Raw genomic sequence first — 144,179 nt, forward strand, 5'->3', positions numbered from 1 at the left:
GGGAAGGAATTCCCTTGTTTTTAAAAAAATTATTATTCTTGAAATAATGAAAATGCTTTATTTATTTATTTATTTTTTAAGATTTATTTATTTATTTATTTTTATTTATTTAATTCCCCTCCCCTCCCCTGGTTGTCTGTTTTCTGTGTCTTTTTGCTGCGTCTTGTTTCTTTGTCCGCTTCTGTTGTCGTCAGCGGCATGGGAAGTGTGGGCGGCGCCATTCCTCGCCAGGCTGCTCCCTCCTTCGCGCTGGGAGGCTCTCCTTACGGGTGCACTCCTTGCACGTGGGGCTCCCCTACGCGGGGGACACCCCTGTGTAGCAGGGCACTCCTTGCGCGCATCAGCACTGCGCATGGGCCAGCTCCACACGGGTCAAGGAGGCCCGGGGCTTGAACCGCGGGCCTCCCATGTGGTAGACGGACGCCCTAACCACTGGGCCAAAGTCCGTTTCCCTGAAAATGCTTTAATAATGACTGAAGTGTTAAATGCACAACTACGTGATTATATCAAATACGAGTGATTGGACACTTTGGATAAATTGTATGCTTTATAGTATTGTATCAATTTTATTTTTTATTTTGTTTAAAAAAATAGGGTGGATTGGAGGAAAAATACACCAAAGATATGAACTATAGTTAGTGGTAATATTTTGTCAATACTCTTGTATGGTTTGTAACAAATGTATCACAACAATGCAAGGTGTTGGTGGAGAGGTGATGTATATGATACCTGTATGATTCACAACTTTTACTGTACATTTATTGTTTATGTATTAATATATGCTCCAATAAAAATACTTAAAAATATATTTTATAGAGAGGCTACTAAAACTTATAATACTGATGTTGATGATCAAAGGTAATGGAGACCAAATTAAACCTCCCTCAGGATATTATCCTATGGAAGAGAATTGGCCTGATGAAAATTTTGACTTGAGCAATGATAGATCAATTATAGATCTTAATCACTCAACACATATATACCATAAGATGCAGATGGATATAGACTGGGGAGGCAAATGAATTGTAAAGTTAGTTTTAAAATATGAGAAAGTTTACACCGGAATTATCAGATGGTTCAGCTGTTTAAATTCATACCAACCCCTCATTGATTATTACAAATGTGCGGAATCAGTATGTAACTTTTGATTGTTTATTTGATTATAGGATAATCAAATATAGGATAAGAGTGATGGTTTTGTTGTAAAAAGGCCTTGGTTATGGATCAAGGGATAGGTTGTGCTGTGAAGGTTATTTCCAGCAAGTCTGAAATTGGCCTGCACTGCCTTAAGAAATGTGCCCACATGGCACTAACCTCCCTGTGAATGCATAAAGCCTACTGATTTATAGTGCTGCTTTGCAACCATGGTTGGAGGAGTTTCAAGGCAAGCTTGTTGGCAGTATTTATGGATTACAGTGAGATTGATGGCTTGCACCTGGTCTCAGTTGAGATCCCCAGAGGGTTCTGCCACTAGAGCTGGTCACATAGCATGCCGACATGACCAAGTGGTAGAAGAAACCCTGGTTAAGACTCTGTTTTCGGCTTCTTGGTTCTGAGGTGGTCCATGCATGCACCTGTGCTCCCTGATTTGAGAAAGTGTGCCTAAATGGTCTTTACAAAGAGATAACAAATGGAGCTGATTCCTAGCTGCTCTGGATTCCTTGCTGTGAGGTGATCTTTGGCTGTAAAGCATATTCTTACTTTAACCTGTCACTATATTTTCTTTACTTGCAATAAATTTTTTTTTAAAGATTTATTTATTTCTCTCCCCTTCCACCCCAGTTGTTTGCTCTCTGTGTCCATTTGCCGTGCTCTTCTGTGACCGCTTCTATTGTCAGTGGTACAGGAATCTGTGTTTCTCTTTCTGTTGCGTCATCTTGTTGTGTCAGCTCTCCGTGTGTGCGGCACCATTCTTGGGCAGGCTGCACTTTCTTTCGCTGCTCCCCTACGCGGGAGACACCCCTGCATTGGCAGGACACTCCTTGCGTGCATCAGCACTGCGCACGGGCCAGCTCCACACGGGTCAAGGAGGCCCGGGGTTTGAACCGTGGACCTCCCATGTGGTAGGTGGACGCCCTTTCCATTGGGCCAAGTCCACTTCCCTTTTATTTGCAATAAATTTTAGATTTATAAGCATTGTTATTTTAGTCCTTTGAGTCTTCTGTAGCAATCAAATTCTGCTTAACTGTCAGTTAGTGTACTAGATGATGGGAATCTGGGTGTTTTTTATATTATTCTAACTTCTCAAAAAAAAAAATCCCATGGGTCCAAAAAGTCAAAAAAATCTGAGGTAGTAAATTTGTGCATTCTCCTGAACTACTGGTATTCCAATGTGATTAAAAGTGGACATGCTATAGTGGTCATAGCCATGAAGTGTATTTTTAAGAGGCTATTATTCAAAGGAACACTTTGCTTTTTACCAGACTCACTCTATGTCAATATTAGATATTTTTACTTGAATTAAATTCATTACTGAAAATGGGTACACCTTAATATGCATATCTGCTTCCTCTAGAGCAGGGGTTCTTAACCTTTTTTGTTCCACAGACCCCTTCGCCAGTCAGGTGAAAACTGCAGACCCCTTACTAAGTCCACACTATACTGTGTTATTTAATAAATATATCATACCCAAACCAATGTGTTCCCACAAGGATGTATTTTTGAATTTCAGTTCAAGCTCATGGACCCCTTGTTAAGAGTGAGTCTAGAGTGACTTACAAAGGAGATTGTATTCCCTAGGAAGACAGATAATCCCAAATTGGCATGTGGCCTGGAAACCTGATATGGTGGTCCTTCTGCCTGCTACAGATCACAGAGACGTCATAGTGGACGACCAATAGACAAGAAAACTTGATAGTAATTGTGTTGTGGAAACTAGGCTGCTTTTGTTTTCTTCTACAACTCTGAGCAAGGTAGCATACCCAAATGCAGGGTCATGGCATTTAAAAAATAGTCTTTACTGAATATTCAATTGATTTATCTTTGTTGAAATAATTATCTTAACAACATAAAAGGCCAATAGCAGGGACAAGAGATGCAGAAGAGGTAAGAGTCCAGGATGGCTTGACCAACTGAATCAACTGTGATAAGTGTATTGAATCTGGTCAGAAGGTTCACCTCTTTTTCTGAGGCAGTAAGAGAAGTATCTCTTTATAGTGGGTTGAGAAGTAAATGAAAGGGATAAAATGAAGGTGCAACTTTTGCTCTCTTGAAACTTACCTAGTAAAGGGAAGGAGAGAGCATCTGATCCAGAGGGATGCAAATGCACATAAATCTCTAAGTGACTGCCACAGAAAAGTGGAGGGAATGGGCACCTGACAGCCTCTATTTTCTCTGTGAAAAATGAGACAATATGATCTGCTAAGAGACATGGTGAAGGTCTGGAATAGCTACTCAGGAGAACAGGAGATGGCTGAGAAACAATTGTATTTAGGGCTGAAAGTATACACCGTTAAGTGTGCACCAATCCACACAATTGTATCTATTTCTTAAATGGGATTCAGTCCAAGTGCAGGACTGACAGACGCTTCCAGGTGGATGACAAAGGACAGTAGGATGCAAGGAAGTTAAAGGTGTTGGCCAGGGAGTGCTTGAAACCTATGGTTCATTTCAAAGTGTATGTGTTACCCATAGTTTTCTTGAGTCAAAACATCCAGCCTCCTGAGAATAGAGACTCTTTTTCACCTTCTGGGGCCTAGGAAGAGTTCCTCATACTCAGAAGATATCCTGATGTTTTTTTGAATGAGTAAATTAATTAATAAGCAATCATATGACTCTGCTAAACTTCTCTGAATACAAATATTAGGTATCTAGGGATAAAAATTTAGGGAAGAACATGTTATTTCAGAGCATTTGAATTATCTCCCAAAAGCTACATTCCCAAAACTGACTTACATTTAAAATAATTAGACTGATGCCAAACTCTTAACAAAACCCAACTTGGAACGCAAAAGTGTTTATTAGAAAAAAAAAAATACAGTATCCAACATTTAAATTATTTTACATCATATGTAGGTTTACCTCCATTAGTTTCTTTAATGCTTTTACAGTCTTTGCGTTAAGTAATTTGCACACCTGTAACAAATCTTAGCTTACCAAAGAGGCAATGTATCAGATGTTGAACATCAAAATTTTGGGATGGGAACTGATAGTTATACCCTATTCTATTTCTGTAGAGTTTGGAAAGAGAGGAGAATTAGAAGATTTAAATAATTTACTTCAAATGAAGTAAGTTGTTATGAACTAATGTATGCACTAAAAGTTTTTAGTAGCAAATATTACCTATGTTGAAATTTTGAATATTAAAAACATTCATGGAAAATTCACTTACATGTGTGCATAGTCCAGGTTATTTTTTAATTACAAATTACCCAAATTTCTTATTAGAAAAAGAGACAATCTGGTTTCACTCAAAATTTGTGTGTATTCTAAGTCTTTCTCTAATTTAGAAAAAAGAAATGGTACAAACATCCACAGCTCTATCAAACAGGAAAAAAATTTAAGGTTAGGACAAACATTTTAAGCTGCCTTTTGGAAAGAAAATTAAAAACAGAGGTAGAAGGTTAAAATATTAGTAGCCAAGTTACTCAAGTGACATTTTTGTCTTGGTACACACTCACCAAATTTTTACTCTTGAAACAAAGTAGTAAAGAACTTCAGGAGTAGGGAGTAAGACCTAGCACAGGCTATTTTCTTTATGTCAAAGAATAGTGATAAAAATAAACCAGGCTTAAGACCCCTCTGTTAAAGATATGATTGTTTAAAGCACTACAGTTCATGCACTTTTTAAAGCAGGAGAATGAACCTTGCATTTATGCTTCCTAGGTTTACTTGCGATCAAGCCACAGGCCGCACCAGGCTTGGTCATTCAAAGTAGGACTGTAAGGTGCCTCGGCGTCGGACGTCGCAGGTCCAGCAGTGGAAGCCTCCTCCCAGGGAGTTGGCGTTACGAATATTAACCTTAATGGTACTGATACCTGCATTGAGAGATGGAGAAAGACATGGCGAGTCAGTGGACTGTCAGGAAGATTCTCCTACAGAAAGTAGGTCTAAATGACGTAGGAAGCCTGTGGTTCTAATCCTTAAGTCTACCCCTATTCAGGACAGACTTTGCTCTATCAATTTTATTTTCATGGATTATATTTTATCTAATCTATTTCACTGCTATGATAAAATCTTCCCCCCAAAACCAACAGAGACTCTGAAGTTTTATTCTATTCATAAGTCAATAGTTTGGATGAGCAGATATACTTAGCAAGTATTCAAAAATGATAAAGTACTAAAATTTCAAGGCCTTTTAGAAAAATTTAACTTCTGTCAGACTGTTTTTAACCTTACCTTGTTAATTCAGTAGGCTAAGTATAATATAGCCAACATGAAAAGTTGGACTTTACACTTATCACATATAAGCAAAGGTTATCTAACACAGATTAACTTTACCAGCCACCTTAAGAGAACACTGCAAAAATGACTGGGCTGAATGGCCATACAAGTATAACAACTAATTGGACAAGTAGTTTGATCTGGCACAATTTGTAACAACATGGTGGTGATATGTGTGGTCCAATCAATCAATGTTATTTAGGAAGAAGAAAATTTATTCCCCATCCCTCAAGCAACTCATTATTTTGAGAAGAATATATATAAGCAACAAAGTTACTAAAGGGTCCACTGGCATGGGAGGGGAAGAAGGGATGAGTCATTGGGGCAAGACTTTCCTAAGAAACGGAGACCGAGTAGGGATTTGAAGAGTGAGAACAGGGTTTGGCAGTGGTTGAGGAGTAGGCTTGGGACAGGAGTGGGCTTTTCAACAGGAGCATGAGTTTCCTGATAGACAGTGCTAGCTTCTCAGATGGCTAGCTTCTATTAATTCTGCATTGGAGGGAAATCAGTTGCTTGGTGAAGCTTGCTTTATCAATTTCTTTGTGTCTAAGAAGACTGCCTATTAAAATTAGGTACATTACAATAATTTGAGAAGCAAAATCTTAATAGACAAAGAAATTGTAGTCCAGGAATTGAGTTATTTAATGGAAACCAGAAAAAAAGCAGCATAGCATTGGAGGACAAATCATTAAATTGGGCTCAGTCTAAAACTGACAGGCCAAATCTTTTTATTTTTATTTTATTTTAAAAGATTTTTTAATGTATTTCTTTCCCCTTCCTCCCCCCCCCCCCCGCCCCCCGTTGTCTGCTCTCTGTGTCCATTCACTGTGTGCTCTTCTGTGACCGCTTCTATCCTTATCAGCAGCACCTGGAATCTATGTTTCTTTTTGTTGAGTTATTTTGCTGTGTCAGCTCTCCCTGTGTGCAGCGCCATTCTTGGCGAGGCTGCACTTTCCTTCGCGCTTGGGGGCTCTCCTTATGGGGTGCACTCCTTGCACGTGGGGCTCCCCTACGTGGGGGACACCCCCGCGTGGCATGGCATTCCTTGCACGCATCAGTACTGCGCGTGGGCCAGCTCCACACAGGTCAAGGAGGCCTGGGGTTTAAACCGTGGATCTCTCATGTGGTAGACGGACGCCCTATCCATTGGGCCAAGTCTGCTTGCCAGGCCAAATCTTTTTAAACTGGCACTTCATTAAGAAGGGATGTGTCAAAGGGGTAATTTCTTCTGGGTAGTATATTTGAAATATAAGACAAAGAAAAGATTCAGTTTCAACACACTGTGTGGCTTTGATACCTAAGAAATGTCAAAAATATTAAAGGGACAGACATAAATAAATCTATACTCTATATAATAGCTCTTGTGAGAATTTTTCCCTTCAACATTTTTCTTAATAGTGTTAGAATCATTGGTCCTCTAAAACTTTTGAGTATCAGGATAAGCAAACACCCACCCAAGTAAAATCCAATTTTATTCTTTAGTTCAAAGCCAAACTGACAAAATGGAATGACTTATTAACATCCTATATCATGTTTCATTACATTATTAACATCCTATATCATGTTCCCTGTGTTTAGCACACTCAGTCACTTCTGTATCTGTTCCCTTATAAGGCCTTTAAAAATATGTGATAACAATTAAATTACTTTTCAAGGACCCTCAACAAATTCTTGTTTAGGGGAGGATGAACCATGTATCTGCCATCTGCAAAGGGGTAGTTCTCCACACATGGGTACCAAGAGTTTAGATTAAGTCACAGTCAATTCAGCAAATGGTTGGTAAGGGGGTATCTCAGAAGCTTGGGATGCACTCCAACAAATGATTGTTGAAAACAAAACTGCTGTAATCTACAAATCAGCGCCTCCAAAATGAATAAAAAATTGCATTAGATAAACGACATGTCAGACCTAAGATGTGGTTTCTTCAGCTCTGCTATAGTTTAATATTTTTATATATGGCAAAGTGTTTCATTTATTTTACATACCCAGCTTTTCAAACATCTTTTGAATCGGGACTTCATTGGCATCCACCATGACACGCTTTTCATCCAGCATTAAGACATTCATGGAAAGCCATTTGGATGACATCCAGAGTGGGTGATCTAAAAATAATATATATCATATCTGTTATTTTGTTAAAAGCAAGTGAACAGCTCAAGTCTTCCAATAATTCACCTTCCCAGCTAACTCTTATTTTAATCTTAAAACAATTTATCTACATGTTATCCATCAGCCCATATTCATTACACATTTGGATTTCATTGTGTTTTCTTTAAGAAGCCATTTCTTGCTTTATATGATGTTATTTTATTTTTTTTAAAGTCTCATATACAATATATTTTTTATTTTTTAAAAAAGATTTTTATTTATTTATTTATTTCTCTCCCCTTCCCCCCACCCCCTGCCCCGGTTGTCTGTTCTCTGTGTCTATTTGCTGCGTCTTCTTTGTCCCCTTCTGTTGTTGTGAGCGGCATAGGAATCTGTGTTTCTTTAAGATGTGTCAGCTCTCCGTGTGTGCAGCACCATTCCTAGGCAGGCTGCGCTTTCTTTCGAGCTGAGCGGCTCTCCTTATGGGGCGCATTCCTTGCACATGGGGCTCCCCTACGTGGGGGACACCCTGCGTGGCAATGCACTCCTTGGGCACATCAGCACTGCGCATTGGCCAGCTCCACATGGGTCAAGGAGGCCGGGAGGTTTAAACCGCGGACCTCCCATGTGGTAGACGGATGCCCTAATCACTGGGACAAGTCCGTTGCCAATATGATGTCATTTTATACTGATTTTTCCCCTCACTTCTCATTTTAATTTTCTATGGGAAATTTCAAGTCCTGGCCTGGTCCTTGTACTGACAGTTCCAAATACCACTCTATTCCTTATGGGGGAAACATTTTTTCTAATTTAGCAAATATTAAATTATAGACAAAAGATCCTAACTTACCAAAGTAGTCATTTCATCTATAAATACATGAAAGTGAACATACCATCTGGGATCACTGGTATCGGAGGAGTAACTATGGTCCATCCTGCTTTCTTGAAAAGATCAATCTGTAAGATAAAAAACCCCAAAGGGGCTTAAATCTATACTATTCTCATCATTCATAGTCTCTGATAGTCCTTATCGTTAATAATTCTTTTTGAGAAGTTGTCTTCTCAACTGCCAAAAATAAAGAAATTAAATATTCAAAAACATTTGGATGATTTTGTCTAAATCTTAATTTAATCTCTAGGTTAAAGTTAAAAAGAAACCAAAATGCTGAAGCTTTTTAAGTAACCCTCACGGTTTCCACAGGTTTCAGAGATGTTAAAATACTAAAGATAACTTTCTTTGAGAAATTCTCATTTTAAAAAAATGAAAATATTTCCTAACTAATAAGGACTAGATCAAACCCATAGTCCGTCCAGGGCAGTCCACTTCATAGTCCATCACTTTGTGCCTATGATCACTGGATAAAGAGGTACTCCCAAAGAACCCTAATTGTCCTTAATGATCCATTACAACTCAGTCATCCATATGTTCACATACCCATTTTGTATATCAATAAATCATATTAAAATGAAATTAATAAGCTTGGTCACTGGGTCTAAAAACATGGAATTTAAATGAACAGTGATATGATATAATAGTGGTTTTCAAAAAGAGTACTGCAGCCTAGCAAATAACACAAAATCACTCACCGCCCAACTGGAAGTAGGGGCAGAGGGTGGAAGGAAGCTGCAGGTAATGGGAAAAGACCAACTGCAGTGCAGCAGCTCCAGTCCTCCCTGCAGGATGGGGCTGGCCGCAGAGGACCTGACCCACCAGAGAGGGAAGAAGACACCCACTGCCCAGTGGCATTGCCCCAGACATGCAGGGATCATCTTGTTTGTAATTCAGCTGCCGTGGAACTGCTGCTGCAAGTTATGAGATAATACCACTCTGTTCAATAAAAACACACATAGAGGCACAAACTTGAGGCTTTGACAATAGCAAGCAGCTTCATGACTGCTATGATAATTATTGTGTTTCTACAATACATATTTCTGAATGTTGGACGTCTTGGTAGTAAACATACCATAAACTATCAAATGTTTGAGCACAATAATGCTGAGCATTGCTGAATCTGTCACTTAGAAGCATACAGGAACCATGGAAGTGCTTAAAAGTGGCAATTATTTCAATTGCTAGACTGCTGTTTCCCCAAAGTCCTAACTGGTGATACAGATGGTCAGGGTTGGAGACCACGACTTTCTTACCTGGTGACATGGTCGGTCAGGATTGGAGAGCACAAGACCAGGTCCAATGATATTGAAGGTGGCATCAATATGCATGGGATTGGGATCTTTAAAGGAAACGATATGCACTCTGTACTCTGGAGCAAGATGCCTACGCATCCATTCAATGCCCAAGTAGTTTGTAACCTAAAAATAAAAGGAAGGCATATAATCTAAAAAGATTTAACTCTGCATCTGAATAAGTGAAAATATTTAGGAGGAAAGTATTTTAATTTGGAAATTAAAAATACAGTAATGCAGTAAGAAAATTTTAGAAGCAGTCTTTATCAACCTGGCTTCTCTGTGCAAAAATATCTCTTCCAGCTCGAATGAAGTCAGCAGCATCAAAGCATGGCTCAAATTCAGTTGTCACAAATTTTCCCTGAGCAGCCAATTTGTGTCTGTCTTCTACAGAACGGATGGGGTAATCCTAATTGGAACAATAATGAACATCACAGTGCATTGGTTCACAAGGCAAGTATTTATAAGGCATTCATTACTTTTAAATAAAATAGTTCAATCTCTCATCAAAAACCAAGGAGGCAGGACAGCAGCAGGATGACATATTTAAGGTGCTGAAAGCAAAAAAAAAAAAAAAAAAAAAGGCCAACCCAGAACACTATTTCCAGTGAAACTAATTTTAAAAACTGAGGGAAATATTAAGACATTCCCAGATAAACAGCTTTTATTCCCAGATAAAGCTGAGGGAGTTCATCACCTCTAGACTGGTCCTACAAGAGATGCTACGGAGAGTTCTGCATGTTGAAAGTAAGGACACTAAACAATAGACAGAAAAGATGAAGAAATAAGGAACTCTGGTAAGGGTAACAACATGGGTAAATACAAATGCCAGAACTATTGTATTTTTGATTTGTAACTCCACTTTTTACTTCTTACAGAATTTTAAAGGCAAATGCATAAAGTGTAATGAGAGATCACTGGTTTTAGACTCAATTTGTGACAAGAACAACATAAAGACTGGGGACAGGGAAGCAGACCTGGCCCAGTGGTTAGGGCGTCCGCCTACCACATGGGAGGTCCGCGGTTCAAACCCGGGCCTCTTTGACCCATGTGGAGCTGTCCCATGTGCAGTGCTGATGTACGCAAGGAGTGCCGTGCCACACAGGGGTGTCCCCATGTGGGGGAGCCCCACGCACAAGAAGTGCGCCCCGTAAGAAGAGCCGCCCAGCGCGAAAGAAAGTGCAGCCTGCCCAAGAATGGCGCCGCACACACGGAGAGCTGACACAACAAGATGACACAGCAAAAAGAAACACAGGTTCCCATGCTGCTGATAGCAACAGAAGCGGACAAAGAACAACATTCAGCAAATAGACACAGAGAACAGACAACTGGGGTGGGGGTGGGAGGGGAAGGGGAGAGAAATAAAATATCTTAAAAAAAAAAAAAAATAGATGGGGGACAAAGGGTATAGGAACACAGTATGTATATGCCATTGAAGTTAAGTTGGTATTTCTATTAGTCAGCCAAATGGGTGCTGGTGCAAAATACTAGACATTGGTTGCTTTTTATAAGGGTATTTATTTGGGGTAGGAGCTTACAGATACCAGGCCATAAAGCATAAGTTACTTCCCTCACCAAAGTCTATTTTCATGTGTTGGAGCAAGATGGCTGCCGACGGATGTCTGCGAGGGTTCAGACTTCTTGGATTCCTCTATTCCTGGGTCTTGCATCTCTCTGGCCTTAGGGTTCCTCTCTAACCAGGGTTTACTTCTTTCTGGGCTCAGGGTTCCTGTCTTCCTGGGGCTTGCTTCTCTTTCCTCTGTGTGCTTACTTCCCAGGGCTCCAGTTTAAGACTTCAGCATCAAACTCCAACATCAAAAACCTCCAACTCTGTTCTTTGCCATGCCTTTTATCTGTGAGTATGACTCAACACCCTACTAACGTGGTCCAATCAAAGCCATAATCATAGTTTAATCATGCCTAGGTACAGATCAGTTTACAAACATAATCCATTATCTATTTTTGGAATTCATAACTATATCAAACTGCTACAATATCTAAGCAAACAAGAGTGTTATAGTTTTAGGATGTTAAATTTAAGCCCCACGGAAACTACAAAGAAAACATAAGAGAATATGCAAGCTCACAGAGACAGAGAGTAGAGTACAGGTTGCCAGGGGTGGGGAAGGAGGGCAGAAGAAATAGGGAGTTAATGCTTAATAGGTGTAGGTTTCTTTTTGGGGAGATGGGAAAGTTTTAGTAATGAAAAGTAAGTAAGGGTACCACAACATTGCAACTAAAAGCAATCCCACTGAATGTTATGTTTGGGAATGGTTGAGATGGGAAAGTTTACGTTGCATATATGTTCCCACTATTTGAAAAAAAGGAAGAGAACTAAAGAGACAAAGACAAATTCAATGCAATATGTGATTCTGGATGAGCTCTAGCAAGGGAGGAGGGTCATTACTGAGATATATGAAAAATTAATATCAATGTTTTATTTCTTGACCTTGATAACCACATTTAAACTGGTTACATAAGTGAATATCCCTGTTCTTAGGAAATGTAGCTGGCAGTATTAAGTGTTCAAGGAGCATGATGTATACAACTTATACTGAAGTGTTCATAAAATAGGTTGATAGATTGACAGGTAGACAGACTGCAGATTGATGGAATGAAGGATAGAACGATATGGCAAATATGGAAAATGTTAAAATTGGTGGACCTGGTTACCTGGGGGCATAGGAGTATGTTAGAGTTCTCTGTAGGGAGTTTGTATAATTTTTGTAACTGCCCTGTAAATTTGGAATTATTTCAAAATAAAAGCTAAAAATTAGTCTAACATCATTATTTCCCAAACACTACTACTCAGTCCTAGAATAAAACATGCATGGAAAAGATGTAGGTCCATGCTAACCCAAACAAACAACGATAGAAAAAAGCCCAATAACAAAAAACCAAAAGCTAGGCATGCCAGCAACTCATTTCAGAAACAAGTGGTCCAGGGCAGTAATTGATTTTGAAAATAGACCATGATGCATACATTGATTTATGTAGCTATTTACATCATTGAAAGTCAAAAGGTGAAGTCATTTTGTTCTTTTAGAAAGGAATTTAGTCCTAAACTTAACTCATATGAAATTAAAATGCTATGCATCCCCTACTAAATTTAATTGGATGTGGTGGAATTAATTCATGACTTATTTCTATCTCTAAAAACCCTAGATGAAATTTTGATTTATTGAATCTTCCTAAAAATGATCAGCGGGTAAATGATGTAAGAAGGGACATTCTAAGAGACTTGCCTATAGGCTAAGTTCTTTTTCTAAAAGTACAGACTTCGGCTAGTGACGTTCCTATCTCCACCAATGAATAGGCAAGTTTCCTACGGGAAACTATGCCCACAAGCAAGCTTTCCTCCCAGTAACAGACTTAAACTAGTTCCTCCCAGAATTGTGGTGAAGAAATAAGCAGGACTGAGGATGTAGACAGTATAGTGCTAGCCCAGGAACTGGCACACAGTAAGCACCAAATAAGCATTAGCTATTCCTATCCTTATTATTACTACTATTAGTACAATTACAATATCATTATAAAACAACCATTTAAAAAGAGGTGATGTTCTCAGTTTCTGAAACGTATAATATATATAAGGTATCAGAGAATCTCTATCTTACTCTATGGATTATTTTTAAATCTTATTAATAAGTTAACCTAAAATTAGGGACTTACCTGATCATAAAGCTCATTAGTCATTGTGGGCTTAGGAGCTGTTGTCCACTTGGCCCCACGGTGGAAATAGTCTTTGATAATTGACCGGTATGCGCGGTACTCAAAGAATCGAGCACGCCATGCCATGGGAGCCTCGATAATCTCATTTCCCACAACTATCAAGATGTCTCGAGGCATTGCACCATATAAACCTGTCAGGCCAAAAGTTCCATTACCTTAGTAATGAAAATTTCCAAGACAGAAAAGTCGTTTTTTGGGGGTAAAAAATTTACTGAAAACTATGTACACATATATAATTATAATTAAGATGATAATGGAAATATATGGAAGGTTACATATTGTTAACATAAATTCTGTATGTGAGGGGGGTGTGGGGAGGGGGGTTGAGAAGTAAAAGGAAAACAAACAAACAATTGAAGCAAAAGGTCCTTGTTCAAAGAGATCTGAGCCACTAAGTCTTCACCATTTGTAAACTCCTTTCTTGATACATAAGAACGGAGTTCTTTAAGGAATCAATATCACAAGATAAAAATTGGGCCAAGGGTCACTTTTAGAACTATAAATTAGAACAATGAACTCAGACACAAGAACAGTCTTGCAACAAAGTCAGTTAAATATAAAATGAGAATGTTTCTGTTCCTTTTTAATTTCCATTCTTAAGGAAAATTAAACAGAATCCCTTGTTCTTATGTAATGTAAGGAAAATTTAGGAAAGATTGTTTCTCTCAAGGAGATTCCAGATTTACAATCGAGTTTGAAATGTGTACTGCTTAATCATATAAAAAAAAGAACGAAGCTCCTATGTTTCCCAGAGTTATAAATTGTCCCCAAATAAGGTTTGAAGGACAATTAAAATAAAGGAATCTCTGAGAAATTATCAATAGTTTTCTCCTAGCACATTAGGAAAAACGTTAAAAATTAAGATACTAGCAGTTTGTTTATCAGGCATCACTTACCCGTAGACTCAAAATCAGGAGTTTTATAGTTCACTGACCAGTCAATGGGGTCAGGTCTCCTCACTGTCACTCCTTCCATTTTTAAAATATTGCACATTTCTTCAATTTCAGCAACAGCCTTTTTCAAGTGTTCTTTGGGAAAATAACTGCCTCCATGCTTCTGGTAAAATGGCCAGTACTTTTCATATGTGTTGGCCTAAAAGCCGAACAAAAGTAAATGAAACACAGGAGAAAAACATGTTTCATGATAGGTAGACAACTATTTGTGTAACATTGCAGAATTGAGACAAAGATCATGTCTTGTTCAGTGTTGACCCCCAACATGAAGCATGCTGCCTCTTGTGGTAGACTTTCAATATCTGTTGAATGGAACAACTCTATTTTGAGGCTGTGCCTCCTCCTCCTGCCTGAGGTCTCCTGTCCTACCACTCATGGTGTGTCTGCTCTTAGGTCTGGAATCCTCTTGGCTAGTTTTTACATGCTTTACAGACAAAACAGGACAGAGGTGCTACCATTAGAGTCTTAATGAACTCAAACAAGAGAAAAAAACAAAATAGCATAACATACCAAGCACACCTAAAGTAAGCCCAAACCATGACTATCCATGCATCCCAGAATTCTGCCTGGAGAACAGCACTTTGTTTCTCTTAAAAATCCATGATTAAATATCCCATTCAACAGAATTAGCTCTTGGCAAAATTGTAGGGCAGTGCAAGTCTGCTTTTGATCTTCCTGCCCTTTCCCTTTTGATGTGGCTCTCCCCAGTCACATCTAGGTCAAATGGTTTAAAAAGACTCAAGTTTGCTAACAATTGTTGAATTAAGGTAACTGTAAAATGTTGGTTTTCAAAAATGAGAATGGTCTGCATTGTTTTGTATAAGTCTAAGTTCCCAGTCAATTTAAAGAAAAGAAATACCTCAGGAAATGTAGATGATGCCAGTGAATGTAATTTATCAAGAGATGAAGCAGACCTCCAATCACATGACCCAAACCCTAAGAAAAAGCCTTGGCCCTTCATCAAAAGGTTGGCAAAATGATGTTCATTTATATATTTTAAGTTTCAAAAAAATTTTAAGGCAGGAATTTTAAGAATGTTTCCTTATATCACTGATTAACTGACCAACAAGTAGGCCTCAGGTCAGATAAGAAAATTTCCACCGTAAACTGGATAATTTCAGATAATGGTTAAGTGTTATAGAGAAGAGGGGAAAGTGAGTATCGGGTGGAGTATGTCTACTTTAGCTAGATATTCACTCAGCAGTACTATCAAACAGGGCAAGTACTCACATTTTCATTTCATGTGTAAAGAGAGGCTTAAGAGAGGTCATGTGCATGCTTGCCGTGTGGACAAGAGGACTAGAACACAAGTGCTCTGACTTTTACACTGATAGTGTTTCTACTACACTAAGGGACTAGTCTATGTTATGCTTGTTGGAAAATTTTTAACTTGATGTGTACAAACTTTTAAAACTGGAATTGCATAACACAGTTTTTATTGTTCCCAATGATTCTGCTAATCTGGATTAGACTAAAAGGTCTAGATGTCTAGCTCTTTAATGGGTCTCTACTTTCCTTTTTCAACTCAGTCTGATAAATATCAAACACATAGAAGCACATCTGCCTCACGTTAGTTCAATATCTAGGCTCACATCACCTAGGCTATAGCTGAGCCTGATGGACAAGGAATAAGAAACCAAAAAGGGTCTTCAGTAAATACAAAGGATACTAGTGGAGCCTAAAAGAGGGGTTGACAAACTATGGTCCCCGGGCCAAAGGTGGTCTGCTGCCTGTTTCTGTAAGTCAAGTTTGTGGAAACACATGTATGCCCATTCATTTACATGCTGGCTATAGCTGCTTTTGCAATACAATGGTAGAGCTGAGTAGCTGCGATAGAGGGCTGATGGTCTGCAAAGCCTGAAATATTTACTATATTCCTTCATATAAATATGAAAAAATATAGTTCGCCAACCCCAGTTGTAAGTCATTATGTTAGTTGCTTAATTTTTGAAGATCTGTAGGCAAACAGCAAGATCAAGTTTCTGAAAAATGTTATCAGCATTAAACATCTGAGGGTGTGAAATCATCACATAGGTGTGGTATTTTTTAAGATCAAGCCGGTATTAAAAAAATTTTTTTTTAAAGGCACTCTACTGTTTTGTACTCCTTGGAAGTCCTATAGCAGCAACCAGGAAAAGAAGATAATAGTGGCTCTTTATATTCCTTTCGGACACATTCTGGTACTACCATTCCATTCACTACTTCCTTCTTCTCATGCCAGGCACATCTCTTACAATCCACTAAAGGACAAGAAGCCTTTGAAAGTGTGACACCAGAGTTCCAGCAGATGTGTGGCTATGTTGTATGCATTCCAAAGTATGCCACATGACTATTTGTGCAGAGTGAAGCCTGACATGATAAATATAAAGTACACTTTCCTGGGAGAAAAAAATTATTTAAACAAGTGTGTCTTTGTATAGCGTGTAGTGTGGCAATGGTTGGACAAAGTCCAAATGACCAGAGTACACTACATTTTCCAAGAAATAGCTGGAAATTGTTTATATGTCCCATTTATAAATGGGTTAGCAATCATTTACCAGGTGTCTGCAAGATAAAGAGCACTATATTAGATGTTTAGCATATGTTTTTAAAAATCTTTTGCAAGGATGTAGCCTGCATTCCTAGAAACTTCAGTCTTTCAGAGTCTAAAATTCTTCAGGGGAGTGTGCCAAATGAATTTTAAATACTATCTTTGGAAGACTAAGAAATTAATAGAAATGTACTGCTTATTCATCCAGCTGTAAACCTTTATTACATTAATACTGATTAACCTTATATTTCACAAGAGGTCCTTTACTAAGGGTTTTATAAGAAAAAGACCAAAACAAAACAAAAGTACATATTTGCTAGCAAGAGTTTAGTTTTACAGAATAAAAAGTTCATAGCTTTTAAAAATTGTGCTTCCTGACAACTATGTTCCCCACCCTTTCCTTCAAAGTTTCTCTAGCACTTATATCTTACAACACATCTTATACTCTAATCACCTAGAATTAGTTTACTATATTATTTTATTTTTATTGATCCCAAACTGAGTAATATCTCTATGTCATTTTTCTCCAACTGGAACACAAGGCCTTTAATTTCAGGGCCCAACCATGCCTTAGATATACTTTGTTTTCCTTCAATCCCTAGCCTAGTACATGGTACAAATCAGAAATTATCAGAAAAATAAATGAAATCAATACTACTGATGCTACTGATATCCATAACCACTTTACTCACAATGTACTTTTGAAATGTAATTGGTAAACTGGATCCAAACAATTAAAATAATACTTACCATGTTATCTTTTATTTTCATATTTAATCCTGATAGGTAGAGAGCAGACATCCTATTACCTTCATCTTTGGGGCCCAGAAATTTGTGGAATCTTGCACAAGGTCAGACAGCTAATTAATTGAGACTATCAAGTATTTATCAAACACCTAATTCTATCCTGGTCTCCTGACTTTGGCATGGAGAAAATAATGAAATTACAAAGTCTAAAGTCATAAATTAAGTGACAAAGATGTCAACATAATGCCTGGGAATTCTGATTCTATAAGATTACATGGTATAAAAGTCAATAACTTTAAAGACAAGTAAGGGATAAAGTTATGCCTGATTTTGGAATTTAGTTTAACCCAATTAAAACAGCTAAAACGATGTCATCAGATGATGATGGCAGTGATATTACAGAACTTATTACCTCAACCAAAATTACAACTAAAAATGCAAGTATTCAAGAAAAATGTAAATACAATGAAGATAGTTTTGTAGCCATTATTAATGGAAGCTCAGACTGTGTCTACAATGTGAATGGCATTCCCTTGGACAGGGGACCTTTCAGCAGTATAAAACCTAAACACCAGCACACAGAGGCCCTGGCTGCAAGAAGGTTATGGATAAAGAACACTAAGAGTTAAAAGAAGGGAGATTTTACTGGTTGGCAGGGAAATCCTGGAAGTCTTTGTGAAAAGTGGCACTGGAGCTAGGTGGTCCTAAGAGGGATATATTTAAACTTCATACAAGAGGGCTGCAGGGAAGATGGGTAGAAGAAACCTAGGTGGGAGCAAAGGCAAGGGATTAATTCGGGAAACAGTGAGTAGTCTAGTTTGGCTGGTCATAAGGTTATAAAGTCTGCTGAAAACCAGGGTGGAATATCAGAGAGAGGGGCCTAAATAGGAATGAATGTCTGCTATCCTGCCACATTAAGACATCTCTAAGATGAACCAGTGATTCAAAATGGGGATCCTGGAAAGGCAGGCAAGATCCAGATTATGAGCTGGCAAAGTAGCAGGAGTGATGCAGGCAGGATGAGTAATGGGTCAAATTTGGGCTTTAAAAAATCATTCAAAAGGCAGTTTGGAGAGGAGAATGAATGTGGGAGACTGATTAGGAGCTCACTGCAATAGTCCAGGCACAGCTGAGATCCTAACATAGCAGTAGAGGGATGGAGGTAAGGTGATGGATATTAGATCTTGGAGTCTGGATGTGGACAATGTGACTGAAGGAGAATCAAAGATGACTCCTTGGTGTTTTAGCCTGAGTAAACAGGAACATAAAAAAATGAAAGGAGATAGGAAAAAATGAAAAAGAAAAAAAATTGAAAGGAGAGATTGAAGAAGCATCAGGTTAACAGGGTGGCTAACAATTTACTCTAGATATTCTATGGCAACATCCTGTACAGATAATTAGGATCTGTGGCAATACCCTGTAAGGTGTTTAACACCCTGATCTAGAGAGTGAGAGACCAGTGTGGAGGTGGGCACTGAAGTGGTGAGAAAAGTTAAGAGGCGGGGGCAAATTATATTCTGTTCAACACTACATTATAGACAGCGAAGGAATAAGATCTGAGAAATAGTGAAAGAACTTCATATCCTCAGAAAAAGTCTCTCAGAACCCAAAGGAAGAATTTCAAGGAGGCAAGAATTATTTGTGTAAATAGTGTCAAATACCACAAAGAAATCAGGTAAAATAAGTTAAAATTAACTACTGCATTTGGGAAGTCAGTAGTAAGCTGAAGTGAAAGCAGTTAATAGAAGAGGATGGGAACAGACACCAGACTGCAGAGGGGAAGGAGTAAAGTTGCTTCCATTCATGTAAATTCCCTGGCTTTTACCTTCACCTCCACAGTGAATGGTGGAACACAGGCGTTTTCTGCTCTCCCCACTATCACTTCCTCTAAGGGGTCCCATTCGTTGTAAGAACAGACAGGGCAGTCCTTGGGGAGAAGTTCAGTGGCCTTATCATCAGCTGCACAGGAGTTCCGGGAGGAGGCCGTAGCTGCCTGGGTGCTCTGGAAAGTTTTCTGCACCCATCCTGTTAAAGTTCTTCCAAGCTTCCAAAAACAAAGAAAAGATTACTGTGTAGCCCTGTACAGTACTGGGGGAAGAAGGGAGTAGGGGTGTACTTTAAAATCCATAATAGCATAATCAACTTTTAAAATCCTTTAGGAGAAAGTAAACCTAAATGTTAACAGTATAAAAGTGGGCAGTGGGATTAACAGGTGATTTTTACTTTATTGTTTATCTATAATTGTCTTACCTATTTTGTGTGTATGTAAATCAGTATAACTCTTTAAAACCTCTCAGAAAGTTTTGCCCACCACCATCATACAACTTCTTAATTAAATATTAGAATGGGTTTCTGCAATCAAGCTTTAAACAACTTCAAGTGACTCTCTTAAAGAAATACGGTGAGTCACACTCTTTCCAGAAAACCAAGAAAACCACAGAAATCTGCAGGATGCTTCCTTGCCAAGTCCTGGGATCGGGAGGAGGGTGGAGAGGGGAGGAGAGGGGGCACGCTTCCCCTTCAGTAACAAAGGTCACCAAATGGAAGACAGGTTCAAAGGACCTTATCTCTCAGAATAATCAGCTTCAAACCAGAAATTTTTCATCGCTTACATACTTCATTTTTTGGCATCTCAATTCTACAGTGACCACTGCCATCTGCTCCACAGAACCCTAGCCAGGATAAGGATTAACCCAGATACAAATTTAAACAACCAAAAGGGAGAGAACTTCAAGAAGCTTTTAAAAAATGTGCAGCCTATAAAATCTAGAGCAGGGAGAGTACATCACCCATTGGGCAAACCTCAAAATCTCTATCCGACTCAGTCAAAAGTCTTAGGCAGCGGGCAGGACGAAAGCAGAGGTAGAGACCAAAACGAGAGAAAAGCGGACAGCAGTTCGGGGCGCCAAACTGCCCAAGCTATTTCCATCCTAAGAGCACAGGAAGGTCTGTACGCGCGTGTAGACATCCTAGGGAAACTGAGGGAGAGGACCACGAAGAAACTCTGGGTACCGACTCAATTCTAAGTCCACTCGCTACTCAGGACTCCATGTTGCGCTTGGAGTGAGCCTGCTCGCTCGCTTTCCGTTCCCTATCTCCGTGTTCTCTCCTTTTCCTCTCCCTCCACCGCACACCAATTTTCTCAGAGGTCCTTCCTCCACTCTATGCTCCCTTAGGACACAGAACCCCAACTGCGCCACCCTTTTCCTAAGAAGTGTCGCCTGTAGCCAGCTATTCGCCGCCTCCCCCGCCCATGGAGTGGGAAGCTCGTGGAGGTGGGCGCCCCTGCGCAAACAGCCTCCGCCACCGAGACCCGCAGTGAGATACCGCCCCACGGGGTGCGGCACCTAAGCAAGGTTTCCCTTCCCCGGGAACGCGGCCACGTTCCCCACGGCCAGGAAAGGCTCTTCTGAGCTTTCCAGGGGGGTCAGAAGAGATATTTTCATGCAGCTCTGGTAGAGAAAACGAGGAGAGGCCGCGACTGCGGCGCACAGAGCCCGCGCGGGCGAGAGTACGAGACTCACGGCGCACGCACCCGAGACCCGATGTAGTGCACAGCCTCGGCGCCGCGGCTCCCACCGCGCAGACACCGCACCCGCAGCATCGCCCTGCGCTGGCCGGTCCACGAGCGGAATGTTCCCGACGCTGGGGCGCGCCTGTCCGAGACTCCCGAGGACGCTCCGGGAGCGGGATCCCGAGCTGCGCGGCTCTTCGCATTTTATAGGCTCGCCCCGCCCCTGTCCCCTCCACGCCCCATTGGCTGCCGCGAGAGGTGGCGGGGCCAGCTGAGCCCAGGGCCCGCGGCGCGGCGCCCACCCCAACTGGGAAACGCGGCTGGGCCCCCGGGTCAAGTCTCCCGGGTCAAGTCTCCCGGCTCTCCCTTTTTTAGCTTGTCAATGCACTGGCTGCATTCTGAGAAGCCTGGCCGGGTCTGCAGAAGGCGGCTCACCAGTGTTTGACGGGGAGGGCGTTGGACGCAACTCAGACCAAATAAATTAGTATTATATGCGTATATTATTTTAAACATACCTACGAAATTAAAAATGCAAAGAGTGAATACAATCATACATCTAAACTCACCTATGTGCACTGACCCCATCCCGTCATTTCATAATTAATAAAAACAATCTAAAGTTCAGGGCTTTAAGGGGCAACATCGTTCTGAGACTGCATAAACTAACTCCGGAACCCAGATTATTCACTTCCCGGTGCAGCACTTTCCACCATACTAGCCTGTTCCATGTTCCATGGAATATTTGCCATTCCAAATGCTCTTTGGCCATGCCTCTGGCTTGGGAAACTCAATCATGAAACTTGAGACAAATATGGGCCAGAAATAAGGGCCATTTTATGTATTTAAACTTTTGTTTCAATTTGATTAGGCTATTATTTGTTAGACAAATAGTTGCCTAACAGTGCAAAGTCTTAGTTGCACTAAGATTTGCAACGGATTTGTGTAGAGAACTCGGTTTAATGTTTAAAGTTCCTGGCTGGAGAGAGGACAGGAAGAGGTGATCTGGGTATTTTTTTTGTACTTACAAAATACGCAATTACTCATTTTTAATGACTGTCTTTTGAATTCTGGCGACTCAAACTCTTTCCAGAGAGTTCGTTGACTAAAGCACACAAGCAGGGTGGTATGGTACAGAGAGCCTTCGAAAGGGAATTGGGAGGACTGGGATCCAGTCTTGACTCTGTTATGAACTACCATGTGCTGCAAAATGAGAACAACTGCATTCACCATCCCTAGCACACAGGGTTGTTGAGGGGTCAAAATGAGAGAGGACGGAAACACAGAGCTTGGTGCATGAAGAGCTGTATGAATCTGAGATTTATATGAATATGAATATGAATATTTTACCACCTCTAACAATAGAGAAAGACTATCCTCCTCCTTCAGCTTCTGGGCTCATCAAGCAACCTTCTCATTCCTAGGAACCTTGAAATGGGGAGGGAGTTACCCTGCACAATGAGCACAAGTGACCTAGTGCCTGGAAAGACAGAGTCCTCGTTGTGAAGAATTAAATCAGTATTCTAGGTTATTTCTGAGAGACTGGCAAGGTCGGTAGCTTACTTTGGAGGTTTCTTCCCCTTTTTTTTTTTATTTTTTAAAGATTTATTTTTTTTTATTTCTCCCCCCTACCCCCCGCCCCAGTTGTCTGTTCTCTGTGTCTATTTGCTGCGTGTTCTTCTGTTGTTGTCAGCGGCACAGGAATCTGTGTTTCACTTTGTTGCGTTATCTTGCTATGTCAGCTCTCCGTGTGTGCGGCACCATTCTTGGGCAGGCTGAACTTTCTTTTGCGCTGGGCGGCTCTCCTTACGGGGCGCACTGCTTGCACGTGGGGCCCCCCTATGCGGGGACACCCCTGCGTGGCAGGGCACTCCTTGGGCACATCAGCACTGCGCATGGGCCAGCTCCACACGGGTCAAGGAGGCCCGGGGTTTGAACCACGGACCTCCCATGTGGTAGACAGACGCCCTAACCACTGGGCCAAATCCGCTTCCCTCTTCCCCTTCTTAATGTTCCCCTTTTCCTGCCTGCCTAGTCAGTTCCGGGTAAAGTGATATAATCCAATTTCTGAACCTGAAATGCTGTGGGACTGGCCTGCTCTCACAATACTCTATGTTCTCCTAGTTCGAAGAACCTGTCATTCTGCCCTACAATTATCTGCTTATCTGTTTCTCACTGAGCTGTTAGCTCTGTGAGGGCAGAAAGTCTGTTTTATCCACCACTTTAGCCCTATATAGCACAAGGCTTGGCACCACCCAGGCCCTAAATCAATTGTTGTTCAATAAAGGAACTGCCACTGTAAAAGCCTGAGCTAGAATAACCAGACTTCTGCTCTGATATCTATCTTGCAGTGTTTGAGTTCACCACTTTGTATGTGACCTGACGTTCTCTCATGTAGCTTCAACTATCCCCAGTATTCAGATGAGTTCCAAGTAGTTCTAGCATCAGTTTCTCAGTTTCTCCGTTTCCAACTGCCTGCAGGTTAGAGCAGCCTAGGAGCTCTGCCACTGATTTTCTGCCCTACCATGGATAAATCACTCCCCCTCACTTAGCCTGATATTTCTCATCTGAAAATGAGAGCACTGGTTACTAGATAATCTCCAAGGCCCCTTCTAGCTCTAGAAATGCTATGCTTCAGTTATTCCACACTGATATTTTGTCAACTCCTCAAACTCAGCTTTTCTTCAGTAGAGCTCACAATAGCCCTTCCTAAGTCCTATCAAAGGGTCCATCATTTTTTACTCATTTAGGTTTGAAACACTCTAGATATCTTTGCTTCCTCCCCCTAAGCAAGTCCCTCATATCCAGTGAGATGCAAAATCTTCTGAAGACAGCCTTTGCACCGTCTCCCTATAAATCTTTGTACAATTTTAGTTAGTCAGGAACAGCTGTGCTATACTGCCCAGCATCCCCAAATGAGGTAGATTCTTTCATCAAAAGACAACTGTGAAACAGTAGGTCTAATCAAATTAAACCCCTGCTCTCTCCAAGTATTTTAAATAATCTCAGTTAAAGATAGCACTCAAATCTATCTGACTTTAAGAAAAATGGCGAGGGAAGTGGACTTGGCCCAGTGGTTAGGGCATCCGTCTGCCACATGGGAGGTCCGTGGTTCAAACCCCGGGCCTCCTTGACCTGTGTGGAGCTGGCCCACGTGCAGTGCTGATGTGCGCAAGGAGTGCTGTGCCACGCAGGGGTGTCTCCCGCGTAGGGGGGCCCCACGTGCAAGGAGTGCGCCCCGTAAGGAGAGCTGCCCAGCGCGAAAAAAAGTGCAGCCTGCCTAGGAACGGCACCACACACACGGAGAGCTGACACAACAAGATGATGCAACAAAAAGAAACACAGATTCCTGTGCCACTGACAACAACAGAAGCGGACAAAGAAGAAGACACAGCAAATAGACACAGAGAACAGACAACCGGGGTGGGGGGGAGGGTGAGGAAGGGGAGAGAAATAAATAAATAAATAAATCTTAGAAAAAAAAGAAAAATGACGAAGAAACGTCTGGAGACGATTTCAAGGGATCTTATCACTTTCACTTCAGACTTCAGATTCTCTTCTGGAATTTAATAGCAAGAAACACTATTTTCCTCTTTCAGGTCCTTAACTAAACTTAAAGGCAAAGGCCCATGCCCTTCCATCTGATTAATGTCTTGATATCAGAGCATATAGAAGGAATTTTTTTATTAATATAAAAACAACTGCATCTGTTGCCATCTCACTTCAGTATTTTTTTTAAGTAAATAGCTTTGTTGAGATGTAACTCACAGCACAAAGTTCACCCCTTTAAAGAATACAACTCAGCAGTTTTTAGTATATTCAGACTTGTGCATCCATCATCACTTTTTAAAAATTTCCCTCCCTTCCCCTGCCCCTGCTCCCCATTGTCTGCTCTCATGTTCTTCTGTGTCCACTTGCATTCTCGGCAGCACCGGGAATCAACTCTTTTTGTTGCATCATCTTGCTGGGTTTGCTCTCTGTGTGTGCGGCGCCACTCTTGGGCAGGCTGCACTTTTGTTGCGTGGGGCAGCTCTCCTTGCAGGGTGTACTCCTTGCACATGGGGTTCCCCTATGCAGGGGACATCCCTGCATGGCATGGAACTCCTCATAGGTGGCAGCACTGCACATGGGCCAGCTCACCACATGGGCCAGAAGGCCCTGGGTTTGAACCCTGAACCTCCTATATGGTAGGCGGGCACTCTATCAGTTGAGCTACATCCACTTCCCCATCATCACTTTTTAGTTCTACATTTTTATCACCCCAAACAGAAACCTTGCACTCATTAGCAGACACTCTCCATCCCTCCTTTCCATAGCCCCTGGCAACCATTAATCTTCTGGAAATTTCTTATAAATGAAACCATATAGTATATGGTTCTTTTGTGTCTGGCTTCTTTCATTTAGCATAATGTTCTCAGGGTTCATCCATAAAGTAGCATGGATCAGTAGTTTATTTCTTTATATGACTCAATAATATTCCATTGTATGGGTATACCACATTTTATTTATCCATTGATGGACATTTGGGTTATTTCTATTTTGGGGCCATTATGAACAATGCTGCTATGAACATTTGTGTATAAGTTTTTACATGGATGTACATTTTCATTTCTCTTGGGTAGTTACCTAGCAGTGGGACTGTTGGGTCATATGGTACTTGATGTTTAACTATTTAAGGAACTGCCAAACTGTGTTCCACAGGAGCTGTACCATTTTACATCCCCACCAACAATGTACGATGAAGGAATCCAATTTTTTCACATCTTCACTTGCTATTGTCTGTTGTTTTTCCTTTAATTGATAGCTACCCTAGTGGGTGTGAAGTGGTACCTCACTGTGGATTTGATTTGCATTTCCCTAATTACTAAGGATGTTGAACATCTTTTCATGGACTTACTTGTCATTTGTATATCTTCCATGGATTGCTTCAGTCTTAGGACAGGTAAACCCTGAAAGACCTTTAAGATTTTAGGGAGGAACTGATGAACATTTACAGGAACTAATGTCTTTCAAGCAAGGAAAAATACTAGCCAAAGTTAGTATTTATTTAAAATACAAAAGGGAGGATACTTTTTTTTTTCCAAAATGTTAAGATTTTATTTCCAGGCTAATCTTCTCTGTATCGTTCCAATTTTAGTATATGTGCTGCCGAAGCGAGCACAAAGGGGGATACTTTTTAAAATACCATGCATGGGACACTGGAGTTTTAAATGCCCTTTTATCTTTAAAAAATTATGAGAAGTAACTTCAGAGCTAAATGACAGGAGATTTCTCTTTTAGAGTAGATAAATAGGAAGCAATACAGTTCATACCTAAAGAACAAAACAATGGACTTGTTAGAAACTTATCACCAACATTCCCATCTTTTGGAGGTGCTTTTGAGATTTGCTTAGAAGTCAGTAGTTACAAATCCAATCTACTATTTAGAAAAAAGGTAAAATTATCATTTTAATGTATGTGAACCCATATAGAAGAACTCATATTTATAGAAAATATAAAATATAAGGGGAAGAGGTGTTTCATATTACCCTTCCCTATTATAGTGCTCAATTAATAATTGTTGACTTTATGTTAATAATTTTTAAACCACTTTATTTAATAATAGCTACCATTTACTGGGTGCTTACTATGTGCTACATAAGAGCATCACATATTATCTCATTTACTCCTCTATGAGGAGGTACTGTTATAATAATTTCACTGAGATGAAGAAACTGAGCCTTAGAAAGGTTAAATAAAATTTTCCGAAGTTGAATAGCTGCCAAGTGGCTGACACAGCCAAGATTCAAACCTAGGCTTCTAGACTCCAAAGTCGGTGCCCTTAACCTCTGTACTCTTTGATATTCTCACAAATTCTCACATTACATAAAACAAGGTTTATCTGTAGTCCAACTACTTTTGTTGTGAGATTTTCCCCTATAAGCTTCATTTTGTGTCACATGCCACCACTCACTTTTCATGATATCTCTGAGTGTATGTTTTGGAAGCTATTTCTCTAAAACATTATTACCTTTCTTAGGAAAATGTTCTACCCATAAAGCATGCATGGAAAAGAGTCTTTGGCAAATTGAACTTCTGTGGGTCAGCTATAGCTGAATGCTGAAGACGGGAAAGACCAGAACATGCTATGAAACCTCTGAACAAGCACAGGGATGGCTGAGACACTTGGTTGAGAATTCCAATGGCAAGAGAAGGTATTTTATCATAGGTGTAGTTGTTGCCACCTGCAATCAAGTCGAGGAAGGGAATATGTTGGAAAGGAAGGCTGCCCCAGAAGGGTCTGTCCCATTGGTACGGTTCTAGTAATACACTACATATTCACCCCCACTTGAGTCTAACTTTAGGATTTTTAGCAGGAGCTAAAAATAGGTCCACTCACCCTGCTGAAAAAGTTGTGCCTCATATTTCTCTCTGAGTTGGCACTTTCATTTCCAAACCGAACTAACCATTAACACTGGTAGTCCTGACCAGGGTGGGCCAGATCTGATCAGCACCAAGAGTGAGAAGGTCTGATGGCCAATTCCAGAAATGATGCAGACATTAGTGGATCACCATCATGTTACATGATGTCAGTAAAGATGCTTTTGCAGCCACAAAGATGTCTCTGCCCATAAACAATTCCAGGTTTCCCAGGAAATATCCTTTGGACACCTTAGTGATGGGAAAGCTAGATCCTCTCCCTTGTGTAATTCTTGCAGCCCAACTAGCTCTCTCAGTATTTTTTTTTCTCTATTTTTTTAAATGTTACATTAGAAAAAATAAGAGGTTCCCATATACTCCCCCACCCCCCTCACCCCACTCCTCCCACATCAACAACCTCTTTCATCATTGTGGGACATTCATTGCATTCGGTGAATACATTTTGGAGCATGGTGTACCGCATGGATAATGGTTTACATTGTAGTTTACACTCCCCCAGTCTACCCAGTGGGCCAGCAGGACATACAATGTCCAGCATCTGTCCCTGCAGTACCACCCAGGACTATTCTAAGTCCTGAAAATGCCCCCACATCATATCTCTTCTTCCCTCTCCCTACCCTCAGCAACTACCGTGGTCACTTTCTCCACATCAGTCCTACAATTTCTTCCATTACTAATCACAATAGTTCCATAGTAGAATATCAGTAAGTCCACTCTAATCCATACTCTATTCCTCCATCCTGTGGACACTGGGATGGTTATGTCCACTCCCCCTCTATATCAAGAGGGGGCTTAGATTCCACATGGATGATGGATGCAATTCTCCTGCTTGCAGTTGTAGGCACTCTTGGCTCCCTGGTGTGGTGGTTGACCTTCTTCACCTCCCTGTTAGCTGGCTGGGGTAAGTCCAACAAACCAGAGGGTAGGAGTTGCAAGTCTGCTGAGGCTCAGGGCCTGGCTGTCACATGGACAGTCCAAAGATTCAGGTCTCCTGAGTATACACCAACCCCAGCACGCAACCACAGGTCTAGTAAAAGTGACAGAAGAGGCATGTGTGGAAAGGTCACATCTGAGTTCAACTCCATCACACTCAGGAACACAATCTCCAAAGTAGGGCCAACTGACAAGACACTGAACTCCAGAGCCATCTTCCATGATCATAGAACCTGTGGGTCTCTGTGGCCCTCAGGAGAACCAGTACCCAGGGTTGTATCTACTTTGGCTGTCTCTGGGACCCTGCTGAGGTGTGCATAAGCATGACCCCTCTGATGACCTCCTGACTCTTTTTTGGAGACTCATAGCCATATAAACTCATTTGTCCTTTCCATTACCTCATTTTATTCAAGGTCAAAAAGCAGTTTTTAACACCTGATATTACACATAGGCTGAGATATTCTGCTGGTCTGAGTTGACCCATTTATTCAAGGTCTTTTTCTAGTTACATCATCGGCTGTGTTTGGTAGTAATCCCTTGGCACCAGAGAGGCTCATCCCTGGGAGTCATGTCCCATGCTGGGGGGAAGGTAATGCATTTACATGCTGAGTTTGGCTTAGAGAGTGGTCACATTTGAGCAACATGGGGGCTCTCAGGAGGTAACTCTTAGGCAACCTGCAGCTCTAGGCCTAGTTCATATTTCAGGCACGCAGGCTCATAAGCATAGTCATCAGTATCAAGGGCTCATTGTTGGGCCATCCTTCTTTAACCCTCTTCTTCAAGCTGACTACTTATTTTCATTTCTGGCTTAGACCCTCAAAAAATGCTATGAAATAGGAAATGGATTGAATTATTAACAACAGGAGAACAGTTGGGGAAATTATTATCACATGTTTATTATTCAGCAAAGTGGCAGGCTCTTAAATGGAAAAAATTTTTTTCTTATTGACTATTTCTTAAATGAATGAATACATTTAGGATTTTGAGTAAATAAATTTCATCATTGGATGAAATATTAGGCAGCCACTAAGAAGAATGTTTACAAAGAATTTTTAATAATCCAGAACAACTTTTATGTTATGATACTAAGAGTCAAAGAATAGAATATGAAATTGTACATTCAGTGTTCTCTTAACCATGTTGAATTTATATGTATAAAAAGTCCTGGAAGAAAATACACCAAAATTTCAACAGTGACTATCTTTGTATAAAACTATAATGGGTGATCTTTATATTCTTTTTTCTACTTTTCTGAAATTTATGCACTTTCCTCTGTGAGTCTGTATCGCATTTATAATCAGAAAAAAAATTGTAAATATATATATTTTTTCTTTTTTTGAGAAGCAAAGGGTTCTGTGTATGTTTAAAAAGAACTCTCTGGTCACAGATGATTCCCCTTGCAGCTCTGCTCCAAGAACTGTAGACTGCTCTGGGAGAAAACCTCCCATAGCCACCTGGCTCCTCTCAAGTTTACACATGAAGTGCCCTGGTAAGATGGAGGAGATTAGTGTGGGAAGGCACTTCTGTCTCTCTGTTGGGCATTTTTCCAGGCTCTCTCAGGTCTGTGCTTGCTATTTCACTCTTGTCTTTCTCACTCGTTGCTGGTGAGAAATTTTCCAGGATTATCTCTCTCAGCAAAAGGTACTTCTCTGTTAGACCATGGGAAGTTGAGAAGTTAACATTCCCCAGTTTTCTGCACCCCTCTTTAGTGTTCCCATTTGTCTTGGGCAACGGCCCAGGAGAAAGCATGCATACCTCTATGCAAAATCATTTAAATGACATAACATCCCCCACATTAATCTCCTCTTCACTAAAGAAAGGTCTGCACAAATTGAATTATTCAGTATCTGAAAACTTAGGGTCAAAGTGGGAACCAATTTTGAAATTTTGTTTAGGAACCTTAAATTTCTGTTTCTACAATGCTATTCAGAATTTAAAAACAGCTTACCAAGACTGAAGATTGCAGGCCTGAGCCAGAAATATCTGGCCTGAAGATGAAGGCATGAATTTTTTTATGAAGGCCTGATTTAGAAATGACAAAATATGACAGCCAACACCCTGCCTTTTCTAGAAAGTTATGTTGTTCATGTGATAGCAATTAAGTCACTTCAGGGACAGATTTCATGCATATCAACATGCCCAAAAGAGTGCATCTGCAACATGAGACACTTGGGACTTTTTTGGCCCAGCTCTGTAGCAACCAAATTCTTGACTCAGCAGCCGATTTTATTTCTGGGAAAACCCAACCACCCTCAAATTTTCAAACACAGCCAATTAAATTAATGCTTATTACTGTAGGACTGATTCCTCACTGACTCTGATTTGATCAAATGAAAATCCATTTCCTATTTTCTTATGCCCAAAGCCTTCTAGAAGCTGTACAAGCAGAGTGAAGCCACCTCTTCCCATGCCCTGGCACACCTTATTAATACTTCTTTTACAGCACTTATCACCTGGCTGTAACAGCTTGTTTACAGATCTTTTTTTACCAGATTAAGAAATTCGGGAGGGGAAGGGCTCTAACTCCTGTACCTAGCACAGTGATTGCTGACTGCCGCTTAATAAATGTGGAATTAAATGCCTAATCAAAATGGTAAGTTTTTCCTTAGAATCAATACCACACTTTAAAATAATATTTAAAATATTTAGAGGTATATTTATAGAATTTTAGAAGTGGAACTGATCTTATTTTTCATATGGGATAATCATGGCCCAGAAAGCCCAAATAACCTATCCAAACTTATCAAATAGTAGTATTGCTTTTTTCAAGAGTTTAATCATCTTTAGGAAAATGGACTTTGATTCTACTCTCTGGGAATTCAAATCTGTAAATCTTTAACTTCCATGTTTAGCAAAATGGAGGGTTTTTTTCCTTTTCATTAGAGAAGTTGGAGGTTTACAGAAAAATCATGCAGAAAGTACACAGTTCCCACATACCTGCCCCCTCAACACACAGTTATCCCTATTATTAACAATTTTCATTAGTGTGGTAGTTTTGTTATAATTGATGAAACAATGTTATTACAATTATACTATTAAATGTAGTCCATAGTTTACATTAGGGTTCACTGTTTGTGCTTTGCAGTTCTATGGTTTCTTAAAAATTTTTATTCTAATAACATACATACAATCTAAAATTTTCCCTTTTAACCACTTGCAAATATACAATTCAGTGGTATTAATTACCCTCACAATGTTGTACTACCACTACCACAATCCATTACCAAAACTTTTCCATCACGTCAAACAGAAACTCTGTACCAATTAAGAACTAATTCCCATTTCCTTCCCCTACCCTCGCCCCTGGTAATCTGTATTCTAGTTTCTAACTCTATGAATTTGCATATTCTTATTATTTCATATAAGTGAGATCGTACAATATTGGTCCTTTTGTGTCTGGTTTATTTCATTCAACATGATGTCTTCAAGATTCATCCATGTTATAGCATGTATCAGAATTTCATTTCTTTTTATAGCTGAATACTATTCTGTTGTATGAATATACCACATTTTGTTTATCCATTCATCTGTTGATGGTCATTTGAGTTACTTCCATCTTTTGGCAACTGTGAGTAATGCTGCTATAAACACTGGTGTACAAATCAAGGAGATTTTTAGGTGTGAACATTATAGGTAGGTGATCAGCCTTTTAAATTTGTGGGAGCCTAACATCAAGAGAAATCTTACTTTAATATGTTAAGACTATTTTCATGAGTTCTGGGAAGTTTCACCCAGTTTCAGTTTCCCCTAATGTTATCAGCTTACATTACTGTGGTACATTTATCAAAACTTAGGAAACACCACTAGTACATTAGTATTAACTAAATTTCAAACTTAATTCAGATTTCTTCAGTTTTTTCACTAGTGTCCTTTTTCTGTTCTAGGATCCAATTCCAGATACAACATTTTTCTCTGGTCCATAACAGTTTCTTAATCTTTGTTTTTCAAGTCCTTGAAAGGTTTAAATACTGGTCTGGTATTTTGTAAAGTGTCCCTCAAATTGGGTTTCTTCCGCCTGTCTCATGATTAGATTGCGCTTATGGGCTTTTTGAAAGAATACCACAGAAGTGAAGTGCTCTTCTCATCACATCATATCAGAGGTAGATGATCCCCATATAATATAACTGGTGACTTGAATACAGACCATCTGGTTAAGGCAGGGTTTAACAGGTATCCTCACTGTGAAGTTTCATTCCTTTCCATACTCTCTTCTTTGGAAGTGAGCCACTAAGATCTGCCTGGAAGGGGAAGACATGTTTACCCACTTTTTTTTTTTTAAGATTTATTTTATTTATTTATTCTCCCCCTAAGCCCCTGCTGCTTGCTTGCTGTCTGCTTTCTGTGTCCATTTGCTGTGCGTTCTTTTTTGTCTGCTTGTCTCGTCATCTTGCTGTGCCAGCTCTCCGCGGGGGCCGGCCAACAGCCCTCCACAGGCGTGGGTTGGTCTGTCTTCACAAGGACGCCCCAGGAAACAAACCTAGGGCCTCCCATATGGTAGACGGGAGCCCAATTGATTGAGCCATAACCACTTCCTATTTATTCACTTTTATTAATTGAAATTCTTCTGTAAGGGAGATTTTTCTCTTCACCCCCTTTTATTTACGGAAATTTTAATTTGATGAAAAAAATTTCTTAAAAATAAGAGAAAAACATTTCTTGAACTTGTGGGAAATCAAAATTATAATTGTTCAGGACAGTAACTTTTGGCAGATATTTAATAAGTGTATGGTATTGGAATATGAGTTTAAGAGATAAACACCCCATGGCTGAGACATTTTATACCAACAAATTTTCCAGATAACTGAAGCTTATTCCTTTAATCACCAAACTTTTTTTTAAATGTATATTTCTCCTATTCTTATGACTAATTTTCTAAGACATACCATAGGCTTTTGCCTTCTTGAACAGAATATTGTTCACACAATTTAACCTTTTTTAATTGATCACTATACTGAAATTCACGGCAGTGATGATGGTTGATCTAGATAACCCCTAAAGTTTCTTGTAATCCAGGTTTCTATAGCTTAAAAACTGACAGATAAAATTAATGAAGGTCCCTTAAATAACCAAAGGTTTTCATCTTGGGGTGGGGTTACAGTGGTCTCAGCCTTACTTGTAGAGGAGAGAAAAGCAATAGTTGTTCACACAAAAGCTTCAGGGAAGCACATACAAATAATGTGAGGAGCTTGTTAAGGCAGATTCTGATTCAGGCCTGAGATTTGGTATTTCTAACAGCCTCCCAGATGATCCTGGGGGTATTAGTCCACAGATCACACTTTGAGTAGCAAGGACCCAGGGAACTCCATATACCAAACTTTGTAAAGTCTGGCTGTTGACAGGGCTCTCTAAGGCCAGTGAGTTCCCGGGTCAGTGCAGATCTTTTCTCTCGTGCTGCAAAGTACTTTGAATAGACTTGGATCATTCATTAAATCCAGTCAAAGCTTAGGAAAAAAAAAAAAGGTAGGTTACATAAATAAGGAATTCTTTCCTTTAATACAAACCTAAGGAGGGAAAGAAGATTCTTTTCCTTAAGAGAACTACTTTTGAGGCAAAAATTTCCTCAATTCTGTAATTCCTTTGATAGTACAAGGAAGTGACCAGACCACATCAAAAAGACAATAGGCTAGTTTTATGTAAAGATGGAGTTTGTGGAGAAAAGGGCCATTTCTAGAACTTGGTTCTTATCAGAAAACTGTAGTTGAGGATTGAATTAGTTTGCCAAAGACTGCGAATGAAAAAATAATTTATTAGGGGTAAAAGCTAACAGTTTTGTGGCTGTGAAATGTCCAAATCAGGCATTAGCAGAGATACTTTCTCACCAAAGCCCTTACTGGTGATCCTGGAGTTCTGCCATATGGTGAAGCAGGATGGCAGGTCTGCTGGTCTCTCGCACTACTTTCTCCTGTAGCTCAGCTGTGGGCGATCAACCATCTCTTCCTGGGCCTTATCTCCTTGAGCCTTTCAGGGTTTCTCTGTCATTCTGCAGTTGTAGGTAAACCTGGAGTTCTCTTTCTCACATGGGCATGTCAAAATGGCAGAGCTCTCTTTTCTGTGTCTCAGTTTATATAAGACCCAGCAAGAGGGCAGATACTCAACCTGAGTCAGGCCTCACTGATGTAATCCAATCAAAATCAATCTGAGTGATCTAATCAAGTCCCCTTAACAAAATCTAATCAAAAGGCCTCACCTACATTGCATTTACAGGCATAGGAATGGGTTAGCTTAATTTAAGAACATAATTTTCTGGCATCCACAAAAGAAACCAGGACAAGGATTTTAGGACAGCATCAATGTATACATCATAAGATTGCTTCTGTTGCTATTTTCTCACAAAGAGAAAGTGGGTTTGGCCTTCAGGATCTAAGCCTCAATAGCCAAATCCTTAGCTGCTTTCAAACTAAGCTAATATGACATATGGCACTTACTTATTAAAATATAAAATGTAGTATATGATTCCTGAGTGGCTTTACTAGGGTAATTAATCAAGCGTTTCTCAACTGTAAGAAGTCTTCCATGTCAGCTATGTATAAGAGCCACCTATCTCTGGTAGTCCCAGTCAGAAACTCAATAAAGAGGAAAGTGCTGGTGTGGAGACCTGAATTCTAGCTCCTGCTCAATCAGTAGCTGCTTGGATAACTGTGGGCAAGTCACGTAACCTGTCCAGGCTTTAGTGTACAAACTAGGTGACCTCAAGGTTTCTTTCAAGTCCCGGTTTTTCAACACTCCATTCTCTACCTAGAAAGGTATTCTGTATACATTTCAAAGAAATGCTTATTTTTTAAGGTAGTATTTCCATAATTTGCTAAGCTGCCTTTTGTATGTTATTTTACTTTTTGACTTTGAATTAAAGTTAAAAAACAAAACAATGTCCATCCCTTTTTCTAAAATGCCATTAATAAAACTTATTCTGCCAACTTTGTCCCTAAACCTTGAACAAGAAGTAGTTTCGATGCTATTTTACACCAAATAATCGTCAGAGGAAAAATGAGGTTTTGACCTCATTTCTTGAACTAGATATGTTTGTGGTTGTAAGCTAGCTAGTGGTGCAGTTTATAAGATGCAGTGTTATTGCTGGATTCTCATTTTCCCCAGATAATTACTATAAATCAAAGTTTATAGCATGAATTATTACCTGTTGGTTAGAGTCCACATTTCTCATAACTGGGTAGCAAATACATTAGGGTTTACTTTATTCTAAAAATGGCTCTGGTTTCATTGATTGAATTGCAAAAGGTAAAGAAGAAAAATGGGGAAAGCGGATTTGGCTCAACTGATAAGGGCGTCCTCATACCATATGGGAGGCCCAGGGTACAAACCCAGGGCCTCCTGACCCGTGTGGTGAGCTGGCCCACATGCAGTGCTGAAGCGCGCAAGGAGTGCCGTGCCACGCAGGGGTGTCCCCCGCATAGGGGAACCTCACGTGCAAGGAGTGCACCCCGCATGGAGAGCTGCCCCATGTGAAAAAAGCGCAGCCTGCCCAGGAGTGGCGCGGCACACACGGAGAGCTGACAGAGCATGATGAAGCTACAAAAAGAGACGCAGATTCCTGGTGCCACTGACAAGAATGCAAGTGGACAAGAAGAACACACAGCAAATGGGCACAAAGAGCAAACAACGGGGGGTTTAAGGGGGAGAGAAATAAATAAAAAATAAATCTTAAAAAAAAAAAAGAGGAAAAATGGTGGCTACTACTTGAAATGTTTTAGCTTGGCGTATGTGTCCCTATGACAGCAGCAGGCAGTATGGCAGGGTGAGACTCCACACAGCACAGTAAGTAGTTCAGAACACGGGCTCTGGAGCTATACTGCCTACGTTTGAAGCTCAACTCTACAACTCACTAGCTGTATGGTCCTGTGTGAGTTATTTAATTCCTCTGTTCCTCAGCTTTCCCAAATGTAATAGGGATAATAATAGTACATAACTCAGAGTTGTGATGATTAAATGAATCAATACACACAAAGCACTTAAAACATCACTCATTCCATGTCAGCTACTATTGTTATTAGGGGCTGGAATAGGAAGAAAGGGGACTAGTCAGTAAAGGAAGGGAACTTGGTCACATTAAGAAGGAAATAGAGGACGGTGGACCTGGCCCAGTGATTAGGGCGTCCGTCTACCACATGGGAGGTCCACAGCTCAAACCCCGGGCCCCCCTGACCCGTGTGGAGCTGGCCCATGCGCAGCACTGATACGCACAAGGAGTGCCCTGCCACATAGGGGTGTCCCCGCGTAGGGGAGCCCCTCACGCAAGGAGTGCACCCCGTAAGGAAAACTGCCCAGCGCGAAAGAAAGTGCGGCCTGCCCAGGAATGGCACTGCACACATGGAGAGCTGACACAACAAGATGATGAAACAAAAAGAAACACAGATTCCCGTGCTGCTGACAACAACAGAAGTGGACAAAAAAGACGCAGCAAATAGACACAGAGAACAAACAACTGGGGCCGGGGGGGAAGGGGAGAGAAATAAATAAATAAATCTTTAAAAAAAGAAGGAAATAGAGCAAGTTAAGAAATGGGAAATAAAGTACTTTCCACATCTGGTTCCTACATTGAGCACTGTTTATGCAGGAATGCAACACTCTTGTATAAAACTCATCATTATTTGATGAGTATTTCAAAGTGATTTCATGTATATCATTTCATTTGATTACCAACAATCCAGGAAAGTAGAGGCTCTTATGTAACCTAGCAAATCAGTTCTGACTCTCGAGAATGTGGGGGTCAGAGGATGGACCCTGAGAGCTCCAAAGCTGCACCAAAGCACAACACAGCACAGCACGGGAGGCCATCCCATTCCTATATGGATTCTAAGAAGTGTGGTTGCTGGGCTCTGTTATATGTCACCAGAGATGTAATGTGGGGCCTTTTTTTTTTAAGGAGGCACAGGGAATTGACCCCGGGATCTCTTACACCGAAAACAGGCGTTCCACCACAGAGTTAGTCCCCACAGCTTGGCAATTCTATTTCCCCAGATGACCTCACCATACATTTCCTGAAACAATTGTATTTGATCATCTGCACATCTTTACATTTACCAAATGCACTTCATGCTCCTTGACAGTAAGCACATTTTGCATGTCTTACCTGGCTTTTACTATCTATCAGATCTACTTCAAAGTAGTCACTAAAAGCACTTTCTTTGTTTAGATCTAAGAGATGTTTGTATTGTTGTTTTCTGTTTTGTTCTTGCTTGTTTTTGCTAAGCTAGCAAGGCAATATCCTAGACTAGTCCCACAAAAACATTGCAAATACAATTAGGAAAACAGTAGAATATGGCTATATGATGATGACATAGAACATAATCTCTAGTCAACTAATGGGAAATGTGTCTCAGAGAGGTTTTTGGCTTGTTATTATTCATTAAAATAATAATTAACATTGGTCACTTTCTATGTACCTGGTAGTATGCCAAGTGCTTTAGGTGAATTATTTTATTTAGTAGTAAATATTTGAGTAAATGAACCTATACAGTAGGTATTATTTTACTCCCATTTTACAAATGAGAAAAATTAGGTTCAGACTTTTAAAGCTTTGCCTAAAGTCACATAACTATAAAGTAACTAATGTACTTGGTTTGCAAACCCAAATTTGGTTATAGTATAGTATAGTGTAGTGGTTCAGGGTGGAAATTTTAAAGCCAGCCAGACATCCTAATTCTGATTCCTAGTTCTGCCACTTACTGCTATGGGACCTTGCAGGAAGTTATATAACCTTTCTCTGATTTAGATTCCTTATCTGTAAAATAGAAATAATAGTTCAAACCTCCCAGTTATTATTAGGATTAAATGAGATAATACATGTAAAGCACATAGAACTGTGCCTGGTGCTGCATAACTATTACTGTTTAGTACAGCCTTACAATATATCCCAATAGAGCTTTTTAATTTTCAAAAGGAAGTTCCATAAATTATCTCATTTGGTTTGTTTATTATATCTTTATAAGGTAGGTGATTATTATTATAATTAATATAATATCACTTAATCCTCTCAATAATCCATTTTATAGATAAGAATCAGGCTCTGAAAGGTTAAATGAATGGGTCAAGATCACACAGTTAGTCAGAAGCAAGGCTAGCCCATATTGGTAGAAGATGAAAGATGACAAGACACAGTATTTTATTTTTTTTAAGATTTATTTTTTATTTATTTCTCTCCCCTTTCTCCCTCCCCCCAGTTGTCTACTCTCTGTGTCCATTTGCTGTGTGTTCTTCTGTGACTGCTTCTATCCTTATCAGTGGCACCGGGAATCTGTGTTTCTTTTTGTTGTGTCAGCTCTCCGTGTGTGCGGCGCCATTCTTGGGCAGGCTGCACTTTCTTTCGCGCTGGGCGGCTCTCCTTATGGGTCGCACTCCTTGCGCGCCTCAGCACTGCTCATGGGCCAGCTCCACACAGGTCAAGGAGGCCCGGGGTTTGAACCTCAGACCTCCCATGTGGTAGGCAGAGGCCCTATCTATTGGGCCAAGTCTGCTTCCCAAGAACACAGTATTAAACCTTAAAATCATGAGAGAGTAGAGAGGAGACAGGAAAACAACTCGTTCAAGACAGAATGAAGCCAATTAGTAAAAGGAGCACAGGTTATATGAAGAGGAAAACCAAAGGAAGAATGGGTTAATTCTGATGGGGGGGGGTCTTTGCCAAGACCCTAACCCAATAGCACCAAAGCAGGTCAGGTCGTGGTTCTGGAACGCATTGAGTTTACTTGAAGTTAAAAGAGTCTGAAGGTCTGGGAGTAGCAGAGTAACAAAGCAGCAGCCCAAAAAAAAAAAATCCTGAGAAAATGCCTAAACATTCATGGCTACCCCCCACACATTTTTGTGCATGTGGGGAAGCAGTGGCCTTCATTTCAATAGACAAATGAAGCATTCAGTACTAAGGACAATATGGTTATTATAGAGAAACTTCCCTATCTGCTCAATTGGAGAGGATTCAGAATGTGTATCTTCCTCCCTTTGTCTTTAGTTTTGCTACTTTGGAACCTAGTGGATCAATTTCTCCTGCAGTCAGCCTTCTATTTCTAAGCCAAAGGTCACAAGGTCTCTACCATTCCTCTCTCAGGACTTGGATTCTTCCAACAAGATGCTGCCAATAAATGAGACATAATTTTGCAGCAAAGATCCTTCTGGTCTCCTTCTGCCTGATCTTTGTGCCTTAGAAAATAGAAATTAAAGGTTTCATTCCATTCTTGGATGGGGTGCAGCACAGCACTAGAGGAAAAAACTTTGAAGAAATCACCTGTGAAATCACTATGAATAAACCAACTTCAGACTCTTTTCCCAATTCCTGCAGGCTAGCCTTTTTGGGGGGATATTGTTCTAGTTTCCTAGGTGGTTTAAAGCAAATACCATGAAATGGTTTGGCTTGAACAACGGAAATTTATTAGCTTACAGTTTTGAGGACAAGAAGATATCCAAATCAAGGCATTATCAAGGCAATGCTTTCTTTCCAAAGACCAGCTGCTGGAGATCCTTGGCTCTTCTGCCATATGGCAAGGTACATGGTGGCATTTGCTGGTCTCTCCCTTCTCTTCAGGGTTTTGTTGCTTTCAGCTTCTTGGTTCTAAGGCTTTCCCTTTCTGTATTCATTCCATTTATTAAAGAACTCCAATAAAAGGATTAAGTCCCACCCTGAATAAGGTGAGTCATACCTTAACGTAAGTAGCCTCATCAAAAGGTCCTACTTGGGAAGCGGACTTGGCCCAGTGGTTGGGGCATCTGTCTACCACATGGGAGGTCCGCGGTTCAAACCCTGGGCCTCCTTGACCCGTGTGCAGCTGGCCCACGCTCACTGCTGATGCGTGTAAGGAGTGCCGTGCCATGCAGGGGTGTCGCCCACGTAGGGAGCCCCACGCACAAGGAGTGCACACTGTAAGGAGAGCTGCCCAGCACGAAAGAAAGTGTAGCCTGCCCAGAAATGGCGCCGCACACACAGACAGCTGGCACAACAAGATGATGCAACAAAAAGAAACACAGATTCCCGTGCTACTGACAACAACAGAAGCGGACAAAGAAGAACATGCAGCGAATAGACACAGAGAACAGACAACTGGGGAAGGGAGGAAGGGGAGAAAAATAAATAAATAAATAAATCTTAAAAAAAAAAAAAGGTCCTACTTACAATGGGTTTATAGCCACAGGAAGGGATTATATTTAAGAATATGTTTTTCTAGTACATATAGCTTCAAACTACAGATAGTGTTTTCCCAATTCCTGTAGGCTGACTTTTTTTTTTTGGCTTAGTCCCCAAAATCAAATCGTATGTATGTAATATTGGGTCAATTATTAGACAAGTTTGAGTGTTTCACAGCTCTAGGATTCATTAAAGTGGACTAAAATTCTCGACTCTAAAATACTTCATATATCATACCCAGACTGGTAAAGTACAGTAGTTTTCTGACTGGATTAATATGATGGCAAAGTAAGGAAACTGGACAGATGGAGTTAGTTAGGAGGCTATTGCAATAATCCATGAAAAATGACAAGGATCCCAATTGATGGTAGAATAGAAAACAGGGGTGGGGTGGGGGAGGATGGATGATTTAAGCCAGTAGCACATGTGTTTCCAATTATGTGTTACATTCAACTTTAAGATATTTAAGAGTATTTGAACATTAACAATTATTATGGATGCAAGAGTAACAAACTCTTAAAATATTTATCTAGCAAAAAATTTTAAAGTGGGAGATAACAGAAATAGCAGGGAAGGCTGGCCTCAGTTAGGAGTAGGGAAATTTCCTTGAGGATCACCCTTGAGTTCTACCTAAGTCTATTTAGTAACCGACTCAGGAAAGAACAAGATCTAAATCCATACAAAGCATGGATCACCCAACTATTCCCTAAATTCAACCAAATTCAATATTTTTGAATTTCAAGGATTTATTTTTCAATTTTCAAGGATTTGAGTACCAATTAAATTCTAGCATACTACTAAATTATTGTAAAGTATTCCTTAGATATATTTTTTCACTTTTCCTTTTTTTATCTTTTTTTTAAAAGATACATAGATCCCACAAAACTTTTCTTTTTTTAATATCTAAAATTAAAAAAAAAAAAAACCAATAACCAAAATAACCTATTTAAATGTTGGCAATACACCTGGTCTCAGGTTGCCATTGGGATTCTGAAGAAGTGAGGGCCTTCTGGGCTGTTCCTGGGCACAGGGTCCTGGGGAAAAGGCTCCCAGTGGTGGGCCTGAAACCATCACCTTTATCCCATCACCTGAGGCAAATAAAGACCCAAACCTTTCAGAAAGGCCAGCAGCAACTTTTCTTAACACATGTAGATATTCTTGGATGAACTTTTCTCTTGAGGCTGAGCAGAAAATTATTTCTTGTGGAGAGATATCATTTTATTGCCTAGTCCCTTTAGGAACTTATTGACTCCTCTGTGTTCTCCACTGAGGAGCGTTTTCAGGCACTCTAGGGCTCAGACCTCAAACAGACCCTTGACATCTAACCAGAGGAGCTCCCACTTCTGAATGAAGCCCCAAAATGTCTGGGTTTCCATGAAGACCTCCAGGAAATGGCAGAGGCTCTTGGAGGAGACAGCTTTGCAGAAGGTTTCTCGCTGCAAGGTCCTCTCTTCACGCTCACCCCATGTTGGGAAGAAGGCGTAGTGGCCCACAATCTCCATGAAAGAAGCAGACAAAGGCTGCAGACACCATCTTGTTCAAGGGGCTGGACTCGGTCATGCTGGCAGTCTGGTGGCCCTTCATCCTAGTCACTAGCCAGGTCATTTCCCTGTTCCATAATGTGTTCTGGGGCTACCTCATCATCTACCTGTCTAAGGAAGCAATTGTTGACTAGATTTACCATGAAGCCCTCTTCTAATGGCAGCTCCCTGAACAATGGCAGTGGGCCGGAGAGCAGCCCAATAAGGAAGGAGGTTGGCGAGGACAAGATGTCTATCATAGAGAGTAGCAGCACCAGATGTAGGTATCCTACCAGATGAAGGGGTAGATGAGCACCACCATCACATGGCAGCACTTAGACAGGGTGTTGGGCTTGTCTACAATGAAGATAACCTTTCCTTTCAGAAGCAGGGAAGCAAAAACACAGCCCAGGTGGCAGACACTGAGAAAGAAGAAGAGAGACTCAAAATACACATGTGGCATTTCACTCTGCAGTATGCCCACAGTCCGTGCCTCAGACCGTGTACTTCACCCATTTTCTTAATAAACTCTTTACCCTTTGTCTACCCTATGGTGTGTCCTTAAATTCTTTCATGTGACAAAAGCCAAGAACCTAGAGCCCAGAACCAAGGCCTTTCCACTAACATTATTTGGCCAGCGAGCCAGGAGACACAGAGGCAAGTAACACTCCCTGACACCCAACAAGGACTGAAACACCTATGCAGTTTTCAACAATTGAGACAACTGCCAAGGACAGGCAGGGTCATCTGAATTGAGGCTCCACGTTAGCAGGAACCTGGCCCCAAGCTGCCTCACCCAGACCAGGCTTTGGCCCAGGGAAGGATGGAAAGGGCCTGAAGCCATGTGTGAACAATCAACCAGGCAGCCTCTGGTGATCCTTGATGTGGCAGGTAAGATCGTTGATTTCTTAATTAACATGCGAGCCAATTACTCAGTCCTAGCCTGCATTCCAGATCCTTTCTATCCATGGTTGTGCCTAATGAGGGGAGTGAATGGGGAATCAAGATTTAGGCCATTTACTAAACCTCTCTCCAGTAGAATAAGGAACCTCCTCATATGCCATCAATTAAGATTTATAACTTCCTGGCTATTCCTAGCTCCCTGACTACTCCCTTCCAACACTCCAATCTTTCCAACAAAAAAACCTCACAGGGCATTACCCCTTGCGGGAGGTAACTAATGGGATGCAGCCCCCAGAGCAGCCCCAGTTTGTGTCTTGTTAGGGGCAGGGCTTCTCTGGACTCCTTAGCTCTGTACCTAGCAGCTGCCCAGGGGTTTTCCTGAAGGAACGAAACTGGAGGATCCTGCATGAGGTTCCTACCATGGATGGACACTGGGAGCTTTGAGTCTAGGTGTTTCTAAAGTCAAGTCCTTCCCTACGCTAAGTGTAAAAGTCTCTCTTCTGTTCTAATCTGTGCTTGCTTTAACTCTCGGTCTGCTCATGCCTAGGAATTTGTAAATCAGATTTGGGGTTCTGTCATAAAGGGGATAATGGTGAAACATGACCTAAAAACAAGTCTTTAAATTTCAATATCACCTTGTAAATGAATTTGATGTATAAAAGATATCACAAGTAGAAATAATTCAACTGCTGGAAGAGCAGAAAAACTTAACAATATTATTGTTTTAGTTGCTTAGTTAATAAACAAAAGTGCCTAATGTTCTAAAGTGAAAACTTACTAGAAATTGTAACTAAGAGTTAAGATCATTATATAGGGAAGCAGATTTGGCTCAACTGATAGAGCGTCCGCCTACCACATGGGAGGTCCAGGGTTCAAACCCAGGGTCTCCTGACCCTTGTGGTGAGCTGGTCCATCCGCAGTGCTGATGCACACAAGGAGTGCTGTGCCACACAGGGGTGTCCCCCACGCAGGGGAGCCCCACGCGCAAGGAGTGCACCCTGCAAGAAGAGCTGCCCTGCGCGAAAAAAGTGCATGCTGCCCAGGAGTGGCACCACACACACGGAGAGCTGACGCAGCAAGATGACGCAACAAAAAGAGACACAGATTCCCGGTGCCAGTGACAAGAATGCAAGAGGACATAGAAGAACACGCAGCGAATGGACACATAGAGCAAACAACAGGGCAGGGGGGAAGGGGAGAGAAATAAGTAAAAACTAAATAAATCTTTAAAAAAAAAGATTATGTAGATGCCTTTATATTATAAAACAGCAGAAGGATAATATCTGAAATTGCTATATATGGGGATTTAGCCTAGGCCTACTACCATAATGGTAACTGTAAGCTGAATTTACCTTTGTTTATAGTTACTTCAGGTCTAACCTCACCATATATATGCTTGCTATTGTGATGGTAATTCTAAACAGAGTTTGCCTTTGTTTAAGAGTACTTCAGGTCTAGACTCACCCTTGCTTATGCTTATGGTTATTTCAGAGCTGGCCTCACCTTTGTGATGGTGACTAGTCTAGTCCGTTGTAACATGGCAACTTTCACCCCCTATGGCGAGGGGGAAGGCAAATTTGAGACACTCCTGTCTCTCTTTTTCCACTGGTGTCAATAACCCTGCTTTCTCTCATGGTTATCCAGGTATGGGCTAGATTGCTGCCTGATGGAATTTCTGAATATTGGGGTTGGACGTCTACTCTTCCAGTCCAGCGGCTGCTGGAGTCCTGTTATCTCCAAGGACTGTGGAATAGGGGTCCTCCCACCTCAAGTGTTGATATTTCTAAAAGCAGTAAGTTATGAGAAAAACCAGGTTTCCTTGAGTCTTCCATGACCTCAGTGAGTATATACTGGGATTAGTGTTGCTCTTCCAAGGTCTGTTAAAGTCAAAATGGGAAATAAGCAAAGCTGTGAAGTAAAGGAAATGTTGTAATCTTCATTTTAAAGCTTTGGGAACAATTTGGTTATAAGCCAATAATTAAAATTAATGAAGTTCTTGTGCAAAACTGCATGGTCATAGTGCAGGATAATTAGAAATAGCCTTCAAATAGATATTTTAAATGTTATTTTATGATTAAACTTATTTTGTAAGAGAATGAAAATTCTAAGTAATATTAGTGAGTTGTGTGTCTGTGTCTAACTTTCTATTTGCATCTATTTGCTCAGTGTATATCTTCATACATCGGGATGGTAATATCAAATTAGCAAATGAAAATTCTTAAAAGAGCTCTATTCAAATTGTTAAAAATTAAATATGTAGTTTTGTATGTGAATGAATATTCCTGAAGCCCAAATTAGGCCAAGCAGGATGGAAAAGTCATAGAGAAATCTGAATATAGAAACTACTGGGAAAGAGACAAGGTTTTTCCTAAGCTCTTTGACCTACCCAGCCCCCAGGACCTTCTCTTTGCAAAAGCTATGAGGGAAGGGCTAGGTATGATAGATTAAAACACTATCTTCTAGGCCAGGGAATTAAGAATCATAGTTGCCCTGTAACTCCCCAATTTAAACCTTTTAACACACTTAAAATAAGGGTGGTTAATAATCCTTTTACCAAATTTCAGTAAGTAAAGGAAAATTCCTTGAAAGCTATGGAAAGATCTTTTTCTAAATTTTAATTAAAACAAATTAAACAATTATAATTATTCCAGAACCTAGCAGTCAGTACGCTTTTAAGATTATTTAATTATAAGAACTTTGTAAAAGCATCTTCTAAACTGAAGCATTTAAATGGCTAAGTCCAGGAAGCCGTTATTAAATAAAAACCTAACTGACATTAATAACAAAAAGTAACCTCATAATGAGGAAACCTGTCAGAGACCACCTCAATCTGCATATTAAAGTGGTGGTAAGGAAAGATAACCTTGATTTCATTGGGAATCTTCAGTTTTCATAAAATAATTGAGAAGGTAGTTTTTCCTCTACTGTTAAAGTAAAATACCTGTTAATTAATGTCATCATGGTATAGGTATATAAGTAAAAAGCAAAGTACTAAAAATAGTTAAGTTCATTTAATATGTTATACATTGCATTGGAAGTATTTAGAAAGTATATAAAAATTAAAAGAGATAGACTTCAGTATTGTCAAACTCTTTTGTGCATTCAAACCAGGCCTTCAGTATGCTGCATGGTGCCTTTCCATTTGAATTATTGGCTAGGTTGGTCACTGACTCCTAAAACAATAGATGTATCCACTACATCTCTGGTTGTGCTCCTGAAGTGAATGAAGAGTAAGTTGCAGTTTCAGACTCCTGCAGCAGCTGGAGATAGCTTGATATGGCCAGATGTACAGTGGACATTGCCCACAGGCTGGCTCTATTTCCTAGTGCTGAAGGGTGCTATGCACCAGGCTGGTGAAACACTGGAGCCTTACCATCCTAGTCTTTCTCTAGGATCAACAGTGCTGCAGCATGCTGGCTGTGTGAAGGACATACCAAGCAGAGCAATAATTACCAGAGTACTGTGAGTAGAACTTAAAACATTATGGCCTGCTCCCATGGAGAGATAACATGTATGGTATTGCAAACCTGGAGCTTAGAGCTATTAACTGCAGCTCAAAGAGGAACTTGTGCATCAATTAGTACCTATAAGCTTGAGATTATGATGATATCTTTTCTATTTTAGATCATATGCAGAGGGATAATGAACAGGTTAAAAGTCCTGGTAAACTTAATTCATTTTTTAAGTAATTAATGAATGTGCCTATAAGATAAGGACTGGCTCTCTTAAGTACTATATTTTGCTTGCCATATGCTTGTCTTGTTGTTGCCAATACTGTCATGTCTACGGTAGGACCTCTCTTCTTACCTCTCCTAGCTGTCCTAAGCATAACCACCACTGTGGGAACTAGTGTTGGCAATTTACACCAAATCTAGTATGTCTGCCACAATTTCTCCCTAGAGTTAACCAACAACATTAAAGAACTTAAGGAAGAATGCTATTTCCCATCAACTTTGGGAGGATGCAGCCTCTAAAGGCTCCTCGCTGGGAAGCGGACTTGGCCCAACAGATGGGGCATCCATCTACCCCATGGGAGGTCCGAGGTTCAAACCCTGGGCCTCCTTGGCCCATGTGGAGCTGGCCCACGTGCAGTGCTGATGCACACAAAGAGTGCCCTGCCATGCGGGGGTGCCCCCTACGTAGAGGAGCCCCACGTGCAAGGAGTGTGCCCTGTAAGGAGAGCCGCCCAGTGCGAAAGAAAGTGCAGCCTGCCCAGGAATGGCACAGCACACACAGAGAACTGATGCAGCAAGATGACGCAACAAAAAGAGACAAAGATTCCCGTGCTGCTGACAACAACAGAAGTGGACAAAGAAGAACATGCAGCAAATGGACACAGAGAACAGACAACAGAGGGGGTGGGGGGAAGGGGAGAGAAATAAATTAAAAATAAATCTTACCAAAAAAATTAAGTGTAACCAGTAAAAGAATGAAATATAATTAAAAAAATAAAAAATGAAAAATAAAGGCTCCTGGCCTTTCTCACTCTTGTGGTCCAGTATGTCATGGCTGGTCCCTTTTTGGGCCTGCCTACCACTATCTTCTTTATCCTTTTAGTGGGACCAAGTATCTTCAAAATTCTAATTAAGTTTATATCTTACAGAATCAATGCCTTATTAGTTATGCAGGGATTTCATCCAGTCCAAACAGGATGCTGTACCTGTCTTCCTTTGCCTGCAATAGAATAGACAGAGGGTTTTTCACCTTGTCAGGCCTACTCCCCCCTAACCAAAGGGAAGTAGCTACAGAAGAATGACCATTGCGCTTTAGCACCCCCTAAATACTAAGGGTGTAAACTTTCTGAGGGGAGAGTTGAGGCAGGTTAGTATAATGAAAGGGGGAAGGTGGCTGGCCTGGCAGACAACATGGCCAACAGACAACATGGCCGGCAGACCGCATGGCTGTGAGACCCTACCTGTAAACCTCCTGAGGGATCCTGTGAGACCCCAGCCATGAGAATTTCATTTGGAATGAGAATCCTGTTCAGGGTCAAGAAAGCCCCAGATACCTTCAAAAAGCCTCACCATTGACCCTCTGAAAACTGACAGGTGGAGCAACCAATAAGAACAGCAAACAGCTGTGGCCTCCCCCAACATTATGAAGGGGGAGGAGGAACTACCTTAAAAAGGCCTGACCTGGGGCCCCACCCTCACATCTTACTGTGCAGCACACCTGTAGATCATGCCTTGGACTGTGTACTTTTCTTGTTTTCTTGTTTCTTAATAAACTATTTACTCCCTTGCCTAAAAGAAAAAAAAAATCCACATGTTCAAGCTGAGAGCCCAGCAGGCAACAATCACCTCAGTTCCTGATCCTGGCAAGAAGTTCTTGACACTGATGGTTTTGCCCAGAGCTGGGAAAGGGGCTTCCATAAGTCTACTCATGAATCATGGGCTGTACCAGGGCAGGAGAGATGCCTTATCGTTTTTCCACCTTATCCGAGATCTCTGAAAAGAGGCTGAAGTATCATGAGGCAACTCATGATGCAATAAACTTCAGGGAGAGGCTACCCTTTGCCACCAGGCAGAAGTCATCAGCAATAACCAAACCTTCTGCTTCCATCTTCTCCAGATAAGACAACTGAGAATATTTCACTGGTGAACTGCTGGACAGGTGTCCAATCCTTGGCACCAAGGAAACAGAATTGCGGAATAGCCTTCAGCTGGTCCTCAGCCTCTTTCATGAACTTCAAAGACCTTTCCAACTTCTGAGGGAATTGCTGGGTGAGTTCTGGCACATAGGTAGTCCCCACCTGTTTCTTGTGCATTGACATGACCACAAAGTACTCGAAGAACTGCCTCTCCTGGTACTTACTGAGATTCAGGTCAAGTGATGGATACTGAAGAGCCTGCTTCAGGCATGACCTCACACTGATGAGGTAAAGGATCTGAGCTTTCAGCTTTTCCTCAATGTTACTGTCAGACTCACTGTTCTCAATCTGTCACCTTTCCTGAGTTGCTCTAATGATGACTGAGCCATCCTCTTCAACCATTTCTTTCCTCTCTGGATCTCATAAATGGCATTGATTTACGACACAAGCTTGGGTATCTTTCTATTCTTCTTGACATTCTGTAGGTCTCCAAGATTGAAGAGGTATCATCAGCACTGTTGGGAGTGGAAGGGAGACTGATTTTGGGAGAGAACTCAGTTCTATCCTGGCATAGCTTCCCAGTGTCCAGCAGTTGAAGTTCCCCCTCTCTGAACTTTTCCAGAAAAAAGCTGGTTTGGACAATGACTGCTTGGTGGGTGTGTTGGGGAGGGAAGAGATGGGAAAACCAAGAAAATTCATGACACACTTCTTCCCCAGGCAGCAACCATGTAACTCAATGTCCTCATTAGGGTTTTCTTTCATAGGTGGGTCTAGAATGTTTTCAAAGATGCTCTCCTCTGATAAAGTGAGTGTGAGCTCCAATTTAATCTGTGCATACCAGTCCACCTTGCTGTTCTCAAAAGAAGACTGCAGTGAGTCTTTAAACTCATATGACTTTCCTATGGCTGGTCAGGACTTTGGCCACCAAACTTGGTCTGCAGCTTCCCAAGAGTCACACCCTTCCAGGCTGGGTGTGGTTGTGACAATAGTTCTCCCTGGGACCCAGCAGGGATGAAAGAGAACTTCTAGATATATATATTTTAAAGTTAGTTCCTATCTGTAAACAACTTATGAATTCAAGTGGTAAAATATCCATCTGTAAAACACAATTAGAAAAAAAGCACCAAAAGTATGGTTGAAAAACATAACAAAACACAAAACTGTCCTCCTTTTAATTTCTTAAGCATTTTCTAACCTCAGAGCATTGGCACAAGGTTTTTTCTTGCCTGGTACACTCTACTTCCACCCTGCAACCTCCCACCCCCATAGACTTCTGCCTGGCTCCTACTCATCCTTCAGTCTCAGCTAAAATGTTGCTTTTTCAGAGAAGACTTTGCTGACTTTCCCATCTAAACTAGACTGTTTCTGTTTATTTCCTTCATGCTAATTTTCATCACCTTTAATTATCTGGTTTATTCACAGGTCTATCCCTTTAAAGTTTGACTTCCCCACTAGACTATAAACTTCATGAGGCAAAAATTTTTTAAAAACTACCATCATATACTCAGTCCCAGGTTCAGTAATTAGCACAAAGTAGACATTCAATAAATATTTGTTGAATAAATGTATGAACCTAATTATTTTTATTAGTTGAACAATTTAAATCAACATCATGAAGGAAAATTACCTTAAAGACTTAACCTCCAAAAAATAATGAAGCAAGCAATTTCCTGAAACTCTGCAAGAATGAAGTTTCAGAATGCTGTTCTGTGAACAAATGCCAAAATGGGGGTATCTAAACAAGATTTGTGATGGCTTTAATCATGCCCCTTTCTCCAACTCTGTTTCTTTTAAAAAATAATTCTAGCCTGGATACATGAGCCTCTACCACAAAAGATAGGAAATTTTAAAGAACCATTTTAACAATATCCTATTTTTGGAGGTTTTCATAATGAGATGAAACCTGTTTGGTATATTAGGTATATATGGAAATAAGTCACTTAATGTATCTACAGGAAGATGTTGAGATAAAAGTATTTGCAAACGATACTTTTTCAAGTGAGGTTAAGTCAACTGCTATACTTATAATCATTACTAATGTTCAAATATATTAGGATCAAATACAACACGAAACTGGAAGCACTAGAAAGATTAGCATCCATTGATCTATAGATGGCTTGGGTTACTGGATCAACAAAATATTTTCCCTAGAGTTTTCATAATTATTATGTTTCATATTTGGAAATAGAATATTTTGTGTATAATATTATTGATGCTGAAAGCACCAAAATAGAGTATAATTATTATTCTAGAAAAAGAAACAGGTACCAATTACTTCTTTGATTCTAGAAATAGTGTTAAAAGGAAAGCTTATTATTAATCTAATATTAGGTAGACTGTAACCTTGAACGTAGCAACTGAAATCAAAAGAAGTTATTTATTAAAAGCATCTCTTCAGGAAAAATCTCACAAAAGGAGGTAATTTGTTTAGAAGGGATATTTGAAACAATTCAAACTGGAATTGTTTCTAGGCTATAGCAAGCTGAATTTGGCTTATTTAGATTTTTATTCACCACTAAATTTTGGATTTATGGAAAGTCTCATTTTGATATTTAATATAGAAATTAAATTTTAACTTAGAAACCAGTTCTATTTTTTAAAAAGATTTATTTATTTATTTATTTATCAACACCCCCCCTCATTGTGTGTTCTCTGTGTCTATTTGCGGCGTCTTCTTTGTCCGCTTTTATTGTTGTCAGTGGCATGGGAATCTGTGTCTCTTTTTGTTGCGTCATCTTGTGTGTCAGCTCTCCGTGTGTGTGTGGCACCATTCCTGGGCAGGCTGCACTTTCTTTCGCGCTGGGCAGCTCTCCTTACGGGGTGCACTCCTTGTGCGTGGGGATCCCCTACGCGGGGGACACCCCTGCATGGCAGGGCACTCCTTGTGCGCATCAGCACTGTGCGTGGGCCAGCTCCACATGGGTCAAGGAGGCCCGGGGTTTGAACCGCAGACCTCCCATGTGGTAGATGGACGCCCTAACCACTGGGCCAAGTCCTGCCGCCAGAAACTAGTTCTATGTGGTCTTATGTTTATAGAAATTATGTTCAAATAAGTAACAATATACAGAAAGAACATGATGTTTCATAAACATTGGTGTGAATCTTGGGAAAATCTAGTTGAAGTCACTTAATCATAACTTTATATGCACAACAATCTTGTAGTTTCAAGCTTCCCTGGTTCTTGACTCCCCCTAGTGTTCAACCTTTTGCTGCTTTGATTGCTACTCTTCAGTTCACAGAATTTTGGGTCATATTAAAAACAAACAGGGAGCAGATGTGGCTCAAATGATTGGGCTCCTGACTACCACATGGGAGGTTCCTGGTTCAGTACCCAGTGCCTCCCAAAGAAGACAGTGAGTTAGCACGATGGGCAGGCATGGCAAACTGATGCAACAAAATGACATAACAAGAGACACAAGAATTAAAACATAATGAAAGACATAACAAAGCAGGGAATGGAGGTGGCTCCAGCGATTAGGCACCTCCCTCCCTCACTGGAGGTCCTGGGTTTGGTTCCCAGTGCCTCCTAAAAAAATAAGGAAGAAAACGAGACACAGCAAGTGCAAAGAACAAGGGGGTGGGAATAAATAAATAAATAAATAAAATCTTTAAAAACAACAGGGGGTCAGATGTACCTCAGTGGTTGAGCACCTGCTTCCCATGTGCAAGGTCCTGGGTTTAATCTCCAGTACCTCAAAAAAAAAAAAAAAAACCCCACAAAACAAACAAACAAACAAAAAACCAAGCAGAAGAACCACATAGCTCCTACTAGAATGGTTTCCACAATGAGAAGATGTTGTCATTGAATAATATGAAAAATATGAATGTTAAAATGGTTGAAATAATAGTGTTGCAAATAATCTACCTAAAGGAACAGACTTAATTCCACTGGCTGACTGGAAAAGTCAGTTATAATAACAATTCTGCTGGGAGTAAGTGGTAAGAGCTGAAGGACCAGGAACAGGATTTCTGTTTGCTTTGTTTGTGACTTAAGGTAAGGACTGAACCTTTTAGGGAGAGGGTGAAGGAGTATTTCTTGGGCACATGGGTCCTACAGGGTCAGAGAACTCTAGTTTGACCTTCTATAAAGTCAACCTCTAGACCAACTCAAAACAACATGTAGTTTCCTCCACATTATATCTTTCAGTCAGAGATTGATTAATGATTAACAGGTCATAAGACCATGACTCAATTCCCCCAAGACATAAAATTGAAGACAGGCAGCCTCCAGCCATAAACTCCATAGCCTACAGGCTAGAAGGCAGCCCATCCCCTCCAAGAATGAACAAAGTGGAGAAGATAAGGGCCTTCACCTGCTCCAGGCTCAGGCACCACCAACCCCTACCACATTCCAAGAATATGCTACCTCCTAGGCTACTACCCCCTAGCCACTGGGCCCCAGGCTGTACTCAGTTTCCCACCTATTGATGTGCTGTATAAAGTCATATCCATCACCCTCCAGGGGCAGGCTGAAGTCTATTCTTCAGACTCCCTCTGTTGGGAGAGATTCCCAATAAACTTTCTGCCTGCAATCATCAGTCTCCGCATTCCAGTGAGCGCCATTTTTCTCCAACATGCTGAAACCCAGAACTGGGGTTGTGTTGAGACTGACTGACTGGTGAGGAATCTCCACCCTGCTGAGAACCTATCCAACACTGGACACGGAATCACAGTTAGATGAATCAAGGATTTCTCCACTGGAGGATCCTGCTCTCTCTCTTTTTCCATTGTCCAGAACAACCCGCCAAAAATCCTAGTGCTAGGTCCTCACCATCCCCGAAGGCTACTGCAGGCAGGATACCCATATCCTCATGGGAAGAGACCCCTTGGCTCTGGAGACGTCCAGTACCAAGTGTGGTCTCCTGTTTCCTTGGGTGATTTCTGACTGATCCAGGGATGCCTGTCTCACTTGGAATCTCTTCTATTTCTTTCTTTTCTAGACATCCTTAGGCTCAACCACACTACCTAAAATGGGAAATTCAATTTCGACCTCCACAAAAAACCATGCCTCTGGGTTGTCTCCTTCATAACCTTAAAACTCTAAACCTAGAAGGAGGCATCAGACCTAAAAAAGCACATTTTCTATTTGCCCTCTGTGTGACTGCAATATGAATTGGACCATGAAAGTCAATAGCCAGAAAATGGCACTTTTGATTTCCAAGTTCTCTGGACTTAAAGCACTTTATCCAGCACAGCAGCAAATGACCCAAGGTTTCTTACGTTCAGGACTTTCATCCTCATAACCATCCCTCCTTCCGTCAATCCTGTTCTTACCAAATTCTTCTTTTATACCAAAACCTCCTCAAAGGCTTTCTTCTTCCTCCTTTCCACCCCCCAAATCCACCGAAAACCTCGACTTTGATTCACCTGACGAGGCTCCTCCTGCCCCTCCATATACACCTCCGACGTTGCCTCCACCCTCCCCCTCCTCATCCTCTAACTCCCCTTCCTCCCCCCCTCCTCATGGTCACTGCCTTCCACCCCAACTTTCTCCCCTCCTCACACAGGTGCCAGAGCTGGCGCTTGTCTTCCCTCCCCATCCCTCTCCCCCTTCCACACACAGAAAAAAAACTGTCTTCTGACCTTGATCCCTCTGATCACGCCCCTCCTCCGCCACCATATGCCTTATCAGCACCCCCTGAACGTACTCCTTCCTCCTCCTCCCATTCTCCCACACCTCCCTGTGAACCCACTCCCTTCTCCCCAGCCACCACTCACTCTGGAGCCCAACTCCCAGCTCTCAAGCCTCCTTTCCCAGCTCCTGTCCTCCCTCTGCAGGAAGTGGCTGAGGCTAAAAGCATTACGCATGTTCACATCCCTTTCTCACTCTCTGATCTCTCCCAAATCAAGCACTGTCTCAGGTCCTATTCCTCTGACCCTTCTCATTTAATTAAAAATGTCAATACCCAGCTGTCCCTAATAACCTTACTCAACAAACCTACAATTGCTCTCCTCTTACAAGTAAGCTTTTAGCTGACTCCTAAGTTTAATTGTACTCTTAAAAAGCGCTAATCCAAAATTTATGTGTAAAATACCTGTCTATCTAAACTGCTAAATTAAAGCTTAACTGCATATTCCTAAATGGTTGCTGATTACTAGTAAAAGTGATTCCAAAAACAAGCTTGCATATTACAAGCAACACTGATTCCAGAAAACAAAATCTTAAAAGCAGTAGAATCAAAGATATAAAATAATAAAAAGCCTAAAAAAATAGCCATACAAAAGGAGTAAGAATTATGAGTCAAGGTAATGAACTTTATGTTTCTGTTGGTATGTCATAACTCTTTCTGTGTTTGTCTGTTTGTTTAATACCTTTAGAGAGTAATATTAAACTGATAAATGAAAATTCTTAAAAGAGCTCTATTAGCATTGAGTAATGGAATGGGTTCTGTGAAAATGGAATTTGTCTTGAAATAAAGTAACTATACATGGTTATAAATACTTAAAAGCATGACTTAAACGGAAATATTCAAATAGCTAATTACAGGAAGTCATATTTTGATCCCATTAGAAAGCTTAGGTTTTCATAAAATAATAGGGAAAGTTTTTCCTGCACTGCTAAAATAAAATACCTGTTAATTAATGTAATCATGGTAATTGCATTTGTAAGAAATTTGCTTTGAAAGTTTCCAAAATCATTTTAGTAACTTACGTATGTAGGCAGAAGGTTCGTGAAAAAGTTCAAATAGTATATTGACGCAAAGTTAAAATTTTGTTCTTACTCTGTTCAAAATAGCTTCTTATACTTTAATCTTATCATTTCCTTGGCTGTTTCACTATCACTTTGTTTTAAAGCTTGCTTAGGCTTTCTTTGGTATCTCTTTAGGCAAACAAAGCCAGCCTGCATTCACCTTCATGTGAGAAGGCCAACAGTGGATTTTGCAGTACTTCCCCAGGAATATGTATGCATAACCCAACGACCTATCCTGACCTGGTGGCAAAGATTTTGGCTGCTTGCATCAAAACAGTTAATTATGATAAAATTAAAGAAATTTCACAGAAACCTGATGAAAACCCACCTGATTTCATGAATAGATTGACCAAGTCTCTCCTTAAATATACCAATTTAGATCCTGAGTCAGACTCTGGTCAATTGTACCTTCACACCCACTTTATCACACAATCTTATCTAGACATTAGAAAGAAGTCACAAAAGTTAGAGATGGCCCTCAACCCCCTCAGAAAGACCTGATTGAAGCAACTTTTGGGAAGTGGATGTGGCTCAAGTGATAAAGCTTCTGCCTACCATATAGGAGGACCTGGGTTCAATCCCTGGAGTCTCCTGGTGAAAAAGAAGAAGAAGCATGCCCACGTGGTGAGCCAGTGCCCATGTTGAGTGCCCACGGTGAGCCAGTGGCCATGCAAGTGAGTCACACAGCAAGATGATGATGCATTAAAAGAAAGACAAGGGGAGAGTCAAGGTGAAGTGCAATAGAAAACTGAGATGGCACAATTGAAAGGGAACCTCTCTCCACATCAGGGGTCTCCAGGATCGAATCCCAGTGAATCACAGAGGAGAGAAAATGAGAAAAGAATGCAACACAGACAGCAAAAAAACAGTAGGGTGAGAGGAGGGGAAAGGGAAAAAATAAATAAATAAATCTTAAAAAAAAAAAAAAAAAGGCCGCATTCAAGGTCTTTAACAGAGAAGAGGAAGCCAAATTAGAAAAACATAAACAAGATCAGGCTAAAGCCTCCCTCCTAGCTGTTGCCCTCATGTGCAAGTATCAAAAATCTAATCTCTTTCCTTCTTTATGACTGCCTCCTGGACCCTGTTCTAAGTGTGGAAAGGATGGGCATTGATCACGTTCCTGCCTGGATCCCAGGCCCCTGCCAGGACCTTGCCTGGTGTGTCATCACAAGGGTCACTGGAAGTCAGACTGTCCTGAAAACCCCATTTCCAGGAAAGCACCTCCAGACAACCTAAAGACCCAGAGCTGGGATCCTCCTTTCTAGACCTCCTTGGATTAATGCAAAATGACTGATAGGTCCCTGGTTTGAGATGGCCCCACATCTCCATCAGTAAGTCCAAACTGAGGGTTATCATCAAGGTTGGAGGTAAGCCAATCTACTTTTAATTGGCCCAGGGGAAACATATTCAGTCCTCTTAGAACATTCAGGACCTTTATCCACTTCCTCAATCTCTACTGCGGCGGTTGACGGCATCTCTTCTCCTTTAATTACCAAACCAATCATATGCTCCAAAGAAAATCACACATTCTACCCTCAATTTTTTTTTAACTTTTATCCTTCAATTTCTTACAATCCCTACCCATCCCTTCCCTCTCTTAGGCTGTGACATGTTGTCCAAACGCCACTCTTCCATTTCTTTCACTCTTGCGTCCTCTCAAATCAACTTCCTCCTCCTCTTGTCCACCCCACCTACCCCCTCCCCGATTCCCACTGATATTCCTTCTATACTGCTGTCAGAAGTAAGCCTCCAGGTCTGGAACACTAATTCTCCTTTGGTCACAACTCACCATCTCCCTGTTAGAATAATCTTTAAAAACCCCTCCTCCTTCACAAATATTCCCCAGTATCTCCTGTCCCTCAGGGCTTGACAAGGCATTAAACCCACTATTGACAAACTCTGTGCTGCTGGTCTTTTGTGCCCAACTTATTCACCCTTTAACATGCCCACCCTGGCAGTAAAAAAGCCAAATAGGATCTATCACCTTATACAAGAACACCCCCACCCTAGTAAAAAAAACCAAATGGGTGTTGTCCCCTTGTACAAGATCTTAGAACATTAATGAAGCCACTCAACCCATCATGCCTTTAGTTCCTAATATCTTTGTGGTGGGGTTTTGGTTTTTTTTTAAAAAAAGATTTATTTATTTATTTCTCTCCCCTCCCCCCCCCCCCCACCCCGGTTGTCTGCTCTCTGTGTCTTTTTGCTGCGTCTTCTTTGTCCACTTCTGTTGTTGTCAGTGGCACGGGAATCTGTGTTTCTTTTTGTTGTGTCATCTTGTTGTGTTAGCTCTCCGTGTGTGCGGCACCATTCCTGGGCAGGCTGCACTTTCTTTCGCGCTGGGCGGCTCTCTTTACAGGGCACACTCCTTGCGTGTGGGGCTCCCCTATGCGGGGGACAAACCTGTGTGGCATGGCACTTCTTGCACGCATCAGCACTGTGCATGGGCCAGCTCCACACGGATCAAGGAGGCCCGGGTTTGAACTGTGGACCTCCCATGTGGTAGACGGACGCCCTAACCACTGGGCCAAGTTCGCCGCCCCCTAATATCTTTGTAAACACCTTTTCCGGATGGGTTGAAGCATTTCCAGTCACCTCCAAGGAGGCTGATGTTGTAATTAAGATCCTGTTAAAGGAAGTAATTCCCAGATTTAGCCTTCCCTCTTCTCTGCAGTCAGATAAAGGGAAAGCCTTAACCTCACAGACCACAAAAGGGATTTGTAGTGCCTTAAAAATTACCTAGATGGTGGTGGACTTGGCCCAGTGGTTAGGGCGTCCATCTACCACATGGGAGGTCCGCAGTTCAAACACCGGGCCTCCTTGACCCGTGTGGAGCTGGCCCATGCGCAGTGCTGATGCACGCAAGGAGCGCCGTGCCACGCAGGGGTGTCCCCTGCGTAGGGGAGCCCCATGTGCAAGGAGTGCGCCCTGTAAGGGGAGCTACCCAGTGCGAAAGAAAGTGCAGCCTGCCTAAGAATGGCGTCACCCACACGGAGAGGTGACATAACAAAAAGAGACACAGATTCCCGTGCCACTGACAACAGAAGCAGACAAAGAAACAATACACAGCAAATAGACACAGAGAACAGACAACCGGGTGGGGGGGGACATACATAAATAAATAAATAAATAAATCTTACCAAAAAAAATTACCTAGAAGTTACATATTCCTTACAGACCTCAGTCCTCCAGAAAAGTTGAGCGTATGAACAGAATCCTAAAACAACTACTTAACCAAACTAACAGACACCATGGACTGAACTCATGGCCTTAGCTGTATTGAGAATTTGAACCCTTCCTCGAAAACCACGCTTCCTAAGACCCTTTTAAGTTATGTATGGATACCCTTTTACTCTTACCAATATACCCTCCCAGCCACCAGATTTTGAAAGCAATATAGTCTGCCTAACACAAATGCGTTCATTCCTGTATCAGCTAACAAACTCTACTCTTCCTGTGTTGGAACCTTCTGCCCCCTCGCTGCCTATTCATCCAGGTGGCTGGGTATACCTAAAAACCTTACACCCCAAGCCTTTAACCCCAAAGTGGACGGGTCCTTTCCTTGTCCTCCTAACCACCCCTACTGCAGCAAAACTTTTAAACCCTTCATCATGGATACACTTTTCCAGATTAATGCCTGCTCTACTACTTTCCGTAGGTAGCAAATTATGAGATCCTGAAGCTCAAGATATATACACCTGTGAACCTCTCGGAGACCCATGCTTGAAACTCACAAGAAACTGAGGTGTCAATGTTCCAATTACCACCGATCCCACCCCCCCTACCCCCTGTTTTCCTCTAATCTGTCTCGTTTCCTTCCTGCCATTCAGCCATAATTAAACATAAACCTGGCGGTGCCAATTCATAAATTATTACTCAAGGTCAACACATTTTGTATCCTTCTCTCCTCACACCTAACCAACTTTGCCACCCCTTCTATCCTTTCACTCAAGCAATACCTTGACATCACTCAGGATCTGTGGTTAGAAGATTTTTCTGATCTTCACCCCAAAGAAATCCTCTTCTTCTCCTTTACCACCCTCTTCCTTTTCTTTACTGATTAACGTAGTTTCTCCACAATGAAATTCCTATATTTTACCCTTCTACTCCTCTTACAGACAATATCTAAACCATAGTAACTGCAATTAATCATTTCAATTGCTGGATATGCTCTGAGCAAACCCATGATGAAATCATATCCTTACTCACCTTTCCTCTAAGCCCAGAAACTCTCCTACAGGTCCACCCACAATGCACTGGCTTTGAAGGCCAGTGGGTTACAGAATCCCCACCACTCCGCCCCCCAAGTTTACCAGAATATAAAGATATACTTATTCTCCATCAGGCCTTAAGCATCTCTCATTTAGGGGAAAATTCTAATTCTATTGGTATGGTCATGGTCCTAATGGACAGACCTTTTTTATGCTTTAGATACCTACCCACATGACCTTATGACATATACCCACTACACCTTGTAATCATACTCTACTCTTTAACACTACTACACTGGACTGGTAGGCAGATTTGAAAGTGCCAGCAAACATCTTAATTCAACCCTATTTTGGCTTCAATAACTCTTACAGACAAACCAAGTTATTTGGAGTAGGAACACAATTGGGACAATTATACAATTTAACCAGATTAAAACCTAGAAAAAACCCAAAGAATTTCTTCACTTTTCTTTTCTGAAATCTCCTCTGTCAGACTAAACTAACATATGACCCTTTCGAACTCCATTACTGGGAAGCGGACTTGGCCCAACAGATAGGGCGTCCGCCTACCACATGGGAGGTCCGCGGTTCAAACCCCCAGGCCTCCTTGACCTGAGTGGAGCTGGCCCACGCGCAGGCTGATGCGCACAAGGAGTGCCCTGCCACACAGGGGTGTCCCCCGCATAGGGGAGCCCCATGCACAAGGAGTGCCGCCCAGCGCAAAAGAAAGTGCAGCCTGCCCAGGATTGGCGCCACACACATGGAGAGCTGAAACAACAAGATGACACAACAAAAAGAAACATAGATTCCCGAGCCGTTGACAACAACAGAAGCGGACAAAGAAGAACACACAGAAAATAGATGCAGAAAACAGATAACTGGGGTGGGGTGGGGGAAGGGGAGAGAAATAAAATAAATAAGTCTTTAAAAAATAAAAAAGACATGATGCAACAAAAAGAAACAGATTCCCATGCAGCTGACAACAACAGAAGCAGACAAAGAAGAACACACAGCAAAATGGACACAGAGAACAGACAACTGGAGGTGGGAAGGGGAGAGAGATAAATTAAAAAAAATAAATCTTAAAAAAACAAACAAACAAACAAAACCCATTACTCTCCTTTATGTGTTAATGTGGTATATGGCAGAACCCAAATATTCAACATTCCCATCACCTGTATTCTTATTTTATTCCATCAGGTCCCTCGATGGCATTAATGCTTGTAGGCACAGATTTCTATTTTCTGTGGGGTAATACTGCATACCTAACACTCCCTACCCTATGGACAGGAACTTGCACTACAGTATCTATTATTCCTAATGCCACCACCCTAAAACCCTAAGATATGCCTCCTCTGGACAAATACAGAATCTCGGTTCTTTTCTTGAAAACTCACTTCAGCCTCAGCAATGGAGTGAATGGGAAAAGGGTCACTTCTTAGGGAACCCAGAATTTAGATGTCACACCCATGATAATCCAATAGAAAGCCCTGGCATAGGATAGTATTGCTGCTTCTCCTTTTTTGATCCTTGTCTCTTACAGCTTCTTGTCCTATTCATACATCGAATCATATAGTCAACAACTTAAGAATATGTGAACAGTGTCTTTTTGTTGTGAGAACAATACCAACCTCTGCAGGACCAGAAGCCAAAACCCACTGGGCAGGACGGAAGGGAACCCCTCTCTGACCCCTGACAGCAGGAAGGAGCCAGACTGAATCGACTTCCTAAATTCCCTCACTCTCCTATTCTGGCCAGGACTCCCATTACTCAGGTCTTTCATCATATCTAGATATAATCAAAGAGTTAGGAATGTTTAAGGTTCCCCCTTACAAGGTTTGCAATGATTAACATGTTAGAAGACTGTGACTCAATTCCCCCATGACATAAAATTGAAGGCTGTCTCCAGCCATAACTTCCACAGCCTATGGGCTAGGAGGCAGCCCATCCCCTCCCAAGAATGAACAAAGTGGAGCAGATACGGGCCTTCATCCTCTCCTGGCCCAGGCACTACCAACCCCTCCCACATCCAAGACTACCCTACTTCCTAGTCTACTACCCCCTAGCCATTTGGCACCATCCAGGTTGTTCTTGGTTTCCCTGCCTATTGAAGTACTGAATAAATCTACCATCTTCCAAGGGTGGGCTAAAGTCTATTCTTCAGAACCCCCTCTGTTGGGAGAGCTTCCCAATAAATTTTCTGCCTGTAATCATCAGTCTTCACATCCCAGTGAGCACCATTTTTCTCTAACAATATTCTTAAAATTGCAACCTCTACCCTTAATTGCTTTAAACCAATGCAGAAAACTCTTAAGATTGATTTAAATATTTGCATCCCTATGTTTTCTGTCCATTGGCTTTGGTTATGCCTCTTGATGTATCTTAATAGAAAATCTCAGACCTCTTCCACATGACTATATTCAAACTATGAGGAAGAAGTCTCTTAAGTTCACTGCATGAAACTTTCACCTCCTGGTCAGTTCTGCACTGTAGATATAAATAAATCTACCAATGCTTTCACATGACAGCCCTTTACACATTTAAGATAGTAATATTCTTATTAAGTCTTCTTTCCCTTTTCTAGATCCTCAAAGTTTCTTGGAACCTGGAATAAAAGTGACCTCCTATACCTGTCAGCAGAAATAGGCATAGTATAACTTTACAGATATTTCATTGACACTTTCAGTGATGAGCAAAAACACTAGCTTTTTATTTCAGAAAATGCAAAACTGTTATTGAAAAGTCTGAAGACCAAAGAAAGCAGAAGCCCCAAGATTAAGAGAAAAATGAAAATAGGAAGTAATGGGGCTTACCCATTTCAGGACCTCTTCCTACTGCTGATTCTTTCTGATTCCTTTAAGTTGTTCCAGCACTGGATTTGGAAAGGTACAAAAGATACCAGACAAATTATTGTGGAATCCAGAAGTATGTCTGCCCTGAGGCTTTGATAGAATGAGACCAGGAATTGTCATGGACCTCAAGAACCCATATCTGATCGTACTTTCCAGTGAGAGCAGTCCAATACAGTCTTTGATTGTTTGCATATATAAGGAAAACAAAACAAAAACCAAAAAAACCTCCCAGTGACTTAAGCACTCTTATCTGCAACTTCACTTTTGTCTTCTCATAAACTAGGATTGCAGTGAAGGTAGGAAAAAACAGATGTAGAAATATATTGAGTAGGATAAAAACAAAGTATATTTTCTTGACTTTGAATATCTGCAGTTCTTTTTGATGGGCACAGTTAAAAGGGACAGGAAATGCATTTTAGCTGAAAGTAATTCCTAGTACGGAGGAAAGAAGATGAGAAGCACATGGAAAAATAACATGCAGTAGTCTTGATGTAGACAGACTTCGCTTCCAAAACAGGATTTTGTATTGCTATGCCCCAAATAGAAAGTAAGCACTTATCTCATGAACAGAAGAGGTGATTAGGTATCCTTTGTTGTTGTCAAAGAACATTCAAAGGAGGGAATACGGAATCAGAATAAAATGTGTTGGAGTGCCACAAACATATCAGACGGCCTGGTTTTCTTTCTTTCCCCTCTCCAATGGATTTAAAATGCCACACTGTGCTTCTCTGTAGCAATGCTGATGCTTTTTTATAGGAACGCCGTGCGTGGACCTTCCAGACAAGCTGAGATTCCGATTACCGAACATGTCAAGCTTGTATTCTAAGCTCTCTCAAGTCACCTAAGACATTAGCAGGAGAGCACACAATAATACTGCGCCTCTGGAGATAGTCAAGGTTTCTTCATAAAGCAGCAAAGTCTGCTTTAGGCTGATAGCCCAAAAGTGGCACTTCTTGCCAGACTAAGGAAAAAATATGCAATGCCGGTAAGTCCCCAAATCACCAACGTACATGCTTAATGACCTAGTGAGGTTAAGCTCACGCTGCCTCCTAGACACCAGCAGAGAGGACCATCTAAAGTTCCGGGTAGGTCGACTCGGATGCCGCAAACTCGACATCACAAGAATCCACGCCTCAGGGCAGCGGCTTGGTTTAACTTTCCGATTGGCCCTTTTTACCTCAGCTCTTAGCAACCAAGAGTCTCCTCTGACGCATGCGCATCACCTGCTTCCGGCCGGGGAGCAGGCAGCGCGGGCTTTTCCGGCTCTGTTGGAATTCCAGTCCGGCTTTCCTCGGCTTCCGCTCCTAGGCGTGCGATGGCTCCAGATTCGGGTCCCTTTCTTGAAGGGCCGCACTTACGGTTGCAAACTTTAGAAGCTAGGGACCGGGGCACCCAGCGGTGCCGCCTGGGCCCGGCCGCCCTCCGTGCCCTGGGCGCGCGCTTAGGCTCGGCAGTGAAAATCTCGCTGCCCAACGGCGGCTCCTGTCTCTGTACAGCTTGGCCGCGGCGCGACGGAGCGGACGGCTTTGTGCAGCTGGATCCGCAGTGCGCTACCCCCGGGGCGGCAGCGGCGGCGTCGGGGACCTCTGGAAGCTTCAGTCTGAGTCGCCTCCGCTTGGTGCCCTGCCCGCCCCTGCGGCTACTCACCGTGTGGCCGGCGTTGCGCGAGCGAGCTGGCGTGCCCGAGACCGCGAGTCCAGCCGACGTGCTGGAGGCGGCGCAGGAGCTGCTGAGGAACCGACCGGTCTCCCGGGGCCACGTGGTAGTTGCTCCGCCCGGCGCACCCGGCCCTGTGGCCGCCCTGCATATTGTCAGCGGGACGCCCAGCCCCGATCCAGCTGGGCTGGTCACCCCTCGCACCCGCATCGTCCTCAGCCGGCCGCCCCCGTCGGAATCGGAGCAGCGGCCGGAGGTGCCCCTGGGGGGCCTGTCGGAGGCGGCCGACTCGCTGCGAGAGCTTCTCCGTCTGCCGCTCCGCCACCCTCGCACCCTAGCCGCGCTGGGGCTAGCAGTGCCCCGCGGGGTACTCCTGGTTGGCCCTCCTGGAGTGGGCAAGACCCAGCTGGTCCGGGCGGTGGCCCGGGAGGCGGGCGCCGAGCTGCTGGCGGTGAGCGCTCCCTTGCTGCAGGGCGCCCGGCCCGGGGAGACTGAAGAGAACGTGCGACGAGTCTTCCAGCGCGCCCAGGAGTTGGCCAGCCGCGGGCCCAGCCTCCTTTTCCTGGATGAGGTGGACGCCCTGTGCCCTCGACGGGGCGGCCCACGTGGAATCCCCGAGAGCCGCGTGGTAGCCCAGGTGTTGACGCTGATGGACGGCATCAGTGGGGACCGAGCGGTGGTGGTTGTAGGAGCCACCAGCCGGCCAGACGCGCTAGACCCAGCCCTGCGGAGACCAGGGAGATTTGACCGAGAGGTGAATAGACTCGGCTTGTTACCCGGTTGTCCCTGGAACCTTAGCCTCTGGCCCTGGTTGACCGGCACGTGGGCGTTTGGGAGTCACTGAAGCAGGAGTGAGGCTCTTTGCAATTTAGGGGACGTGTGTTCTGGCCATATCTGATCTGTGACCCAGAACCCGTTTTTCCCCAGACTCAAATTGTGTTGGGAAGTAGGGTGGCCATTGGGATTTAGTTTTGGTGTGGAGGTCTTGGAAATAACTGTTACAGTTAGTAGTATTAATTTTTAAGGGAGCTAAGTCTCCCACAAGCATATTAAACTCATATAGAGTTGGAACGAATTTAAAACAGAAGATTTGTCTCAAGAAATAAGTATATGCAAATAAAAAAGGGGAGGGCAGTGAAGAAGTAAATCAAGACTATTAGATTTATTATTTCCTAGTCATGAAGGAATTCCTGTCTCAAAATACAAAAAGTACCCACAGTGGCTCCCTGAGTTGTCAGGGATGTTGAATATTCCAAGTTGTCCTCTTACTAAGCTTTGGTCCTAAATTGATGCTTGAATTCTGAGAAATACTTTGAAATTCATTAGTTAATTGAAGTGATGTTTGAACTTTGCGGTAGGACTCGAAACAGTTTGATGACGGTTGCACACTTTTGGTGTCATCTGACAAGGACTTGAGTGGACTTCCTTGCACTGTATATTCAGAATCTAAGGTATCCTATGAGTACATTGTACTAGTTCCAAAGTAGTTTCCTAAATTATTGCACACATTTGTGAGGATAAAAAAAATATTTTAATCTGTATAAACTTTAGTTTTTCTCTTTTTGCTTTGCATATAGGTTGTTATTGGTACTCCCACACTTAAGCAAAGAAAGGAAATTCTGCAAGTGATTACCTCAAAGATGCCCATCTGCACTCATGTGGATTTTGGTCTCCTAGCAGAAATGACAGTTGGCTATGTTGGTGCAGACCTGACAGCACTCTGTAGAGAAGCTGCCATGAACGCCATGCATCATTGCGATAAGGTAAGAATTACTAACTTATGACTACATACCTACCTTGGTCTTTTTATTAAGATAACAAGTTAATTTGGGGATTTAGAAAAAGGGGTAAGTACATTTTCTTGGAACTTTTGATAGCATCCATGGTCATTTCTTAAATATATTTTTATATCTCAATTCCGTATAAATAATATATGATCAAAGGTGGGCAGAAAAGACTGAGTGCTCCAGGTCTACCCAGTTAATTTTTCTCCCCACTTCCATTGTTACTCCCTCATGCTGAAGCCAGCAGTTCCCATAGCAGCCGGGAAAATGTCAGTGGCCCCATAAGAATCAAGCTTTTTTTTTTTAATTTTGAAAGTTTTAAAATTTTGAAACAATTTCAGATTTAGAGAAAAAATGCAGTTTTTCTCTTTTACCCAAATTCTTAAAATGTTAACATTTTACCACAGTTGCATTATCATTGTCTCTTTATGGGTATTTTTTTTTTCCTGGAACATCTGAGAATATGCTCTTTAACCCTGGAAAACTTAAGTGTGTATTTCCTTAAAACAGGACTTTTCTTACACAACCGTATACAGTTACCGAATGAGTAAATTAACACTCAATACAGTACTTGTACATATTCTGTATACTTATAGTATCCAAATTTCACCATTTGGCCTACTTATTTCCTTCATATCAAAATTTAGAAAGGAAGGGAGAAAGAGAAAGGAATTTTCTTATCCAGGATTGCACATTGCCTTTAGTTGTCATGATTTCTCACTCTTTAATCTTGAACCATTTTTCGGTCTTTCTTTCATAATGTTAACTTTATAAGAATATTGTATAGAATATTCCTCAGTTCAGGTTTCGCTGTTTCCTCCTGATTCGATTCTAGTTTCGTGTTACAGAAATGATCCTGTGTTCTCATTGCATCAGTTAGATAGTACATGATATATATTTGTCCTATTATTGGTGAAGTTAACTGTGATCACTTGGATAAGGTGATATTTGTACGATTTCACTTTTGTTAGGATACTCTTCATTTGTAATTAAGTGTCTTGTGGGGGGAAATTTTCTAACTTGTAAGAATGTCAACCACCTAGAATTTTATTTAAATTTGTCTTTAACATTCAAGACTTTACTTCATTACTACCTTTCTTAAAAATATTTAGAGTATTGACTTAAATATAATAATTTTTAACACAATTCATTGGAAAATAGGGTCATTTTGTGTGTGAATAATTCTAAGTCCTTAAATCCCTTCAGAAAAAAAATTTGGCAGGCTGAGGAGTCTGGGACAAAGTTTTTAATGTCAGTTTTAACATTAAAATTGCCCTTTTTTACCTTTAAAATTGCCTTTTGATCTTACAATTTTTCAAAAACAGTCTTGAATTTGTTTAAACTACAAAAGGATGATTTCTCATCCTAAATTCTGAGAAAAACTTTTTGGCTAGATAATTCATCCCCTTCCTCACTTCCTTTTCCTTTATTTCTGCTGTTAAACTGAAGGTGAGGAGGTGTTACATGAATTTCTCTAAGTCCTCATATTATGGATTTAGAACCAAAACTGCATGAAATTTTCATGACAATTCCCAGTGCAAAGATGTGAGAATATATTTCTTTGGTGGATGGGATGAGTGTCAGAGGATTGGAAAGGAGATTTACATTTAGGATTCCCTCTGCTTTGAAGTTCCAGGTCTGATCCTCTGGCTTAGGGAGAGGAGGACCAGTCACCTGCTTTTGTCCTAGGGGTGGTCTGCCTGCCAAGGGGTAGTTACCATAGGCAGTAGCTGAGCTTAGAACCACCAGAGGAAGTGGAAGAAAGAGGCAAAAAGGAAGAAAGTACAGCGGCATCTGGGAATATTGGTTCCATCTTTTTCTTCTTTTCCCCACCAAGTTGCTAAGGGGCTGCTGCTAACTCTGTCCGTGCCAGGGCAGACAAGGGATACCGTAAAGATTGCTAAATTTTCTTTGAAATGTTCCTATTAGAGGATTAGAAAGAATTTAACCCACACACATATATGCAGAGAGAGGAAAGAATTTTATGTGCCTGAAAGGGTTGTTATGAGAATTAGATGAAATAGTGGCCAGACAAGTGATCATGAACTGTAAAATGATTTTTAATAGTTAGTTGGTGTTATCTAAAATTAGTTAGTATTCAAATACCCATGAGCTAATACTTCCAGCCAGTAAAAAAAAGCTTTTCAAAAAACAAAAAACACAGCTATATAAGTGTTCTTACTGAAAATGGGAATTTATGGAAAAATAAATGTTCAGAATTTGGTGTTAGAGGGCATATAGGTCAATACATATAATACAGATGTTACAAATAGAAATATAAAGAGTTTTAACTCCTTAACAAAAATTTTGCTTCATTAGAATGATCAAGAGATCTGCAAAAAGGATTCTCTAAAATATAATCTCAGAGTAAGGAAGTCCTTTCTTCCCACCCCCATATGGCTCCCTTGTCTGTCTGCTCGTTGTGTTCACTCGTCTTCTTTAGGAGGCACAGGAAACCAAACCTAGGACATCTGTTGTAGGAGGCGGGTGCTCAACGCTTGAGCCACATCCACTGTCTGCTCACTGTATCAACCTATTGCATCAGCTCGTTGGCGCCTGCGTGTCTTCCTTAGGAGGCACTGGGAACCAAATCCAGCAACTCCCATGTAGGAGGCAGGTTCCCAAATGCTTCAGCCACATCCACTCCCCAGGAAGCCCTTTGTAAGCATAACATAAATCCTAAAAGCCAAAAGAAAAAGAAAATGATTTGCTAATTTGACCATTTGGGGATGGTAGAACAATGCACTGTAAGCAAGGTAAGACATGAGACAGCCTGGAAAAATACTTTTACAAATCAATAAGATAAAGACCAACAACCCAATAGAAAGTAGGTAATAAGAAAAGAACAGGTAGTTGGAAATAAAAGGAATGCAAATGACCAATAAACATGAAAAATCCTAAAACTTAGGTTTTTTTTTAAAGATTTATTTATTTATCTCCCCTCCCTTGTCTGTTCTCTGTGTCTGTTTTCTATGCGGTGTTCTTTTGTCCCCTTCTGTTGTTGTCAACGGCATGGGAGTCTGTGTTTCTTTTTGTTGCGTTATCTTATTGTGTCAGCTCTCCATGTGTCCATTCCTGGGCAGGCTGAACTTTCTTTCGTGCTGGGCGGCTCTCCTTATGGGGTGCACTCCTTGCACGTGGGGCTCCCCTACGCGGCGGACACCCCTGCGTGGCAGGGCACTCCTTGCGCGCATCAGCACTGCGCATGGGCCAGCTCCACACGGGTCAAGGAAGCCCGGGGTTTGAATCGCGGACCTCCCATGTGGTAGACGGACGCCCTAACTCCACTGGGCCAAGTCCGCTTCCCAAGTTTTATTTTAAAAATTACTCATTTTTGGTTATTTTTTTTAACTTTTGAAGTAATTTAAATTTTACAGAAATGTTGAAAGATAGCACAGATAACTCTCATTAAACCCTTATCCAAATGAACCAATCTTTTTTAACATTTTGGCAAATTAGCTTTATCATTTCTCCCTCTCTTTTCCTCTTTTTCTTTGTATATACACATACATATATGTGTGTGTGTGTGTGTTGGAGATTTGGACCCTAAGGGTATCGGGAATGAAAGAAAGAAAATGGAAAGTGAAAGAAAGAGAAAGAAAGAAAAAGAAAGAACGAGAGAGCTGGGATCAGGGGGTCTGCGAGTAGAGACTCATCAGACAACTTTATTGTTTACAAGGGGCTCTCTATATACCCCAGTCTAAGTGACAACAAGCAGCAACTTGCAATTAACTATTAGCATTACTAAGGAATTCAAAAATCTTCTCTCAAGGTACAAAGTTTAAGTGTACAAAAGGTATGTGCTCATCTTTTCTTTCAGCCTTTAACACCTTCATCCTGTTTGCAGGGGAACTCTTAATTACTGCATTCCTTAGGTTGCAAGCCGTTGCCATGGAAACAGCACTTCTCTCAGGAGGCCATTGTGCCTCAGTTTCCAACATATATGCACATTAAAAACATTTTTTCTGGACGATTTTAGAATGGCTTGTGTATTCATCTTGACCCTTTATCCCTTATATTTTAATGTCTGTTTCTTAAGAATGAGGATATTCTTATACATGAGCACAGTATGGTCTTGTATAGTCATTACATTCAGGAAATTTAGCTTTATGTTTTCTAATCTATAGTCCATATTCTGATTTTGATAATTTTCCCAAGATAATTGTCTTCTTTTTCTTTTTTTTAAATTGGTTTTAACTCATTTATTTATTTCATTGTCTTTTTTTAAAAAGATAAATAGATCACAGAAAATGTTACATTAAAAACATAAGAGGTTCCCATATACCTCATCTCACCCTCGGCTCCTCCCACATCAACATCCCCTTTCGTCAGTAAGGCACATTCATTGCATTTGGTGAATACACCCTGGAGCACTGCCTCATCACGTGGACCATAGTTTACACTGTAGTTCACACTCCCCCAGTTTATCCAGTGGGTTATGGCAGAATAAACAATGTCCTACATTTGTCCCTGCGGTATCATTCAGGACAGCTCCAAGTCCTGAAAATGCCCCATATCATACCTCTTCTTCCCTCTCCCTGCCCTCAGCAACTCCCATGGCCACTGTCTCTACATCAATGATACAATTTCTTCTATTGCTAGGATCACAACAATTCTATAGTAGAATACCAGCAAGTCCACTCTAATCCATATTCCTCCATCTTGTGGACCCTGGGGTGACGATGTCCACTCCACCTCTAAATCAAGTGGAGGCTTAGATCCCACATAGCTGATGGATGCAATTCTCCTACTTACAGTTGTAGACCCTCTCGGTTCCCTGGTGTGGTGTTTAACTATTCTCACCTCCCCATCAGCTGACCTGGGTACGTCCAATGAACTGGAGAGCAGGTGTTGCAACTCTGCTGAGGCTCAGGGCCCAGCTGACACGTGGACAGTCCAGAGATTCAAGTCTCCTGAGCATACACACACAAACCCCAGCGCCAATCACAGGTTTTATTTTTATTGTTATTTTTTCCTACAGTATAGGATCTAGTCCAGGATAATATATTGCATTTAATTATCTTGTCTTTTTCATTTCTTTTCATCTTGTACACTTCTTAGCATTTCTTGTTTGTTTTGTTTGTTTCACATTTGACGTGAACATTTTCTAAGTATGCAGATCAGTTGTTCTGTGGACTATCCTTCGATTTGGGTTTGTCCAGTGTTTCTTCATGGGTCAGATTCAAGTTATGCATCCTCAGTTAGAATATTACATAAGTGATAATGTGTCCTTCTCAAGGTGTCACATCTGGGCAGCGGACTTGGCCCAGTGGTTAGGGCATCCGTCTACCACACAGGAGGTCAGCAATTCAAACCCGGGGCCTCCTTGACCCATGTGGAGCTGGCCCATGCGCAGTGCTGATGCATGCAAGGAGTGCCCTGCCACACAGGGGTGTCCCCCGCATAGGCGAGCCCAGCGCACAAGAAGTGCACCCCGTAAAGAGAGCCACCCAGCATGAAAGAAAGTGCAGCCTGCCCCAGGATGGCGCCACCCACACGGAGAAATGACACAACAAGATGACGCAGCAAATAGACACAGAACAGACAGCCGGGGTGGGGGGGAAGGGGAGAGAAATAAATCTTTTTTTAAAAAAAAAGGTGTCACATCTGGAGGCATGTGTTGTCCATTCGCCCCTCATTGGTTAATTTTGATGAACTAGTCAAGGTGTTTGCCAGTTTTTCCATTATATAGTTACTATATTTTCCCCTTACAACTAATAAACGATATGTGGGTAGGCACTTGAGACCATGAAAATATCCTGCTGCTTATCAAATTTTCCTTCCCTACATACTGGGATACATTGATGATTCTTGTGCAAAGCAGCCTTTACTATAATGGTTACAAAAAGGTAATTTTCTAACTTATCACTCCTCTACTTCAACCTCACTCTTAATTGAAAAAATTTAATTAAAGCCATAGTGAGTGCCATTTTTTCTTGTCAGAGTGGCAGAATTTAAAAATTTCATAATATTCAATGTTGGAGAGATATAGGGAGCACAGCGGCTCAGAATAAACTGGTACAGCTTCCTTTGAGGACAGTTTGGTAATAGCAGTCAAAACTAAATGTGTATTCTTAAGGCCAGTAATTCTGCTTCTAGGAAATTATTCAGTTTGACTTCAAAAAGAGTGAGGTAGCTCTATGTGAGTTGACATGAAAATATTTCTAGGATTTCACATGTAAGTACAGATTGATATGAAGAGCATGGTCCTATTTGTATATCTGTTTGAAAGGATATATACATGTTTAGTGTCTTGGAACATTCTAGAAGAACACACAGGAAGCATTCTCTAGGATGAGAAAAGACTTTAAAAAGACTTAAATTTTTGTATCATGTATATGAATTTATTTTATAATGCAAACAAAATAGAATTTAAAAATAATGATTTTGCTTGTGTACCACAAAAAGGCCCGTTTATTTTTTGGTTTGGTTTTTCTTCTTTGTGTGCGTTTCTGCAGAACCAGGACAATCCTATGATTGAAGAAACCGACTTCCTTGAAGCTTTTAAAAAGATTCAACCCTCATCATTTCGAAGTGCCATTGGTCTGATAGACATCAAGCCTGTATGCTGGGAACAGATTGGTGGCCTTGAAGATGTAAAACTGAAGTTAAAACAGGTAAGAGAGAGAATCTGTTTAAGCCAGCTGAATATCAAAGCTTATGTGTATGGCATTTATGATCAGAACAAACTCCACTGAAATTGCTCTTCCTGCAATGACTAATGAGAACCTCACATCTAAATCCAATGGTCACTTTTCAGTTAGTCAGTATTTAACTGGACTCCTTTAGGCATCAAATATTATTTTCATACATTCCCACCTCACCCTTGTTTTGTTTATTTGCTTTAAAGAGTTTATTTTATTCATTTATTTTTATAAAGAACTTACAATTTTATTTTTAGTAGAGGAAATACCCAATTTTTGAAATGTAAGTTACATAAGATAATATTTCATTTTAATTTTCACTGATTATTAGCTTTTAAGATACGTAGATCACAAAAAATGTTACATTAAACTTTAAAGAGTTAATAATCTAGAACAGGAATCAGTAAATTTTGTAAAGGGCCAGATGGTAAATATTTTTTTAGGTTGTGGGCCATATGGTCTCTGTTGCAGTTTTTTAGCTCTGCCATTTTACTGCAAAAGCAGACAATAGATAAACGAATAACTGTGTTCTAGTAAAACTTAGTTTTTAATATCAATTTCACGTAATTTTAACGTTATATGAAATATTCTTTTGAATTTTTTTCAACCATTAAAAAATGGAAAAACCATTTTCAGCTCATGGGCCATACAAATATAGGTGGTAAGCTGGATTTGGCCTATGGACCTTAATTTGCTCCAACCCCAGATTTAGAGGAATAAGTGATTGAACATAGTACAGGGACTGCTAAAAGCACAGAATTGTAGTAAATAGTCAGTATGGCCTGCATGGCTATTTATATTGATTCCCGTAATGGATGATTAGGGATGCCGCTCTCCAGATCCTTTTATCAGCATTACAGTTTGGAAATTGATTTTTGCCTGGTCACCAAAGGGTAATCCCGCCCTAAAGAAGTAGATTTCTTGAACTGCATACACAAAAGACTGATTTGCAATGTATTCATCTTAACTAGGAGCTGTGTCTACAATGAATAGTAGAGGTTTGTGTCCATGGATAAAAGCATTTATAATATGCCCAAATTTCTTTATATGCATGTCTGTTTTACTCTTCATAAAACACATAGGAGAAATTAGCTACAGCTGTCTTTTGGAAACTGTCTCCTTTGCATTGAGATGTTATGCTTTCCTGCCTTTCCGAGCACTTCTCTCCCCTCCCTTGAATGTTAGTGCTTCTCACTCTGTGTAGTCTGTGAGTGAATTCATGATCTCCGTGTCCAAGGCTTCAGCTATCTCCTGTAAGCGTTTGACTCAAAATCTATATATTTCATCAGAGTTTTTTCTTCAGATCACAGAAGTACTTAGCTGCCTCCCTACTGGATAATTCAGTGATTTTAATCTCAGTATGTCCAAAGTTCAGCTAATCAACTCCATCCCCTTTCCCTGGATTTCCTACCCCAGTGTTAATAGCCATCTACCCCATTCCCTCAACTTCTAAATGATTGGGGTGATATCATTCATGCATGTAACTTCCATTCTAAATATATATTTTTTAATTAAATTTTTTTTGGTTTTGTTTTGCATTCTAAACTTAGAATTTAGCCCCTATGTGAGATACAACTCCATTTTACATTTTAAATCTCTTCCCTCTATACCATCTCCACTACCTGTGACACATCCAGCTTTATTATTATTTTTAAGTTTTAATTTATTCCCCCCCCCACGCCATTGTTTGCATTTACTGTTGCTCTCTATGTTTGTTGTGTACTCATCTTCTTTTGAAGAGGTACCAGGAACCCAACCCAGGACCTCCCATGTAGTTGGCGGGCGTCCAACTGCTCGAGCCACATCTACTTCCGCAGTTTTATTATTTTTGTATTCTTAATCACTGCAAGAGGCTTTTACTGGTCTCCCTGTCTTTGGCTTCATTTCCTTCCAGTCCCTTCTCCATAATGCTTCCTTGGTGTAACTCTCAAGGCTCATCATAGGGTTTTGATTCCTACTTCCTCTTTAATTTCATTGCTCCTTGGCTTCTCGCATCCCTCTCCTTTTTCCTACTTACTGTTTAGGGAATGAATTGGACGGTTTCATGCTTCTGGGTTTTTTGTAGTTTTTGTTCTTTCTCCTTGGAATGCCCTTTTCTGGCCTGGTGTTAATTTACAAGGTCATATCTCCTACTGGAGTATGAGTGCCTTAGATCCAGGGATCTTGTCTTGCTTACTCTCATGAGTGAGAGGCAATATATAAGTAGTTACAAGCTTGTGCTCTTGAGTTACTCTGCCTGGGATGAATCTTATTTCTATTGCCTCACTTGCAATAAGACCTGGGCATAACTTTCAAAGCCTCAATTTCTGTATCTATAAAATTACAATGATAATAAAACCATCTAAGAGGTGAAGACTCATTTATTGAATGTCTACTGTGTGACAGTGTCATTCTTGGTGAGCTTTGCTTACATTCTGTCAGAAGCACAATAACAAACCCAATTGAAACATAATGATTTCAGATAGAGAATTAGTAAGTGCTGTAAAAGTAAAAGATGGTCGGTAGCATAGAGACTGGCTAAGACGAGAGGGTTCTACTTAAATTAGGTTGGTTAGGGAGGACATCTCCAAGGAAAAGGTATATGAGCTGAGAGCTGAATGATGAGAAAATAGCTAAACAGAGATCTTATGGGGGAAATGTTCCAGGCAGAGAGAATACCAAGGGTAAAGGCCCTGAGGTGGGAACAAACTGGGGTCTTTGGAAAATAGTCCAGTGTGCGTGGGCATAGTAGAGACTGGGGCAGGTTATATAAAGTTATGTAAACCATGTCAGGGAGAGTTTGGATTTGGATTTTACCCTAATTCTGGTGGGAAGTCTTTGAAGGATTTTAAGGAGAAAGTGATGTGGTCTGACTGAGGTTATAATTTTGCTGGCTGTTGTGTGGAAAATGGACTGCTTCCAGCTGTTTTGAGCTACCTGTTATGGTAGCTGAGAATTGTTGAATGAATGAATGGATTTATTGGTGACACTTGAAATATTTGAATTATTTGACATTTTATTGTTGTACTAAAACAATTGTTCTCTTCCTGTGTACTTGCAGAACATTGAGTGGCCTCTGAAATACCCTCAGGAATTTCTTAGGATGGGCCTGACACCACCAAAGGGGATTCTCCTGTATGGCCCCCCTGGGTGTGCTAAAACCACCCTGGTGAGGGCTCTGGCCACAAGCTGTCACTGCTCTTTTGTTTCAGTGAGTGGAGCTGATCTCTTTTCACCTTTTGTTGGAGATTCAGAAAAAGTCTTGTCTCAGGTTTGTTTTTCCCCCAGTGTGGTTAGTTTGTTTACTTTAGAATTTTTATTTCATACCTTGTAGGCAAACTTTATTTTTTTTAAACAATACTTGGTACTTTTTATCTAACTACAAAAGTTCTGCATACTTATATGTGGAAAGTGTAACAGTCATCCGTAATCCCTCCACCTCATTTTGGTGAATTTCCTTTGTTTTTAAACAAAATCGAGGCAGATATATACAGCTTCAAACTGCTTGATTTAACATTGCCATTTTTCTAATTGTGTAACATTAACTATTCTTTGAAAATATTTTTAACCCTACATTGTTGCCTCTTTTATTTATTCATACCCCAATTGTTAGACCTTTAAAATCTTTCTATTCTTTAAAAAATTTGTAATTATAAATAATATAGAGAACATACATTAATGTGAATAATATACAAAGTATAGCTTTTTTAATCTTTTTTTTTTTTTTAACTAATAAAAGGTATTTCGACAAGCAAGAGCAAATACCCCAGCAATTGTGTTTTTAGATGAAATAGATTCAATCTTGGGATCTCGATCAGCCAGCGAAAGAGGATGTGATGTTCAAGACCGAGTTCTTTCTGTTCTCTTGAATGAATTGGATGGTGTTGGCTTTAAGACAATAGAGAGAAGAGGCAGTAAATTAGATCAACAGGGTAAATGCAAGATGCTGAAAAAAAAGGAAGAGGTATTTATTTTCAGGAATTTACTAACCCAACCAACATTAAATAGAATGTATATATACTGTATTTTTTCCTATGAAAGATGCGTTTTATGCAATTTTACTTTGTCGGGTTTTATAATAAATTATCTTAAGTCATGTATGAATGTCAATTTATTTTTCCTAAGGAAAATTATGTTTCCCAATCTTACCATTAATGCTGAAGGGAGTTTATTATTTCTCAATCCTGAAGAACCTGTGTTCACCCCTTTTTTTAAAAGTTTTATGTAAAATGAAACATTATTTCTAATAATTTTAGGAATTAAAAATTTCCAGTATTTTTTTTTTTTTTTTTTAATGTACCAGGGCTGGGGATTGAACCTGGGACCTTGTGTATGGGCGGCCAGTGCTCAACCCCCAAGCCACATCGGCTTCCCTCCAGTATTCTTGAGGAATGGTGTTCCTCCATTATGATGAAGTTACAATGACCTGGCAGATAATTATTGTTTCTTTTTTATTCTTATTCATTTCCTATTTTAAAAATTGTGCCACAAAATCTTAGAGATGCTTAGGAACACAGCATGCTAGAATTAGAAGGATCCCACGGGGTTATCTAATCAAATCTTCCTGCTACTGCAGGAATTCCTTCTATAGCATCTGACTACCTAGGCTTGCAGGTATAGGGAACTCAATGCTTTGAGAGATCATGTCACTGAACAACTGTTCTAATTATTGTATTGAATAAGTACTCTGAATGTTTGGTATTCTTTAGTGTGTAAGACCTTATCCTGGCTGGTTTGTTTCTTTTTTTTGACATTACTTGTTTTTAGTCAGAATTTATATATGTGCAATTTATGTTAATTACCATATTTCTGTCCTCTGGAAAGAAAACTAAATAAAGAGTAAAGAAAATCTTCATTTTCAGGGATACGATAGCCTAGACTTTTCAAAGTTATATATTTACACACATTAATCATCTTCTATTAGGGATCTTTTCAAGTAGAACATTTAAGCGGTGGTTATTAATTAGGATCTCGGATGCATTCCTGTCAACCAAGAGTTTATTCTGCTGTGATGTACTCCCATTGGTACTCCCATGGCCTAGAGAAATGTCCCTCAGGATTAGCCACTCCCTTTGTCATGTGCACAAGTAGCTCTTTAAATAATAATTTGTTTCTGGGTTACATTGATATCAGGAAGGTTGTCTGGATAAGGTGAGTATAAGAATTCTAGTCTCGAGAAAAGGGTATTCTCTTTTTTAAAAAAAAAAAAAAGGACTTTCTGGTTTATAATTGCAAAAAAGCAGAACAGGTAATTATTAACTATTTAGTGATTTAGTGATATTACTTTGTGTTGTATTTTCCCTCAGTTAGAGATACAAGAAGTTTTTAATCGAAATGTCATGATTGTTGCAGCAACAAATAGACCGGATATGTTAGATGATGCCTTGTTACGACCTGGAAGATTAGATAAGATTATTTACATTCCACCTCCAGATCAAAAGGTAATCATTGCACGCATTTTTTTTTACTCTGTGCAAGCATTTGTAACAACACATCAATGCCTGAGCTCTCAGGAGCTCAGCAGAATCAGATCCCAAACTGGGTATAGGTATACCTGGTGTCTTTTTTTTTTTTTTTTTTTTTTTTTAAGATTTATTTTTTATTTATTTAATTCCCCTCCCCTCCCCCGGTTGTCTGTTTTCTGTGTCTCCTTGCTGCGTCTTGTTTCTTTGTCCGCTTCTGTTGTCATCAGCGGCACGGGAAGTGTGGGCAGCGCCATTCTTTGGCAGGCTGCTCCCTTCCTCGCGCTGGGCGGCTCTCCTTATGGGTGCACTCCTTGCACGTGGGGCTCCCCCACGCGGGGGACACCCCTGTGTAGCAGGGCACTCCTTGCGCCCATCAGCACTGCGCATGGGCCAGCTCCACACCGGTCAAGGAGGCCCGGGGCTTGAACCGCGGACCTCCCATGTGGTAGACGGACGCCCTAACCACTGGGCCAAAGTCCGTTTCCCATACCTGGTGTCTTTTTTTTTTGTTTGTTTGTTTGTTTGTTTGGTTTTTTTTTTTTTTTTTTGGAGAGTAATGAGCGTTTATTTAGGGGGCTTACATGGGGTCTTCCTCCTTGGTGGCAGGAAAAGAGACAGCATTTTCTGAGGATCATTGGCACGCGATGAAAAATGAGAGGGGTCTTTTATACCTGGTGTCTTATTCACACCAGGTTCTACATTCTTCTTTTCCCTAAAGTGTTAAAAGGGATTAAGAGGGTTTTGAAGATTGAGTAGGTGTGATTATCCCAGAAGTTGTTTATCCTTAATTTACAGTGGGGCATTGGATATGGCTCAAGTGATAGAGCTTCCGCCTACCATATGCGAGGGACCCAGGTTCAATCCCTGGGGCTTCCTGGTGAAAAAGAAGAATAAAAAGTATGCCCATGTGGCAAGCCAGTGCCTGCATGAGTGCCTGTGTGGTGAGCCAGTGCCCACGCAAGTGAGTTCACGCAGCAAGATGATGACACATCAAAAGAGAAACAAGGGGAGAGTCAAGGTGAAGCACAGCAGAAACCAGGAACTGAGGTGGTGCAATTGACAGGGAACCTCTCTCCACATCAGAGGTCTCCAGGATCAAATTCCGGTGAATCCTAGAGGAAAGAAAAGGAGAAGAGCAGACAGCACAGACAACAAAAACAGCATGGCAGGAAGTGGGGAAGGGGGTAAAAATCCTTAATATATAGTGGAAAAGCCTGAGACTACAGAGAGATTACGTGATTTATCCAGTCAAAGAATCTGTAAACCCTTTGTTCCTTAACATCCAGAACCACTGACAGGGAGTGGTGAGAGAGACAGAAAATGAGTGTTTTCCTTCCTTAGGCTTTTATCAAGTTTTGAAAAGAGATGAAAAAACTATTTAAATGTCTATTATATTTTTAAATTGTATCTGATATTAATGTATTTGTTTCTTAAACCATGTCTCATGGCACTATTTGTACCCAAAAGAGATTTAGTATGTCTCCTAAAGAGATTTATCTATGTTTGGCAACCTAAAAAATTAATTATAAAAGTATTAAAAGTTTATCATGGTTTCATTAATTTTTTTTCCCTGTCATATGAGTGTTTAATAAGTCAGTTTTTCTTCTTCAGGAGCAAGAGTGATTTTTAAAATATTGTTTGATTCTTAAATATATAAATGTTCTTTAATATAATAGAAAACTTTAACCAGAAAGATTTATAGTATTGTGTCAAACGTGAGTGTTACTAGATTATAAACTTAATTTTTTTTTCCCCCCCAGGGGAGGCTTTCTATCTTGAAAGTCTGTACAAAAAACACTCCAGTGAGTCCTGATGTTTCTTTAGAAAAGCTGGCAGCAGAAACCTGTTTTTTCTCTGGAGCTGATCTCAGAAACCTCTGCAGAGAAGTGAGTTAATTAATGAAGAAACCTATGATTCAAAACTGTTCTTCATTTATTTGGATCTTCATTGACTCAGCTGTATTTATTGAAATCCTTCTATGTGGCAGGCACCGTATGAGGTGAAACAGATTGGTGGGAAATACAGAGAAGCAAGTCAATAATACTGAATTGACAATTGAAAATATGTAATGAATTAGGGAGATTTAGGGTGCCTGGGAAGGACACCAACCTACTCTTGGGGGTATTAGAGAAGGCTTTCTTTTTTTGTTGTTGTTGTTTTTTTTTTTTTAAGATTTATTTTATTTATTTCTCTCCCCTTCTCCCCTCTCCCCCCAGTTGTCTGCTCTCTGTGTCCATCTGTTGTGTGTTCTTTTTTGTCCGCTTCTGTTGTTGTCAGCAGCACGGGAATCTGTGTTTCTTTTTGTTGCATCATCTTGTTGTGTCAGCTCTTTGTGTGAGCAGCGCCATTCCTGGGCAGGCTGCACTTTCTTTCACGCTGGGCAGCTCTCCTTATGGGACGCACTCCTTGTGCGTGGGGTTCCCCTATGCGGGGGACACCCCTGCGTGGCAGGGCACTTCTTAGGTACATTAGCACTGCACATGGGCCAGCTCCACACGGGTCAAGGAGGCCCAGGGTTTGAACCGTGGACCTCCTATGTGGTAGACGGACGCCCTAACCACTGGGCCAAGTCTGCTTCCCAGAGAAGGCTTTCTAAGGCAGAGAATATGTAAACCAAAATTGGAAGGATGATCAGACAACTAGGGAAATGGAGAGTGTTTGAGGTACAAGGAATAAAATGTGCAGAGGATCAGCGGGAAGAGATGACATACTGAATCATAAAGTGGAGAAATGGCAAGAAAATGAGATGTCGATATGAGCAATGACTGGATCACACAGGTCCCTTGTACACCACTTTAAGGTGTTCAGGTTTTTTTTTTTTTGAGGGCAAAATAAAGAAGCCACCATGTTTTTCTTTTTCCATAAACTTTTATGAAAACCTACACAAAACACACAGCTCATAAGGATGCAGCTCATTGAATTAAAATGAAGTTGAATACACTTGTGTAACTACCACGTGGGTTGAGAAATAGAACATTATTAACAATCCAGTGCTCAGAGATGTATTCACCAAATGCAATGAATGTCTCATGATGATGGAGGAGATTGTTGCTATGGGGGGAGGAGTGGGGTGAAGGGGGTGGGGAGTATATGGGGACCTAATGTTTTTTGAATGTAATACTAAAAAAATAAATAAAGACAAAACAAAAAACAATCCGGAAGATTTCCTTGGGCCTTTTCCCAATTTCTGTTCTGTCTCTTCCTAAAAGGGAACCACTCTCCTGATTTTCAACACAAGTTTGCCTACTTCAAAATAAATTAATTTAAATTGAACCATATAGAATATATTTTTCATGTCTGCTTTTCTTTAGCTCAAGATCAGGCATTTCAAATTCATCCATGGTTTTATTTGTAGCAATAGTTAATTCATTTTCATCACTATAGTATTCTAATATATGAATGTGAAATTTATCCATTTTGTTTGGATGTTTGAGTTTCCACTTTTTTTGTATTATCAGGCTTTTAAATTTCAGCCATTCTGATGGGTTTAGTATTATTGATTTGTAGGAGTTGTTTATATATTGTGTGAGTATTTTACGTTATATGTACTGCAAATAACTTCTCCCGGTCTGTCTTGCCTTTTCCTCTTTTAATGAGAGAGGTATATATGAGCCCCTAATGTATATATTATCCTGCAACTACATTTGTGCACTTTTCCTCCCATTTAAATATCTAGAGTTTAATGTAGAAGAAATGGTCTAAGTGGATTTATAATCACCTTCTCTAATATTTTGGCTTAGTGTTTTTAGTGTCATGAATACTGAGATTCAGTGGCATGACACTGAAGTTTTGTATTTAGATTTGAAAGTATTACTGTATATTGTAAAAAAATAAAAGAGAACTAATTGTTTCCTTCTGCTTGTCTCTTATAGGCTGCCTTACTGGCTCTGCAAGAAAATGGACTAGAAGCAACCACAGTGGAACAAGAACACTTTCTAAAGTCACTCAAGACTGTAAAACCATCCTTAAGTTACAAGGATTTCACTTTATATGAAAACTTATTTCACAAAAAAGAATTTTCTAACTTAGAGGATATTTAAAAATTATCCTATACACCTGTTCAAGGATTAATTGAAATGTAAACTTGTCCTATAGTTTGCAGCTTCACAATTTTAGAGTGTTCTGTTTCTTGTTTCATTTAAATAAAAAGCTTGTGCTTGATAAACTAATCTTATCTCTAAAAAGTATACTAAAATATTATAATTTAGGACAAAGATATTTCTGCATATTTTGATGTATTTGTGCGTGTTTTGATTTTGTTGTGATGGTTTCTTTTTGGTTGATTGCTTTTTAAACTTTATTTTTAAAATTTTAAAACTTACTAAAAAGTTGATGCCTTGTTGTAAAAAGAACTCTGTATATTCCTTTTTTTTTCTTTTTAAGATTTATTTATTTTATTTCTCTCCTTCCCCCCTCCCTCTCCCCCGGTTGTTTGTTCTCTGTGTCTATTTGCTGCGTCTTCTTCTTTGTCCGCTTCTGTTGTCAGCGGCACAGGAATCTGTGTTTCTTTTGTTGTTGTTGCGTCATCTTGTGTCAGCTCTCTGTGTGTGTGCGGCGCCATTTCTGGGCAGGCTGAACTTTCTTTTTTTGTTGTTGTTGTTGTTGTTGTTGAAATATAACATTTTATTGCTTCGATGGTTCGATACAGAACAGCTTTTCTTTTCATTTTGAATTTGGAAGTACTATACAACTGAATACAAAGAGGAACGAAAGTACCAAAACCAAACTTGTGATTCTCTGTTCATGTGGCATAAACCAGTTTTGTACATAACATGTAGCAGCAGTTTTTAAGTTCCCTTTAGAAAAATATGAATTCTACACATTTATTATCGTTTCCTGTTTAATGCGTGGGCTGAAATCACTAGGATTAACTTCCTTCTTGGAGAAAGAGAGGAGGGGAAAGAGACAAAGGGTCAGAAAATGTGATGCAGTTCTGAAACCGGCTTCCGACTGTCACGTGGCTTCCCCAGTGCTATTTGGAAAACAGCCACTCGGGGGCTTTTTGTTTTGCTTTCACAGTCAAGTTTAATGTAGTGATTGAATCTCAGCATTATGTCCATTAATCAGAGAGAGAGAGGAAAGAAAAACTTGCACCTCAAAAAACATTTCAGAAGATCCATATATATATACACATATATATATATATCTTTTGTAAAAGCCCTGAGAGAAGGAAAAAAAAAGAGAATCAAACAAAATGTATAGAAACAAATTAGCTGGACATGCAAACTAAGCTATGATTCACCCAGAGTTTAAAACAAATCACAAATTTCACAGTTTAATATTGGGGGGAGGGGGAAGAACGACAACAGATACTACATTTCTCAACCTCACTAATAAAATGTGGCAAGACCTTACTGACTACGAGGGTGTAGAGAGAGGCTACATAAAGCTTTAAATCAGTCGTGATTATTGCGAGCTGTCGCCCCAGCTGCCGGTGCTGGGGGCCGACTTACTGCTACATCTCATCGCAGCGCGGAATTTAGTCATGGCTTCTCCCCCCACAATATTGCGTGTTTTAGTGTGGAGAGTTGCAAAGGAAAACAAATGAAAACAACAACACAAGGAACCCCAAATAATAATAATAACAATAGTCATACAAAAAAAAGAGTAAGGGATGTACGAAGCGGCTTTGACAGAGGCAGGCACACTCGGGACGCTGGTTCTGGTTTGCATTCGTCCAGAGTGAAGACAGCCTCGTTTCTACACTGGCTCATACACCCCCAGGACAGGACAGTTAACAATCATATACACCTCAACCTTTTCTCCTTTCGGAGGCAGAGAGCCCTTTTCCATCTCTCAAGAGGACGCTCTTCCTTTTGAAGTCGGGGCGCTTGGATGGCAGCCTCCAGAAATTGGCGAAGAAGTGGGGAGAGAAAAGGGCCGCGGGCCTGTGTGTGCAGTTTAGGGAAGAGAGGAAGGCTTTTTTTTTTTTTTTTTTTTTTTTTTAGGCTGAACTTTCTTTCGCGCTAGGCGGCTCTCCTTATGGGGCACACTCCTTGCACGTGGGGCTTCCCTATGCAGGGGACACCCCTGCGTGGTGCAGCATTCCTTGTGCACATCAGCACTGCACATGGGCCAGCTCCACACGGATTTGAACCGCAGACCTCCCATGTGGTAGACAGACGCCCTAACTGCTGGGCCAAGTCTGCTTCCCTCTGTATATTCATAACCCAGATTCACCAGTTTTTAACATTTTCTCAATTTATCTATTTGTCCCAATGTGTATGTCTTGCAAATGAAGATTTCTCAACATGACCACTGTGCAGTTATCAAATTCAGAAATTTTAGCATTGATTATAATATTTTAGTCTGGGAAGCGGACTTGGCCCCGTGGTTAGGGCATCTGTCTACCACATGGGAGGTCCGCGGTTCAAACCCCAGGCCTCCTTGACCCGTGTGGAGCTGGCCCATGTGCAGTGCTGATGCACGCAAGGAGTGCCGTGCCACATGGGTGTCCCCGTGTAGGGGAGCCCCACGCGCAAGGAGTGCGCCCCGCAAGGAGAGCCACCCAGCGCGAAAGAAAGTGCAGCCTGCCCAGGAATGGCACCGCCCACACGGAGAGCTGACACAACAAGATGACGCAACAAAAAGAAACACAGATTCCCGTGCCACTGACAACAGAAGCGGACAAAGAAGAACATGCAGCTAATAGACACAGAGAACAGACAACTGGGGGGGTAGAGAAATAAAATAAATCTTTAAAAAAGAATAATAATTTTAGTGTATCAAACAAGTCCCAATTTCATCAGATATCCCAGTGTCCTGTAGAATAATTGTTTCTTCCCATTAGGGATCCAGTCTAGAATCACTCATTACATGTCCCTTTAGACTCTTTTTAATCTGAAATAGTTTCTGAGCCTTTCTTTCATGACCTTGGCATTTATGAAGAGTATAGACTAATTGGTTCCTCCATTTGTGTTTGCTCTTTCACTGTGATGGATTCAGGTTTTGTCTCACCAGTGCAGCACTGCATAAGGGGTGTTGTGCCCTTAGTGCATCACCTCTGGAGACACAGTGCCTGTACATCATTGGTAATGGTAATATTACTTTTTTACAATATTGTCTGGTTCCTTCATTGTATAGCTACAATTTTTCCTTTTGTAGTTTTAAGTAATTTTTAAGGAGAAAGATGGTGTTTATATTTTTGCTTTTCTTTATTATAAAAGTAATTTAGAATACTAGAAAATACATACAAGCACAAAGCACATTCTGGGATTGAACCTTCCAATACTTTATGTATACATAATCTTTGAAAACCAAAAGGGAATGATACTGTGCATTTAATGATATCTGGTATAATTACTAGGCCATTCCTTCACTAACAACATACTATACTAGATAATGGAGCATACCGAGAATGAGACAGACATTTCACTGACAGGCCAGCTGGCAACAGGCAAACATTAGACAATGAACTAATTACAATGGTAAGAAGTGCTTTAAAAGAAGTTCAGGTTGCTGTGAGAGTACAGTGCGTGAAATATATGAAGTCAAATAGTTGCAAAGTTCTGTTTCTGAATGGAGCCAAGGCTTGATTTGGTAAGCCTCACTGAGAATAATTAAGAGAATATTCACTTTGATTTAAAAGTGTAAAGTATAATTCATTAAAAGATTCTAAGAGGGAGTTTTTGCTTTGTAGGTATAGAGTATAAATAAAAATTTTTAAGAAATTATTCCAAGAAACTTATAGAGAAAAATACCTAGAAAATTTATTAGAAAGCTATTTTCTCTTATGTTCTTTACCAGTTACTAATTTTATAGGAAAAGGCAGCCATTAAGACTTTGCCATTCTTAGACCTGATAAACCCTGCCCTGAAACCCTTATCTCAGACATTGAGCTGAAAAATTTTCTAGTGTTCAATCTGGAAGTGCAGTACCTATACTTCTGTTAGAGGCTGAGTTTTGATTTAAAATTATTTAAAAATATCTTTTTAGATTGTAATTATAACAACTACAGAAATTCCTTGAGGACAAAGACTGTCTCTTCTCACTGAAATACTGCTCTCATTTTATTTTAAATTTTATTATAAATATATTTTATTATTAAATGATGGTCAAATCAAAGACTTCTTTTTTCTTTTTTAAGATTATTTATTTCTCCCCTCTCCCTCCATTGTCTACTCTGTGTCCATTTGCTGTGTGTTCTGTGTCTGCTTGTATTCTCTTTAGGCAGCTCTGGGAACCGATCCTGGGACCTTCCGAGTGGGAGAGAGGCGATCATTCTCTCGCGCCACCTCAGCTCCCTGGTCTGCTGCACTCTTATTGCTCTCCTCTGTCTCTTTGTTGCGTCACCTTGCTGCGCCAGCTCTCTGCATGGGCCAGCATTCCACACAGGCCAGCAGTCTGCATGGGCCAGCTTGCCTTCACTGGGAGACCCTGGGAGACCCTGGGTATTGAACCCTGGACTTTTTTTATGGTAGACAGGAGCCCAATGGCTTGAACCACATCTGCTTCCCTTGATTTGGTTTTTTATTTTTATTTTTTTGAATTTATTTCTCTCCCCTTTCCCCCCACCCCAGTTGTCTGTTCTCTGTGTCTATTTGCTGTGTGTTCTTCTTTGTCCACTTCTGTTGTTGTCAGCGGCAGGGGAATCTGTTTCTTTTTGTTGCGTCATCTTGTGTCAGCTCTCCGTGTGTGTGGCACCATTCCTGGACGGCCTGCACTTTCCTTCACACTGGGTGGCTCTCCTTATGGGGTGCACTTCTTGCGCATGGGGCTCCCCTATGCGGGGGACACCCCTGCATGGCATGGCACTCCTTGCGCGCATCAGCACTGCACGTGGGCCAGCTCCACACAGGTCAAGGATGCCCAGGGTTTGAACTGCGGACCTTCCGTGTGGTAGACGGACGCCCTAACCACTAGGCCAAGCCCACTTCCCTTAATTTGGTTTAATATGCTTTGAGGATATCTTTGGACAACTTCCGAAAGCTGTATTCTTAATCTGTGAGAAACTTAAAGCCCTTCAACTTTTTTTTTTTAATTCATTTTTTAAAAAATATTACATTAAAAAAATATGAAGTCCCATTCAACCCCACCGCCCACACCCCCCACTCCCCCAAAGCAACACTCTCTCCCATCATCATGACACATCCATTGCATTTGGTAAGTACATCTCTGGGCATCGCTGCACCTCATGGTCAATGGTCCACATCATAGCCCATACTCTCCCCCCTTCCATCCAGTGGGCCCTGGGGGGATCTACAATGTCCGGTAATTTTCTGTGAAGCACCACCCAGGACAACTCCAAGTCCTGAAAACGCCTCAACATCTCATCTCTTCCTCCCATTCCCCGCACCCAGCAGCCACCATGGCCACTTTTCCCACACCAATGCCACATTTTCTCTGTGGACATTGGATTGGTTGTGTCCATTGCACTTCTATGTCAAGAGAGGGCTTAGATTCCACATGGATACTGGATGTAATCCTCTTGCTTTCAGTTGTAGGCACTCTAGGCTCCATGGTGTGGTGGTTGACATTCTTCAACTCCATGTTAGCTGAGTGGGGTAAGTCCAAAAAATCAGAGTGTAGGAGTTGAAGTCTGTTGAGGTTCAGGGCATGGCTATCATATTGTCAGTCCAGAGATTCAAATCCCCTAGATATATCTTAAACCCCAGCATCAACTACAATTCCAGTAAAGTAGCATGAAAGTCTTGTGAAAAGAGGTCCCATCTGAGTCCAGTTCCATCACGCAGAAACACCAGCTCCAAAGAAGGGCCAACTGACATGGCAGTGAACTCCAACTGCCATGACCATAGAGCCCATTGGTCTCTTTAGCCCTCAAAAGAACCAATACCTGGGGTTGTATCTACTTTATCTGTCTCTGAGACTCTGCTCAGGTGTGCATAAAGGCAATCCTTCTGACAACCTCCAGACTCTTTTGTAGAGACTCAGCCATATAAACTCATTTCTCCTTTCCATTTCCCCCTTACATTAGGTCAAACAGCATTTTAAAGTCCTGTTATTATATGTAGACAGGGATATTCTGCTGGTCCGCGTTGAACCTTTAATTCAAGGTCATTTTCTAGTTGCATCATCAGCTGGTATTTGGTAGTGATCCCTCGGTGCCAGGGAGGCTCATCCCCGGGTGTCATGTCCCACGCTGGGGGGAATGCACTGCATCTACATGCTGAGTTTGGCTTCAAGACTGGCCACATTTGAGTAACATGAAGGCTGTCAGGAGGAAACTCCCAGGCACAGTGCTGCTCTAGGCCTTGTTCTTATTTCAGGTGTATAGGCTCACAAGCATAGTCATTAGTATCAGGGGCTCACTGTTGGACCCTCATTCCTTCCTGGTTCTTACCGTTGCACCTGGGGGACTGCCACTGCTCCCCTAGGGACCACGACAGAGCACCTCCAGCCAGGAACCCAGTACCCCCCCAGCTGTTGTTTTTAATTGTTGCCACTATGAATATATCCAAACATTACCATGCACCCTGGACATATGCCCTGTATAACTCCCTGTCAACCATATATCGCCTGTCAATAACATCCCATACCAGTATTCCTCCTCCGCCATTGTTGAACCACTCTGTGATCCAAAACTTCCTGAAAAGCGAAGTTCAATATCATTACTAGTTCCCTTACTAGTAAAGTGGAATATAGCGATGAGTTTAAAGGTTAGATCTAGAATACGTATTGATTTGGAAAAATTCTACATCCTATCTTTTCCTAATTATTGAGCTTCTCTTCACAAGAGCCTTAGATCACAGTAATTCATATATACAATATACAGTACTCCCACACATCCACCATAAAACCTTTTCCCTTCCACAGTGATAATCTTATAACTTATTCATATCATATTTACTTAAACTGATGTACAGACTCTGAGACAATAGCTTTCAAACAAGGTGACATCTGTGCTTACATTGTGGTCCATACTTTAGGATATACAGTTTTCTAAATTTTTAGTTATCCTATGTTTTACATCATGGTTTACATTATTAGTCTGTCATACCCTATATGTTTTTGGTGTAATATTACATGTTTTATATCCATCCTTGTGTACTCTCATAAAACTCCTCTCTTGCCCCCACATTTACCTTGGTTCCATCCATTCAACATACATTTTCCCCTCCCCTTGGGGCCCACAGCGACAGCCAATCTCCATTTCCCAAGGAGCCATGTCCAGAGATACTTGCAACAGTGTTCAGGGCCTGACTTGCTCAACTGCCCTAATGCCCTGGGAGCCACCCTTTTTCTCGAGAGATACGGTTCCCTCTATTTGATGGCATTAGTCCTCCCCAGGATGTGGGTCCACCCCAACTCTCACTACTTGGGTCTCTACCCAATGGTACAACCCACCCTGGCAAAATGAGCATTCAGATATTCCCCAGGAGTTTGTCCCACATCAGACCATCCCCTCCGAGCATCCTAAAGAGGTAACCCTCCTAATTATATTTTGATACGATTTTCTCAGCATTTTACTCTCAACCAACACCTGACAGTCTCCTATGTTCGTATGTTGCCCCTCCCTCTCCCCAATTTTTTGGGCAATATTACCCATCCGCCCATCCCCAGCCGCCTTCAAACCCGCAAAGCCCCACCCAAAGGCAACCCCTTGCCCCCATTTTATCTCTTCTTTGTGCTCATACTTACCGCCAGCTCATCATAGATTCCACCCCTGCAGATGTCGGCTCACATCCTTCCTCCACCCCCTGATTTCCTGTAAGCCTATTTTCCAGTCTCTAGCTCTCTGAGGCAGCTTGCTTATTTCATATCATTGAGGTCATGTAGTATTTGTCCTTCAATTCCTGGGTTGCTTCACTCGACATAAGGTTCTCAAGATGCCCTTCAACTTCTAAGCACCTTCTATCTGCTATGCTAGGAAGTAAACAGCTTTCCCTATGCACTGACAGAACTCAAACTCCTTTCTGGGCCACATTATAGAGAACACTCCAAGTATTACAAACCATTTGATTATAAACCTGGTAACAAGTCAGTCACTGGAGGATGGGATGTCGGGATTAACAGAGTCAACTATCAGGAATGGGCAGGAAGAATGTCAACAAAAGTAGAATGGAAGAATATTCTAGTTTTCTTATACAGGCTGAACTTGGCTGATTGAAATCTAAGTTTAAGTTCTTACTGGGGAGCAAAACAGCCTTGGCTCAAAGCCCCTGCAGGCCTTGGTGGCAGTAGCTAGACAGTGCTCTGCATATCTGGCAATTGGTGGTGGGAGGGAAGCTGCCCCCAAGGGATTGTGGGACTTGGTGCAGGCACCAAGGGGATCACTGGTGAGTGTCCTGGCAGGGCTCCCCTGGGCTGCCAGGGTCTGAAGAGGCAGGGGCTGTGCCTGCTGGTCACACTCGGCATCCAGGCAGCACTGGCCTGGCAGTGCCTTATTGGTGCCCAACTAGCATGCAGGGTGCTTGGGGGCAGGAAGGACTTGGATATCATCCTTATTCTCAGGTTGCTGGTGGTGAGGCTATGAATTCCCTTAAATTTTGGGGTGGAAAGTGTTCTTATTGCTAAGAAATTGGAAGGCATGCCCAGGTAAGCTATTTTCTGGGCAGTTTTGCCCTCAGCATCCTTAGATAAAGAGGCAAAAAAAAAAAAAAAATACTAAAGTCCTTTAGTCTTATTTTTGCTGAAGCATTGAATAGATCATGTAAAATAAAAAATACTACATTTGCCTGACTAAAATATAAATGAGCCACCTAAAGCACCGTTGTAATTCTTTGTACCTAGGGAATGACCAAAATATATATTGCCCCTGTATCTCTCCAACACTTAACTCACTTAGGCATTAACCAAAAGGGAGAAAATTGGACTTTCTGGGTTTAATTCTCATTGTTGCAAATAGAAATAAGCAGATTTTAAAGATTATAGAGGCACATTATATCTGTCTGAAAGCCACAAGGTGCATGTTTAAGTAAATGGTAATAAAAAGTTATCTTCATTCTACTGAGAATCTTCCGTTTTCATTTTTAAAATGAAAAAGTGTTTCCCCTCTATTACTAAAGTAAAATACCTACTAATATCTTCATGGTAAAATTATATAAGTAAACAATCATTTGATATATGATGTGTTGAATTAAATTGTTTAAAATATATAAAAACAAGGAATAAACTTTAACACTGTCAAACTCTTTTGTGCATTCAAATCAGGCCTTCAATACATTACAGGTTGCCTCTCCATGTGAGTTATTGACTAGGCTGGTCACTGACCCCTCGAATAGAAATATTTGCTGTATCAGCCTCTGGTTATGCTCCTGAAGTCAACGGAAACTATGTTGCAGTTTCAAGCTCCTGCAGCAGCCAATGATGGCTCAATACAGCCAAGCATACAATGGATATTGTCTCCAAACTGGCACTGTTCTATAGTGCCAGAGAGCACTATGCACTAGCTGGTAGAATACTGGAAACTTAAATTAATATTTTCAGGCTAAATTTACCCACTTATAATTTCAGTTATTATCCTTCCGCTGTTTTATAATATAAATGCATCTATAAATGATCTTAACTCTTAGTTACAGTTTTCATTAAGTTTTAACCTTAAGGTGAATTGGATACTTTTATTAATTAAGCTACGAGAATTTTATTAGTAACAACCCTGTGAAGTTCTGCCTTTTCCTAGTACTGGAACAAATTCTTATCTGTGACTTACACATTTAATTTGCCAGCAAGAGAGTATTAGCATTTAAAGATTCATTTTTTTTTATTTTATTTTATTGACTTTGTAATAATATTACATTAAAAAAATATATATATGGGGTCCCATTGAACCCTACCACCCCCACCCCACCTCTCCCCCCCCCCCCCCAGCAACACTCCCTCCCATCATCATGACACAGCCATTGCATTTGGCAAGTACATCTCTGGGCACCCCCGCACCCCATGGTCAACGGTTCACACCATGGCCCACACTCTCCCCCATTCCATCCAGTGGGCCCTGTGAAGATTTACAATGTCCAGTGATTGCCCCTGAAGCACCATCCAGGGCAGCTCCATGTCCCAAAGACGCCTCCACCTCTCATCTCTTCCTGCCTTTCCCCATACCCATCAGCCATCATGTCCACTTTTCTCAATCCAATGCCACCTTTTCTATGTGGACATTGGATTGGTTGTGTCCATTGCACCTCTATGTCAAGAGGAGGCTCAGATTCCACATGGATGCTGGATGCAATCCTCCCACTTTCAGTTGTAATCACTCTAGGCTCCATGGTGTGGTGGTTGTCCTTCTTCAACTCCATCTTAGCTGAGTGTGGTGAGCCCAATAAGTCAGATTGTAGGTGCTGGAGTCTGTTGAGGCTCAGGACCTGGCTATCACATTGTCAGTCCAGAGATTCAAATCCCCTAAATATATCTTAAACCCCGACACTAACTGCACCTCCAGCACATTAGCATGAAAGTCTTATGAAGAGAGATCCCATCTGAGTCCAGATTCGTCACACATAAACACCAGTTCCAAAGAGGGGCCATCTGACCTGGTAGTTAACCCCATCGGCCATGACCATAACTCCCATGGGTCTCTTTAGCCCTTGAAGGAACCGATATAAAGATTCATTTTTAAACTACCTTTTTACTGTAAATTCTTGGGTGTGCCAACAACTGACAAAAGCCAAATACACATTCCAAACTGGAGTTTCATTCCCTTTTTTTTCTTCTTCCTCTGTAGTTTCACAACCCTGAAGTTCCCAGCCAGACCACTGAAAAGGCTATCAAGTGATTAGAGGTCTATTGTTTCAAGTAATAGCCTCCTTTCTTCAGGCAAGTTTATAGTTTTAAAACATTTCAAAGTATTTCCACAGTCTCACAGAGAGAGATTTGGAAAAGTAGAACCAGGGCAGAATGCAAATGTATTTGGCCTTTGATACCCTAGAGAGAACTTTACTGCATTTATTTTGATGCTGCTTCACCTCCCCCCTTCCAGGCACTCAGGTACACAGTGATCAAATAGGAATGCGGCTTATAAATAGAAGGTGTGGACTCACTGGAAAGGGGCAAGCCGCTCCCCCCTTTCCAGCTTTCTGCCTAAATGGGCAGATAGAACCTACTCAAACTCGGCACCCCTCCTGGGGACCCAGCCACCCTGACTGGGGCAGCCCCAACAGACCCAGGTGTGTGGTGTGGACGTGGATGGCTTCTAAGCCCTGGCAAAGGGGGGGGGGGGTGGCGGGCAGAGATGAGACAGCAGAGCATGCACAAACATCCAGACTCCACAGTTTTGCCCCATAATCAATTCACCCCCTTGCAAATGGCAAGGGAGGGTTTAAGCTCAACTAAATTCCACCACTTTACATAACCACACAACTCCAACACCAGCATTGAGCTGACACAGACAGAAGCACAAAGGTCACTAATCTGACTCACAAGTTCTCTCTATATATTTTTTCATCATGGCTGCTCCCGCAGGCATCACAAACCTTAGCAAGAACACTTAACATTCACATCTGGTATAAAGCAAATTCATTTGCAATTCAGCACCTAACAAGATTCCAGCTAGACCTTTTTCACTATTTAACATTACACCCAGACCAAGCTCCACCAAAAAGACTGATCCAGTCTCCTGTAACCAAGTTTTTTTTTTTTAATCCAGACCAATTTCCAGGATGTTAGGACTGGAACCTATAAACATCCCTTCCTATTATAATCAAGCCTACACTCTTTCAGTGGAGGTAAGACCAGTTACCAGATTCTAACATGCAGTTAGACAAACCCAAAATACCAGGCTTTTTCCTTTTTCCAGACCTAGAGAGAATGGCTTCCCCACAAATTTTTGGGGCTACTAGGGTTCTCTCTCGGGAGGTGATCAGCCCCCCACCCTAGCAATTAAACCTAGGATTTTCCTGACAAATGTTCCCGCCCAGGGAGCCTTACCTTCTTCCACGTCTGGAGTTCTTTTTCATTCTCAGAATCCTTCACTTCAGACCTTCCATTGCCTTCGATTTTCATCAGGAAGACTCTGGTGGAGCCCACATCTTTTCTGGATTAAATTTAATCCAGGGGCGCCCTGATGATTGGGGTCCACCCAAGTCCTCCTGGCTTTCTCAGGGATTTGGAAGGGGCAGCAAAATGCTACGGTCTCTGGCCTTTGTTTGCAATCCTGGACGAGCCCCTAAAAATGTTGTAGAAGTCGAGAGATATTCAATTATTTGCATATAGAAAGGCCGGGACTCAGGAATGATTATGAGAAGGAAAAATGATTTATTAATGGTTGGCTGGACTCGGGAGCTTTCTGTTTCAAACCTGAGCCTTGGGCTCAGGGTGGGGAGTCAAATGATGTTTTTATGTAAGAAAACTTGCTTTGTTAAGTCTTTGCCTGAGTACTAGATAAATTTTGAATTAATTTATCACCCACATTTCAGGTGAGCTTGAATTAGCTTCTTGCCCACATTCCGTCTGGATGCAACTTTGAATACACATTCAGTCTTACATCCTTTCTGAATATTCAAAGCCCATAGGGCCTATATCACTTAACTGGATTCCTAGAGACTAGGCATACTTGGATACAGAATTAGATGATTCTGAATGTATGCACAGGCTACATTATATTTCCCATTTGAGGACAAGTCCAATTCCCTTAAGCTTCGGCATCACCACCATCAGAGTTTCCCTGGACTGACTGGTATGGATATAGAGTTTGCTTTGCTAAATTGCCTCCCGGGACTGGAGTCATTGCCATGGTCACCAAGGGCAGGACTGCAGCCTCTTACTGTCCCACACCCACAAGTCAGGACACAAAGAGATGAACAGCCTCCCACTCATAGCCCACATCAACAAGAATAATTGATTGTGACTATCAAAGAGAGATTCAAGTTATCATGTCAACCTCAATTCCTTGGAAAGCCAATTTTGGACATCTCATAGCACAATTATTGTTGCTCCCTTATGTTTCAATAGGAGCTAGTAAGAAAATTCAAGGGAAAGATGGTTTTGGAAGTACAGGAATGACAGGAGTATTCTTAACTGAAAAAATTTTAGAATCTCATCCTGTTTGTGGAGTAACCATTCAGAACAAAGGGTTTAAAAGGTCTATTGATACTGAGCTGACATTTCTATCATTAGTTCTAACCATTGGCCCTCTGCTTGGCCATTGCAAGATGCATCTATTTCTGTTGTGGGACTTGGCACTCCCAGAGGTTTGAAACAAAGTGATGATTTTTCATTGTCTAGGACCTGATGGGCAACCTGCCACCCTGTAGCCATAGGTTGCAGACTTACCTATCAATCTTTAGGGACGTGATCTATTAGAACAGTGGCAGGCTGAATTTTATATTCCCCAGGTTAGCCAATATAGTAAAGAAAGTCAACCATTAATGAGGAAACAAGGGCATGTTCCAGGGTTAGGGTTGGGTAAGCACCACAAAGGAATTGTTAAACCAATAGATCCCACAGCTCATGGTAATCATGAAGGATTAGGATATTCACCTTTTCCAGTCTAGCCTCCTTGAATCGCTCAAATCCATCCCTCTCAAGTGGACTATAACCTCTCCTCTCCGGTTTGGGTTAACTCAAGACAAATTGGAGGCACTTCATAAATTAGTTAAGGAACAATTAGACAAGGGGTATATTGAAGAATCTTTTAGTCCTTGGAATTCTCCAGTGTTTCCTATTAAGAAAAAGTCAGGTAATATGGAGGCTTTTAACAGACCTCCAAGCAGTAAATGCAGTCATTCATCCTATGGATGCACTGCAGCCAGGTTTGCCAACACCAGCTATGATCCCTCCTAGCTGGCCACTTGTTGTTATTGATTTAAAGGATTGTTTATTTACATTACCTTTGGCTCCCCAAGACTGTGAGAAATTTGCCTTCTCAGTGCCTTCTTTTGATGTGGCCTATAGGTGGGAGGCTCTTTGTCTCTTTTTTTTTTTTAATTTAATTTTATTTATTCATTTTTTAAAAATTTTACATTAAAAAAAATGAGGTCCCCATTCACCCCCACCACCCCCACCCCACCACTCCCCCCACAGTAACACTCTCCCCCATCATCATGACACATCCTTTGCATCTGGTGAGTACATCTCTGGGCATCACTGCACTCCATGGCCTGTGGTCCACACCATAGCCCACACTCTCCCACGTTCCATCCAGTGGGCCATGGGAGGACATACAATGTCTGGCAATTGTCCCTGGAGCATCACCCAGGACAACTCCAAGTCCCGAAAATGCCTCCACATCTCATCTCTTCCTCCCATTCCCCGCACCCAGCAGCCACCATGGCCACTTTTTCCACACCAATGCCACCTTTTCTCGATTATTAACCACAATAGTTCATGAAAAAATATGGAACGCTTCACGAATTTGCGTATCATCCTTGCACAAGGGCCATGCTAATCTTCTCTGTATTGTTCCAATTTTAGTATATGTACTGCCGAAGCGAGCACTGTTTGTCTCTTTAGAGATAAATTGTCTGTACTGACTTGTGGGTGTGGGACAGTAAGAGGCTGCAGTCCTGCCCTTGGTGACCATGGCAATGACTCCAGTCCCGGGAGGCAATTTAGCAATGCAAACTCTATATCCATACCAGTCAGTCCAGGGAAACTCTGATGGTGGTGATGCCAAAACTTATGGGAACTTGGACTTGTCCTCAAATGGGAAATATAATGTAGCCTGTGCATAAATTCAAAATCATCTAATTCTGTATCCAAGTGTGCCTAGTCTCTAGAAATCAAGTTAAGTGATACGGGCTTTGAAAGTTCAGAAAGGATGTAAGACTAAATGTGTATTCAAGTTTGCATCCAGACAGAATGTGGGCAAGATACTAATTCAAGGTCACCTGAAATGTGGGCAATATGTTAATTCAAAACCTAAGGGGGGAGGAGTGGGGTGAGGGGATGGGGGGTATATGGGGACCTCACATTTTTTGAATGTAGCATTAAAAAAAACCAAATAAAGACAAAAAACAAAAACAACACTACCTGGTACTCAGGCAAAGACTTAACTAACAAAGAAAGTAGGTTTCTTTGATAAAAGCACCATTTGACTCCCCACCCTGTATAAAAGGAACTTGAAAATCTTGTTCAAGGCTAGGGTTTGAAACAGAAAGCTCCCGAGTCCAGCTGGCCATCAATAAATCATTTTTCCTTCTCAAAATCATTCCTGAGTCCTGGCCTTTCTATACGCAAATAATTGAACCTCTCTCAACTTCTACAACATTTTTGGAGGCTCGTCCAGGATTGCAGACAAAGGCCAGAGACCGTAGCATTTTACTGCCCCTTCCAAATCCTGGAGGAAGCCGGAAGGACTCGGGTGAACCCCAAATCTGGGCACCCCTGGATTAAATTTAATCCAGAAAAGATGTGGGCTCCACCAGAATCTTCCTGACAAAAATCAAGGGCAATGGAAGGTCTGAAGAAAAAGATTCTGGGAACAAAAAAGAACTCCAAACATGGAAGAAGGTAAGACTCCCCGTGGAAGCACAATCTGGAGAAACCTAGCTTTAATTGCTACGGAGGGAGGCTGACACCTCCCGAGAGAACCCTAGTAGTCCCAGAAAATTGGGGGGAAGTTCTCTCTAGGTCTGGAAAAAGGAGGAAAACCAGGAAAAAGCCTGGTGTTTTGGGTTTGTCTAACTGCATGTTAGAATCTGGTACTGGTCTTATATCCACTGAAAGAGTGGAGGCTTGTTTATAATAGGAAGGGATGTTTATAGGTTTGAATCCTAACGTCCTGGAAAGTGGTCTGGATTTTTAAAAAAACTTGGTTACAGAAAAATGAATCGGCTTTTTTAGTGAAGCTTGGTCTGGGTGTGAAGTTAAACAGTGAAAAGTGTGTAGCTGGAATCTTTTGTTATGGTGCTGAATTGCGAATGAATTCCCTTTATACCAGATGTGAACGTTAAGTGTTCTCACTAAGGTTTGTGATGGCTGTGGGGGCAGCCATGCTGAAAAAATATAGAGAGTGAACTTGTGGGTTAGATTAGCAACCTTTGTGCTTCTGTGTCAGCTCCATGCTGGTGTTGGAGTTGTGTGGTTATGTAAAGTGGTGGAATTTAGTTGAGCTTGAACCCTCCCTTGCCATTGGCAAGGGGGTGAATTGATTATGGGTCAAAACTGTGGAGTCTGGATGTTTGTGCATGCTCTGCTGTCTCATCTCTGCCCTCCCCCCCCTTTGCCAGGGCTTGGAAGCCATCCGCGTCCACGCCACACACCCGGGTCTGTTGGGGCTGCCCCAGGAGGGGTGGCTGGGTCCCCAGGAGGGGTGCCGAGTTTGAGTAGATTCTGTCTGCCCATTTAGGCAGAAAGCTGGAAAGGGGGGAGCGGCTTGCCCCTTTCCAGTGAGTCCACACCTTCTATTCATAAGCAGCATTCCTATTTGATTGCTGTGCACCTGACTGCCTGGAAGGGGGGAGGTGAAGGGGATGAGAAGCAGGATCAAAATAGGTGCAATAAAGTTCCCTCCCTAGGGTGTCAAAGGCTAAAATGAATTTGCATTCTGCCCAGGTTCTTCTACTTTTCCTATTCTCTCTCTCTGTGAGACTGTGGAAGTACTTTGAAATGTTTTAGAACTGTAAACTTTTCTGAAGAAAGGAGGCTATCACTTGAAACAATAGACCTCTAATCACTTGATAGTCTTTTCAATGGTCTGGCTGGGAACTTCAGGGTTGTGAGACTACAGAGGGAAAAGAAAAAAAAAGAATGAAATGCCATTTTGAAATCTATGTTTGACTTTTTTCAGTTGCTGGCACCTACAAATTCATGGTAAAAAGGTAAAAATATTTAAAATGAATCTTTAAATGCCAATACTCTCTTGCTGGTGAATTAAATGCATAACTTGCAGATGAGAATTCGTTCCATTACTAAGAAAGGCAGGACTTAACAAAATTGTTACTAATAAAATTCTTGTAGCTTAATAAAGGTATTCAATTCACCTTAAGGTTAAAACTTAATAAAAACTGTAACTAAGAGTTAAGATCATTTATAGATGCATTTATGTTATAAAGCAGTGGAAAGATAATAACTGAAATTATAACTGGGTGAATTTAGCCTGAAACTATTATTATAAGTGTAAATTCTAAACTAACCTTACCTTCATTTATGGTTACTTCAAGCCTTGCCTCACCTCTTGCCTTTGCCCTATGGTTATTTCATGGCAGCTTCTGTCCCTATATTCCAGGGAAAGTTGGACTTGGGGAAATCCCTATCTCCTGTCCTACTGATGTTAGTGGCCCTGCTTTCTTTCATGGATCCAAGTATAAACTAAATTGCTGCCTGATGGAATTCTTAGCCCTTGGGGTTAAAGGACCACCAGAGTTTTATTATCTCCAAGGACTGGGGGGCGGGTGGGTGGGGTGGGGGGGGAAGGAAGTCTCCTGCCTTAACTGTCAGTGTTCCTAAGAGTGGCAATTCATGATAGAAACTAAGTCTCCCTGAGGCTTCAAATAGCCTCAGTAAATATACATAGAATTAATCTTGTTGCTTATCCAAAATTCTGCTAAATTCAATGTAAAATATAAAGTTCTGAAACAAAAGAAAATAGTGCTAAAGCATTGGGAACGTTTTGGTACAAGCCATTAGTAAAGAAACAAAATTCTTATACAAAACTGCACAGTCATAGTGCAAATTAAGAAAAAGTTTCAGGAGTCTTTGAAATGTTTTGCAGTCATGCTTATTTTGTAAAAAAATGGAAGTTTTAAGAAACTAAAGTTATGTTGTTGTGTCAAACTACTCATGTCTGCCTATTTGCTCAAATTGTTGAGGTTAAATAGGCAGTTATATAAGTAATATATATTTCTGGAACCCAAATTAAGCTAAACAGTATATAAAATAATGCAAATTATATGTAACATCAATGAATTGTGTTTCTGTGTCTAAATCTATTTGTGTCTTCCCATTGGCTCAGTGTTTGTCTTCATACATCGGGATGATAATATCAAATTAACAAATGAAAATTCTTAAAAGAGCTCTATTCAAATTGTTTAAAATTAAATATGCAGTTATATATGTGAATAAATATTCTTAGAGCCCAAATTAGACTAAGCAAGATGGAAAGCCTACATAGAAATCTGATTTTAGGAAAGGGCTCCTCTTTGCAAGAGCTTTGAGAGCAGGACTAGGTGCGGCAGATTAAACCTATCTACTAGGCTGCGGAATTAAGAGTCAGTTTGCCCTGTAATTTCCCAGTTTAAACCTTTTAATAGCAATAAAATAAGGGTAGTTAGTGGTTCTGTTGACAAATTTCAATAAGTAAAGAAAAGTCCATAAAAACTATAGAGAGATCTTTCCTGGATTATGATTAAACGAATTAGGTAATTGAGTAATGTGTTTTGAAACCTGGTAGTCAGTATGCTTTTAAAAATCATTCATTTTCATAACTTAAACAAAGAAAAGAAGTTTTAGCTTCCTGTAAAGAAAAAGAGAGAACATTCCTTGCATAAACTATAATGGTTTCAATTTTATTTAGCTTGGGTGTAATCTTCCCGAGTTCATTAAATATCCATTAAATAAATTAACATTATATGTACAAAATCTTTAGAGTAATAAAATTGTAAGTTCACATTAATGAAATTAAGCTAAAGAAGAAAGATTGTAGATATACTCTCTTAAAAAAATAAAGTAAATTTCTTTGGTTAGTAATTTGTAATTTAATAAGTTTATTTAAACATAAGTTAACTAGTCAATGTGGTTGTAGTCAATTATAAAGAGTTTGTAGCCATGATGTGAACCATTGTCTATGAGGTGCAGAGGTTCCCAAAGATGTACTTACCAAATCCAATGGATGTGTCATGATGATGGGAACGAGTGTTGTTGGGGGGGGGGGGAGAGGGGGGGTGGGGGGGTGGGGTTGAATGGGACCTCACATATATATTTTTAATGTAATATTATTACAAAGTCAATAAAAAATAAATAAATAAATAAAATAAAATAAAATAAAAATAAAGAGTTTGTAAGACATCTTCCAACTGAAAACATTTAAATAGTTCTAGTTCTAAAAGTCATTGTTAAAACTTGGATTAGTATTGGTGACAAAGAATAACTTTGTGATAATAAAACCTGTGTGAAGGCCACCACAAGGTGCATATTTAAGTAAATGGTAATAAAAAGTTAATCTTGATTCTATTGGGAATCTTCTGTTTTCATTTTAACAATGAAAAATAGTTTTTTCCCTCTATTACTAAAGGAAAATACCTACTATTATCTTCATGGTAAAATTGTATAAGTAAACAGTCATTTGATATATGATGTGTTGCATTAAATTGTTTAAAATATATATAAAAAAAGGAATAAACTTAAACATTGTCAAACTCTTTCGTGCATTCAAACGAGGCCTTGAATACATTACAGGTTGCCTCTCCATGTGAGTTATTGGCTAGGCTGGTCACTGACCCTTCAATTAAAAATATTTGCTGTATCAACCTCTGGTTCTGCTCCTGAAGTCGATGGAAACTACGTTGCAGTTTCAAGCTCCTGCAGCAGCCAATGATGACTTGGTACAGCCAAGTGTACAATAGATATCACCTCCAGACTGGCACTGTTCCATAGTGCCAGAGAGCACTATGCACCAGGCTGGTAGAATACTGGAAACTCTCTCTAGGATCAACGATGCTGTGACTTGCTCACTGTGTGAAGAACATGCTACGTGGAGCCATGATACCAGGATACTGTAAGTAAAACTTAAACACAATTGGCATTACGGCCTGCTCTCATGGAGCGATAACATGTAAAGTATTACAATCCTGAAATTTAAAACTATTAATTGCAACTCAGAATCCTTATGCATTAAGTAATACATTAATTAACATTAAAGTGCTGTACTTTTATCCTTTACTAAATATATGCCTAATAATTATAACCTTATCTTTTCTATTCTGGATCAGGTACAAAATTATAGTAGACATGTTAAATTCCTGGTAACTTCATTTTCTAAATAGTTAATAAACATGTCTATAAAATAAGGCAACGGTCTTAGCCAGGCTCAGCCAACTTACTATTCTACTGTACTCTACAGTGTAGCAAAAATGAGGCTTGCTTGCTGATAATGGGTCACCTATTAAACAGTCAAAATTACCAGAAATTGTACAATTAAAACCAAAATGTAAAAAACTTTATTCTGTAGTTCTGATCCACTCCCACAGCTAAAAACTAAGAAAATTTCCATCTTTGTACACTAATCCTGAATGAAACCAACCTTCCAAAAGGTGCCACGTCACCAGGAGCATCTAACAGAACACATGAGTACAATCATTAAACAGCCTGAAATGCGTCTTCAGAACAAAGCTAAGTATCTATTGCAATTTCTCTCTGAAAATAACTTAAAAAATATATATATATATATTGTTCCCACCAGCTTTTTAAAAGGGGTGCCATCTTTATAAGCACCTAACCGTGTCTACCTCTGTAATCCAATGTCCTTTTTTAAAAACGGGTATTCCAAAATTTTAAATAAGTTTGTTTCTTTCAGAGTGAATATCTTATTAACCATATGAAAACTTCATCCAACTTCATACAGAATGCCAGATCCATCTTCCTCCAGGTAAAGTAAAATAAAAGTTTTACACCTTGTTAGGCAATGACTACAGCCCTTGGCCAGCAGGAAGCAGTTACAGAAAAGAGATTATCTCCCTTCAGCACCCCTTTAATATTAAAGGTATAAACCCTTTAAGGGTAAATCAAAATTAATAGATGGATCTGAAACCTAACTGAAAATCCGTGTGAGCACTGGTGGCCCCAGGATGACTGCAGGGGGCCCCACCCCAGGATTCCGCTGTCCAGAATGAAAACTTATAAACTTCTAAAAACAGGATCCTGGATGCTACACTGAAAATTAATAAGTAAAGTAATCAATCAAAACAACAAACAGCCACCCACCTCATAGCTCCAACAATAATTATGCCAAAGCTTAGCAAGTTGGCTTCAGCATAAGGGAGGAAAATGATGTGAGCTATGGGTGGGAGGCTCTTTGTCTCTTCAGAGATAACCTAAGCTGTCTGTCCTGACTTGTGGGTGTGGGACGGTGAGAGGCTGCAGCCCTGCCCTTGGTAACCATAGCAATGACTCCAGTCCCGGGAGGCCATTTAGCAATGTAAACTCTATACACATACCAGTCAGTACAGGGAACTCTGATGGTGGTGATGCTGAAAATTACGGGTACTTGGACTTGTCCTTGAATGGGAAATATAATATAGCCTATGCATAAATTCAAAATCATCTAATTCTGTATCCAAGCGTGCCTAGTCTCTAGAAATCCAGTTAAGTGGTATGGGCTTTAAATGTTCAGAAAGGATGTAAGACTAAATGTGTATTAAAAGTTGCATCCAGAGGGAATGTGGGCAAGATGCTAATTCAAGTTCACCTGAAAGGTGGGCGATATATTAATTCAAAACCTATCTGGTACTTGGGCAAAGACTTAACTAACAAAGAAAGTAGTTTTCTTTGATAAAAGCACCATTTGACTCCCCACCCTGTATAAAAGGAACTTGAAAATCTTGTTGGAGGCTCAGGTTTGAAACAGAAAGCTCCCGAGTTTGGCCAGCTGTCAATAAATCATTTTTCCTTCTCAAAATCGTTCCTAAGTCCTGGCCTTTCTATATGCAAATAATTGAACCTCTCTCAACTTCTGCAACACTTTCGATAACAAAGAACCCATGAAATGGTTTCAGTGGAAATATCTTCATCAAGGAATACTTAATAGCCCTACTATATGTCAAAACTTTGTAGTCAAAGCTTTAGATCCAGTCAGAATGGCTTTTCCTTCCTGTTACATTATACATTATATGGATGATATATTATGTGCTGCTCCCTTTTCCCAGACTTTAGTTTTAGCATATCAGGCCTTAGAAAAGAGCTTAACTGCAGCAGGGTTAAAACTTGCCCCTGAGAATTTTCAAAAGGTTACTCCCATTTCTTATATCAGGACTATTGTTGATAAAATTACAATTAAGCTTCAGAAAGTTCAAATTTATATAGACTCTATTAAAACTTTGAATGATTTGCAAAAATTATTGGGAGACATAAACTGGCTGAGGCCCAAAGTGGGCATTTCTACATATGAACTATTCTTTTTTTGTTATTAAGAGGAGATCCTCAATTAAACAGCCCCTGAATTCTGACGAGAGAAGTAGAACAAGAACTAAAACTTGTAGAAGGGAAAAATTCGAAGTTCCCAAGTTGAATGCATTAATCCAGAACAGCTGCTGCAATTGCTTATTTTGCCTTCTTTACACTCTCCCACGGGAGTCCTTATGCAGCAAGAGCATATTGTAGAACAGATATTTTTGCCTAATAGTGTTTTTAAAACTTTATCTTCTTACCTGGATTTTATGGCCCAGATTAAACTCGAAGGCAGTGAACGCACTTGTGCCCTTCATGGACAGGACCCTTCTCATATCATGCTCCCACTTTTATGCAAAGAAGTTAAGACTTGCTTACAAAATCATTTACAGTGGCAAATAGCCCTTGGTGATTATGTTGGATAAATAGATAATCACTACCCTAATAATCATATATTACAACTCATTAAGCACACTCAATGGATTTTACCAAACATAACTAGGTTTCAACCAATATCTGATGCCCCTACAATCTTTACTGATGGATCTGGAAATGGTACAGCTGGGTATACTGGTTATAAAACCAAGAAAATTTATACTCCTGGATTCTCAGCTCAGCAGGCTGAATTAGTAGCAGTGCTTACTGCTTTGCAGGACCTACAAGAGTCCATAAACATTCTTTCAGATTCTGCTTTTGTCATTCAAGTAACCCAATTAATTGAAACAGCTTTTATCAAACCCAATATAAATCAATTTCTTTATAAACTTTTTCACAAACTTCAACAGATAATTAGGAATAGAAAAAGTCAATTTTGTATTACTCACATTCGATCACATTCAAATTTACCTGGACCATTGGTACAGGGCAATAATGAAGCTAATAAATTAGTTATTCCTGTTTTACAAGAAGCTATTCATTTTCATAATTAAACCCATCTGAATGCAGCAGGTCTCAGAGCTCCTTTCCCTTTAACATGGACGCAAGCTAAGGACATTGTTCACACTTGTCCATCCCGTCAAATTCTCAATAATCCAAAACAGTCAGAACCTGGAATAAATCTCTGTGGTTTACTGCTAACTCACTGTGGCAAATGGATGTAACTCATATCTCCTCCTTTGGAAAATTATGTTATGTTCATGTCTCTATAGATACTTGTTCAGGATTCATTTGGGCTACAGCTCAGACTGGAGAAACTGCTCTACACGTTAAGACAGCATTTGTTAGCTTTGCTGTAGGGGTCTTTCTCAGTCTCTAAAAACAGACAATGCTCCTGCTTATACCAGTGTCTCCCTTAAAAGGTTTCTAAATACTTGAACACACTACAGGACTTCCTTATAACCCCCAAGGACAAGCTATTGTCAAGCGAGCAAATCAAACCCTTAAACTCATGTTACAAAAATAAAAGGGAGGGGGGGGATAGGGAGACATCACAGGTACAGTTACATAAAGCATTATTCACTCATTTTTTTAAAAAGATTTATTTACCTCCCCCCCCCCCCCCCCCCCGTTGTCTGTTCTCTGTGTCTATTTACTGTGTCTTCTTTGTCCACTTCTATTGTTGTCAGTGGCACGGCAATCTGTTTCTTTTTGTTGTGTCATCTTGCTGTGTCAGCAGGTGGCACCATTCTTAGGCAGGCTGCACTTTCCTTCACACTGGGCGGCTCTCCTTATGGGGCGCACTCCTTGCGCATGGGGTTCCCCTATGCGGGGGACACCCCTGCGTGGCAGGGCACTCCTTGCGCGCATCAGCACTGCTCATGTGCCAGCTCCACACGGGTCAAGGAGGCCCAGGGTTTGAACCGCGGACCTCCCATGAGGGAGACAGACATCCTAACTACTGGGTCAAGTCTGCTGCCCATTATTCACTCTTAATTTTCTTAACTGTGAAACAACCCTGGAAGGGACAGCAGCTGCAAGGCATTTGCAAACTAATTCTAAAACTCAAACTGTCTGAAAAACCTTTAATTTGGTGGAATGAACCACTGATCAATGAATGGTCAACAGGGAAGCTCTTAACTTGGGGAAGAGGGTTTGCTTGCATTTCTCCAGGAGATGGAGAACGTCCTGTGTGGGTACCAGCTTGTCGGATAAAGCCATACCATGAATGCCAAAAGACGAGGAAAGTTCCTGTGGAACCCAGAACCTCCAGTCATACAGATGGAGAAACAGATGCTGGAAACTGCATGGCTGGGTCTCATTCCGAAGACTAGAATGGCTTTACATCAAAGTATCTAAACTACAGAACTTGTTCAAGCATGGCATCATAAAGCAAGTATGGTTTGGGCACAGAAAGAGATTAAAAAGGAAATTGAGAAGAGGAAAACTGGAAAAGAAATGTTGGATTATAAAAGAAAGCAAGAAGAATTAACAAAAAGATGTTAGAGGAAAGAAACAGAGAAAAGGCGGAAGACAGGGCAGCTCGAGTGCATATAAAAAGTCAATTTAAAATCAGTGAAGAAATTCTAAGTTAGTAGATTTGGAACTGCTTTTGTGTTTGTTCAATGTCAGTGTGTACGTTGTAATTGTTTCAGTGTATGTTGTACCTTTTTGTGATTGTTCATTGTCAGTGTATATTCTGATACCTCCGGATGGTGATTTAATTTGATAAAAATGAGAAAAAACAAAACAAAACTGAAAGAGCTGTATACAAATGGCCAAAACATTAAATAAGTGCTTATATTATTACCTAAGTTTAAAATGTTAATGAGATCTCTATAATACTAAAAAGTGTAAGTCTTGATTAATAGAATTACTATATCTCTTCATAAAAAATATTTTAAATTGAAAGGAATTATTTTTCTTCATAGGATAAAATGAAAGATGTAAAATAAATACTGAAAAAAGTAAAAACTTTGTGGGAATGCTAACTGAAATGTTATAAGGTGTATTTTGTCCTAATATGGGACGTAAAAATTAAGTGAATATTGAAAAAGGTAATTTGTGGCAATGCTTACTGAGATTTAAGGTGTCTTGTCTTAAAACGGTTAGTTTTATAAAATCAGAAAATGGAGATATAGGGGATAGCATTAGCATGCATATGTTGTAAAGGCATTGTGGTAGTATTCACTGAGTTAATGTGTTTTGTAAAAGTAAAACAAACCTGAATGAAAACAAAAAGGGCAAAAACTGTGTGAAAAGGTCAGCAATGGACTTTTGCAGTTCTTCCTCAAGGCTTTCTGCCCTGGCCTGATGGCAGTGAATCTGGCTGCATAGAAGAAACCTGTGGCAGCAACCCTACTAAGAAACATCAGAGACAACGGTATCTTAAGGGCCTGGAGTAGGCAAGCAATTGGGACAAACTGTAAGGTCCCTGCTAATCTATCAAATTCTTAAATGTTGGGTAAGACAAAACTATATCATCGACCGTATTTGGTAAAGTACAATGTTTTCTCATGTTAATAGAATTAGTAATATTGTTGGAATACTAAAAATCTTTTATCCCTCACTAAGACGCGTTAATTAGGAAAGGTCCTTCATGGGAGTAGGAGGACCTCCAGCAGGCTGCTTTAAAAAAAAAAGGGGGGCGGTGGGGGGAGGTGGATATTGACTTAGCCTATGAATCAGCTGTGGCCAGCACCAATATTGGCTTTAGGTGGGGTTTGTGGCAAAGGCAATATTCTGAGTACCCCTTGGGTTTTAGTCACTAATGTGGGAAAAGGCCAAAAGTGCAATATAGAAAAGCAATTGTGTGCAGCATAGGAAGTCCTGCTGAAAGTGAAAGATCTAACCCAATAGTGTCTGGTCACTCTGAAGACTGCCATCCCTCTCCAGAGGTGGATTGCAAATGCTAAAAGCAAAACAGAAACAATGAATGTTGTGAATCACCCTCTATGGGGGAGAGCTCTGTAGAAAAACATCTGGGACACCTGCCAGCAGTGACAGGTAAATGTCTGTCATGTCCCTGCCCACTCCTGTAACATCCTTCTCAGGACTGTTGAGGCAGATGCCTCAGGAAGATCCAGAGCCATACAATTGACACCTGAGAGTGAGGCAGAGTGGCTCCACCAGAAAAGTGAACATCATGAACACCAGACCTTGTGGTGCCCAGCGCAGCAGTTCCTGCTGCCTGCTATTCACCAACAGCTTGTGGCCTTAATGCTCACTGCAGTGACTGTGACATCAGCACCCTCCTGCCCTTGGCAGGGGCAAGATAGGCTTTCACTACTACAGACACAGCAATGGGACCCTAATAGGTCAGCTAGTGTTTTCTGTCTGGAAGGGGAGTCCTCACAATGATGGACTAAGTTTAAATTCAGCAATGAGTTGTGGCCCCAGGTCCAGGTGAAAATGGTAAGAGCAGGACCAAGGAAGGCATTGAAATTATGTGACAAACTTCCAGCTGACCCACAGCCCAAAATGGGGATGTAACAATAAGTTCTCATTGCCTATGCCTCAAACTATACAAATTGGGGAAAATAAGGTAATTTTTGATCGGGTACTGGCTAGATAGCCTTGCTGGTAGGACATCTTAAGCCCATGAGAAATAAGTCATCATTAGTTGGAAGTTCGTATAATCTGCTGTAGTTAGGGATTACGTATAAAATGTTGTTCTAAACTTGGAAGAAAAATAAAACGTAAGGAAGGCTGGAATTGCCGATGGACTACAGTCACTAAAACCTATGACTTGGGGGAAAAGTTGGGGAGGAGGTATTCTGGGAAAAATGTTCCTTGTTTGTCTTTATTTCTTTTGAACTAAAGTCCTCAAAAGCACGCAACAAGCCCTTCAGGGTATGAAGCCGCAAGAAACCACCAAATCTGCCTTCGGTGCTTTACAAAAACAAAAAGGGGGAAATGTGGGAAACTGGCTTACCTGTTCCCTATTTGTTGCACTTGCCCTCAGTTATTGTAAACGTTGCCGTGCTGATGAGGAACAGCCTGCTTTGGAGTTTCTAATAAATATGCGGAAACTAGGGTAGAAGCTGTTTTAGAAGCTGTGGACCCCCTGGTTCTATCCTTGGTTCCTCTCTCATATTTCTCTCTGTTCGTTATTTCTCTAAATTCTGTGTCGCCTTTCCCTCCAGCAAACGTATTGCTGAGCTCGTTCTCAGCAGAAATGTGTTGCGTTACGGTAACACTTATAGGCAAAGGTCACACATTTTAATTTTAATTTGGGGGCTGTAATACATTCTGGTAAGATTTCTTCCTCCCTCCCTTTGTTGCTTCCTTCCTCTTTGCCTTCCTACTTCCCTCTCCTTTCCTCCTCCCTCCCTCCCTTCCTTTCTTCCTAGACTAGAACTGCCTTTAATCATTTACAAAATGAGGTTTTTATTAGAACCATCTAACAGAAGTGGGGCTTTAGAAATCCTGAGGGGAGAAGGCTTCTCTGATTCCTTACCTTACAAACTACAGAGAATTGATGTTGAAAAAAATTTTTGAAGAGTTTCATGTGAATTTAGCCAGTTGCTAAATGTCTCCAGTGATAGTGTTGTGGAATTTAAGAGAAGTTCATTATTTGAGTATAGAGAGGCCAGGACTCAGGAATGATTTTGAGAAGGAAAAATGGTTTATTGACGGCCGGCCGGACTCGGGAGCTTTCTGTTTGAATCCCGAGCCCCGAACAAGATTTTCAAACGTCTTTTATACAGAGAGGAAAGGTCAAATGGTCCCTTTGTTTCAGTTCTCAATAGGCTTCAATTAGCATATATCTCTTTCACATCTTAGGTAAGCTTTTAGCAAGGACTCCAGACATTTTAGATAAGCCTTGGTTTTTGCATTTCCCCTAAATACTTAAAGTTTATAGCCCTTGCTTTGTTAAACATTTCCTGGGACTGGAGCCTGCTGGTCCCTAAGAGCAGGACTGCAGCCTCTTACCGTTTCACACCCACAAGTCAAACAACTTAGTTATCTCTGAAGAGACAAAGAGCCTTCCACCCATAGCCCACATCATTCCCCCCCTTTGTCAAAGTTTACTTGCTAAGCTTTGGCATAATTATTGTTGTAGCTATGAGGTGGATGACTGTTTGTTGTCTTGACTGATTATTTATCAGTCTTTAGTACAGCATCAAGGACCGTTTTTAGAAGTTTAGAACTTTTCATTCTGGACAGCAGAATCTTGGGCAGGGGCCTCCCGCAGTTATTCTGCTGCCACTGGCACTCACGTGGATTTCCAGTCAGGTTCCAGATCCATCTATTACTTTTATTTTACTCTTAAAGAGTTTACACCTTTAATTTAAAAGGGGTGCTGAAGGGAGACGATCTCTTTTCTGTAACTGCTTCCTGCTGGCCATGGGCTGTAGTCATTGCCTAATAAGGTGTAAAAACTCTTTAATTTATTCTAACTGGAGGAAGATGGATCTGGCATTCTGTACGAAGTTGGATGAAGTTTTCATATGGTTAATAAGATGTTCACTCTGAAAGAAACAAACTTAATTAAAAATTTGGAATACCCGTTTTTAAAAGAGGACACATTGGATTACAGAGATAGACAAGATTAGATGCCTATAAAGATGGCATTCCTTAAAAGCTGGTGGGAACAGCATATATATTCTTTTTTAAGTTATCCATCTTTAGAGAGAAATTGCAACAGACACTTAGCTTTGTCTGAAGACACGTTCCAAGCTGTTCAATGATTGACACTCATTCGCTCTGTCAGATGCTCCTGGTGAACTGGTACTCCTTGGGCAACTGGCTTCACTCAGGATTAGAACACTAATTTGGAAATACTCTTAGTTTTCACCTGTGGGAGTGATCAGAACTACAGAATAAAGATTTTTACACCTTGGTTTTCATTGTACAATTTCTAGCAATTTTGACTTGTTCAATAGGTGACTCACCATCAGCAAGCAAGCCTCACTTTTGCTAACTGAGACTGGCTGAGACTGCCACCTTATTCTATAGACATGTTATTAACTGTTTAGAAAATGATTTTACCAGGAATTTAACATGTCTAATATACTTCTGCACTTGATCCAAAATAGAAAAGATAACATTACAATTATTAGGCATATATTTAGTACAGGATAAAGGTACAGCACTTAATATTAACTAATGTATTACTTAATGCATAAGGATTCAGAGTTGCCATTATTAGTTTTGAGTTTCAGGTTTGTAATACTTTACATGTTATCTCTCCATGAGAGCAGGCCATAATGCCAATTGTTTAAGTTTTACTTACAGTCTCCTGGTATCATGGCTCCACTTAGCATGTTCTTCAACGCAGTGAGCAAGTTGCAGCATCCTTCCAGTATTCCAGAGATTTTCCAGTATTCTACTAGCCTGGTGCATAGTGCTCTCTGGCACCATGGAACAGTGCCAGTCTGGAGGCGATATCCATTGTACACTTGGCTGTACCGAGTCATTATTGGCTGCAGGAGCTTGAAACTGCAATATAGTTTCCATCAACTTCAGGAGCAGAACCAGAGACTGATATAGCACATATTTTTAATTGAGGGGTCAGTGACCAGCCTAGCCAATAACTCACATGGAGAGGCCACCTGTAATGTATACAAGGCCTGGTTCGAATGCACAAGAGTTTGACAATGTTAAAGTTTATTCCTTGTTTTATATATATTTTAAACAACTTAACGCAATACATATATCAAATGACTATTTACTTACACAATTTTACTATGAAGATAACAGTAGGTGCTTTACTTTAGTAATAGAGGAAAAATATTATTTTTCATTGTTAGAATGAAAACAATTTTTCCAATAGAATCAAGACAACTTTTTATTACCATTTACTTAAATGTGTATTTTGCAGTGGCCTTCAGACAGGTTTATTATCATGAAGTTATTTCTGCTACCAATACCAATCTAAGTTTCTTTAGTTAACAATAACTTCTACAACTAGAACTATTTAAACATTTTCAGTTTGGAAGATGTTTTACAAACTCTTTATAATTGACTATAACCACATTGAGTAGCCACCTCATGTTTAAATAAACTTACTAAATTACAATTACCAATGAAAGAAATTTACTCTCTATTTAAGAGAGCATATCTACAATCTTTTCCCTTTAGCCTAATTTCACCAATGTGAACTTACAATTTTCACTTACAATTTTCATTACCGTAAAGATTTGTACATATGTTAATTTAGTTTATAAATTAACTATGGGAGATTACACTCAAGTTAAATAAAATTGAAACCATAATAGTTTATGCAAGGAATGTTCTCTTTTTCCCTTACAGGAAGCTAAAAACTTCTTTTCTTTAAGTTATGAAAATTATTAATTTAAAAGCATAACTGACTACCAGGTTTTAAAACACATTACACAATTACTTAATTTTTAAAATCATAACCCAGGAAAGATCTCTCCATAGTTTTTATGGACTTTCCTTTACTTACTGAAATTTGTTAATAGAGCCACTAATTACCTTATTTTGTTGGAAAGAAATCTTCTGGAAGAAAATAAGGCTCACCAGATTGTGGAGAAGAAAATACTTTATTCTCAATCTTGCAAGAAGGGGTGCAGAGCCAGATATGGCTGGTGCCCCGAACAAAGAAAAATGACACAATTTATACCCCTAAGCCTAGCATGCAAGCTCTTCCTGTTTTTCCATAGATTGGATACTTCAGAAGTTACAGCTTATCTGAGATTTAACTTTCCCACGCAAAAGTTTGATTTAACTGCTTCTTCTATCACATTCCAACCATTTTAGTTTTTACCTGCTCCCCCCCTTTGTCAAATAAGGAATAGAATTTAGTGCTGAAATGGCACCGACTTAGTTAGCTCCTTCTTGGGCATCCTTCCACTGCCCATAGGACTGGCCTAAACTGGTCTCCTCCACTGCTGTCCAACCCGGGAGTGGGAGACTGAGGCAGCAGGCCGCCGGGTTACATCAACATTTTTCTTCTGTGAAAATTAACCTAATCTTTGTTTTGTTTTGTTTTGTTTTTCCAATTTATGGCTGACAAAGGTTTAAACTGGGAAATTACCAGGCAAACTGATTCTTAATTCCCTAGCCTAGTAGATAGGTTTAATCTGCCACACCTAGTCTTGCCTTAAAAGCTCTTGCAAAGAGGAGGCCCTTTCTCAATTGTTTCCATAATCAGATTTCTATGACTTTTTCATCCTGCTTAGTTCAATTTGGGCTTTAAGAATAATTATAAATATAACTGCATATTTAATTTTTAACAATTTGAATAGACCTCTTTTAAGAATTTTTATTTGTTAATTTGATATTATCCTGATGTATGAAGACATACGTTGAGCTTTTTTTTAAAAATGGGCAGACACAAAGAGTTAGACACAAACACAACTCATTGATATTACTTGTAATTTGCATTATTTTATATACTGTTTAACTTAATTAATTAGGGGTCCAGAAATACATATTACTTATATAACTGCATATTTAACCTCAACAATTTGAGCAAATAGGCAGACATGAATAGTTTGACACAACAACATGACTTTAGTTACTTTAAACTTTTCAAAGACTTTTGAAACTCTTCTTAATTTGCACTATGACCATGCAGTTTACCACAAGAATTTTCCTTCTTACTTAATGGATTGTAATAACCAAAATGTTCTCAATGCCTTAGCACCATTGTTTTAGAACTTTATATTTTACCTTGAAATTAGCAGAATTTTGGATAAGCAACAAGATTAGTTTTATATATATTTACTGAGGCTATTTGAAGCCTCAGGGAGACAGACTGCTTTCTCTCATGAATTGCCACTCTTAGGAACACTGACCGTCAAGGCAGGAGACTTCTCCCCCTCCACCCCCCTTTTGGTTTTGGAGATAATAAAACTCCAGTGGCCATTTAACCTTATTTTATCAGGCAGCCATTTATTTAGTTTACACTTGAATTCATGAGAGAAAGGGTTACTAATACCAGAAGAGGAGACAGTGATGTCCCAGCTCTTCTCAATTATGAAATAACCACAGGCAAAGGCAAAGGGCGAGGTTAGGCCTGAAGCAACCATAAACAAAGGAAAGGTTAGTGTAGAATTTACACTTAAATAATAGTTTCAGGCTAAATTCACCCAGCTATAATCTCAGTTATTGTCTTTCCACTGTTTTACAATATAAATGCATTTATAAATGATTTTAACTCTTAGTTACAGTTTTTATTAATTTTTTTAAAACCTATTAATTTTATAACACCTTTAAATACCTTTCATTCAACTTATAACATATTAAATGAACTTAACCATTACTTTAATTTTTCCTTTAAAGTGAAAGAATAAATCTCTTGCAGTTAGTTTGAAATAAAAGGCTACTTTTCAGGATTTGATTTCTAGAACATAAAATGTTCTTTTAAAAGAACTCTTCTTCAAACATTGAGGATATGATGAGGTTAAAGCACAAGAAGCTATTGATAAAAGATTTTCTTTGTATATTGATCTTATTCAATTTTAATCATAAAAATTTCCCTTCCACAAACCTTCTACACTTTCAGTATTCATTCAGGTTCCGTCCCACACTCTACTCTTTCCAATAATCAATCATTTTATCTTAGGACAAAATCATCTTCTGTTTCCTTAACAATAAAAACCCACTCCATATATCCCACATACTAAGTTACCAGGCAAACTTCTTACAACATATAATTGCCATTAATACTAAACAAGTTTGTTAAAATAATGAACTTTTCTTCACTTTAAATACTTAGTAGCATGTAATACCAGAAACAGTTTTTTTGGAAGTAAGTTGGCAGGGGAGATTGGCTGCCGAACAAGTTTGTTATAAAATTGCCTTTTATTATTATTATTATCAATTCAGTTTTGTTAAATAATGACTTTCTGCAATTAGCCACTTAAATACCTTAAACAATGCTTTGTAAAACTTTATATTTATACCCTTAAGACAAAGTTTACCTTCACAGAACACATTCTCTTACTTAAGGTTACTACAATACCTTCTAAGAACCTGAGCAGAATGCAAACGTATTTTGGCTTTGACACCCTAAGGAGGGAACTTTACTGCATTTATTCTGATTCTGCTTTTCACCTCCTTCACTTCCCCCCCTTCCAGGCAGTCGGGTGCACAACAAACAGGAATGCGGCTTATGAATAGAAGGGTGGACTCACTGGAAAGGGGCAAGCCACTCCCCCCTTTCCAGCTTTCAGCCAAAATGGGCAGACAGAACCTACTCAAATTTGGCAACTCTCCCAGGAACCCAGCCGCCCTGACTGGGACATTCCCAACAGACTTGGGTGCTTGGCGCGGACACAGATGGCCTCCAAGCCCCGGCAAAGGGCCAGACCAGAGACAAGACACCAGAACATGCACAAACATCTAGACTCCTCAGCTTTTGCCCCAGAATCATTTCACCCCCTTGCCAATGGCAAGGGAGGGCTCCAGCTCAGCTGTAATTCTACTTCATGTAAGGACACAACTCCAACACTAACATTGAGCTGACACAGACAGAAGCACAAAGGTCACTAATCTGACTCACAAGTTTATATATTTATTTTCACCACGGCTGCCCCCACAGCCATCACAAACCTCAGAACACTTAACATTTGGTATAAAGCAAATTCATTCACAAATTAGCACCATAACAAAAGATTTCAGCTAGACCTTTCCACTGTTTAAACTTTACACCCAGACCAAGCTCCACCAGAAAAGCCGATCCATTTTCCTGTAACCAAGTTTTGTTTTCCTTAATCTAGACCAATTTCCAGGATATTAGGACTCGAACCTATAAATACCCTTCCTATTAAAATCGAGACTCCACTCCTTTAGTGGATATAAGACCAGTACCAGATTCTAACATGCAGTTAGACAAACCCAAAACACCAGGGCTTTTCCCCGGTTTTCCTCCTTTTCCCAAGCCTAGAGAGAACGGCTTCCCCCCAGCCTTCTGGGGCTACTAGGGTTCTCTCGGGAGGTGATCAGCCTCCCCTTCCTAGCAATTAAAGCTAGGGCCTTCCAGACTCTGCTCACCCGGGGAGTCTTACCTTCTTCCCTGTTCGGAGCTCTTTTTCGTTCCCAGAATCTTTCTCTTCAGACCTTCCATTGCCCCTTGATTTTGTCGGGAAGATTCTGGTGGAGCCCACATCTTTTCTGGATTAAATTTAATCCAGGGGCGCCCAGATTTGGGGTTCACCCGAGTCCTCCCGGCTTCCTCGGGGATTTGGAAGGGGCAGCAAAATGCTACCGTCTCTGGCCTTCATTTTTGTCCCTTCGTGGTCGCCATTAATGTTGTGGAATTTAAGAGAAGTTCATTATTTGAGTATAGAGAGGCCAGGACTCAGGAATGATTTTGAGAAGGAAAAATGGTTTATTGACGGCCGGCCGGACTCGGGAGCTTTCTGTTTGAATCCCGAGCCCCGAACAAGATTTTCAAACGTCTTTTATACAGAGAGGAAAGGTCAAATGGTCCCTTTGTTTCAGTTCTCAATAGGCTTCAATTAGCATATATCTCTTTCACATCTTAGGTAAGCTTTTAGCAAGGACTCCAGACATTTTAGATAAGCCTTGGTTTTTGCATTTCCCCTAAATACTTAAAGTTTATAGCCCTTGCTTTGTTAAACATTTCCTGGGACTGGAGCCTGCTGGTCCCTAAGAGCAGGACTGCAGCCTCTTACCGTTTCACACCCACAAGTCAAACAACTTAGTTATCTCTGAAGAGACAAAGAGCCTTCCACCCATAGCCCACATCAATAGCTCTCAGGTTGCACATTAAAATCCCTTTTCAGAATAAATTGTGAAGTTACATTTATGATCTGCTTTATAAAACAAATCTTTACAAATAATTACTGTCTTTTGAATGCCTGCTATAGGCAAGGCAGAACGCCAGGTGCTTCACATACATTCTAACAATTTTTCTAATTCTTTCCTGAACTAGGTTTATCCCTGATTATACCGTTTTATAAACGGAAACTTATAAAGTTGAAGCAGTTTAAGTCAAATCAGCTAACGGTGGTAGGGTTGTTGCAGCAGTTGAGAGAGGTTCGATTATTTGCGTACAGAAAGGCCAGGACTCAGGAATGATTCTGAGAAGGAAAAATGGTTTATTGACAGCTGGCTGGACTCGGGAGCTTTCTGTTTCAAACCCGAGCCTCGAACAAGACTTTCAAGTTCCTTTTATACAGGGTGGGGAGTCAAATGGTGCTTTTATCAAAGAAAACTACTTTCTTTGTTAAGTCTTTGCCCGAGTACCAGATAGGTTTTGAACTAACATATCGCCCACACTTTAGGTGACCTTGAATTAGCATCTTGCCCACATTCCCTCAGGATGCAACCTTGAATACACATTTAGTCTTCCATCCTTTCTGAACATTCAAAGCCCATATCACTGAACTGGATTTCTAGAGACTAGGCACACTTGGATACAGAATTAGATGATTTTGAACTTATGCACAGGCTATACTATATTTCCCATTCGAGGCCAAGCCCAAGTTCCCATAAGTTTCAGCAACACCACCATCAGAGTTCCCTGGACTGACTGGTATGTGTAGAGAGTTTGCATTGCTAAATGGCCTCCTGGGACTGGAGTCGTTGCCATGGTCACCAAGGGCAGGGCTGCAGCCTCTCACCGTCCCACACCCACAAGTCAGGACAGACTGCTTAGGTTATCTCTGAAGAGACAAAGAGCTTCCCACCCATAGCCCACATCCGGGTGAGCTTTCAACTCAGGTCTGTTAAACTGCAAAGCCCGTGTTCTAGAACGAATATGGGGATTGGAGTGTGCGCTGTCGAGGGAGGGAACCCGGACTCGGCGAGGTTTGCCGGAGCACGACGCCCTCAGGCGGGGGCAGCAAGATGCCTAGAGCGCGGTGCCGGCGCGGAGCTCTCCCAGCGCAACTTCGTCCCGCCTGAGCTAGGCTGCGGTTTCGGAGGCCCCCTCCAGTCAAAGAAAAGCGACACAAAAAGTCTGGATCTCTCTCACTAAACCCCCTGGGCAGCGAGCGAAGAGTCTCTCGACTTTGCCCTCTAGCGTTGGTCTGGAAAAGCGCCTCCCCGGGCTCCTGGGGACCCTGCGCAGCACGGTGGGGTCCACCAGCATCCCCCTGTCCAAGACCCTCCGCACCTCCATCTCCGACTATGGCAACTACGACATCATCGTCCGGCATTACAACTACACGGGAAAGCTGAGTCTCAGCGCGGACAAGGACAAGGGCATTAAACTAACCTCGGTTGTGTGTATCCTCATTTGCTGCTGTATCATCCTGGAGAACATCCTCGTCTTGCTGACCATCTGGAAAACCAAGAAGTTCCACCGACCCATGTACTATTTCATTGGCAACCTGGCCCTCTCAGACCTGTTGGCAGGAGTGGCTTACATAGCCAGCCTGCTCTTGTCTGGGGCCACCACCTTCAAGCTCACCCCCGCCCAGTGGTTTCTGCGGGAAGGGAGCATGTTCGTGGCCCTGTCTGCCTCGGTGTTCAGCCTCCTGGCCATCGCCATTGAGCGCTGCATCACCATGCTGAAGATGAAACTCCACAACGGGAGCAACAGCTTCCGCTCCTTCCTGCTCCTCAGTGCCTGCTGTGTTATCTCCCTCATCCTGGGCGGCCTGCCCATCATGGGCTGGAACTGCATTGGCGTGCTGTCCAGCTGCTCCACGGTGCTGCCGCTCTACCACAAGCACTATATCCTCTTCTGCACCACCGTCTTCACTCTGCTCCTCCTCTCCATCGTCATCCTGTACAGCAGGATCTACTCCCTGGTCAGGACTCGAAGCCGCCGTCTGACCTTCCGCAAGAACGTTTCCAAGGCCAGCCGCAGCTCCGAGAAGTCCCTGGCGCTGCTCAAGACGGTGATTATTGTCCTGAGCGCCTTCATCGCCTGCTGGGCGCCGCTCTTCATCCTGCTCCTGCTGGACGTGGGCTGCAAGGTGAAGACCTGCGACATCCTCTACAGAGCAGAGTACTTCCTGGTGCTGGCTGTGCTCAACTCGGGCACCAACCCCATCATTTACACTCTGACCAACAAGGAGATGCGCCGCGCCTTCATCCGGATCATGTCCTGTTGCAAGTGCCCCAGCGGAGATGCCACTGGCAAAATCAAGCGACCCATCATGGCTGGCATGGAATTCAGCCGCAGTAAGTCGGACAACTCCTCCCACCCTCAGAGGGACGATGGGGACAACCCAGAGACCATTTTGTCCTCTGGAAATGTCAACTCTTCTTCCTAAAACTGAAAAGCTGGGGACCTGCGGGGAGCGCTTTTACGTGGCCACCACTCCAGTGTTCGGAAAAATTCTCTGGGCCTCCACTGCTGCCAGAGGGGCGCTGCTGTGAGCCAGAGGGACTGGGGGAGAAGGAGAAGCATGGTGGTGCTGGGTGTGGGTGGGTACGGTTAGCTCCTGTGAACAATGCACTGGGAAGGGTGGAGATCAGGTCCTGGCCTGAAATACGCTCCCCCACCCCCAGCTTTGATTTTGCACTGAGCCAAAGGTCTAGCATTGTCAGGGCTCCTGAAAGGTTGGTTTGGCCCCTCCTCAAAGATGAATAACCCCGTGTAAAGCACCTCTTTGTCTGGAACTTTGAGGCAAAGATGTTTTCTTTCACTTTAGTTTCAAACCCAGATGAGGGAGTGCATCTGTGCTTCTCTAGGTATGCTCTGCATATCCCACTCACCCTTCTCCTTCCCGCCCCTCCTGAGAATTCTTTCACTTTATATGGTCACTATCTGGCATTCATCAGAGCTGGGGTCACACGCATGGTCTATTTCATGATCTGTAGCAGGTAGGCTGTGCTGAGTAGGTAGACCCTGAGGAGACAGAGACGGTTTGGAGATGTAAGGCAATTTCATTTGCTGAGGCCAAAGTTTCTGCGTAAGCTGGATCAGTTTTTAGGAATTTGGTTGCGGTCACTTTGATTTTTTAAAAAATTTTACATTACTTCCTTACAATGAAATGTGTTATAATATCATATTCATTGTGGCTGAAATCTTTGCAGAAGTCCACTTTATCTTAATGATATCAGCTAGGATCCTTAGAGTCATAGGAGAAACAAACACACACACACACACAACAAGGTGAAAACTGACTGGGGATTGACTTTTGTCAATCAAGAAAGATTTCTTGGTGAATTTGTCTAACAAATACAACATGTCTTTGGCACTTTTCTTGATGTTTATTTCAGAGTGTTATGTGATTCTTTTCAACCAACAGGATGGTTATATTAAACATATTTTTCATGATTTTTGAATGTATTTGTTTCAGCAGAGGTCATTTTATTGGATTTTTCTAACCTGTGTTAACATCCTTGAATGTGTATTTCTCAAGAAAATACCACTGTCTTGTGCCCTTAAAGCATTACTTAAACTGATAGGGAACAGCAGGAGTTTTTCAGTTCATTAGTTCATTCAGTTCATTTTCAGTTCTGTTCATTAGATAGTTAATTGAAGAGCTGTATAAATGTTACAAAGAATAAAAATATATTGCTGTGTCCTTAGTGTGGTTTTCAGTGCAATTAAACTGAGAAATGTCTTGTTTTTTTAAAAAAATAGTATTTAATAGGTTTCTGACTTTTGTGGATTATTTTGCACATAGCTTTATCAACTTTTAAACATTAATAAACTGATTTTTTTTAAAGAAAAAAAAAAAAAGAACGAATATGGGGTTGAAATAGAGTTGGGTCTGGCCATTTCCAGGGAACATTAAGAAGTTTTCGTTTTAACTTTCACAGCTTGCGCTTCAAATTGCTCTAAATAACCGTGATCTGACTTTGCGCCCTTGCCTTAAATGCAGCAGCTTTGGGCGGGGTGCAGACAGAGCACGGCGCCTGGCGCCAAGCAGAACGGGGTTCTGGTGGCATTTCTGCCCCCTGCCAGCTGTAAGACTCGAGCCTCTCTGAGCCTGAATAACATACCCTTCTTGCAAAATGGTTGCGAGGAATCTGGTACAGTGTGTAGCACACAGCCTCTGGTTTGACAGAATTATTGTTTCTGTGGTTTTTCAGCAGCCGGCAGGCTCAGTAGAAAGTTGCTGGCTAGGGGCGAGTTAGGAGAAGGGGACCTCAGGACCAAGCCAGGCGACAGGGAAACAGAGATAGCCCTGCAGAGATCTACTGTCTCTGGAAAACTTCCCAGCTGATTTGTTTTATTGCTTCTCCCTCACTCCCCCAATTCTTGCAGTGGAGAAAATTAGGACACAGTGGGGAGTTACTCTGAAACAGACTTTACACTTTAACATTGATTATATCCATGCGTGCGCTGCATCAAAGCCTGGGGCTTTTCTTGTGACTGGAGTCATTCTAATTTAACCTGCCTCCCCTGGGAGCCTCCCCTGGGACACCCGGCTCTGCGACTCTTTATACTGCAAACCCTTTTAGGGCTGGTTTTCACCCAGGCCTTGGCCAGAAATACTCCCCTTGTCCCAGGTTCTACCTCCCACACCTGAGCCCCCAACCCAAGCTTCTTACGGGCGTCGGGGACTGCGAGCAGCTACCGCGAGCGCAGACGCCGAGCCGCCCGACACGCCGGCTGCAGGGAAGGACCGCGGCCAGCAGCAGGGGGCGCCAGCGCCCGCCGTCGTCTGCGCCCTGCCGTGGCGCACGGCGTCCTGCAGGGGGTGCGGGGCAGACGCGCGCCGAGAGGGGAAAGCGAGTCAGGTCCCGCAAGCTCCCCCCGGATCCGCGTGACCCGAACGCCTTGACCCGCCCCTTCCCGGGCGGTTGTGGAGCTATATAAGGTGGAGAGGCCGAAGCCGCCTTCAGTTCTGGGCGTTAACATCTCCCGCGCGCGCCGACCCGCCCACCAAGTGAGCCAGCTCTCCGAGAAGGAGGTGATGCGCGAGCCTTAGGTTGGCTTTTTTGGAGCACTTGGGATGTTTTGATACTCACCAGACTTGGGGCTAGTGGCGGAAGTTTTGATCAATATCTTGGATTTTTAAAAAATTCTAGATTTGGTGTTCTACACTGAAGTCATCATGAGCTTTTTCCAACTCCTGATGAAAAAGAAGGAAGTAAGTTTTTAAAGCAATCTATTGAAAATTGTGGCTAAAAATGTTCATTTTAAAAGATGAAAATGTGCAGATTTTGAAGAAAGTATAAAATGATATATAGCTCTTTTGCTATATTTAAAATGTTCACATTGAAATATCTGAATATTTACTCTCAACCGTTTATCTGTTAGCTTATTCCTTTGGTGGTGATCATGACCTTTGCTGCAGGCGGAGCCTCATCTTTTGCTGTATATTCCCTTCGAAAAACCGATGTGATGTAAGTTGGCATCATTTGTAAAACCATCTCTAGCTGTGTTAGGTTGACCTTCAGATTATGAAATACATGTCATCAATTTCCTAGTATTTTTTTCCCCCAGTTTAAGTATATTAAATGATTTAACTTGGAGCCAAGGGCTAGAAAGCATCCTGATACCAGAAGACTGTTAAATTAGGATATGAATAAATCAGTTTTTTCCTTGTGTCTAAATATCTTTCTTCTACCTGCCCTGCAGTTAAGTACGTTTTAATTTAAAATTTGAAACTTAAAAAGTTCTTAAAATGGTCTTTTAGATTATATATCTTCAAATATAAATATCATTTTAGTTATCACTTAACTTATTAGATCTTTTCAGTTGTCTAAAATGAACTTAACCTCGATTTTCGGTAGAAGGTGGTAAAATACCATGTGTCCTGGGTGTGAGGAAGACATAACCTTGAAGCTGATCTTGACCCAGAGCAGGGCTGAAGAGGGCAGTAACTCCAGGCAGAAGGACTCAGTTTCCATGAGTTCACAACCTATAGAGCTCAAGCCCAGTACTGGCAGCCAGAGGTCCTGAGCAAGAACATTTTTTGCTGCTCTTAGCCTGACAGTTCTATCCCTATAGTTACTCAGTTGTCTAGCCAAATAAAGGGAATGCGTATCTCCTACATGCTTAGAGGAATTAATCCTTAATATTTGAGCTAAACAATGAAACTTCCTTAGGAATTCTGCTATCAATTTCAGTTATAATGATTCCTGATAGTTAACTAAACAAATAAATGCCTAAGTATTCAGACGTGGTCTGTCCCTAGCATGTTTAAAGACCCAATATCAGTGATTTTTAAAAATTCACTTACTTTAACTTTTAATTAGTTTTTAAAAAATTATTATTATTATCAGCATTGATCGAAAAGGAAATCCAGAACCTTGGGAATCTGTGGATCCTAATATACCTCAAAAGGTAAGTTAAATGCAAATGATTTACCTACAGCCCAAACTTTAGCACCCTTGTTAACAAAACAGATTTAATACCTTATACTTTCATGGTGCCATTTTTAGCATAGTATTAAAGAGTATGATAAGAGTTTGCGAAATCTATTTCAAATCCTTGCTCCATTATTAACGAGTGACTTTAGACAACTTGGCCTCTCTGAAGCTGAGAATATATAAAATGGGCACAATAATAGGGCTCTACCTCAGAGTTAAGAGAATTAAAGAAGATAAACTACATGGAGCCCTTTAGCACAGTGCCAGTCCCACAGAAAGCACTCAAATACTAACTCTTATTATAATACATTATCTCATTTTACCCATTACTATCTAAAGTCAATACAAAGTCTATTATGATAAATAATAAGAGCTCCTGAAAACAGGAGTGGCATTCTTTTTAAGCAAAATTAAACAATATCCACTTAGCTTTTAAAGATGATTGCAAAGATTTTTAAAGTTTATTAGAGAAGTTGTGAGTTTACAGAACAATCATGCATAAAATACAGGATTCCCATATACCACCCTATTGACACTTTGCATTGGTGTGGTACATTGTTACAACTGATGAAAGCATATTTTAAAAATTGTACTATTAGTATAATCCATGTTTTAATTTAGGGTTCGCTGTGTTATGCCATTCCATGGATTTAAAAAAAAACTTTATTTCAGTTCCGTATGTACAACCTAACATTTCCCTTTTAGCCACATTGAGATATGTATTTCAGTTTGTTAATTACGTTCACAAAGTTGTGCTGCCATCACCACCATCCATTACCAAAACATTTCCAACATTCCAAATAGTAACACTGCATATTTTAAGCCTTAACTCCCTGTTCCCTATCCCCACCTGGTCCCCTGGTAACTTAGCAAAGAATTTATTTACTATTTTAAAATATTATAAATATTTTGGAAGTAAGAAACATTAAGTCTGTTGGAATGAATTCTAGCTAAGTTTTTCAGGAAATATTTTTTGTTTATGCCTATTTAATTTTATAAAACTCAAATAATACGTTTGACTTTGTAAGAGACATTTGTTCTCTTTAAAACTGCCTGCATGTTTTAGATCCTGGGGTAAGAGAAAACTTGCAAGGATAAAGGAGACATTCTAAATGTGTCTCATTTGTAAGTCAAGAACTGTCTAATCCATTTCCCTTTTTGTATAACTCAGATAATAACTTGACAATTACTCTGAGTAACTATAAGGAGAAAATTGTAAAAGCCTACTGTGTGCCAAACCCTGTGCCAGGTGTTGTGGAAGGTAAAGTCTAGGAGCAGACATATTTTTTGAACTTATGACTCACTTAAAACCATGGGAACTCTTAGAAAATCTATATCTATGTGTGTGGGGGAAATGTGTATGACTTACCTTTCAGAGCCCATAACACATAGGAACCCAAGGGCATTTTAGAGAGATGGAGTGATAGAAACCAGCCCCAGTCTATTTTCCATTAATTCATGTTTTAGAGATGGGAAGGAGTGGTTCTTTGACTACAGTTGCTGTGGTGATGCTGGTTTCTACCCCTTTGGCTAATACAGGGAGTATGGACAAATCCCAAAGGGGCCCTGAGGAAAAGGGCAAATTCTCAACAAATCATTTTTGTATTGCTTCTCCCCCCGCCCCAGCTTCTAACAATCAACCAGGAATGGAGGCCCATTGAAGAACTGCAGAAGGCCCGAAGGGCAACCAAATGACCAGTCATCGCTTCTTTCTTCCAAAGAATACTCTATGAATCTAGTGGAAACATTTCTGCACAAACTAGATTATGGATACCAGTGTGCGGAAATGCTTCTGCTCCATTTTTAGAGTTTGCCTACATTTTTGGACTCTGCAAAAGGAATTAAAGGTAGTGCAGCAATAGCTGTTTAGTCCAAAAATAAGTTTCTGTGTTTGGTTTCTTGTTGTAAATTTGAATTTTGTATATTGAAATTTTTATGTTTATGATGCCTGAATGTTTGCCTTGAAATGTTTAAAGATTGTGATCTTAATAAAATACAATTTGTGTAACATTTCTTAAAAATTAGATGCTTGTTTAAGTGGGAGAAGAATCTTTATGGGGGAGAACACATTTTGGAGCATGAAACTCCAGCTTTCAAATAATACCCAGTGTAAATTTCTGTTTAACCTTTTCTTCCAAGTTCATTCAATGATTAGAAACTTATTAAGCACCTACTATGTGCTAAGCACTGTTTTTATACAGATGAGATAAAGCAATGACAAAATCAAAATTTGGATGGAGAAGTAAAAGATGGTTAAGTGCGTTGAACGTAGGGAAATCAAGTAGGGATGGGGATGTGAAGTTTGGTCTTGGAGGAAGTTCTAGGATTCTGATGGTGAAAAGGAATGAGGGGCATGCTGAAAGGGTCCTAAGATGCCAAGGCAGATAACAGTGATCCTCCTGTGAGGGCCAGGGAGGGGGGTGATGGGGGACTTTGCCAGTACTGGGGTGACTCGTCACTCTGGCCATTGGTGACTTAGATGAAACTGGGGAAAGGGCAGTTACCACTGGTCTACCCTCTGTCCTTGAAAATGGGACGACTATTAATTTGCTTTTTATAAAGTCTTTTTAGAAATTGCGATATAATTCACATAACCATAGTGATTTCACCCTTTCAAAGAGTGCAATTCAGTAATTTTTAGTTTATTCACAAAGTTGTACAACCACCTCCACTATCTAATTCTAGAACATTTTCATCTATTCCCCAAACAACTCTGTACCCATTTGCAGTCACTCCTCATTTCTCCCTCTACCCTGCTCTTTGTAACCAGTAATAAGCATTCTATCTTTGTGGATTTGCCTATTCTAGACATTTACCATAAATGGAATTATATACTATGTGGCCTTTGTATCTATCTACTTTCACTTAGCATAAATTTCAAGGTTCATCTGTGTTGTATCATGTATCAGTATTTAATTCCTTTTTATGGGCCATATAATCCCACTGTATGGCTATACCACATTTGTATGTCCATCAGCTCTTGGTCATTTGGGTTGTGTCCTGCTATAATAGTTACGGGGAAGTTTTTGTGTGGACAGATGCTTTCATTTCTCTTTGGTATATACCTAGGTTTATTAGCTCTTCTAAATAAAAATGGTAAACATGTTCCTCTTAATTTTCATGTCAATATAATGGAAATTTAAGAGATGGGCTAAATTCTTGACACTTAGAAAGCAATAAAAAATAATTAGCCCTTGCAAGAGATTCAGCAATTCTGAAAGGCCTAAGGCAAGAGTACTTCCTCTAGCCTTTGCTGCTTCCTTACCTCCTCAAACTTTCCCAGATGAAAATCTCTGGTGGTTGATCTCAATATATACCAATTGGAAACATACTTATTTGCTTAAGTTTCTAAAGTGTTTTTTTTGTTTAGTTTTGATTTTTTTTTTTTGAGGGATGACTGTGCCTTTCAACTTTAAAATACATACGTGATTGAAATGTAGAGGCTTTATGGGGGTCAAGGTGGCAATGGAAGAACTGTGCAGCACGTTGGGAGGGAGAAAGGTCAAGAGCCAATATTGGCACAACATTTCAAAAGTTTATTGATATGTGGAGAAGTTGAGAGATTAGTACAAAGAATACTTATACCTTCTATCAACATTTTGCCACACTGGCTTTATTTCTCCATATAAATATTTTTTAAGATGAACTCTGAAAATAAATTGCTGACAGACTTCTTAAAGCTTTTCCCCGAAAAGCTTTAGCATCCACTGACTAGCTGATCAAAACACCATCATCATCCTTAAGAAAATTAACAAATTCAATATTACCTAATGTATGATCCATTTTCCATTTTATCTAATTGTCTCAAAAATGTCCTTTATGGCTATGTTTTTAAACCCAGGATCTAATTCAAGATTCACTCAATGCATTTGGTTGTTGTACTGAATACTTGACAAATACATAGTCATGGAAATCACCCCAAGGCAACTTGTGTAGAACTGCTATCTCTACAGAGTTTGATGGGGGTAATAACACTTTCTTGAATGTGGACTCTTAAAAGTTTTTATCTGAAATGTTTTAATGTCGTTTAAGAAGTTGTACTGCTATTTACCATTTACTATGTGCTAAGCATTGTGTTGGCCTCAAGGATCTCACCCTATAGGAAAGGGAGACACAACTATGAGCAAATCAAAGCAATACAGGATGATAAAACAAGGATGGAAATGAGCACATAGACCAAAGGAACGCTTCCCAAAGATGGTGGAGTCCTGGGAGAGCCATCACTAGACTAATTTCTTTAAAAAACAAAACAATATTTGGAAGCCAGCAAGGCAATCAAAGTATGTACAAAGGCACGGAGGCCTGAAATAGCAGGATGTTTTCTGGAAACCTGAGGTAGTTTGATACCTGGAGTTTTATATTGGAGTGTATAGCTGGAGAAATAGCTGGGGGAAAAAGTAGGTGGAATGCGTAGGGTCTTTTCTGTTATTATCCTGCAGGCACAAAAGAATGTGAAAAGGGCATTAAGTTGGAGAAGGAGATTATAATACTTTCCTTATTGGTGAGATGACCAGAGCAACTGGAGGTGGACAGTGCACACTGACGGAGACTTTGGTTGGAGGCCAGAGGCCAGTTGCTGTCCAGGGTCCAGGGGATAGATGGAGAGGGCCATGACTGACCAGGGCAATGGCTGAGAGAATAGGAAAAAAGGATGCATTTGAGAGCAATGAGGAGGGAAAAATGAGAACTGGAGGCTTTTTGGAAGTAGTTGGAAAGAGTCCTGGATTCCCACCTGAATAGTTGGCTGGGTGGTGGTGCCAAGACAGAGAACACAAGGGGAAAAAAATGGAATGTAGGTAAAGGAGAAAGTGACTCAGGCTTTGGAGTTGTTTTCTTGGAAAGCCCAGTGGGCTCTCTAGATAGATAGATCTGGAAAGCAGGCAGGAGGAGGTGTGACTGGAGACTCAGGGTAAGGGGTGACAAAACCAGGGGCGTGAATGAGATCGCCTGTGGAGGGCTTCTAGAGAGAAATGAAGATGCAAAGAAGACGAGGGTCATGTTAAACGTGGGCAGAGAGAGAGGACCCGGTCCCTGAAGGGGAGTGAGGAGAAATGGTTAGGGAGGGGAGAGGAGAACAAGGAAGGACACCATGGCACCTAGACAGGAGAGAGTGTTGTAGGGAGACATCCGGTTTGCAATAAAACCAAAGTCCAGCCGTCCTTTCAGCTTTATGGCCCTGAGCCTTAAGCAAACATCCATGATTCTTCTATATAAAAATAAACCATGAAGTAGTAAGACTTCTGAATGCAAAAGTTAAGATCACAGTTCATATCATTAAAAACTGGAGCGAGATCTAATTAAATACTCTCTCGTCATTATTTTTATATTCTCCTGGAGAAATTCTCTCACCTTTTAGTTGAGAGTTTGCGGTAGAGAATGAACATAACAGCTTCTGAAATCAGACCACTCTGCCACTTGTTCACCATGTTGCTTTTGACAAGCCTCTGATTCCTCGTCTATAAAATTGGGTTAATTTGTACCTGCCTAGGATAGTTGTGAGATTATGTGAGATAATAGCTATAAAAGACCTAACGTGCACTTAACATGTTCCAGGGTTCAATAAGTACTAATTCCCTGCCCTTAAAGAAAAAAAAGACTAATACTATAAAGTAGAAAGAGCTTAATGTGTTGAAAATTATATTCTTCTGTGAGTGGGAACACTGCCTGTTTGAAATTCACACATCCCCACCTCTGGTGACTCTAGACCCACCTTTGGTTCACAATGCCCCAGTTATAAACCTTGCAGAAAGTGTGTACACAGATAAATGCGTCTCTCTCACCTCCATTGATCCTGGCTAAAGATCAGAACCCCGGGGCATGTGCACACTCTCACCATAGAGTTCCCACAGCCAGAAAAGAAAGATACTTAATATACTTTATATTCATACTAGGAAACAAATGTCCATATTCTGTAATCACTAGAAGCACACAAGCGCATTACATATATTTCCATATGCAAAACGTGGTTTGGATAAGTAGTTAGGTGAGAGCAAGTGGGGGCTGAAGGGAGCAGAGTGAAATTGAGTGCATGTATCAAAGACAGTGAAATGAAATGAAAGTGGAACTAATTTTTCTGATAATTTCCCTTACAATGTCATTTCCCCATGTTTAGAAAGTGACCTCAAGTGACTGTATAATTTCTCTCTACAAACAGGTTTTTTGTTTTTGGTTTGGTAGTGTTGTACTATCAATCTGCTTGTGTGCTTACTATTAAGCTTTAAAATGAAAATCAGACTAAAATTAAGGAAAACCCCAAATTTTACAACTCTTTCAGGCATGCAAAAAAATAGCTTATTTGTTCATCTGGTAAGTATGATTTATAATAGATGAGTAATAAAATACTGCTTATTTGGTTAGTAGGTATACTGTTTAAAAATTAAACTCTACTTCTTTGTACTTACATCAAGTAATGTATGTGAGTTTCCCTCTAATTAGTTACATGTAACCACAAAGTTGACATTATTTCTTGGTGTTTATTATGGCTATATTGCCTCAGGCAAGTTAACCTGCCTGGTTTTATTTTACAATTCCTTTGCTTTTCTGAAATGTCCTTATCAAAATAAATGAGAAATGGATTAATACCAAAGGAAAATGTGAACTCTTGTTTGCTAATTATTTTTGGAGACAATTTTATTGGGTCAACTACTGAACATCCCTCAATTTTAATAGCTTCAGAATTTTTTTAAGTGGCACCATTACTTGATTATCATTTTTAAAAATTGAAGTGTAGTTTAATACAATAAAATGCATAGCTCTTAATTGTTCAATTAAAAAAGTTTTGACAATTGTATACAACCATATAACTACAATACAAAACAAGCTGTTCAATGTTTTTGTCACCCCAGAAAGTTCCCTTGTGGCACCATTTACTTACTTTTTTTTTTTCAAAATTAGTAAACTTTATGTCAACTTCAAAAAATAGATAACAGAGAAAAGGCAGCTTAACAAATTTACTTTTTAAATTAAGGACTTCTAAAAAAGCCCAGGAAATAAATTTATATGGCACAAAAATTAAAATTATGCAAAAAGATATATATTGAATACCAAAACACAAGCAGCAAAAGGAAACATTTAAATTGTACTTCATCAAAATTAAAATGTTTTATGCTACAAAGGAACTATAAGAAAAGTGAAAAAATAACCCTCAGAATGGAAGAAACTATTTATAAATCATATATCTGACAAGGGACTGGTATCCAGAATATATAAAGAACTCTTACAATTCAATAATAAAAAGACAAATAACCCAATTTAAAGTAGGGTAAAGGATCTGAATAGACATTTCTCCAAAGAAGATCTCCGAATGGCCAGTGAACATGAAAAGATGCTCAATATTATTAGTAATTAGGGAAATGACAATCAAAATTGCACAACTAAACCCAATGAAATACTTCTTCACATTCACAAGGATGTCCATTTGAATCTTGAAGAAACCAAAAGAGGAAAGTTTTTTCTTTTCTTTTTAAAAATGCAGTGCAGATGTGTATGGCTATCACGGTTAATATAGTGAAAAGGTAGATGGTGTAGACCAGGGCTTCTTGACCTTTTTTGTTCCACAAACCCCTTTGCCAATCAGGTGAAAACCACAAACCCCTTGCTAAGTCCACTCTGTACTGTGCGTTATTTAATAAATACATCACACCCACAACAACATGTCCCCACAAGAATAATGTTTTTTTGAATTTCAAATCAAGCTCTTGGACCCCTTGTTAAGAACCCTTGGTGTAGACAGATTCAATCTCCTGTGGGTGTGCAGTTGTAAGATGTCTTAGGTGGGGGTGTGTGGGCATTGTAATTAACACTGAAAGTCATTTAAAGGAAAAAAAGAACTGGTTAGGAAGAATGTTGAAGAGCAGAATGTCTCCTTTTAAATACAAGAAAGGTGTTACCCGATGTAAAAATGAGACCTACAGATTTGGGAAAAACTCATTTTTCTTTGTCTTAAAGTACAAACAAAAAATTGGTGAGAGGAGAGAGTGAAGACCATTTAGATGTAAGGAAGGTCTATACAAAAATGGAACAGAGTACAATGATTCCAAATTGTGGGAAACAACTGAAATGAAATTTCAGAAGAGAGGATGTGGCTCAAGTGGTTGAGTGCCTGCTTCCCACATGGGTGGTCCTGGGTTTGGTTGCTGGTGCTTCCTAAAAATAAACAAACAACAAGCAAAGAAACAAAAACATAAAAAAACAATCCAACTCCAGGGAGCTGATGTAGTTCAGTGGTTGAGAGCCAGCTTCCCACATACGAGATTCTGGGTTCAATCCCCAGCCCCTGGTACCTGAAAGAAGAAAGAAAGAAAGAAAGAAAAAAGAAATTTCGTAAGTCTTCATGTCTATAATGAAATATATTAAACTCATCATCTCTAATTAGTGATTTGTCCAAAAAAAAGTCAGATCACAAGTGCTGGCAAGGCAAGGATGTAGAGAAACTGGAATTGTCATACATTGGGAATGTAAAGTGTTGCCACCACTTTGGAAAAACAATCCAGCAGTTCTTCAAAGTGTACAGTTCTATGCCTAGGTATAGGTCCAAGAAAATTGAAAACGTGTCCATGTAAAAATTTGTAAACAAATGTTTATACATCAGCATTATTTATAATATCCAAAAAATTGAAAAAATATCCAAATGTCCATTAACCGATAAATGCATAAACAAAATGTGGTACATCTGTACAATGGAATATTATTCAACCATAAAAAGGAATGATGTATTGATGCATGTTACAACATGGATGAACCTTGAAGATATTATGCTAAGTGAAAGAAGCCAGATGGAAAAGGCCACATGTTGTATGATTCTATTTATGTGAAATGTCTAAAATAGGCAAATCCATAAAGACAGAAAGCAGATTAGGGGTTACGGGTGGGGAGGAATGGGGGAGTGACTGCTAATGAGTAGAGCTTCTTTTCTTTTCTTTTTTTAATTAAAAAAATATTGAAGTATATCACTCATACATAAACAATAAGTGTATAGTAAAAGTTGTGAACTTATAAAACAAGCACATATAACATCATACAGGACTCTCATAACTCACCCTGCCACCAATAACTTGCATTGTTGTTAAACCTTTTAATGATTAAGGAGCACTGTCATAATATTACTACTAAACAAAGTATTTTTCCCCAACCAATCCTATTATTATTATCTTTATATCATTTATATGTGAACATACATAAACAATTAAGTGTATAGTAAAGGTTGTGAACTTACAAAGCAAACATGCATAACATCATACAGGGGTCCCATACATCAACCCTCTACCAACACCTTGCATTGTCGAGAGACGTTTGTTACAAATTATCAAAGAATATTGTCAAAATCTTACTACTAATCATAGTCCTTATCTTACATTTGGTGTGTTTTCCTCCCAACCCACCCTATTATTATTTTTTAAATATATTTTTTATGACAGAGGTTGTAAACTTGTAAAACAATCATGCACATGTGCAGAATTTCCAAACAACACCCCTCCATCAATACATCACAATGTGGTGTGTCTTTTGCTACAGATAAAATAGTATCATCTGATTGTTACCATGTCCATAGTGTACATTTGACTCACATTTTCCATACTGCCTTAGTATCAACATAGTACATTTTTGGCACAGATGCAAGAATATTATATTATTACTACTAACCACAGTCCATAAGTCACTCCAGCTGTATTTTTCCCCATGCTTCTCTATATTCCCAACACCCTGCAGTAGTGATATACATTTGCTCTAGCTAACAAAGGACACTCTTGCATCTGTACCACCAACTACAATTCTCATCCACCTCTTGGTTTACTGTGCTATTCAGTTCCTAGATTGTTCTCCAGCATTCTGTCAATTAGCATTTACATACCTAGACTACCATTTTCAGTCACATCCCCATTTTTAAACTTGCTGTTACTCACCATGTGTTATCATCCACTCTGTACATTTCCACACTTTAACAGTAAAACTGATTAAAACTTGTACATACATTAAACATCCTCTTATCTCCTCTAAGAATCCACCACCTAACACCAGGTCTTGAAGATATTTTCCAATAATTTCTTCTATAAGTTTTATGGTTCTTGCTTTTATTTTTAGTTTTTTGATCCATTTTGTGTTAATTTTTGGATAAGGTGTGAGATAAGGGTTCTCTTTCCTTCTTTCAGCTATGGATATCCAATTCTTTTAGCACCATTTGTTGAATGGATTGTTCTGCCCGAGCTATGTGAGTATGACAGGCTAGTCAAAAATCACTTGACCATACTTGTGAGGGTCTGTTTCTGAACCATAAATTAGGTTCCATTGGTCTATTGTGTCTGTCTTTAGGCCAGTACCATGCTGTTTTTATCACTATAGGTAGGTATTATGATTTAAAGTCTGGAGATGAGGGTTCACTTTTCTTTTTATGATGTTTCTGGCTATTCAGGGCTCCTTACCCTTCCAAATAAATTTAATGATTGTGTTTTCAATTTTTTCTTTAATGCTGGTGGGATTTTTACCGGGACTGCATTAAATTTGTATATCAATTTGAGTAGAATTGACATCTTAATAATATTTAGTCTTCCAATCCATGAGCATGGAATATTCTTCCAGTTATTCAGGGCTTTTTTGATTTGTTTTAACATTGAATTGCAGTTATCTGATTACATGTGCTTTACATCATTGGTTAAGTTTATTCCTGACTATTTGAGTTTTATCTGTCATATTTTATTTTCACCACTCTTTTGACACTTTGTTACTTTTATTGATATAATCTTCATTTCTAGACTCTCTTCCAGGCCCCTCTCTCCTGTCTTTTCTTTTCAGGCTCTAGCATACCCTTTAGTATTTCCTGAAAATCTGGGCTCTTGTTTAGAAATTCTCTCAGTTTCTGTTCATCTGTGAATATTCTAATTTCACCCTCATTTTTGAAAGACAGTCTTGCTGAATATAAGATTCTTGGCTGGAAGTTTTTCTCTTGTAGTATCTTACCTATATCAGATCACTGTCTTCTTGCCTCCATGGTTTCTGGTGAGAAATCAGCACTTAATCTTATTGGGTATCCCTTATATATTATGCATTGCTTTTCTCTTGCTGCTCTCAGAATTCTCTCTTTGTTCTGGCCTTTGACATTCTGATGAGTATGTGTCTTGGAATGGGTTTATTAGAATTTTTTTGGATGGGAGTACCTTGTGCTTCTTGGGCAGGGATATCTATATCCTTCAATAGGGTTGGGAAATTTTCTACCATTACTTCTTCAAATATTCCTTCTGCCCCTTTTCCCTTCTCTTCTCCTTCTGGGACACCCATGACACATATGTTTACACACCTTTTGCTGTCATTTAGTTCCCTGAGACCTTGTTCAATTTTTTCCATTCTTTTCTTCATGTCTTCTTTTGTATGTTCACTTTCAGAGGCCATTTCTTCAAGCTCACCAATCCTTTCTTCTGCCTTCTCAAATCTGCTATTATATGATTCCAATGTTTTTAAAATTTCATTTATTGCACCTTTCATTCCCATAAGATCTGCTATTTTTCTATGTATGCCTTTAAATTCTTCTTTGTGCTCATCCAATGTCTTCTTTTTTTTTCAAAGATTTATTTATTTCTCTTCCTTCCCCCCTGCCCCCATTGTCTGCTCTGCATCCATTCGCTGTGTGTTCTTCTGAGTCTGCTTGTATTATCAGGTGGCACTGGGAATCAGTCTCTTTTTGTTGCGTCATCTTGCTGTGTCAGCAGTCCATGTGTTTGGCACCACTCCTAGGCGGGCTGTGCTTTTTTCACATAGGGCGGCTTTCCTTGCGGGACACACTCCTTGCATGTGGGGCGCCCCTACATGGGGGACACCCCTGCATGGGCCGGCACTCCTTGCAGCGGCAGCACTGTGCGTGGGCCAGCTCACCACATGGGTCAGGAGGCCCTGGGTTTGAACCCTGGACCTCCCATATGGTAGGTAGATGTTCAATCAGTTGAGCCACGTCCACCTCCCATCCAATGTCTTCTTAATATCCTTACTTTTTTTTACCCATCTCAATGAATTTATTAAGGAGATTTGTTTGAACATCTATGATTAGTTGTCTCAACTCCTTTATGTCATCTGGAGGCTTATCTTGTTCCTTTAACAGGGCCATAGCTTCCTGTTAACTTCATTTCTTTTTAACTTTTATTTTGAAACACTTTCAAACTTACAAGGATAGTTACAAAAATAATACAAGCTGGACTTCCTGGAAGATGGCAGATTCGAAAGACACAGGACTCTCTTCTCACCGAAAAATAGCTAGAGGACAGGAAAAAATGGCCTGGGAAAAAAAAGTTCTAGGGTGTGGGATACCAGGAAGGCTGGGCCCTGCCCAGACAGGGGAGAGGCACAGGAAAGGAACCTCCCAGTTAAGACCGGGGCTGCTGGCTTCCCACACTACCCTATGAGGAGAAAGCATTCAACTCTCTGACCTTGGGCCTGTGGCTACAGGAAAAAAGGGGACCCCAGGGTTCTATCTCCCCAGGAAATGGGAGTGAGAGGAACACACTTTAAGGCTGACTCAGCTTTTGACCTACAAATTTGGTCTGCTGTATCCCAAGAGCCCTTCCAGACTGGGTGGGACCACCACTGTTTGCCTTGGGAGCCAGCACAGGACTAGAGATCTGCCCCTGTCAATCTCCCCCTCTATTAACCGGGACTGATTGCTGAGGACAGGGAGGGGAGTTGAATTATTTCCTACTCAGGAAAAGAGATGGGCTGTCAGCAATGATTGAACTGTCTCTGAGAAAGTTTGATTTGCAAGACTTTTAGCCTCCAGGTAAGAACCTCTATGACATCCATTCAAGTTCAGGTTACAGCAAACACACACACTGATGAGGCTCTGAACTGAGATCTCTACTGAAGATAGCCATTTGTTGGCCAACCAAGGAAGTGTATGTGAGGAAATTAAAATTACATAGGTAAGAGATGGTTTTCCTGGTCTTTACAGCTTCCTTCCCCAAGGAACTTGGGCCCAGATTTGTGAAACTAACAGACAATCCTAAAGACCAGAACAAGATGAACCAAGAATCAAAGAATGGCAATAATACAGTCTTCTGCCACTAAATCCCTAGAAAAAAGAGAGGGAAATGGAGCAACAGAGTAAAATCTCCATCATAATCAGATCCTTTGGCATCAGCAAAAAATTACAAGCCATTCTAAGAAAATGGAAGAAATGGCCCAAGCAAAGGAATATATCAAAGCCCCAGATGAGACACAGGATTTGAGATAACTAATCAATGAGATTCATAAAAATTTCCAAAATCAAATTAATGAGTTCAAAGATAATGTGGCTAAGAGAGAAGGACATCAAGAAGATCCTGAGGGAGCAGATGTGGCTCAAGCGGTTGATCTCCTGCCTCTTATATGGGAGGTCCCATGTTCAGTTCCTGGCTTCTCCTGGAAAAATGAAAACAAACAATAAGCAAAACAAATGAAAAAACCAACTCAGGGAAGTTGATGTGACTCAGTGGTTGAGTGCTGGCCTCCTACATCCGAGGTCCTGTGTTCAATCCCTGGCCCCTGGTACCTAAAAAAAAAAAAAAAAAGGAAAAGGCACTGAGCAAGCACAAAGAATATTTGAAAACTTGAATAGAAAAGTAACTGAGCTCCTGGGAATGAAAGACATGATACTTGATATCAAAAACACATTAGAGGGAAGCAGACTTGGCCCAGTGGTTAGGGCCATCTACCACATGGGAGGTCCATGGTTCAAACCCCGGGCCTCCTTGACCCGTGTGGAGCTGGCCCATTTGTAGTGCTGATGCGCGCAAGGAGTGCCGTGCCACGCAGGGGTGTCCCCCATGTAGGGGATCCCCATGTGCAAGGAGTGCACCCCGTAAGGAGAGCCGCCCAGCACAAAAGAAGGTGCAGCCTGCCCAGGAGTGGTGCCACACACACAGAGAGCTGACACACAAGATGGCGCAAAAAAAAGAAACACAGATTCCCGTGCTGCCAACAACAACAGAAGCAGACAGAGAAGACGCAGCAAATAGACACAGAGAACAGACAACCAGGGCGGGGGCAGGGGGAGGGAAGGGGAGATAAATAAATAAATAAATAAATAAATAAATAAATAAATATTTTTTAAAAATTAGGGGCAAACTTGAAATGATAGAAGAGTAAGTGATACAGAGGACAGAACAGCTGAAATTGAAAAGAAAAAGGACAGAGAAAAAGAATGGAAAAAATTGAGCAGGGGATCAGAGAGTTGAATGATAACAGGAAATGCAACAACATACATGTCATGGGAGTTCCAGAGGAGAAGAGAAGGGAAAGGGGGCAGAAAGAGTATTTGATGCAATGAATGTCTCATGATGATGGAGGAGGTTGTTGTTATGGGGGGAGGAGTGGGTTAAGGGGGGAGGAGTGGGTTAAGGGGGGTGGGGGGTATATGGGAACCTCATATTTTTTTAATGTAACATTAAAAAAATAAATAAAGGCAAAAAAAAGAGTATTTGAGGAAACAATGGATGAAAATTTCCCAACACTCGTGAAAGAAATGAACTTACATGTACAAGAAGTGCAGTGTACCCCAATCAGAATGAATCTGAATGGACCTAGTCCAAGACACATACACTCAGAATGTCAAATGTCAAAGATAAAGAGAAAATTCTGAGAGCAGTTAGGGAGAAGCAAACCATTAAATGCAAGGGGCACCCAATAAGACAGTCGGGGTTTCTCATCAGAAACCATGGAGGTGAGAAGACATTAGTATAATACAATTAAAATACTGAAAGAGAAAAATTGCCAACCAAGAATTCATTATCCAGAAAAATTGTCCTTCAAATAGGCAAGTGAGTTTAAAATATTCACAAACAGAAACTAGGCAAGTTCATAAAGAAGAATCTACCTTTACAGGAATTATTAAAGAGAACCTTATAGCTGAAAGAAAAAGACAGAAGAGAGAGGCTTGGAGGAGAATGTAGAAGGCAAGAATAGCAGAAAGGATAACTAAAAGAATAAAAAGACAGAAAAAATATGATATGACATATGAAAACCAAAGAATAAAATGGCGGAAGTAAATAATGGATTTATGGTACTATCACTGAATGTGAATGGATTAAACTTCCCAATCAAAAGGTACAGGCTGACAGAATGGATAAAAAACACGAGCCATCCATATGCTGCCTACAAGAGACTTACAATAGACCCAGAGATACAAATAGACTGTAAGAGAAAGGTTGGAAAAAAATATTCCATGCAAACAGTAGCCAAAAAAGAGCAGGGGTAGCTATACCAATATCGGACAAAACAGATTTTTATGCAAAAAATGTTATAAGAGATAGAGAAGGCCATTGTATATTAATTGTCAGAGTCGTGGACCTGAAGGGTATCGGGAATGACAGACAAAGAGAGATTGGGATCAGGGGATGTGAGCGCATTGAAGCCTCAAGCTCATCAGACAAGTTTATTAATCTCAGGGCTTCTTTATATACCCCAAGCAATTGTGAGAACCAGCAACTATCCTAGCTAACTATTCCCATTACCTCAACCTCTGTAACACAAAGGATCAAAATCTACGATTATAAATCAAGGTTCAAAATTTCAATGTTCTATTATATTGTTGAGAGAACATACCCATAAATCTTGTGGCCCAGGTTGCTCCGTTCTACCTAGTCCTCGTTCCACCTGAGTGTACACATCACCTTGCTAGATTTATGATCTGCACGTATAGCTATGGAGACAGCATGACTTGGTGGTCAAGGAAGTAACTTGCTTCCATGGAAACAACATGCCTTTTTTTCCCATAATTAATAAAGGCACAATTCTCCAGGAAGAAATAACATTCATAAGTGTCTGTGCACCTGACAAGGTTACCCCTAAAATACATGAGGCAAACTCTAGCAAAATTGAAGAGAGAAATAGACATCTTTACAATAATTGACAGAGACTTCAATATACCACTCATATCATTAGATAGAACAACTTGACAAAAGATCAACAGGGAAACAGAACTTGAACAGTATGATAAACAAGCAAAACTTAACAGACATATATAGAACATTGCATCCCAAATCAGTGGGTTATACATTCTTCTCAAGTGCCCATGGATCTTTCTCCAGGACAGACCACATGTTAGGTCACAAGGCAGGACTCAATAAATATAAAAAGACTGAAATTATACAACGTACCTTCTCAGATAAAGGAATGAAACTGGAAAGCCAATAATAAACAGAAAAGGGGGAAATTTGCAACTGTGTGGAGGCTGAACAATACACTCCTAAACAATCAGTGGGTCAAAGAAAAAATTGTAAGTGAAATTAGTAAATACATTGAGATGGATGAAAATGAGAACACAACTTAACAAAACTTATGAGATACAGCGAAGGCAACGTTGAGAGGGAAATTTCTAGTACTAAACACCATATCAAAAAAGAGGAAAGAGCTAAAATCAAAGATCTAGCTGAACAACTGGAGAAACTAGAAAAAGATCAGCAAACCATTCCCAAAATAAGCAGAAGGAAAGAAATAATAAAGATTAGAGCAGAAACAAATGAAACTGAGAACATCAACAACTAAAAACAATAGAGAAAATCAACAAAACCAAAAGCTGGTTCTTTGAGATCGATAAATTGACAAACCCTTAGCTAGACTAATAAAGAAAAAGCAAGATGCAGATAAATAAAATCAGAAATGAAGGGAGGGAGTTACAACTGGCCCCACAGATACAAAAAGGATCATAAGAGGATATAATGAGAAACTGTATGCAAACAAACTAGACAAACTGGATGAAATGGACAAATTCCTGGAAATACACAAACAACCTACATGATGCTACAAGAAATACAAGAACTCAACAAACAAATTACATTTAAAGAGATTGAATTGTTGTAGAATTTGAGAGAGGTTCAATTATTTGCGTATAGAAAGGCCAAGACTCGGGAATGATTTTGAGAAGGAAGCTTTCTGTTGCAAACCCGAGCCCCAGCAAGATTTTTGAGTCCCTTTTATACAGAGAGGAAAGGCCAAATGGTCCTTTTGTTTCAGTTCTCAATAGGCTTGAATTAGCATATATCTTCTACATCCTAGGTAAGCTTTTAGCATGGACTTCATACATTCTAGATAAGCTTTTAGCACATTTGGTTTGCATTTCCCCTGAATATTTAAAGTTTATAGACTTTGCATTGTTAAACTGTTTCCTGGGACTGGAGTCGTTGCCATGGTCACCAAGGGCAGGACTGTAGCCTCTTACCGTCCCACACCCACAGGTCAGGACAGACAGTTTAGGTTAAGGTTATCTCTGAAGAGACAAAGAGCCTCCCACCCATAGCCACATCAGAATCAGTCATCAAAAATCTCCCAACAAAGAAAAGTCCAAGACCAGATGGCTTCACAGGTAAATTCTACCAAGAATTTCATGAAGAATTAAGAATCCTATTTAAACTCTTTCAAAAAAATTGAAGAGGAGGGAAAATTACCCAACACTCTGTGAAGTCAACTTCACCCCAATACTAAGGCAAGATAAAGATACTACAGGAAAATAAAATAAAATTACAGACCAATATCGCTAATGAACAAAAAAGCAAACATTATCAACAAAATACTTGTAAAGAGAATCCAACAGCATATCAAAAGAATTATACACCATGACCAAGTGGGATTTATTCCTGGCATGCACATATACCACAAAGCTACAGTGGTCCAAACAACATGGTATTGGCATTAAGATAGACACATTGTTCAGTGGAGTAGAATTGAGAGTCCAGATAAAAACCCTCACCTCTCTGGCCAACGGGTTTTTGACAAACCTAACAAGTCAGTGTTAACAGGACAAAACAGTCTCAACAAATGGTACTGGACCTGGATATCCATAACCAAAAGAATGAAAGAGGACCCCTATCTCACTCCCTATGCAAGAATCAACTCAGAATGGATCAAAGACCTAAATATAAAAGCCAGGACCATAAAACTACTAGAAGAAAATATAGGAAAGCTTTAACCTTGTGGTAAGTGGTGGTTTCTTGGATCTTGCACCCAAAGCACGAGCAACAAAAGAAAAAAATAGATAAATGGGGCCTTTTTTGTACCTCACTTTTGTACCTCAAAAGACTTTGTCAAAAGGGTTTAAAGGCAATTGACTCACTGGAAGAAAGTATTTGGAAATCACATATCCCATAAGGGTTTATATCCATGATATATAAAGAGATGCTACAACTCAACAATAAAGAGACAAATGACCTGATTAAAAAATGGGCAAAATACTTGAATAGACACTTTTTTTTTAAAGAAGAAATACAATGGCGAAAAAACACATAAAAACGTTCAACTTTATTAGCAATTAGGGAAATGCAAATCAAAACTACATTTAGATATTCCACACCTATTAGAAAGGCCAATATTAAAAAGACAGAGAACTACAAGTGTTGAAGAGGTGAGATAGGAACACTTACTCACTGTTGGTGGGAATGTAGAATGTACAGCCACCATGTTAGACTGTTTGGCAGTCCCTAAAGAAAGTGAATATATATTTGCCATGTGGCCTGCTAATACCACCACTGGGTATACACCCAGAAGAACTAAAAGCAGTGACATGAACAGGTATCTGCATACCAATGTTCATAGCAGTGTTATTCATGATTGCCAAAAAAATCAAAACAACCCATGTGTCCATCAACTGGTGAATGGATAAACAAACTGTGTATATACATACATTGGAATATTTTGCAGTTATAAAAAGAAATGAAGTCATAAAACATATGAAAACATACATGAACCTGGTGGGCTTTATTTTGAATTAAGCAAGCCAGCCACAAAAGGGCAAATACTATATAATTGTGCTATCATGAACTAAAAATATTGTATAATTTCATGGAGTTAATAACTTGCATATGAGACACCAGAAAATAGAATGAGGTTAGAGAATGGAAAGCTGAGGGTTAACTAGTGCAGAATTGATTAAAAGGATGTGTTTTAATCTTTGGAAATGAATAGGAAAAAAAAAAGGGCAACATAATGTTTGTAACAGTGCTATTATATGGGTATGACAGTGATTGAAAGGGAAAGGCTAATGTAATTTAAATTACTAAAAGGAAAGCTAAAAAACATGGGACTGTATCGCATAGTAAAACCTCATGTGAAATACAAATATGGGTGATATTGCATATATAAGACTGTTTTTCTTTGAATTGAACAAATACATGTTAATGTTATAAGATGTTAATATCAGACAAAAAAAAAAACATTACACTAAGTGAAAGTAACCAGTCACAAAGTACTATGTATTGTATGATTCCAATTAATTATCATGTAAATACAAAGCAATTTCTAAAGATTAAATTAGATTAGCAGTTATGTAGGGCTGGGGAAGAAAAGAGAGATTGAGAGGTGACTGCTAAGGGGTGTGGAGTTTTTCTTTTGGAGTAATGAAATTGTTCTGAAACTTTTTTGGTGATGAATGCACAACATTGTGATTGATTAGACACTTTGGATAGATTGTATGGTATGTGAATGTATCTCAATAAAACTGCTTTAAAATAAATAAATAAATATGCAAGGATAGCCATAAATAGCAGCTATATGTACAGCAGGGAAGCATAGAGAGATTGAGAGGTGATGAGTTTTTTGTTTGTCTGCTTTTTGTTTATTATTATTATTGAAATAATTAAAATGCTCTAGTAATGAATGAAGTGAAGAAATGCAGAACTATGTGATTATGCCAAATACCATAGATTGTACACTTTGGGTGGATTATATGCTTTACTAATATGTATCAATAAAATTGGTTTGTTTAAAAAATAATGCAAAACTGTACAACATACCCCTAACCCTCCAGATACCCAGATCCACCAATTTTAACATTTTCCACTTTTGCTAAGTCATTCTATCTATTGTATACATCATGCTCCTTGAACACTTAATACCACCAGCGACACTTCCTAAGAACAAGGATATTCACTTATGTTGTGATAGAAGTTGAGAGAGGTTCAATTATTTGCGTATAGAAAGGCCAGGACTCAGGTATGATTTTGAGAAGGAAAAATGGTTTATTGATGGCCGGCCAGACTCACGAGCTTTCGGTTTCAAACCCGAGCCTCGGGCAAGATTTTCAAGTTCTTTTTATACAGGGTGGGGAGTCAAATGGTGCTTTTATCAAAGAAAACTACTTTCTTTGTTAGTTAAGTCTTTGCCTGAGTACCAGATAGGTTTTGAATTAACATATCACCCACATTTCAGGTGACCTTGAATTAGCATCTTGCCCACATTCCGTCTGGATGCAACCTTGAATACACATTGAGTCTTACATCCTTTCTGAACATTCAAAGCCCGTATCACTTAACTGGATTTCTAGAGACTAGGCACACCTGGATACAGAATTAGATGATTTTGAATTTATGCACAGGCTATATTATATTTCCCACTCGAGGCCAAGTCCAAGTTCCCATAAGTTTTGGCATCACCACCATCAGAGTTTCCCTGGACTGACTGGTATGTATATAGAGTTTGCACTGCTAAATGGCCTCCCGGGACTGGAGTCGTTGCTATGGTCACCAAAGGCAGGGCTGCAGCTTCTTACCGTCCCACACCCACAAGTCAGGACAGACAGCTTAGGTTATCTCTAAAGAGACAAAGAGCCTCCCAGCCATAGCCCACATCAACAGAAACATTGTTTGCATATCCTATTGAAGTTAAGTTGGTATCAAAGCAAAGGATATAGATTTAGGATGTGACATTTAAGTCCCATAGTAACTACAAAGGAAATGTTGGCAAGTATGCAAACTCATAGAAACAGCAATTAAGAATAAATGTTGTCAGAGCTGGGGGGCAGGGGAATAGGGAGTTAATACCTAATGGGTATAGTTGTCTGTTTGGGGCAGGGGTGGGGGTGGGACAAGAAAGTCTTAGTAATGAAAGTCTGTGAGAGTACTATAACCTTGTGAATGTGATTAATCACCCATTCAATGGTATTCTTGGAAGTGGTTGTGATGGGAAAGTTTAGGTTGTATGTATATATTCCCACAATTTTTTTAAAAAGTAAAAAGGAGACAATGAAAATTAAATGCAATATAGGATCCTGGATAGGATATAGTAAGGGAGGAAAAAGATGATAAAAATTGGAATATAAGCTATCAACTTTATATCAATGTTAAATTTCTTGAATTTGATAACTGCACTTAAGATGGTTACATTGATGTGGGCTATGGGTGGGAGGCTCTTTGTCTCTTCAGAGATAACCTAAGCTGTCTGTCCTGACTTGTGGGTGTGGGACGGTGAGAGGCTGCAGCCCTGCCCTTGGTGACCATGGCAGTGACTCCAGTCCCGGGAGGCCATTTAGCAGTGCAAACTCTATATCCATACCAGTCAGTCCAGGGAAACTCTGATG

General features: G+C 40.5%; 4 protein-coding genes, 2 non-coding genes and 1 pseudogene across 11 annotated transcripts; 3 read left to right on the forward strand and 4 right to left on the reverse strand.

Moving 5' to 3' along the window:
• Window positions 1–3,939: 3,939 nt before the first annotated feature.
• On the reverse strand, window positions 3,940–21,356 carry GATM (glycine amidinotransferase). The gene is made up of 9 exons (XM_004466770.4): window positions 21,152–21,356; window positions 19,442–19,660; window positions 14,283–14,478; window positions 13,327–13,517; window positions 9,926–10,063; window positions 9,616–9,780; window positions 8,364–8,427; window positions 7,368–7,484; window positions 3,940–4,976 (listed from the first exon to the last, which is right to left on the reverse strand). Exons 1-9 carry the CDS (start codon window positions 21,218–21,220, stop codon window positions 4,864–4,866), a joined length of 1,272 nt encoding a protein of 423 aa, XP_004466827.2. The 5' UTR covers window positions 21,221–21,356; the 3' UTR covers window positions 3,940–4,863.
• Window positions 21,357–26,184: 4,828 nt separating this feature from the next.
• Window positions 26,185–26,288, reverse strand: LOC111766126 (U6 spliceosomal RNA). Its single transcript, XR_002798259.1, has one exon. It is a non-coding gene; the product is annotated as a U6 spliceosomal RNA (small nuclear RNA).
• A 13,479-nt stretch (window positions 26,289–39,767) lies between these two features.
• LOC101414295 (DENN domain-containing protein 2A pseudogene) lies at window positions 39,768–53,425 on the reverse strand (annotated as a pseudogene).
• Window positions 53,426–63,590: 10,165 nt separating this feature from the next.
• Window positions 63,591–82,623, forward strand: AFG2B (AFG2 AAA ATPase homolog B). 3 transcript variants are annotated; one of them, XM_004466771.4, is made up of 8 exons: window positions 63,591–64,784; window positions 65,608–65,793; window positions 72,273–72,431; window positions 75,499–75,708; window positions 76,177–76,401; window positions 77,744–77,878; window positions 79,663–79,788; window positions 81,775–82,623. In XM_004466771.4, exons 1-8 carry the CDS (start codon window positions 63,690–63,692, stop codon window positions 81,940–81,942), a joined length of 2,304 nt encoding a protein of 767 aa, XP_004466828.1. In that variant the 5' UTR covers window positions 63,591–63,689; the 3' UTR covers window positions 81,943–82,623. The 3 variants fall into 3 exon arrangements, 2 of the variants coding, with proteins under 2 accessions (XP_004466828.1, XP_058150092.1); XR_188526.3 differs by having other exon boundaries at window positions 63,606–64,784; window positions 77,790–77,878; window positions 81,775–82,547; XM_058294109.2 differs by having other exon boundaries at window positions 63,606–64,784; window positions 75,499–75,648; window positions 81,775–82,071.
• A 13,502-nt stretch (window positions 82,624–96,125) lies between these two features.
• LOC111766123 (U6 spliceosomal RNA) lies at window positions 96,126–96,232 on the reverse strand. The gene has a single exon (XR_002798256.1). It is a non-coding gene; the product is annotated as a U6 spliceosomal RNA (small nuclear RNA).
• A 21,181-nt stretch (window positions 96,233–117,413) lies between these two features.
• On the forward strand, window positions 117,414–120,136 carry LOC101416563 (sphingosine 1-phosphate receptor 1-like). Its single transcript, XM_023589577.2, has 2 exons — window positions 117,414–117,473; window positions 117,565–120,136. Exons 1-2 carry the CDS (start codon window positions 117,414–117,416, stop codon window positions 118,876–118,878), a joined length of 1,374 nt encoding a protein of 457 aa, XP_023445345.2. The 3' UTR covers window positions 118,879–120,136.
• A 1,206-nt stretch (window positions 120,137–121,342) lies between these two features.
• On the forward strand, window positions 121,343–124,902 carry C3H15orf48 (chromosome 3 C15orf48 homolog). Of its 4 annotated transcripts, none has more exons than XM_004461160.5 (5): window positions 121,367–121,449; window positions 121,592–121,653; window positions 121,824–121,909; window positions 122,792–122,852; window positions 124,505–124,902. In XM_004461160.5, the coding sequence occupies exons 2-5, from the start codon at window positions 121,618–121,620 to the stop codon at window positions 124,571–124,573; spliced, it is 252 nt and encodes an 83-aa protein (XP_004461217.1). In that variant the 5' UTR covers window positions 121,367–121,449; window positions 121,592–121,617; the 3' UTR covers window positions 124,574–124,902. The 4 variants fall into 4 exon arrangements, with proteins under 4 accessions (XP_071070268.1, XP_004461217.1, XP_004461218.1 ...); XM_004461161.5 differs by having other exon boundaries at window positions 121,391–121,491; XM_004461162.5 differs by having other exon boundaries at window positions 121,391–121,473.
• Window positions 124,903–144,179: the final 19,277 nt, after the last annotated feature.

The sequence above is a fragment of the Dasypus novemcinctus genome, chromosome 3, assembly GCF_030445035.2.
Source record: "Dasypus novemcinctus isolate mDasNov1 chromosome 3, mDasNov1.1.hap2, whole genome shotgun sequence".
Lineage (NCBI taxonomy): Eukaryota > Metazoa > Chordata > Mammalia > Cingulata > Dasypodidae > Dasypus > Dasypus novemcinctus.

What these genes read in the sequence shown, in the direction of transcription:
- GATM (XM_004466770.4), bottom strand. Translation starts at nt 21,220, where the DNA reads ATGCTGCGGGTGCGGTGTCTGCGCGGTGGGAGCCGCGGCGCCGAGGCT. An exon ending in TCCTGATTTTGAGTCTACGG is followed by an intron (nt 13,518 to 14,282) that starts GTAAGTGATGCC and finishes TTGGCCTGACAG; the next exon opens with GTTTATATGGTGCAATGCCT. An exon ending in CTAATGAGCTTTATGATCAG is followed by an intron (nt 10,064 to 13,326) that starts GTAAGTCCCTAA and finishes TGTTCCAATTAG; the next exon opens with GATTACCCCATCCGTTCTGT.
- AFG2B (XM_004466771.4), top strand. Translation starts at nt 63,690, where the DNA reads ATGGCTCCAGATTCGGGTCCCTTTCTTGAAGGGCCGCACTTACGGTTG. An exon ending in TTCCACCTCCAGATCAAAAG is followed by an intron (nt 77,879 to 79,662) that starts GTAATCATTGCA and finishes TTTCCCCCCCAG; the next exon opens with GGGAGGCTTTCTATCTTGAA. An exon ending in TCAGAAACCTCTGCAGAGAA is followed by an intron (nt 79,789 to 81,774) that starts GTGAGTTAATTA and finishes TGTCTCTTATAG; the next exon opens with GCTGCCTTACTGGCTCTGCA.
- LOC101416563 (XM_023589577.2), top strand. Translation starts at nt 117,414, where the DNA reads ATGGGGATTGGAGTGTGCGCTGTCGAGGGAGGGAACCCGGACTCGGCG. An exon ending in ACTCGGCGAGGTTTGCCGGA is followed by an intron (nt 117,474 to 117,564) that starts GCACGACGCCCT and finishes CGCCTGAGCTAG; the next exon opens with GCTGCGGTTTCGGAGGCCCC.
- C3H15orf48 (XM_071214167.1), top strand. Translation starts at nt 121,618, where the DNA reads ATGAGCTTTTTCCAACTCCTGATGAAAAAGAAGGAA. An exon ending in TCCTGATGAAAAAGAAGGAA is followed by an intron (nt 121,654 to 121,823) that starts GTAAGTTTTTAA and finishes TTTATCTGTTAG; the next exon opens with CTTATTCCTTTGGTGGTGAT. An exon ending in CTTCGAAAAACCGATGTGAT is followed by an intron (nt 121,910 to 122,791) that starts GTAAGTTGGCAT and finishes TATTATTATCAG; the next exon opens with CATTGATCGAAAAGGAAATC.